A 138,663-nucleotide genomic window follows, 5' to 3' on the forward strand; every position below is an offset into this window, starting at 1 on the left:
TCCCCGCACTCTTGACTCCAATTTCCGTGATGAGTTGCTCTCCCTGCACTTCCTGTTGGCTGATCCCTGAGTGGTCTCCTCCTGTTCATCATCCGTTTGGCAGAATGTTGTCACATAATCACATTGTCACTTCCGCTGTCCTCCACTTTTATGGCTCATTTTAGAAGAAAGTCAATCCATATTTGAGAGATTGTAAAGCTGGGCTGCACAAGTGTCTGGTGCAGTCTTTCAATATTAATGTTTTGATTGCTGAGGTTTTTTTTTTTTATTCAAAAAGAGGACATTTCAGATTGACAGTGCAGAAAACACAAACTAATTCTGATTCACTTTCTGGTTTAGGCTGAAGTGTGGCAGAAAATGTGATTGTTTGCTAAAGTTAAGGCAATTTTTAAAATTCAACACAAAGATAGCAATCTGCTCCATGGAGGACAAATGCAATCAGAACATATTTTTGCTTGAACAGATAAAATTCTTAGGACTCTGATAGCATGAAATAAAAAAAATGTTTAGAGTAACTGAAAAACATTCTGAAAGTACAATATTTTTTTTTGATTGTTTTTTTTGGGTCACCTACCACATTTTTCTCATATCAGAACGTTTTCACATGACATTGAAACTTTTTTAATCTTAATGTAAAGGTTTTTTTTGTGGAAAAATGTGACTTTATTCCCTTCATATTTCAACTAGTATCTCATATAATGATATTCTTGTAGCATAAAGATGTTACATTGCAACTTAATCATGTACTACCATTCCAAATAATTTTTGTTCAAAATTGGCAATTATGGCCCAAATTCCCCTTACGTTGAATGTTTCACTCTGATTTTTAGACCACAGCATTTCTTTCCATCAATGTGTAGGCAGTCAGAAGTTGCACGAGCACAATGGCTTTCCTCATTACCAAAGAAGACATACCACCTTCATTTTCAGCCGGGCTAAAAACAAACGCATTATTTGCATCAATGTAATACAATAGGTTCCACTCCATCTATAACAGGAAGTCTAGTCGTCTCCATTTGGGATCTCGGCCATCCGTGAACGGCCAAGCATGAACATGTATTTGGTCATGGATCACATTACAATGAAGTGACCACAAACATAATGGATCCACTTAAGAAATGACACGCTCCAATTGAACACACACACACACATACACTGTCATTGCGTGACCGCATTATCTCAAGCATTAATGCTGCCAAGTGTATTGAGAAGTGGTCCTATCGTATGTCGCTCTTATTGCCAATTATGCTACACTTTGAAATGCATTTAGAATGAGGGGCTTGGAATCCAATTGATTTGATTTGTACTTGATGTGATGTTTAACACTCGGTCTCCCAGAATTCTACAACTACTAGAATGACCATAGCAGTCATTCATTTTGGTTTTGTAAAATATTTGATTTGTATTCAAAAGATCGACAAATAATTTGCTGGATTAAGTAAAAACACATCAGGCCAACAAATGAAAACTATAATTTATTATATATTCAACTGACGTAACATAGTAACTCTTCTGCAATTACAAGTATAAAGTTGAAAACTTGAACTGCAACCATTTTCTCTGTGAAAATGACAAAGAACTAAACGCATCTCGCTTTCAATACCGATTGGTGTTATGATTAGACTTTGCCAATGAAAATTAAATAATATCCCAAAATGCTGTGATGGCTAAGAGCCAGCTCAGCAGCTTGACCTTTATAACTCTACTGTTATGATGTTATGCTGTTTTGTGTATGGCTCACAAGTCACCACAAGTAACCCGCACCTTTCAACTCCAACATCTCACTGGTGCATTTCTAAATTGAAGCATTTATGGCAGCCATGTCCAGGTACTTTGATTGAATTTTCCCTTGCCATTTAATCAAGCACATCTACTCCAACATTGGTTCAGTTGAAATATGTAACAGTCTCTGGTTTAGCCTTGCCGCCACTTCCGATGTTGGACAATGCTTGGTATGGAGACATTTTTCCTTGGCTTGCATCGATAGACAGTAAGGTTTGCACATCACCAACCAGGCTGGTTTTCTGGGCCTTTAGTGCTATAACAAGTTCAAGGGAAGGAAAGAAGTTAGCAATGGGAATATTTCTCACCTTCCTACGCCAATTTCAACACCATACACTCCCAGTCACTGTCCTGGCCTCTGTGTCTCATCGTTGCCTAGGTATGGCCCAGCCTTTAGTATGTATTCAGTTCAGTTGTATTGTTCATGATGTGACTGGAATAGTTTTGATGAGGGTTCAAAACAATGATCAATCATAAAAAATATGTTCAACATTTTTGATGTCGACTGATTCCTGTCTGATTATGATGACTATCCCCTATTTTTTATCATCAAGTGTTTCATTATTGATAGTTCAAGTAGCAGCACTAGTGTATTGTTATTATTATTATTATTATCATAAATGGAGTGTAAATGAATATATAAAATGAACAAAAATGAAAAGATATTTCTGATCCCCCCTCTCCATTTTTTTTATAAGCAAAACTCAAAGATGTACACAAAAGGTTTGTTCCTATTTACTTTTTAAAATTCGAGGAAAAAGTGTGTTATTGAACACCTTTGCCAAAATAATTCAACCATGTAATAATCCATGTGGATTATTTTCAAATGTTTCTCGGACAACATGATGGTGGCACAAGGCTGCCCACAAGAAAGGGCACTCTATTATTATTATTATTATTATTATGTGAAACCTATTGAACAAAGTCTGTTGTCTGTTGTGCAAATGCATACACTGGCATCGGGGGTTTGTGGTGAATGGTAAATGAGAATGAGGACAAAGAGGGAGGGATACTTTCATCCCCTCATTTGCACAGAGGAAGGGGAGGTCCAGCGATGGAGTGGCAGAAGAAGTGGGACAACCATCAGCCACATCTTCAATAAATTTCAGATGAGCCTAGGTTAGTCTTAAACGAGAAGTCCCTTTATAGCGAGCCAGTTCCCTCCATCTTTTCCACAGAAATTTTCCATTGAGAAGTGAGGGTTGGTTTCCAGCAAGACCACCATGGTGTGGGGCTGGGTTACGGACTTTTTCACCTACGAGACCACCAAATCTGTGGTGGTCAAGAGCTGGTCTGTGGGCATCATCAACAGAGTCGTGCAAGTCTTCATCATCGCTTACTTCATTGGGTGAGTGATTGGGGGCAGGCAATGATATTTCGTGTTTAAAAATAATATTTGCAAACTAGCATTTCTTTTTACTTGCCAACTATGACATAATTGCTTAAATTTAAAATGTTTTTAGAAACAAAGAAAAAAATGATCAGACAAGAATTGTCTCGTTACCTTGATTAAACTTTTGCCAATTAACACAACTGCTACCCTGGACCGAAAAAAAACACTTTTCACGAGCTCCTTGCTATTTCTTGAAATTGATATTGTGACGATAAGGTAAAAATCACTCTTCCTGTTCGGCTTACATTATTATTATACTACATGATTCTAAATACGTCTTTGACAGAGTAAATGTATGCAAGATTTCTTTGGCCACATTGAAAAGCACAGAAGAAAGGTCTCATTATTGTATCAATTTTTTTTTTGAATCAGTCAAAGTTTGTGACAGTTGACTATCAGTAATGTAGTTATGGTAGTGGTAGCTTTGAAACATTGATTCTAAACACTCCATGCAGCTGGGTGTTTATCCGCGAGAAAGCCTACCAGGTGTCCGACACCGGCATAGAGTCATCCGTCATGACTAAAGTGAAGGGCTTCGGCTACCATCAAAATCGCACCATGGATGTGGCCGACTACGTCTTCCCCCAACAGGTATGACGAGTTTGACTTTTTTTTGCAAAGGCAAAATGTTTGTTACCTCGTCAAGTATTCTAATTGGCGTGTGTGTGTGTGTGTGTGTGTGTGTGTGTGTGTGTGTGTGTGTGTGTGTGTGTGTGTGTGTGTGTGTGTGTGTGTGTGTGTGTGTGTGTGTGCAGGGTGCAGCTGTGTTCTGCATCATGACTAAATTTATCATCACGGAGAATCAGTTCCAAGGAAAATGTGGAGAGGTGAGGCAATAATTAGTTTTACCATTGTGGTGTTTTATATTTTGCATTCATGATACTCTTTAGAAGCCACAAATTGTGCGATGAACCCAAACAGGGAATCGAGTGTATCACGTAACACAACTTTTTTTGAATTCTGTCTATTCACGGCATTGTTCTACAGGTGATGTCTCATGAATCTGTAGTTTGTAGAAAAACACTGGTCAACAAATTTTTCTTGATGAAGTTCTAGAGTTGGTTCCAAAGCTTCTTCTCATTCAAGTTTTCATAATGTCATCATGTTTCAGAACGGGAAGAGGTACAGCTGTGACACACACGACGACTGTGAGCAGCATATTGATTCCATCCTTACAAACGGTAAAAGGACATTTCCTTTTTGTAGAAATGATGACAGCAGAACCTCCAAAGTCAAGCCCAATCGGTTCTGTGATGCCGGTTGGCTTTCAAAGTTCATTTTAAAACGAATTTCCCTTGGGAAATTAGGGACATGAAATTGTTCCAGCCTCAAATTCTTGCACAAATAAAACGCTTTTGGTTTTAAAGTTTTTTGTTGCACTTTTAAAACCACTAGCAAGATTTGAACGTAGGCTACAGTAGTCTCCCTTCACTAATCCCTCAACTTCCCCCCTCTCTGATGCGCCAGGGAAGATTACTGGTTTTTGTCTTCACAACGGTAACGAGTCCAAAGGTCAGTGTGAGGTGGAGGGATGGTGTCCCGTTGAGAACGACAGGATTCAAGTGTGAGACATATCTCTCGAATGTGCTGGAAGGTACGCTTTGCTCTCTTCTCATCCTCCTTCTGTCCTCATGCTCCTGTAGTGAAGCAATGGAGGACGTGAAACACTTCACCATCTTCATCAAGAACAGCATCCGTTTCCCTCTCTTCAACATCACCAGGTAGGTTGCGCTCCTTTGTCGTACACTTATATGACTTTTGACATCCTAACCGACTGGAGCATTTCTCCCCCAGAGGAAATTTCCCATCCAACATGACGTCTGATGATATAAAGAGGTGTAAATACAACCCCGACACCAACCCCTTCTGTCCCATCTTTGCTGTGGGCGACATTTTGAAATACACTGGACAGAATGTGACCAGCCTGGCTACACAGGTCTTCCTCAGATTCATTTATTGTTTTATTTTTCTGGGGTCAAATTAAGCGCAGTGAAAATGTGGTTTGTTGGGGTTTCAATCTGGACTCCGGCCTTCCTGCGTGGAGTTTGCATGCTCTCCCTGCGATTGCTTTCTGAAAATTACTTTCCTCCACATTTAACATTGATAACGTTTTATGCCATATTTCATGTATTAAGATGAACTTACCCGCAGTGTTTGTCTTGTGTTGTGTCTCAATTCTCTGCCTCTCATGATTTCATTAAAAGCAGCATTTATGTCCGGCCTCCTTTTCCAGGGTGGTGAAATTGGAATAAATATCGAGTGGAAGTGTAATCTCGACCTGGACATTGAATATTGCGTGCCCAAGTATTCCTTTACCCGACTGGATGCTCCTTTTGCCAAAAACGCCATCTCCCAAGGTTTCAACTTCCGGTAAATTGCTCATTGGCTCATCCCGCTCCCTTTCATTCCCTTTTCTGACAGATGTCCGCTTTCTCTTTACGTAGGTTTGCCAAATACTTTAAGACGCCCAACGGTACTGAATATCGGACATTGCACAAAGCTTTCGCCATCCGCTTTGATGTCATGGTCACCGGTAAAGTGAGTCAGTTGATCACCGTGGTTTGAAGTAGTGAAGAACTGATGTTGACAGAAGAAAATGTCCTTATTATGGTCCCCGAGATTATTTGTGTGCCCCTCAGCAGTCCTAGAAATTATAGTCACAATTGTTAAAACTTTGCAAGACTTTGATTTCCTTATTTTCTGATTTTAGGCGGGAAAGTTTGACATGATCCCAACATTAATCAACGTGGTCGCTGCCTTCACTTCCATTGGACTTGTAAGTTTCCAAATCATGCAAATGATCATGCTTTTTCTTCATTGTTGCCATTATCTTCACTTGAGTTTCTGTTTTTGGCAGGGTACGGTTCTTTGTGACCTCATCCTGCTGAACTTCCTCAAAGGAGCAAAGCAATACAAAGCCAAGAAATTTGAAGAGGTAAAAGCAAGCATGACATTGAGCTCACAATCACCTGTAATCATCTGCGTTTTGTAACTTTTGACACACCCACGTCTTTAGGTGTCAGAGGCTCAGATAGAGGCTCAGATGGAAGCGTCCCTCGCTCCGAGCCCCAGCAGCCAAATGTCCATCAAAGAAGTTATGAAACGCTCCTGCGATTCTGGAGCCCATTCTCTGGCCGCTGCTGATCAGCCCGTTTGACACAACAGAACCTTTTTGCTCTTCCCACCAATCATTAAGCCTTTTCGTGACTGTGGATCCTTTGTTCAATAAGCTTCAGGAATTGTGTAAAGACGGACTGCACTTTACGGAATATTTATGATAAGCAAATCAAGAAGTAAACACTCAAGAGCAAAGCCCGCAGGATTTTGCCCTTTTGGTTGGAACTTTGTTAGAGGCGTTTCTAGTCATGAAACTCAGAAGGGAAACATTAATAGTTAAATCTTGTTTTTAATTATTAACTCCCAAGATACATGCAGAAGAACAAACTCTTACACAACATCAAGAATCACTCAACGAGCCACCCGATTTTCTAACACACTACATGAACCAAACCACAATTGTACGACAAAACTTCAACTCACCGAACCGTTCGGATTCAGTGTTGGAAAAAATAAAGATAAGCTACAGTTATTCTAAGTTAAAAGAGAACTAAAATGAGAAAAAACATTGCAATATATTCCATGTGCCCCCACTATTTTAAGCACAATATTCTGATTGTGTTGGTGGAAGAAAACTTTCGCAGATGAATCCACCCGTTTTCATCCATCTCAGAGGGCCAACAGGCTATTTGACAATTGACCGCCCTCTGCTGTCGACTGACCTTAACGTCAGTGCCCTCCGACTTGTATTGTAAACGTCACGCAAGCAAACCCCAAAAAAACACGCAAGCCGTAGAGCACAGGTAACAAAACAAAAATTACACGCTTAGGTGGAGAACATAATTTATTGTAAATAAGTATTGCAGTAACATGAGGTGCTTTTCCAGTAGCACCTGTATAGCAGCATAAGCTATTTTTTGCCCTTTTGGTTATAAACCCAATGCTATGACAGCTGTCTCTTGTTTGCTTTGCTTAAATGAGTCATGATAAGAAACAAGGCATAAAACATACTTGCAGTAATTCCTCTCTTCCTGGCACAAAATAAATATGATGTGTCTTTGTCCTCATCTTTGTTTGGACATTGTGACAGATATACACAAGAATGAGCTCCCTCCACTTCTTTGAACTGTGTGTGTCTGTGTGTGCGTGTGTGAGCGTGGACACTTGAGGCTAGAGATTTCCAAAATGGACCATTATTAGTCGCTCTCTGGTCAATCATGGCCGGCTGAGCCCTAATGGACTAATGTGAGTTTCCCTACTTTGTTGAGTGGAAAATTGCATTATCACAAGGAATTTCTGTTTATTTGGCACATCCATAATTTCATTTCAGATGGTACGAACATGATTGTCTGTTATAAACACACGGCAAATGTTGAAATGGAGACGGGCTCCTTTCACCAAGTGGTTATTAGATCAGCTAAGATGCTCTTTATGGCACTGATTGGAATTGAGCCAAGACCGTGTCTATGAAGGGAGGCCTCTGAAGAATTGACAGCTGTTAGCCACAATGTTTGATGCACTAATCTGATCACAGCAATCAATATTAATGCATATAAAGGAAATGACACTTCCATTAAGTACGCTAACTCACTGAATGCTTTCTCATTGTCACTGAAACCCATCAGAAAAGCGTGAATACAAATGTAAAAAAAAAAATTGGTTATTTGGAGTTTAGGTTTCCTTAGCGGAGCTTGGATTGTAGCTGGTCGTAGTCCTTTAAAGGGCAAGGAACGTTGTTTTAATATGCAATGACTACTTGCTGCTCCTTGTCCGTCTGTACTTTCTTGTATCCCGCCTTTACTCATTAGCGTTGCACAACTTGCGGGCGGGTAAACTGGAGTCAAGCCTATGGCAGCTGACATTTGGGTAAGGAAAGGGGCGCACCCTGAACTGGTTGTGACGTAATCACAGGGCACACCTCTTAAAATAATGGGCTCAATCACAAGTGTCAAACAGGGCACATGATGTCACCCAGTTAAAATAATGGTTGAAATCACAGGTGTCAAACTCCAGGCCTGGGGGCCAGGACTGGCTCACAACATCCTTTTATGTGGCCTGTGAAGGTAAATCATAAGTGTATGTTTCGTTTCTAGAAAATTGAAAATTTCTAGAAAAACATCTCCTCAGTATGCTGGCCACTTCTGCTAAAATCAGCTACATCCTTACTTCAACAGATAGATAGAAGTCAGAGTACTTAAATCTTTCAATTACCAAGTAACCTAATGAGTGCATAGGTTGTGAATGGTAAGAGTGAAGACTAACCCCCCCAAAAAAGCTGTGCAAAAAATACTTTTAATAAAGAAATAAAATGACAAGAAACAATACTTTCATTATCTCTATCAGCAAATTCCTTCAACATCTTGTAACATGGGCTGCCACTCTCATAATGATGCAACACTCTCAAAGCTTATTGGAGCTTTAACTTGTCCACTATAATAACAATGACCGAAAGAAAACACTGATATCGAGCAAACAAGTTCAGGTGGGAGAACAAGTCCTTTTAGATTATAAAAGATGCTTGAGTTTTGAGATTTTGGTGAACATCCTTGTAATAAAGACAAAGCCGCATGGTTGCGGCATATAGGTCACTTAAGTTTTGAAATAAGCGCCACTTTGGTGGAGGCATCCTGAAGAACAATACCATGAAGGCAAGTCATAGTGCTTCCAGTATTATGAGGCGAATAAAATAACACAAACCAGTCACTTAACTTGATACCTGTTGTGACCCACTACAAGAAAGACACTTGAAAGACGATTAAATTATATATTGCCCGCTTTTGTGTTCCTAAATATTAGAAATGTCTCTTAGTATGTACGCAACTACAACTATTGTTCGTTCATACTGGCACTATCAATCCAAAGTGTCCATTATCTTCAGAAAGACCATGACATTGTTCGATTGTGCAAGTGTACAGAATGAAGTGGTGAGTATGTTTTATACATTGACCAATCACGACATTATGACCACTTGCACAATATAATGACATGAAACAAAGATCTGTATCAAAAATTCTGTCTTTGCAAAGCTAATTTTGATTGACTGGAATTGATCTTACTGGCTTTTCAAGCCACGATGAAAGACACAAGCCACCAGCTAGCGCCAGAGTTAACAAGCTTCAGGGATTTCCATCAAACGGGTGGCAGGCTCACTTGTGGATTTAAATAACGACAATAAAATGTTCTGTCAATTATGTCATCAAGAGAAGACGTACTTTGTTTGGGGTTGTAGGCAACTGGGCCGAGTAATAATAAGTAGGCTAACTATAGCAATAGCTCCACAGTTCAGTACTACATAGTTCTCAGTCTTTGCATGTTTTCAGCAATTATTTTCAAATATATGTACTATATTGTATTACAAAAACAATTTAGGAGTGCACTTTTAATGGTATTTAATTGAATAATGTTTATCAATGCCGGTGTAGATTGCAGTGGTGTGGAATTGCACGGCATCGTTTAGGAAGCTAGAAAGATGTAGAGATATACAAATGGATAGATGATGCAATTCTATGCCACTGCAAACAACCATAAGAAGAAACATTATTCAGCTAATACCTTTTTGTTTCTATTAAAATGTGTGTATCGTTATCTTCGTAAAGACATTTTTTTATACACACTGCATAGTATTTGATTAGATCCCGTAAATAGGCGCGTCAACGTGTAGTTTAAATAAAAGACAGGTTTCACTGCATGGCTATCTGTGTTTCTTGCCAGTGTTCCTTTTCTTCAGGGCCCGTATCCATGCAGGAAGAGCAGGTCGACGTGCCGGCTCCTCCTTCTCTTCCTCTGCTGCTACGTGCTCCTCATCCTCCACTTCTTCTGATCCCAGTTCTGTTCCGTATTCGTCCTCTGAGTCACAGATATCCACATCAAGCGGTGGAATCACCTGAACTGTCTCTGCAAAACGAACTCGCCGGTTGGGCTCCACTCGTCTCTGAACCAGAGGAAGGGGGAAAAAAAAAAGTTTTAATTCACTTATTTGTCAGTGCATTCTGTCACATATATAGCAATAAAATGAAACCAGAACCAGAATACGGCCTTCTGCTAGCACATGCAATAATCGCCTCCACACAAGCAGTATAACCAACATTTACCATGAGCTTTAATTTCTTTTAATAGTGTCACCATACATTTTGTGATGCTAATGTGGATGTGCATAGAGATTTAATAATTGATTAAATCTGAGTCGAGGGCACCGCTCCTCTGAGTTTTGTGACAAATAGTGAGATTTGGTATGGGGTACTCCTCCACCTCCGGATTCCTTACCCTTTTGCTTTCCCAGGAGGTATCTGAATTGGTGTGTCTGAGGACTCCGCGGGGCACGGGACCACAAGGAGAAAAATGGGAGGGAGGAGGAGATGCGGAAGATCTGTCCGGGCTCAAGAAGGGTGGGGTGTCATGCAGCTCTGCATCCCCCATGTCAAAGCTGTTTGGCAACTCCTCTGCAACAAAAGAAAGAATACAGTTTCCACCCATGACTTACATCCATTATATCCTGACTCCTATATATTTTTTTTTAGTTCTGACCTTCCAGTCCTTGTTGTCCCTCTCGTCTGGGGCTCGTCTCCGCTGATTGATGTTGTCGCTTCCGGTTGACTCGGTTGGTCGGCGGCGAGTCATCTAGAATGTCTGCACGCTGGAAGATAAGATGCAAAATATTATTTATTCTTACATTTGTTGGGCAATGCAGTGATTCCCAACCAATGTGCCGCGGCGTTCCGCGAGAACTTATTAGGAGTGTCCTGAGAAATGACCCAGATATGTACATGGGATTTTTCTGAAAATAATTTACTACAGAATACTTTTATGCTTATCTGTCTATCTGTGGAGTGACAGGAAGAACAATGAAATGCTGGCCCACAAGATGGTGGAGGGTACAATGTAAATAATGTGTCGCGGCTCAACAAAGCTTGGGAAACACTTTGTTGGTATATCATTCATTCTTGTTGGCCTGCACCATTAACAGTTCAGTGGTATCTAACCTCAAGAGTGGAAGTTCTTGCTTGTGGGAGTCCCTTCTGCTTCTGTTGCGTTTGAGTTTGACCTTGTTCCATTGGCTCTGATTGATCAGTTTCACTGTCCACTGTGTTCTTCTGCGTAGGTGTTTCCGGTGAATACGCTCTGACGGGAACTGGCAACTTTGTACTCCCGAAAATCTGCTGCCTGTTCAAACCTCCTGACTGGTGGCTAGCAAAAGTGGATGGATTGTTTGGATTTTGTTTAGGTGGGACATCCAGGCTGCTTAGCGTCTTCTTCGGTGTTCCCTGGTCAGTTGAGGAGACCGACAAGTCAGCATTAAGGAACTTGGCCCACTCTTGGCCCGAGACAATCTCCTCCAGCAAGCTGCCTGAGCTGAAGGCAAACTGAAAGTCGTCATTTGATCTGAAGGAAAAGAAAATCAAACTTGAAGTTGCAAAGGCGCTTTCCTCCAAATGTAAATGATAAGTGTGGTCAATCAAAGTGTTACAAAACATTGCAAAAACAACACATACCGAGCATTTTCATTTCACTCGTTTGTCAATTGATTGTTGCACAGTTACTTGAGTACGCCTGTGAATGTTGTAATTCATTCTGGCATTGAATCAATCTCAACTGGATTGTTCCCATTGTCTTAGGAGATGTTTCGCCTCTCATCTGAAAAGATCAGTTCAGCCATATATGCTACATGAGACAGCTCTAGCCTGAGTGTTGGTGTGGAAACTCAACTCGCTGTCCCCTATCGATCGATCCAATGCTTGGAGAAAGTTACTTCAGTGCACCTGCAGAGCAAGGTACTCTCTGGCGGGATGGCACATATGAAAAAGCAAAAATTCGCAAACAATGCACATTTTTATTTTTGGAATGTGGGAGGAAGTCGGAATATCCGAAGAAAGCCCATGAAAGTACGAGAAGAAATTGTGGAAGGGCCAAAACCGAGAACCTTTTAAATGTGAAGCAAACATGCTCACCACTACCTCACCGTACTGCCCACAAAGGTAATACTTTAACAATTAGCAAAATTGTTAGTGTGGTTGTTGAAGTCGAGAACTACTTTGCACCATACTTAGAGGTTTGCATATGTTAGGAAGCTATCACATACAAGTATACGCCTTAGCTTATTTTCAGAATATCAAACACTGAAAATTCATTGTAGTCCAGCGACTAATTTTTGTTCTTAAAAAAAAAAAGGATTTTACTCATTGGGAGCTTGTAAGTGACTAGAGTGTGATACACATCAAACACAAGGACAGAAGAAAATAGCCCAACAATATAATCACAGTGATAATATGAAAACATTTTACAAACATCGTACATATTTTGCTTTAGAGGTTCAGGATCCGAAAGAACTTTCAACTAGTGTTTGACAGACTGCTGGAATCAATTCAAGTAGAGTACTGCAGATTAATTACCTGACAAATGCATCAATCGCGTCATCCTCCGATGACGCAGTGGGGTTTTCACCGCTTCCTGCCGATGGGGGATTCCATTCTGTGTCTTGATTTAATGTGCTGATAAGATGGCTTTGTGTTGAACTCTGGGGATCATAAAGAGCATTTTAGTCTCGTGAGTGGAAATGAATCAACTATCTATAACTCACCGTGCTCGTCCCATCCTCCTCGGACTCCTCTTTCCCTTTTTTGCCAGGCCTGTCCAGCCATCTCTCCTTGAGTTTCCGAGTCCATCTCCTTGCTTTGTTTTCTGATGAGCGTTGGTTCCTCTTGGTCATGCTGCTACCTTTATTAGGAATCATTTGCATGTCTTTCCATTTCGACAAATCTCCAAATCCTCCATTTTCAGCATGAAATGGTTTATTCCCTTCATTGTCCGCAGTAGAATCAGTGCTTCCCCATGACCAGTCATGGACATTGTGTTGAAATCCACGGTCTGGCTTGTTATTTCCAAATATGTTGTCCTGTTGCCCCCCAGTATCCGTTCTTTCTGAGGAAGGAAGAGTTTTTGCCGACAAGTGTTGTCCTGTTGGCGAATTGGAGATCTGAGACAACGTGACGTTCTTCGACACCTTATCGACACCCGTGTGGCTCTTGTCTCTTTGGGGTGGGAAGAGAAAGTGACCTCTGTATTGTTCAAAGCTGTCAAGTCTCTCTTTAGCTTTGGGGCTAAGAGTACTTTCCACAGAAGATACCTCAAAACCTTTTTCAGGATCACCAAACACGAAGCCATTTGTAAGGGCATCACTTTGTTTCTTGTGGTTTTGGATCGATCCCACTCCATCTGTCCCCCATGTGGGGGCAGGGGTGAGCAGTTCACTCGGATGGTCTTGTGCATGCCTTTCTCTTCCAGGCTGGAGTTTCAGTCTCTCCAACATGGATTGCAGTAACCCCTGACTGTTTGGTGGATTGCTCAACTGAGACATCTAATTAAAAAATTGTAAGACATTAAGTCCTAAAGCGTTCATAGAGGACATGAAACAAAACACACCCATACACAGTTCATTCAGAAAAGTGGTTGAAAACAGAGTAAATATTGTTTAAAAAAATCTCTGAATGGTTGTTATCCATTTTGGACTTATTACAGTCGGTTTCCATGATTTCTTTACCTTGTTTTCACCACATGTTAAGACTTCTTCAGCGAGCATAATAAATCCACCGTTCCACAAGTGAGAGCTTCTTATCGTACTCCATCTCAACCTGTGCATATTTTTTGCCCCTGATTCTTAGCCATTTTTCCCGATATAGCAGCTGAGTCAAGCTCTGGTGTCCCAAGATTTGTCCCGTTTCTCTTTCTGCACAGGGTCCAAGTGGCTCCTCTCCACCCAAGCAGTCACACGCACCCAGTGATGGGAGGAGAGGCAGTACGTTCCTGGTGCTTGGTGGAACGCTAAAGCTGACTAACAAGAAAGACCAGTGAGGTGAGATAATTGGCTCTTGACAACAACCCTCATGCCCTCTCACTTTAGTTTCTTTGTAGTTTTATCCATGGTTTCAGTTGTGTGCTGGAGAGAGCATCTCGAGAGCACCTGATACCTATTTGCCATGGGTGTTTTATATATTAATAGTAATAATAAAATGTCACACAGTGGTGTGTGCTGCTTTGAGGAACAAAAAATATAAATAGCCTCTTGATGGAGTTGATTATTAGGATTGAGCCGGCCTCTATCGGCTATTTCTTCATAGTGAACCTTACTGAATGATTGACTTTAAAATTACATTAGGTTTGCCATTCATAACAGAAAAAAAGAAGTTTGCACAAAACATCTTGAAAATATTATCATTATTTAAAATTGTTAATACAGTTATGTTATGCCTTGTTTCAATTTTGTAGAAGTAAACCAGATTTTTGTTTGTTTTTGAGGGGAGGTTTCACATAGGTTTTTAGTATGATACACAAGTATATGTGGCTAGTAATCAAACTAGAAAATGGCAAATGATGTTAACTGAATATTATCCAATGTTTAGTTGGCAAAAAAAAATCCAAAATAGTTTGTTCAAATTGATAGATGGCCATTTATTTCATGAGGTTTAATGCGCATGCGTATAGTAAAAACACGCCCCTATTTGATAGTCTGTTATCCCGATTGGCCCACAGGGCGGAAGTGATTTATGGCGGCGTAAACAACAGATGCACAGTGTGATTGTTCCAGTCCGGTCATTGCTAGATTAACAAAACTAAGTATCTCCCAAAACATACAATGGCTACGGCATACGGAATACATTCTCCAGCTGCGCAAAACTCTGCTGTTCCTCCTAAGTAGGGAGCTTGCTCGTTTAGTTGCAAGTAAAAGGACTGTTCTTATAGAAATGGACTGCGTTGTGACGAGTGGAAACGTGAAAGGTAGGTTACTGCCCCCCCCCCCCCCCCCATTCATTTCATGCTTTGCTGTTATTATTTTTTGCAAGCTCTAAGTACATTCTCTGTGCTTATATACGGTCCAGTATTAGCCAAAGCCATCCACTCCTTATCCAGAATTGGAGACGAGCTCTACATCGAACCTCAGAAAGATAATGGGGTAAATTTCGCCAAACGTCCCGCAGCGAGACACTTTGTATCTATTATGAGTGCTGCTGTTCTGAATGTATGCTGTTTTCTTTCTCTTACTGTTCTAGCTCGCTCTGCGGTCTGTGAACTCTTCTCGGTCAGCTTATGGTAGCTTCCTGTTTTCGCCTCTCTTCTTCAGCAGGTGCAGACCATGGGTAGACTGTGTGCGTGTGTCCATAGGTGGGTTGTTTTGACACCAAGTGTCCCTCTCCTTCTGTTTTTGTGCAGGTACATTGTCCCCAATGGCCATGCCTTCCGCTGCAGGATTTTAATAAAGGTGTGTTAGGAAATGAAAGTTCCATGATAATGTTGCAGTCCATAGTTCTGTATGTCCTTTTGTGCATCTGTTGTGTTGGTGTGCGCCCACGTGTGTCTCTGTGTGTTTGTCATATGCAAATATCCAGAGCGTGCAGGCAGTATTCCGATCGATGGCATCTCTGGAAAAAACAGTGGAAAAGTGTCACATCCATCTGGATGAGCAAAAGGATCGCCTCATCTTTACACTGCATTGCAAATACGGTGTGGTCACGTCACCTCCTCCTCCCCCGTCGGCTGACATGAGTGAAACAATTCATTTCATCATTTCACTCTGAGATTTCAGTCTCCATTCATTTGCATACCATCACTGTTTTGCTATCGGCAGGTCTCTTGAAGACTTACAACCTGTCTTTCCAGGACAGTGAGCGCTTACAAGCAATATTTGATAAGGACAGCTGCAGAAATGTACTTCGAGCCATTCCAAGGTTTGTTGTTTCATACCGAGGCACCGATACCACTTTTCATACTGAAAATACTTATTTTACGTTTGAGTACTGACTGATACCAGTTACCAATACTCGATAATAGAGATGAATCTATTAATCAACAGCTAATGGATTATTGAATGAATTGATTCTTATTTTTGATCATTGTGAACAAACTGCAATTGCCACATAAACATTTGAAAGCAAGAGAGAGACTACAAAATGAAATTCATCAAGTGTTGCCTTGTCTTTCTGAGGTTGCTTCTGGACACAGTTGCACATTTCTCACCATCTCTGGAAGAAGTGACTCTTTCTGTCAGCGATGAGCGAATGTGGCTCAGAAATCATGTGGATGAGGAATTAGGTGATTCCTGGGTGTTGTTTTCGTACGTTTTATTGATTGTCACTATTGTTGTTCAAGTGAAGCTCTACTCCCAAAAAATGATGTCAACATGGATTAATCTGTTTTCGCTTTCATTTTGCGAGTTTTTTTCTCTCTCTCTCAGAACAGTCCAAGGCCATGCTGACCGAACTGTGTCTGGCCTCCGACGAGTTTGAACATTTTGCTGCGCAAGCTCACATCAGCATAACCTTCTGCCTCAAGGAACTACGGGTGAGAGGAGAACTCAAGAGAGTTTTGTCTCATTTGGAGAAAATAGGAGTGCAGCGTTAATTGACGTCATCTCTCTGGCAGGGTTTGCTATTTTTTGCTGAGAATACAGGTTTCCCTATTTCTATGTACTTCGATGAGCCGGGCAGGTATGCATGCGTGCATGTTCACTCAAGAAGCGATGTTAACTGAATGGACATCACTGTCGTTTATTGATATGCGTCTGTGTCTTTGTGTGCGTATGTTTCAGCCCTCTTGTGCTCTCGGTATCAGATAACGTCCTGGAAGGAAACTTTGTGCTGGCCACGCTTTCAGAAAATACCAGAAACGAAACAAAAAGGTAACAAACAGCAACCATACATATGTTGGAAATGTTATGAAAGTATTGAGTTATGCAAGTAAAGTAAAAATGGTCACGTTAGGAAAGTAGTACTCAACATGATACATACATAGGCTTTCAAAAGCTGCAAATGACGACCTTATGTCTGTCTGAATGATTTCCGCATTATACCGCACACTCGTGGACTCACCTTGTCATGAATTTAAAAAAATACTTTTTCAGGTAATTTTTTATTTTTGGGAACCAACCCTCGTTATTCCCGGAAAACGTTTATGGGTGTATATTTTCTTTCTTTTTTTTTTTTTTTTTTTTTCATTCCGGGCCCAGTTCCCTATCCTCCGTGAATAGTGGAAGCTCACTGTGGTGATTTTTGGAAGATTATCTCCATTACCAAAGTTAAAAAATTCCTAACTTCTTCATTCTCATCCTCTTTCCTCCAGTGTGCCTCCTCCAGACGACTGCATGAACGACGACATGGACTCCTATCTCATCGCCATGGATACCAGTATGGCGGCAGGTCCATCCACAGCGGATTCCACAAGTTCAAAGCGGCAGATGGGAGCTCATCACAGGACAGAGCTGCACAGTGAACAAGAGGAGGAAGAGGAAACAGCGGAAATATATGGGCCACCAAATAAGAAGGTTCGTTTCTCCACTCTCCATATAAACACGTACAATGGGTCCCTCGTAATATTTGTCATTTGGAAATACCTTTAATCAATTCCCGACTCCCCTCCAAAAAAACAAGTTGTGTTTTTTTAAGTTAGAAAAATAACATTATAATGTTTTACTTTATCAAATCATATAATATTGAAATAATTGTATGCTTCCATCTTGTTTGTGTGCCTTGGCCACTGGGGTCACCGCCTGAGATAGATTTTAACATGTAGCTTTTGCTGCTCAACTTTTTCACAATGCAATATTTTTTATCGAATCACCCGATTGAGATTACGAAGAACATTTTTATGTATAGACAAGTCTTGCAAAATTCCCTTGAACAGCCTCTTTTTTTAAGAGTTGTTCACGATATCCCAAGGCACCACTTTAGTTAGAATATAACATTGAGTAGAAGAATAAAAGGCTATTAAAAAAAAAAATCTCTTTTCCTGTTGTGTACTGTCACAGTTCTGTTCCTTGTTGTTTGGATCGGTGCTTCCGCTGTCGTCTCAGATGAGCACTCAGCGACTGAGCAATCAGGAAGTGCTCGCCAGTGACAGTGAGGACGACACGCAACTAGACTGACTGTGGGTTGAAAAAAATTCTGTGTTCATTTTCTATTTCTTAAGTGATAGCCTGAGATAACGTTGTGGAGAGCACCTGCCCGTGTGAAATATAAACTTATTTTTTTATTGTTATGATTATAGGGTTACATTGTGAACTTGCAATCATGTTGAGAATAGACATGACGAACTTTGAGTTTCTTTTGAAAAGATGAAAATATTTTCCTCAAAATAAACCAAACAAAAGAAAGAAAACCGGATTCCGTTCATTTACAGTAGCTAAGCATTTGAACTCTTTAACCCAATTTGAACAAGAAGCAGAGGATATATTAAAAGTACGCTTCAGCATAAGAAAGGGAACATTTCATTGTCTCCCTTTGCACCTGAAAACCTTTTCCTCTCGTTTGTGGTTTTCTCCTCTCTCTTTGCTTTGCTTTCTTTACCTCTTTCTCTTTGTTTTTCCTCAACTTTTCATCCTTTTTGTCCTTTTGTGCTTGCTCACGCTGCCACCACCTCCTCCTCTCCCTGGAGTTCACTTGCTCCTCCTCATCCTCCTCCTCAAGCAGTATTCCCATCCCATCACTAAAATCCTGGATCAAGATGGTGGGGACCTGGATTTTAGCTGGGCCCTCCTCTGCGTACTTTTTGGGCTGCCTACGGAAAAGACTGAAATGTTTAGCCGGCTCAGGAGGTTTGCTCTCATGAGCACTGTGGTCCGGAGGTTTGGCATTTACGCTTTGAGCGGGGTCAGTGAAGAGATCTTCTGAAAGGTGTCGCGTTAGCTTTGAGCCGCAGGACTTACAGATGCAAATGTCACCAGAAAAGTGGGGTGCCCCCCCGTTCACAGGGGCTTGTTTCAGGCAAGGAATTATTTCCTTATGTGATTCTTTTGCTTCGTTTGTGTTGTTGCTTTCTGTCTGACAACAAGGAGAACATGCTTCACTTGTTCTTTCTATCTGATGGATGCATTGAAGCGAGGTCGTACAGGTCGTATTTGTGGAGCAAAACTTGGCTGGATTTTCAACGTCATCTAATTGCTGCTGCGTGTTTGCGTGTTTCCCGACCTCATCTTTTTGGGTTTGTGCCAGGACGTCAGTTTGTCTCTCTGTCTGCACTTTCTGGTTGATTTCTGTTAACGATTCAATCCTACGGTGGTTTTCTTTCCGTGACAAGCTCCTTTCAGTCACCATGACAACATGCCTGTTGTCCTGATCCAATTCTGGACATGTTTGGAGCTCAGACGTTGCTATTTCATCAACTGTGTTTGTCTTAGCAACATTGTTCATGCCTGACTCTGATTTTTGGGCATTCATGTTTAAAGTTACCTCCGCTCTAGGTTTTGTCGCAATCTGATTTCTTACCTCATCTATACAGTCTCCGTGCACGTTTATGTGGTCTTTCTTTGGGTCCTTGCAAGAGGTGTGTTCAACAGGCAAAGGACTTTTTTGTCCATTCGTACATTGGGCCATTTCTTTCATCGCACTTGCCACCTTCTTCTTTTCATCGGAGTTTTCTCTTTGTTTTGTTTGATGCTCTAATCCCATCTCCATTTTCCAATCATTTGCTCCCATTGAGTGATACCTCGAAACTCCTCCCCCGACCCTCTGTACTCTGACGTTCCCCCCGCTGCTCCACTTCTTGTGAAGAAGCGAAGGGGACAGCGACAAGTGGGAGGCCGAGCGGGCAAGAGGAACAGAGAGGTTTCCCGTCTCTCTTGCTTTCCTGTCCAGCTCCGCCTGGTTCAGTTGAGCCCTCTCCCACACCATACGATATCCATGGCAGCGACCTCGAGGGTCAAAGGTCGACGAGGGTCTGTCTTTTTTCCACTTTGCCAGCTCCTTCTCTGTGTGTTTCTCCAAATCACTGGAGGAAAGTGGCACGGCACACACCTGCAATATGAACATATTTGTATCTGATTTGTAAAAGTACAAATATTTATGATGATGGATAACTGTGTTTCTGTGTGTTTAAACCTATATACTCTACTGTTCAAAGGTATGGGGTCATCCAGACAATTTAGTGTTTTCCATGAAAACTAACATGATTACACAAGTTTTTTTTATTTTTTTCCAATCATTCATTAGCCTTCTAACACAATTAGCAAACACAATGGACCATTACAACACTGGAGGGATGGTTGCTGGAAATGGGCACTTATAAATAAGGACATTTCTATGACCCCAAACGGTAATGTATACATAGTATGTAAGATGAAAATAGTTGTGCTCACATTGCCCGTTTGCAGGAAATGCAGTCACTAGTTACATTGTTTAAAAGTAGTCACTAAAGCGCTCCTAAAGTTAACTTGGTAACATTGACTGCACTTTTGTAAACTAATTTCTCTGTTTGTAGCTATGTTGTTAGTGTGAGACATGCAGGTAAACCAGGAATTATGGAAAGTGCTACAATTTTTTACTAACTTAATCGACCAGTCATTATTTTATTCATGAATTTAGGGTGTCCCTTGGAGAACATCACAAAAACTGAAAGGGAAATGTCCCAGTATATATGCCTAAATGTCCTGTCAATGTCTCATGCTGGACCTTGGCCTTACCTCTGCTATGAATGCGTCGTCCTCTTTTTGGAGCTCACACCTGACGTCCCTCAGCCTCTGCAGAGTCTCCATCTGGTCCTGGCACTGCTTTCTCTGTTTGGCTTGTCCCAGCACGCGACGTACCAGCACTACCGCCACCTGCAGCAGCACTCTCACCCCTGGCAGCACAGAATGGGTATGACGGGATACACACACACCGAAAATCATCTCAAGTGCCTTATTTTACAACCAAATTCTGGTATTACGTGTTTATTTCACAATTTATGAAAGCAAAAACAGTGGTGCTTTGGCACCATCTTGTGGCATCCTGGTGCCATGGAACTGAAGTGAATTGAGGAGCTTTTTGTAATATTTTGTCATGGGCTTATGGCAATTATACGCAATTATAAACCTATTTAAGGGGTTCACTTGATTAAAAACTGGTCCAGAGAACCCTGTTACTTTTATTTATAAGTCAATTGTCCATATGTCCTTTAAAGCATCATTCCTCCGATATTGTTAAGCAGAACTGCGCATTAACCTCTCAGGTCTTTCGGAATTGCGGAATTATTGGATCTCGTGAAATTTTGCAGTTCAATTTTGAGGCACAGCACTTTTTTCATTGTTTTGTCAGTGTGAGACAGGAATTTACCATTGCAGAAAAACAGGTCCCACACTCGGAGGAGAGCGTTGAAGGGTAGATGACGTGTGAACAAACACATCAACCAATCTGTGGCAAACATGAGGGGCTCCACTTCGTGGCGCCGCAGATGTTTGTATGCCGATGGACACGTCTTTTTCAAAACCCAGGTCAGCACGGTTGCGTCGAACAAGACTCCCTCCTGCACCACACGTGAAGTTCATATTTATGTCATTGGGTCACTACAGGTTGAGAAACAGGGCATACTCACTAATAGAGGACTGTAGTACCCAGGTAGGTAGTGCTCACTAATCTGGACCAGACACCAAAAGGCCTCCTGCCAAGAGTAGCTTTCATAAGATGACATCAAAACCGCATTTGACATTTTACTATAATGTGCTAATTCGACAATTATAATTGCAACTACCTCTGCAGGCATGTTCATCAGGAGAACAGCGGCCACTGGCCCTTGTGCTTGGCAGTAACCTTCCCCTGGTTGGTACTGAGTATATGCTTTTAACACCTGGAACAAACCTTGCTGCCTAAATAAATGCACATGAAACACCATTACAATTTGATTAAGTTGCCTTTGACGGCCTTCGTGCATTAATGTCTTTTCTGTATAGAAATGTTCCGTACCCATGTCCATCCTTGGTGCTGAACATCTCATGGAAAGGAAACTGTCGGTCTAGATCCTTGTTGATTATGTCCACCCATTTCTGCAAAGCCACTTGTGAGTCCAGAGACTGACACAGGAAAAAAAAAAGCCAAAGTAAATAAACGGGTAAATAGCGTGATCAACGAAAAGATAAATCAGTGAGAGATATGAATTGAATTTAAACTCGTAGATTGGCTTTTTAAATCTAATACATCATCATTTTGAGGATTCACAATGAAAATCGCCCTTTGCTGAATCCATCTTGAAATTTTAGTTGTATGTTTAACTGATACGGTCATGTTTTTTGTTTTTTTTTATACCTGGAAAAGTTGTTTGTTTTGGTTCATCCTATTGGTGGCGCCGCACAGCAAAGGCCAACACTTTGCTCGAAGAGAAGTTGGTATGCCTTTTTGACACTGCGCTTTGATCTGTGGAAAGGTCACATGTCTTTCTAGCAGCATGACAGCCGTTCATCTTAATTTGGAGCATTGAATCACATCACACACCATGTTAGTCTTCTTCAACAAGATGCTCTGCCATTGGTCTATGATGTTGATCCACTTGGCTTCCCTCTGCCTGACTAATTGAGGATGTGGACCCACAATCCTGATGACAAACAAGCAAATGACATTTCACTTCCCTCTGAAACATCATGAAATGCCATCATGTTCATCACCTAAACATATAATCACAAAATAGGTAAAGAAAATCTGAGCCAAGGCACGCAAGAAAGAAAAACAGATATTTGTCATCAGGTAGAAGAGCATTGAACTGACTCCCACTATACGTCAGTGGGATAGATAGATGAAAAAAGGTGAAACATTTAAATGAATAAATAACTTCCTGGCCAGTTGCTCTCAAACATGTTCCAATGTGCCAAGACATACTGCTCACAGCATCAAACTAAACACTATTGTACACAATGTAGGTAATTCAACAGTTGTGCAGTGTTGCTGCTTGCAGGACTTGATTTCAGTGCTGAGGCCTCCAGAAATAGGACAGGAAACAGGAAAACCACACGGCGGCAGTGCGATGGCTCCATGGTTACAGGTTAGGGTGTTGTCAGTCAAGGACTCCGAGTATGAAAACAAATAACTGCGTTCAATTTCAGTTGTACGTCAGCTTGGGGGACTTTTAATTTGGATACTTCCATGAAATGCATATTTATTGTTAAATGCTTGTGCTAGTTATGTGCCCCAAAAAACAAGAGGGGGGGAAAATACACTTTGCTGATAATCATGTTTTTACTCAAGAGCACAACGTGAATTTCAAAGTCCATAGAATGAGTCTATGGCATGGACCATGCAAGGATGTGCAACTGGTGACCACGCTGAATGGCACCTTGATTAAAAAAAAAAGTTATTATAAACATGTTTAACAAATTATTAACATGTTTATCATCCTGTTTAAACGGAAAATGCATATTGGAGGTTTATCAACGTTTTTTTGTAGATTATTTTGCAAACTAACACTCATGGTCACGTTTACTGGCAGTGTACCACTTATTCAACGAGTTTGGGGGTTTAATGACATGTCCAGTAATATATTTTTTCCCCACTGCAATTAGAATAGCCGTGAATTACATTCTGACGTGGGCCCTATCTCCCACGACTAGCGGCTTTCCACGATATAGTTTGAAGTAGAAATATCCAACACTAGATTGTAGACAGCTTGATTGTACTTGCACAGGTCTTGTACCAGAATGTGAGTAGGCCTCACCATAATATTACAGTTTTTACTGAGTTGTTGACCTAACTATGACGGTTTTGGTATTTTGGTGGAAGCCAGGGTAGCTGAAGAGAAGCCACCCAAACACATGGAGAACATCCGCTTGAGATTTGAACCCCAAACCGCAGAACTGTGAGGGAGATGATGTGCTAACGACTAGATTGCATGCCTTTGATGTCATTGTTTGAAAACAAAAAAATCACAACTAACGATTCATCAATATCTGCTCAATGAACAGTCAATCAGAAGTGAGGCTACCAACAATCACGAAGGAGGAACTGCTTACCTGGTTTCAGATCCATCCAACACTATGAAGCCAAAGCGGTCTGTCTGAAGTTTAGGACTGAGCTCTGACCCCGCATCAGATCCAGAACTTTCCTCATCACTGGACATATTTAGACCTCCACCACTCGATGTCCTCATCATTTCATTGGAAGACGAGATGAGAGATGATAAAACTTATTTCAAGCTTTGAAAAATACATTTAAAAAAAAAAAAGATTCAACCTTAAGCATGTAGTCTTAGATCACGTCCCACCTTGTAACTAAACAACATACATAAGAGTTGTTCAACATACATATAAAAGGAATTAATTACCTTCTGGCATGTCCGCCCTGCTTCATCACTGAACTGAAGATGAGTGAGATTCTGTGGCGGTGGAAAATGAACAACTTCCTCTTGTCTCTGCTGCCATCTCCCACTGTTACTAACGCTTGCCTCAAATCTACTTCTCTGTAACTAAACTACGTGGGTTTCTATGGAAAATAAACTTGTCTGAGGCATTTTTTTTTTTTTTTGCTGGAAGATAACACATTCATCATGACATCAGTGTGAGTAACAATGCACCACCCCACCCAACCACCCACACTTTATAAAAAGATTTTTTTTGCATACATTTTCCAACATTTTACATAATCCAACTTTGGAAAAGACCAAAATTCCTTGCAAAATGATGATTTATTTACAAATGGATTTTTATTGCAAGTCCTAGATGAAACACAAATAACCGAGGGCCATGAACGCATTCTTGCATTCACTGCGCATGACAGTTAGCGGCGTTTTCCGGTCGGCGATCGACAGACAGCAGAGGTAAGACTCTTCAAAGGTCATCGTTAACAACATATGACATAGCGCTTGTTCATCCAGACGTCAACATAATCAACTCAACACTGACTGATGGCCAGCCACCCTTTTGAGTTACAAGAACAAATAGGGAGGTCCAGTTCTCTGAGCGTGTCCTCTATTATGCTAAATTAGCTTAACCTGTGAAATTACACATCGACGAATACTTCTAATGCTATTTAATGTCCAAACTGAAGCCGTGCCACTAAATCAGGATCATATTTATGGAACCGTTATGTTCTTGTATTCTACGAAGTTGAGGTCAGTGTGCGGACGATTAGCTAACTTGCAAGTGTGTTCATATGTAATGTAACCAATGCGACATTTTGCAACATACCTCGATGCCCTATTGTGGTAAAAACATCTACTCAGTCCGCTCAATTATTAAGTGCGTTGATGTACGGGTACGTATTTAACGTCAACAGTTACTACTCCACTGTCGTAGCTAAAGCTCTTGTAATAACACGCGAACGCTCCTCACACGTTTTGTGTCTTATTATTCCTATGTCCCTTGAATGTGGCACAATTCTAGCGTAGAATCGGGGGGTTTGCCTACAGGTGGCGCTGCTACAACAAGTTCTGTCAGAAATATTCCAGGATTGACGTCACAAATGTATTGCAAATCCAAACGACAGGTTTTCCCCAGTGAACTAACTAATGCCCCTGGAGTCTTTCTACTGTCCAATCTACACTGTTGCTTTCATGCACACCTTAAAGAGTTCCCCGGGGGATCTTCTGCAGCGCTGTTGTCATGGCTATCTCAATGTCAACCATATTTTCAAAACTAGTCCCCCTCGATGACTTTTTTGCCCTTTTTAAAGATGGGGAGGTTAGGATTAAGGATTCAAATCTGTGTTTGGAAGCACTACCTATCCACTACATTGTGGCTTATATATTGAGTTGACCACATTCTCTTTATAATGTCCTTAACTCAATGCATCTTAAGGAATAGTGGATGGCAATGGTAATGAAAAAATAAATTTATCCTATGATGTATTGTGCAAATACAGCTAAAAGATTTTCTCTTCATGTTGATCTGGTAAATTATAATTGTAACACAGAAATGACATCATTAACGTTGTGCCAGAGTAGTGCTAAAAATGTCTTTTTTAAATGACAAATGAGTGAACTTTACAGTCCACTGTATAAAAATCCTAATATAATGACTAGGGAGTGAGTGAATGATTCCAAACGTTGCTTATGTTTTATTTAAAACCGCCTTTCAGATGTCTGCCTCACTGGGTCAGCGCCTTCTCTACTGCTACTCCAAGACAGGTACTGCCTATTCAAAATATATAAAAAAACAAACAAACAAGGACTTAAATCATGAATTTAACTCTAAAAAAAAAACGTGTATGTTTGCAGGCTCGTTTGGGTGCACGAGTGTATGTCGCTTCAGCGTTGGTGTGCAACGTAGTGGCTTCAGTGAGTCCTTCAATCAACTGATTCATATATTGCATCTGCATTCAATACATGCCTTTAAATGTCTCCCTCCAACTACAGAGTATGTAAATGCTGTGGAGCCGCAGACAGACCTCAAGTCCATCACTGACCGCGCTGCAACGACTCTCCTATGGACCGAACTCTTCAGAGGTCTTGTGCTAGTGTGATTGCCCCCCCCCCGATCAAATGAATGAACGAATGATGGGAAAAATGACGCTTCACATTTGCTTCATGAACAAGGTGTTGTATTTTTTGAGTCCTTAAATGGCACCGTTGGTGTTCTTTCAGCTTTATGTTGAACGCAGAGGGTCATCTCTAAATACAACTCGTTCAGAAAGGAACTTTGAAACTTCATTTTCCCATCACTAGAAGATAAATTGCATGAAACCTAGGTGATGGACACAAAATATTGGATACTTGTAAGACACCTCAAAAATAGGAAATAGGTCAATGGGTATTTTACGAGGACTGTAAAATACAGTTAAAGAAGCCTTTGTATTTTCACTTGTAGAAGAAACACTCCATCACCAAGTCAAATCTGGCGCATGTAGTGGACACATTGCTAAATAGAAGTATTATCAAACATTTGTGTATGTGCCGCTTCTCAAAACTATTTAGCTAATTCTAGTCTTTGCTAACACTGACGTTTTGCTCAGCCGCTTTGATATGATAACATGCAGTATGACTATGGCTTGCTTTTACCTACCTAACTTGTAAATCCTATTCAAAGAAACCATGTGGGGCTATTGTGTGAAATAACCCCATTGTTATGTCACGATCCGCCAAAAGTTAAAATATTTACCTGATTGTTTAATTTCACATGATGGTTGCACTCCAGAGATGCAAATGTATACAAGTAATTAAAAAGTAAGGTAATTTGGCTTGGCGACAGCGTTTCTTATTCATTTCCAAATCTCTCTCTACTCTTGATGGTAAAATACACTGACTTGTACATTGTTGGACACCCTTCCTTCCCTCAGGATTGGGTATGACCATGAGTTACCTCTTCCGTGAACCGGCAACCATCAACTATCCCTTTGAGAAGGGTCCCCTCTCACCTCGCTTTCGTGGAGAGCACGCCCTCCGTCGCTACCCCAGTGGGGAGGAGCGCTGCATTGCTTGCAAGCTCTGCGAGGCCATCTGCCCCGCTCAGGTGAACACCAGCATACCATTTTGAGTCTCTTTCATCAGTGATTGATTTATGGTTTCTTCTCAAACAAGGCCATCACCATTGAGGCTGAGACTCGAGCTGACGGCAGCAGGAGGACCACGCGCTACGACATTGATATGACCAAGTGTATCTACTGTGGCTTCTGCCAGGAAGCCTGCCCTGTGGATGCCATTGTTGAGGTGGGAGCGTTAGGGCTTTTTTGGAAATAGGATGAGGTACACTTGCACAATCTGGCTAGCTTTAATTAGAAAGTCGAGTCTAAAATGTAGAAACAGATGCTCAGTTTTGGTAGACGGTGTTGCATTAAAGAAAGATTAAGACTCATACTCGTGTAGTAAAATGTATTTATTGCATAATGCAATGATTACATACATTTTACTATATGAGTTTGAGTGAAACGCACTGGAGCAACAAGTGAGCAATATCAGTGTGCTATTTTTTAATTCCTCAAATTCAGAGGTGGCAAGCAATTTAAAAATTGTGGCGGTTCTGTTCTTCCTCCAGGGTCCGAACTTTGAGTTTTCAACTGAAACCCATGAGGAGCTGCTGTACAACAAGGAGAAGCTTCTTAACAATGGAGACAAATGGGAGGCTGAGATTGCAGCCAACATCCAAGCAGACTACCTCTACAGATAGACTGCTCGGGAGAGCTGCCAGGCCAAACTGTCCATATGTGTCCACCTTGAAAACATCATTTACCCTCCAGTGCATCAGAGATTGATCCATCATAATTTTTTCTCACAAACAAGGACTTAAGTCTCGCTATAGACGGTAGTGTCTCCACACGCTTCCAGCCACATAGATAAATAAATTATTGTATTTGTTTTACAGTCAGAACTTTGAGGCAGCGTTCTGTTTGTATTTTTCTTGATGCAAATAAAATCTTGAAATAAAGTCGTTTTTCCAAAATTTCACTACAGTATTTCTTTTTCTATTTTGTTATTAGTGCTTGACTGTAGTCTGAAAAAAAGATGCAAGTGCACATTAATAGGGTCTCTGAAGAAACCAGGACTGCTGCTGCCTTTTTTTTCTCTGCAAACATCAAAGATCTTGCTGCTGCAAATTTGTGAATGCTGGAGAGTTGACACAAATTACTATACAAATATTTCAAAGATATGTTTCCTCCTTTCACGTTTCATGACTTCTACAAACAATTCCAACTTCAAAATGTATTATAATTTTTTTTATTTTATTCCGGATATCTATCTTCTTATTCCCAAAATACTGGGATCTTAACTCTGGCTAAGGAGATTTCTGACAAAGCTTTGGCACCACCAATCCTGGTATAACGCCATCCCTGCACATTCTACATATCAAGAAATGAGATAAATCTAAAATCCAGCATTTTATTTCAGCGCTTTGACGGCTCTTCGGAAATATACCCCCCCCAAATAAATATGAATATAAATAAAAAATAAAAAAATATGCGTATGCTTTGGAATAAGCTGAAGGGTCCCACAAACGTTTCCCCGTTTTCCTCCTCAATCATTACAACAGATACAATCACACGTCACATGAAACGACGTATTCTCAATTGTGAAGTCATAGACGAGGGTAATAAAAACAGGGTGACGTCACAACAACTATGGTTGCTGCCTTCGCAGGGCGATTTTGCCGCTGTGTTGGTCACGTGATAAGGGCGGAAACTGACTCATAGACCACGCCGAATCTCCCGCCGCACGCAGCCATTTACTCTTTCCTTGCTTCGGAACACCACTGGTAAGTCTGCGTTCTCATTCCCTCGTGGGCCTCTTCACGTTCAAAATTTTAACTATAATCCATGAATATATATTAACACATCGTTAAGTATAAATATGTGCGTTTAAGGTCTGTGGGCTTGTCTCGCGGCCTTCAGTGTCGGTAATGGAAATTTTTTAGCTGGCCGTTTGTGTAACTGGTAGCCGGGTTAGCATGTTAGCATGGCGTAAAGAAAGAATGGCGCCCATCCTGCGTGCTAACTGGCTAGCAAAAGCCTTTTGCTTATTTAATGCTGGCTTGTTCGCTTCGACTTCTTGAGTATATCAAAAATATCCACACTAGGATTTAGTCATCTTCACTAGGTTTCAGGGTGTGAGCTGTTTGTCGTTTAAGATCTGCTACGGCCTGAGACGCGTTAGTTTCCTCCACTTGGATTGTTAAGCAAAAGTGCCCTTTGCGCATTTGAATGGTTCACAGTAAAACTACGTGCGTGTTAATCTACAAGCCTTTCGGTTGTGTTTATTTTCCCCAACATGTTATCGTAGTGTAACATCTCATTTGACTTAAGTACGTATGTTGCACGTTGAGCTCGGCTACCACGGAACATACTAGAACTGGGAGCTGTGTCGTGAACATGCAGCGTTAAAAAAAACTAGCTACTTTTTTTTTTTTTTTTTTAAACATGTTTCATTTTAGTTTAGTTTTTTTTGTAAAGTCGTATTTGGCTCAAGTCCATTGTTGGCGCAACACCGCTCTTCCTTAGTGATACAGCATGAAGCTGAGGATGACGTACACATACGTGCTAGTTTGTAATCCCGCCTTGTGTCTCTAGTTTTCGCAGACATGTCCCTCGATGATAGTGCAGCGGCTACTTTTAAGGTAAGTGAAATGGATGGATGGATTTCTGCAGTATTGCAAAACATTTTTGGAGCGTGTATGAGATTTAAATCCACTTCTAACTAACTGCTTTTATCTCTTTGATAGCTTGTGCTGGTGGGTGATGGAGGCACCGGTAAAACAACTTTTGTGAAGAGACATCTTACAGGAGAGTTTGAAAAGAAATATGTTGGTGAGTGCTATTGCGGGGGAAAAAAAACATTGACTGTATTAAGGGGGTATAGTCTGTGTAAATCTGTGTATCATTCGTTCTTTTCAGTTCAGCAATGTTAATAAGAGTGACTTTGTATTTAATTCATCAACAACAAATTATTTAACCGGATTTAGGTGACCATCACACTCGACTAAGACGGATAGAATACAGTTCCTCATATCATTACACCATACTTGGAAAAAAAATACAAATATTGGTGGCGTTAAAATGATCCCCCCCCTGAAGTAACTAATTCCCAAGATAGCACAGTCTCCAAATCATGACAGGAAACAGGAAAAACAATGCAGTCACAATCAACAAACTTTTCTTTCTTATTTACTTTTTTTTTTTTTTTTTTTAAGTGGCTGTAGATGGCAGAGGTTTGAAGTCTCCTATCACCACTGGTACAGAGATGCTTGAAGTCACTCGTGTTTGCCACAAGCTAAGTTTGAAAGTAAACAAGCAGCATTTATTACTAACATAAACACTGCCTCTTCATGAAGCAAGTAACATGCTGCAGTACACAGAATATTTATTACAAATAATTGATCTGTGCCAGTGGTGTAGGGTGACTGACAATTAAATGCTCTGCCACTAGATGGCAGGAACCACATAAATAGCCCATGTACAAACTTTCTAATTTAGGTTTGGTGGTGTGCCTTGCCTCAATAAAAATGCTCTAAAATGGACCATCATTGTCTGTCTCATAATGCGCGTGCAGGATCGTGGTCTAAACTGATTGTGTCGGCAAACAAGCCAACGTACCTTTACCCCAATGCTCATTACAGAACCTCACCAAGTTGAATATTAAAATCAAACTCAGTCCTGTGGCCTGCTTTGAATAATAAACTGCCATCTTCAAAACACTTCAAATTTACCCATTTAAAATGCAATCAACCAAGCCCTCAACTTCCACTTACCCTAAAACTTGCTGATCATCATGACGTATTTACTGTTCTCTTGTTTGCGCAGCTACTCTGGGAGTGGAGGTGCACCCACTGACTTTTCACACAAATAGAGGCGCCATCAGGTTTAATGTGTGGGACACAGCTGGGCAGGAGAAGTTTGGAGGCCTGAGAGATGGCTACTATATTCAAGGTGACTGTCGTTCTCCATGTGGCATTAAAATGAATCACAGATTTTTTTTCAAGCAAACAAACTGTTCTCTCACAGCCCAGTGTGCCATCATCATGTTTGATGTCACTTCACGAGTCACCTACAAGAATGTGCCCAACTGGCATCGTGATTTGGTGCGCGTGTGTGAAAACATTCCCATTGTGCTCTGCGGTAACAAGGTCGACATCAAAGACAGGAAAGTCAAAGCCAAAAGTATCGTCTTTCACCGCAAGAAGAACCTGCAGGTAATGCTCTCAAACAAAGTTTTAGCATATGTAAATCACATCAATCCTGAATGTGACACTTTGACTGCCGTCTTTGCAGTACTACGACATTTCTGCCAAGAGTAACTATAATTTTGAGAAGCCTTTCCTGTGGCTGGCAAAGAAATTAGCCGGGGATCCCAACATGGAGTTTGTAGAAATGCCCGCTCTCGCTCCCCCTGAAGTTGCAATGGACCCAGCCATGGCTGCCAAGTATGAGGAGGAGCTTCAAGTGAGTTGAATGCGGATAGATGATTTCTACTTTAATCCTCAGAAAGTTTTAGCTTCATCTAATTGTTGTTTTTTGTCCAGGTTGCCTCACAAACGGCACTCCCAGAGGAAGACGATGACCTCTAACATGTTCCGCTGTCTCTCTTCTCCCTCCCTCCCCTCTGTGGGTCAACTTGTTGGAAATCTGCCCCCATAACTGTTAAAACCCTCTGATGTTTTCCCTCCTCTTTTGGGGGGTGTTTGTTTCCTGTTTTATTTTGTTTTAAAACTCAGTTTTGGAAAGATCTGGTGGTAAAAGGGTCATTGTTTCATTGTATAGACACCCTCCTTAGTGTAATTAGCATGACATGCTTCTCTTTGTTGAGCACCATCCATTACACTTAGTCAGCTTGCAATGCTGTTGAACGGTGTGTTGGAAGCACTAAGGGAGGAAAGTTTGAATAAAGATGTTCTCAAGACATGTTGAGATATATTTTTATTATTATTATTGTGGGGCCATTATAGGCACCATAGAACGTGGCTAGGCAACTCTAGTCCCTGAGGGCTGGTGTTCTGCGTGTTTTCCATTGTTTCCCTGTTGCAACACTACTGATTCAAATGGTCAGATAAAAGGTCTGAAGAAGCTGGTGACAATCCTGATTATTTGAATCCCGTGTGTTGCAACAAAGTGACAGAAAACATGCAGGACACTGGCCTTTGAGGAAGTCGTTGCCTTCCCATTTGCTGTTTTGAAGAAGCCCGTGATTGTCACAGTTTTATATTTGAATACACATTATGGTAAATAAAGACAGAAGACCGAACGTGCGGAGGTTCCTCCTTGTTAACGTCAGCCTGGCTCACAAACGTTGTCCAGCCTATTTGCCCCCTTTGTCTACAATGGGGGGGGGAAAAATCACTACAATGAAATTTTCATTCGTCAGACCACCAGGGGTCAGTCATACTTAATCTAGCTGTTTGCACAGTATTTCTTGTTTCTCTTACGTAACAATCTTGTGCTTAGTGTGACACCAATATACCCGCAACACTGATCTGGATTTAGGAATGCAGTTTGCATGTCCACGCAAAGTATATTGGGCTGTGGTACTTATTTTCCATCACGCATCATCTGGATATATCTCTTACCGTATGATGCAATTGTAACCATTGGAAGCCAGTTCTGATCATCAAATATTTCTTAATTCTCTGTATACCCAATGATGAAAAAATACGTAATCTATCGTGTTTTATAAAATAGTGCAAGGGGTGTCTGGAGCACATCAACTCGTCCCACAACACCTGAATGCACCGGCAGCGCAGGTGGCTGTGGGCGTGGCTTCATCCTTGTGCTCGGGTATTTGTGTGCGCATGCCCGGGTCTGAAAAGTGCGTTTTAGAATGATTACCGGCGGAGGCAAGCGGAGAGACAGATTATACGGCTCCACACAACTGTTGTTTTAATCCCCTGAGCGAAGAGATTTAGACAGGAGAAAACACTGGCTTCGAACCCAGCAGCCATATTGTATAGGAAAACGAAGAGAGGATTCTCAGGAAGAAAAAAAAAAAAAAGTACTCTGCTCCAACAACCCTGACAAGACTTTTGAGGAGTTTACATTTCGCCTTCAAGGCCACTGGCGGTGGGTTTCATGTCGGACAGCTAGCTTAGTCAGCTGTCTGAGTAGAAGAGAAACCAAGGCGAGCTTTCTCAAACTATTTGGGCACAATTACTTGCTTTCGAGGCGTTTATTGAACACGCTGAAATATGAAGGACCGATTGGAACAACTGAGAGCGGTGAGTCCGGCGATTGCAACATTTCTTTCTCTACGCTGTCCTTTATTACTAACCTACTCATAAACCTTTGATTAGTGTTATCATAAATGGGTGTTTTAAATTTAGAAAAAAATGTTTTAACATTCTCATCTTGAAAGTAACGGCTTGAAAGGAGAAGCGTCATGTGTGAAGCACAGTGGAGGACTAGTTGGCTTGTCATTCATTTGTATGATACGTCATCTATATAGTATATTCCTTAATCATCTTCCGTGTTCGTATCTGATTACATCATGTCATTAGTGAGTAATCAAATTAAATATACGTAAAATGCTGTGTGTATAAGGCCTCACAGTTAATGCTTTGACAGCCATTTGGAAAATAGGTCACTTTTGTCCTGATGTACTTCTTCCCGGTGAATTTCAAGTCAGGAAAAAGAGACTTCTATCAGTGTTACAGCACCTGCCAGGAGAGAATATGGCTAATGGTTACAGTGTCTTTTTTTTTTTTTTAGCATTGACATCAATGGAAATACTAGTGACAAAATCAGATAATGAAATAACATAAGGGGTGAGGCCAAGTGTTATTGTATCATGTACCAATTCGGGATGTGTTACCATAGCTACAGCCAAGTCCTGGCCAAATATTTGTTGTGTTTGAAGTTATTCAACTGTGGTATCACCCCAGGCTTCTGTGTCTCCCACAGCTGGTCTGTTTTTCAAGGAAATGAAGAACAAATAGCAGCTGAAACAAGCGGAGAAGTTCATAGAGTTGACCTTATTGGAGCACAAATAGCTATTTTAATTCCTCTATCTCTTTTTTTCCCCATCTTCTGAAGTCAACTCGTGGTTCTATTACCTATCCAATGTTCCTGCAATGTCCCTTATCTTAATATGTTTACTTTCTGACTGTATATCACTCAAGAGATCTGCTTTCTGAGGTCACTTGACATTTACCTGTTTTGAACTTCCTTCTTTTTCTACTTGTCCATAACTTGGCATTAAAGCAGTTTTGTTGTCAAAGCTATATATGGAACAATGACAGACTACGCCTTTGCATTTGTTCATAAAGTTAATACAAGACGTGACTTAAATTGCCTGTACAGTTAATAAAAGTAACTATTGAACGGAGTTGACAAACTGTTTGACCCAACACTTTTGTAGCTTCAGAAATGTAGACACTTTAAATCTTAGCATATTTCTTTGCAACATTTACACCTACCAAGCTGTGATACGTTTGCTTCTGTCACAGTGCCATTGTGTGTTTTGTGCGTTGTTGCCCCTTGTGTGTGCCGTGACCTCCTGTGACTCTTGAGCTCTTCATGATTTATGGAGACATAGTCCAACAGTTTCACACTTTTAACAAGTTTTGGGCAAGATAAAGAAATGGACCGGATTGTAATAGAAGTGTGTGCTCATATCGGTCGTCGGTGATCGGCATCACCTCAGCTATGGCCTTAATAAAGACAAGCAGAGTAGAAAAAGAAGGAATTATGGAATGCACTGATGGGTGGAGTTTTTTATTCAATTTTTATTGAGTCAATTCTAAATTGAGTCCTATCTACCACTGACTTGTCTCTTGCTGTGTTTCCTGACTTGATTTTGCTGAGTGAATGGTAATGGAAGGAAGTGAGCGCTTGCTCTTATGAAGCTCGTTCAAGCCAAAGAATGCTCTCCTCGTATTCTGGCTTGACTCGCTGAAGCATCAGGAAAAGAAAAACTTGTCACCATGTCTTAATGTGTCCACCGCCGCCACACCGGGGGCCAAAGTCGAATCCAAATTTAGAATTGGTTTTGAATCTGAAAGGTGTAAAACTGTAAACAACTGATGACAAAGGGCTTCATTTTACAAAGCCATTATTTAATAAAAATAAGTCTCAAATACTCCCCCCTCCCCCCATAAAAACCAACTACTTTGATAAATAGTTGTTTTCACACAAGAATAATCAAGGCATGACAGAAACTGCATTAAATATTCCATTTGAAGTCTCCCTCCAATCTTTTTGCATCATCAGTGTGATTCCAGGTGAACGATTCATGAATTTAATTGATGTGATATAGTAAAGCATAATCTACTCAGCAACGTCAGCATCTCTAATATACATGCATACCTGTACATAATTTAGCTTCTTGCCCGTGTGAGTCTTCAGCACTTGGATTGAAACCCATCCCTGCCACTTTCACTATGCAGAGAGCTGTTTGTGCAAATGGCTGCGCCATCTGTGTTTACTGACCTTGTGACTTTTTTTAAGCGTGCAAAATGTTTGGTTTGATCAGGATGGGACTGGTGCGTATCTGCTGCTAATGAGGAGGCAACTCCTTCCAAATTGTCTGGGCCAATATTTGTCATTCTGCCCATTATCAGCATTAGCCTTTTTTTATTAAGCCAATGGACAACGAGTCATCAGTTCAAAACTGGGTCAGATATGAATAGTTTCTCCTATAGCTATTGTAATTTCTTTTCAGATGTACTTACATTAAGCATAAGTAATGTTGCCTCTTAATTTTCACGTTGACATTTAGATACTTTCACTTCACTTTCAGTTAACTTTATAAGAAATCCTGCACTTAGTTTTTTTAAACTTTAAGCAAGGTTGAGTAAAAAAATAACATTTAAATTATATTTACTTCAGGGAGCTTTTTATTTGATGAAAATAATATGACAATGTTGTTTACTTTTGAGTGGTGTAGTCTTGCATCAACTTTGACAACCTGAAATGTTATTTGGAGCGGCGTCCTTATCACTGTCAGATGTTTTCCTGACACATACAGACTTCCTTATCATTGTAAGACATTTTTCCAACCTTCCAAAAAACCCCAACCACATTTTTTTGTGTGTCTGCCTGTAGCTCTTTAAGGTAAAGTAATATTTGTTAATATGGGAAAAAATAAATTTCTGTAAGGCTCTGTCATTTATATTATTGCACTGTATTTTAAAACAGCTGTTTTGGTTTCTCATGCATCACACGCTCCCCAGTAGGAAATTTCTTTTCCAACTTCCTATTTTCTAAACTATTTTCCCAGCCTTTCTGTGTACACTGAATTTGTTTGCAGCTACTTTGGCCTCAAGTTAGTTTGTTCAGCAGGATGTCTCTAAGAGCGCTGGGTGTTTGACTTAGGTGGCTGGATTGTTATCTGCTAAAGGAAAGGTGACTGACTGTGACTGCTTTGAGACTTTTACAAAGAAAACAAGAACACTCCCACGTGCAATTCTGAAAATGCATGAGAAAATGTACACACATAAAAACAAATCAAATGGGTTTCTTCTGTATAATTCCGTTTTTAATCACTCGTATACAAATAATTTGTACGTGACTGATAAATGTCACATACTGTATTTTATGGCAACAAGGGGAAGAGAGTGTCAGGCATGAGGTATTGGATGGGCGCCAAGTCATGTGTTCATTACACCACATGGTTTGGTGATAAAGTCCGACACCCACAAATAAAATTACAACAAATGTTTTTATCGCCTCGATTAGAAAAACATGGAAAGGGAGCTGATTTAATTTGATGGAACAACTGCATAAAATGTCCTAAAATGCTGACACTTGCTCTGCTTTTTCCAATTCAGACATGCAATCAAGATGACGATGAAGTGGAGATTGCAATGGACAATGCGGCCTTTATGGATGACTTCTTCTCCCAGGTGTGTTTTTGACAATTCGAATTTGACTGCAAATTAGCGCATACAGCTAACTTGCTTTGTATGTTTCAGATTGAGGACATCAGGAACAGCATCGACAAAATTGACGAGAATGTGGCTGAGGTCAAAAAGCTGTTCTCTGTCATTCTGTCCGCTCCAACATCAGATCAAAGTAAGACATCTCTAAGACATCTTAGTTCAACAATCAATTACAAAGGAGTTTATTCCTCTTTATGAAGTCTAAATCTCTTTTCATACAGCTTTTGTATCAGATTTTATTAGATGGTGCAGGTATACATTTGTTTATTCAATATTAGCAGAATAAAAGTAGGTTGTATTAAAAACCCGTTTGTTTTAAATATAAAAACATTTTTACTTAAGTAGATGCTTATTTGGGACAAACGTGTTTTTCTTTCAGAAACACAGGATGACTTGGAGGCCATCACCAACGACATCAAGAAAATGGCAAACAACGCTAGAAACAAACTCAAAAGTGAGCCTAAACCCTTCAATACACTCGCGCGCACACACATTCATATGACTGAGTTTGTGACTTAGTTCATAGGTGTCAAACTCAAGGCCCGGGGCCAGATACGGCCCGCCACATCATTTTATGTGGCCCGCGAAAACAAATTGTGCATCGACTTCATGTGTCAATACTAATTAGCATTCATTTTTAAAAAATGTTTTATTGCTCTCTGATTTTAAAGCTAATTATTCAACAGTTTGTTGTGTAGCCTATACTGTTTCCGATAAACTATGACTATGATTTTTTTCAAAAGTCAAAGTCTGCTTTATTGTCAATTTCTTCACATGCGGCCCGTGACAAAAAATAATTTGACACCCCTGCCTTACATCCTTCTAACTGCATTCACTTTTAATTGATGCCATCTTTTGACGCTAAACTTGAACTTAAAAAAATATGCGACTAGAATATGAATTTCTCTGCAGCCATCGAGAGGAATCTGGAGTCAGAAGAACAGGAGAGGGTGTCAGCAGACGTGCGGATACGTAAATCACAGGTCAGAATCGTCATTTGTTAGATCTTGGATTATCCAATAGCTTTTTTCCTCACATTCATTTTCTGTTATTCTTTTCCAGCATGCAGTGTTGTCTAGGAAGTTTGTGGAAGTCATGACTAAGTATAATGAAGCTCAGGTGGACTTCAGGGAGAGGAGTAAAGGACGTATTCAGAGACAGTTGGAGATCAGTGAGTGACGGCGGTCTATAAAGAGTCCGGGCAAAAGTGGGACTGTCATATGATTTTCATTTGGTGTTTTGACTAGCCGGGAAGGCGACAACGGATGAAGAACTCGAGGAGATGTTGGAGAGCGGCAATGCTGCGGTGTTTACTGCAGGGGTGAGTGTGATGCTGTTATGTTGCACTTTGCCTTACTCGTTAAATCCTCAATCCCAGCTCTAGGTGTCTCAATAAAATACAAAACAACTGGTTAATGTTTTGCGTTAGATTCGGTCCAGTGAGCTCAACAGTCATTTCCCATTGTTGAACCGTGAATCAAACCGTAAAAAAAAGCTTTAGAATGACAGTGCTGAGCATTGTTGCTAATAAATGCTCAACGTTGCCCCTGGCCTTATGCAAGTATTGATCTCAATATGGGTAGAAAACATAATATGCTTCAAATGTTTGCACTGACTGCAGATTGTTGACTCTGGGATTTCCAAACAAGCTTTGAGCGAGATAGAAGCCCGCCACAAAGACATAGTCCGTCTGGAAAGTAGCATCAAGGAGCTGCACGACATGTTTGTAGACATCGCCATGCTGGTGGAGAGCCAGGTATGCCCATCCACCTGTCCATCATGTCTCCCTTTCATAAAAAAATTCTGTCACCTTCATTCTTCGAGTACTTGACATTTTGCATTCCTTGACTTCTTTCCATCTAATTTGTGTGCATCCTGACTGCATTTCTGCTCTTGGTGTGCTGCCTGCTAGTGTTGATCATTGACTGTCTGTCTTCCCTCTGTCTTTTCCAGCCCATGAAATTTTCACTTTTCCGGTTACCGTCTTATGCCACCTCCATCTCATCACTCATCAATTATGGGTCAACACAAAAGCATTTTATGACTCAAAGCATCAGACTAACTCTCATCATTATTTGAAGCCATGTTTCATATCTATATCTATCTATCTATATATATATAAATTACACAAATGGTATAATTGCGTATATTTCCTTGCATCATGCTTTCTGAGGGGAAGTCTCTATTGAGGTAAGAGGCAAGAGGTATATGTTTCTAGTCGCACTGTTGCTTTACAAACTATTTTATTTCTCTCTTACGTTAACATGGGTGCATGTGAACTTAATCGTTAAAAACACAAACAAGTACTATAATATTTTTCCTTGCCTTCCAAGGGGTTAAGATCAGGGGATGTCGAAAGTAATTGTCAACCGTGGCCATGTGAAGAAGCCCTTTGAGACGGTGTTGTGATTAAAGAAATCTGACTTAACTTTTAATGGATATTTGTTTATTTAATCCCTCAAGAGATATGTGACTCAATTTGAAGTTTTTTTTTTTTTTCTCCGACCATACATTTGAAATATTAATTTATTTGTTTGTTTTGTTTTGAACATCATCTAAGTAAACCTACTTGTATTTTTTTCAGGGTGACATAGTAGACAACATAGAGCAGAATGTTTCCAAGTCAGTGGACCACATCATGGTTGCTAAAGAGCAGACCAAAAAGGCTCTAAGGTACCAGAGTAAAGCACGCAAGGTAATGTTTTCCAGCCAACTGATAATCAGTTTGCCCTTCTGCTTTTTGTTTTTCCTCATTTCTCTGACTGCTTGCTTTTTGTGGCCCATACACATACACACAGGCCAAGGCACTCATCGTGGTTGCAATCCATTCATCTCAACATGCCCCCTGTTACGTTGTGTGTTAATTATGCATGAATTAATCCATAATTGCTCTGGGCACCACAAAAGGGGGGGATGATTGACAGGATTGAGAGCAACATGGACCAATCGGTGGGCTTTGTGGAGCGAGCAGTTGCGGACACTAAGAAAGCTGCAAAGTTTCAGCAAGAGGCCCGACGCGTGAGTTACCACCGTGAAAATCAGTGGTTCCGTTTCTCAAAAGCATGGAAATCAAATTTTTTTTTTTTGTCCAACTGTGACACCCGAACGTTTTCTGTAGTCGAGCGATAATGATGATAAAATGAAAGTGACCACGTGGTACAATAAGGCTTGAGTAGCCAATGCGGTCAAGCATTTAGGAAAGTATTCAGAACACAGAAAATGGATGGATGGATGAATACTGTGATGATAAAACATTCACCTCGGTGCATCCCAGTGAGATCGGATGCAAGAGCTATATCCAAAGATGCTGCCTTAACAATGATTATAATGTTAGATTTTAATTGATTCTGTCAGAGACGCATTCATTTTTTGTTGCAGTGTGTAACTCCATTACAAGCTGTTTCCAATACTTTTAACTATAGTTGTGATGGGCGAAAATAGTAGTGGTCACGATAATCGAAACAAAAAGATTGCCGCATGTCCAGCATCACATTGCACTTTTACAATTTACTAGTAACAATCAAAGTTTATTTGCATTTTTTTGCCCCTCGTGGTAATGGATCATTAATTAGATGAATTGCTTTGTAGTATAAACTAAATGCAGTCATGACTGCTATTCGCGAGGGATAGAGAACTGGCTGGTCCGGTAATAGTGAAGATATGCATAAAATTCATGACCATTGAAATTCACAAGGGGAATTGTACTAAACAAATAACCCACACCAAATTCCCCCATCATGATAAACGGTCAGATTGCATATGCTAATCCGCGAGCGCCGAACTGCGAGTACACGTCAGTCCATTTTATATCCGTTCATAAGTGTCCCCCTACAAAAACATCCAGTCAGTACAAGAAAAGTGCAAACAAGATAAATTTCTGTAAAGCATGCTTTTGGGAAATTGGTACCCAACCCCGGAGCCTCAGTGTAATCCTCTCTTCCTTTGTGATCCCCCCCCCCAACCACAGCAAAACTAAACCACACTTTTCAACGACGCATACATACACAAACACACAAACATACTTTTTTCTATACTTTTGGTTCTTTCGCTCTTTGTTTGTTTGGTTCTTTCGCTCTTTGTTTGTCAGCTTGTGTGTTTCATTTGAACAATCAAGGTAAGGCGGCATTGGTGAGAAAATGAGTTTATTGCTTCAATGAAAATTGAAGCAATTCATTTGAATGGTGACTTGGATGACTAGTGAAATGTATTTGATGTCTCTAACAAGCTCTGATGGGTCTGTGTAGTTCTGGAAGAAAGCAGAGTGACAAACTCTGTTAATCTTATGGAACTGATCCGCTTCCTTCTGTTGACTCTATTTCATAAGCAGACCAATTATTGTTGATGCTTTGCATTTGTGTCTAATCATTAATGCTGTATTTCTTCCAATTACAAAAAATATATATATATATTTGGAAAAGTTTTCATTCAACATGCGTCGTAGGTAAATTAAATACGTGTGGGAGAAAAACTGGTGAATAAAATCAAAATGTAGTGCAACAGTAAAAGTACTTTTCTCTTTGAAAATGAGTTGCTCTTTTCTGTTCTGTTTAGTAATATCAGATATTTATCGACGACTGAATTCGAACTTCCCAGTAGTCTCTCCAAAATAGTCACATACGTATTTGTTTACTTGTTCGACTGGGCAACACACCCATCGACTCTTAGGGATACACACATTGGACAGTGACAGCAAAATAAGTCGTGCTGGCTGACACTGGATGGTCGAAAGTTCTCTTGAAGGGTCCCGTCTTTACTTCCCAACAGAGATCGGTGTACATAGTGCTGATTGTTCTGGTCTTGCTGGCCGTGGTAGCTCTCATAATTGGATTGTCAGTGGGCCTGACGCGCAGCTGACAAGATCTTTGAGTAAGACGATTGCTAAAGGTGAGTAATTCGGGAACAAATAACCTCTCACAAAGGGTGGAGGCCGTCTTGAAAAGGGTTTGCATGAGTTTGTTCTCCTGCTAAGGCTTTGTGTGTAAGGGGACTTAAAGTTTGCGTTCGTTCGTGCGAGCGGGCGGGTGTTTTCTCTCACTCGGTTGGAGCAAACAAAAAGCGGTGCTCGTGGCGACTGTCTTTCTTTCCCCTCCCATGCAAGTGGAGACTTTGACCCCATGCTAATTCTCGTCCTCCCTTTTTGTAGAAGATGATCATTATCGGTGTCATCTGTGCGGTGCTCCTTGTCATCCTCCTCGCCATCATCCTCTCACAGACTCTATAGCGAGGATCTCGATCACCATGATCATCTTCACTCCATCCATCACCCACGTTCAAACCAAAGAAAAGACTTTTCTAGCGCTCATGTACTTCGCATTCCTTATCTGGGCGAACATCTGGAGGGACGGCCTGTCGTAATTCTTTCAAGCCAAAGACACTTTGTTCTGCTAGACACAAGACTGAACCTGATGTTATGCAAAGCACCGCAATGCAGCTCCACTCCAGTCTTTTTTTTTTTTTATTTCATCGTTCAAGTCGTGCCATTATGCCCAACAGGTTAAGGACCTGACCCTCCGCTCGAAGCACATCATTTCTAATGAGCCTTTGATACATTTCATAATGAACGGGGAATTGTCAGGTTCATGGGCGTTTTGGCACTTTCACGTTGTTACTATAATTGAGCTTGGTTGTAAATATTACATTATTATGCATTGTCAAGTTAACGCTGTTTGTTGTCAACCTCGAGTCTTGAACATGTTTGACTGAAAAGTGCACATGTGAAGTCATGGCTCTTCTTTGCAGGTGATGAGCAAAGCATTCCATAAAACAACATTTTTAATGAACGATTTTAATGCAGAGGGCTGGGGGAAAAAAAAGGCCTCAGGTAGTACCACAAGTAACAATGGTACCCAAACTGTTTAATTTTATACTTGTTGATGGATATGTTGCTAATAAAGTTGCACCGACACAAAGGGCATCATTCAAAGCTGGTGGCTTCTTTTACCAACATGCTTTTTAAAATTTCAAATTAGTGACAGAAAACCCAAATTGTTCCTTCCATCATACTTACTCCAAAAGTCACTATATTGTTTTCAGAAATAGTTCAAATTTTGCACATCCCATACGCAACAGTGACAATACACTTGAATGAAATAACGTTCATCTTAAATGTCATTGAGAGCATTTGATGTCAGATTGCAACAATTTTTTCCCTATTTGCAAAAAATAATCCAATTCATTTCAAGAGCTCTTATTTCTGAGTCTCGCAGATATAATTTCTTTCTTCTTTATGTTCAGTGACTGCAATTCATGAGTTGCACGGTGTGTGCAAGAGCCACTGCCATTGGAAAACACGTATATTTCCATGTGGACTGCAACCTGTTGCCTTTTTGTTTGTTTGTTTGTTTGTTTGTTTGTTGTTTGTTTGAAGCCACCCAGCTGTAACAAGGGAACAAAAGTATTTAATTGTATGCTGTTTTTAAGTTCACAAGTCAATTATTTCAATGCAAATTAAAGATGTTGTCTGTTTGTGTGGTTGAGTTGGTGTTTCCTTGTAATTCCTTGCTTACTAAATACAGTTTGAAACGCTATGGAAATGTCAACAAAGGTAAGTTCTTGTTTCCACATTGTGATAATTGAGTTTTTTCTATGCACACACATGCACCACACACTTCTTTCCCTTGGTTTTTCCCCCCTCATCCCTACTTTATGTGCCCCATGCATTTTAAGTTCACAACGTTTGAATAATTATTTCATGTTCCATGTCTACAGAAAAAGATGATGATAACATTGTGCTGTGCCATCATTGGAATCGTGGTGTTCTCCTATCTCTACAGCTTCTTCTCATAAAAGGTATCATTCATCAACATTCATGATTTAAGAAACATCGTCTGATTATGCAACGTCTTTTGCCTTGTGTGATGTTTGCTTCAAAGAGGATTTCATCAGGTAAAAATTGAATCGAGTGACTATGTTATGTATTCTTCCGTACTTCCCTCTGAATATATTGTTTGGTTTTTAATTGTTTTATTGATGTATGAATCTATGTTTTTGCCAGAATGTTTTTTGACACATTGCACCACACCACTTTCTGGTGGCAATCTAAAAAAAACTGTTGAGCATTTCAAAATTGTGTTGAAGTTTATTTAACTCGTCCCTTTGTGGGGTTTAAAAGGCAGATTACAAGCGTGCAAGTGACTACTCAGGTAGAAGTATTTTAAGATTTGTTTGTCATGATTTGTGTGTGAATATGTTGTGCGTGCATGTGGGCTCTCAAAATGCGTTATTATTTTTTTTGTCTTGACTTGTCACTCCCTGGCTGCCTGTCAACCCAGAAAAGCCTGTTACGTAATAAACGATAGTTGTCCGTTGTACCAGCTCGTGTACGTGTCGTTTCTTCGGCGGATTTTTTAAAAATAATATATCACAATAATTTTGAAAGGTTATTCTCTTGGTTTTCCTGTCCCTAATCGATATGGTGCTGCATCACTGCAAGTATTACATAAATACTTCCTTGTCTTTATCAATGTTCCAACATGCGACAACATCGCCCGGCTGTCAGTATAAAGGGGCGGGGTTTAGTGAATGGTGCGCTTGATTTGAGCCAACATTGACCCATTTAAAGCGGGGTGCTATTCCTCTGCGGCCACGTCGTGGATGTTTGTTTTATTGTTTTGTTTCCTTGATTGGCCTTCATGACTGAAACCATACAAATTTATAGTGACATAATTTTAGGCATTCAAAATATCCCCTGTAATGGAATATGATTATATTATTCTCAAGTGAGGGCAACACATTAGTTATGTCTGCCTCACAATGCAGAGGTTGTAGGTTTGATTCCAGCTCCAACTTTCTTGTGAGGAGTTTGCATGTTCTCCCCGTGCCTGCGTGGTTCCTCCCACGTTCCAAAGACGTGCATACTCCAAATTGATTTTTTTTTTCATGGAAATCTACCTGGCTGCCGACCAGTTCAAAGTGTACCCATTGTTGTTGTTGTTATTATAATTATTATTATCTTTAATTAATTTTTATATGATAACCTACCTGGCTGGCCAGTTCAGATTGTACTCCAAGTCCGAAGTCAGCTGGGACAGGATCCAGTATTCCCGCGACCCTTGTGAGGATGGGCAGTTCAGATAAAGGATGGATGCATATTATTATTATTTTATATGAAAAGCTACTGTGATTGAGGAAAAAAAGAGGCTGATTTGGAATCAGCGCAAAAAAAAAATCTACATTACTCTGGTGAAATTTACTTGCTTTTGATTTAATAAAAATATATGTACGTAGTAAAAATTATTGACCCCGCGCTACTGAACGGCGCAAACCAATGTACAAATCAAACACGCTTGCATGTTAACGTATTCTAATCTTGGTTAAATAGCACAGGCGATGTCCAATGAGAGGGCTTCTATGCAAATATATGGAAACACTGTGGTAAGTAGGGGGTGTGGTAAATCTATTGGTTTTTTTTTCCGTGCTAGGTTCGTGCGTATGTGTGTTGTTTGACCAGCTGAAAATGGCGGCTCGTAGCGTCGAATCCGTCTAACTTTATGGCATATTAATAAACACAACAATACACCAGTGTTACAGCCTCGTAACATGTGGACAAACTTATTGGAGAAGCTTTTCTCGCTCATCTTGTGAAGCGTCACCCCGGCTGCTGCGATTAAACAGTGTTTCAACGTAGAGGTAAAACGCTTGGAACGCTCACAACTGCTGATGCTAACGTCGGCTAGGTAGCTTGCGATCACTTTCAAAGACAGAAGTAGCTCCGTGTAATTACCACCACTTAAACACTGGAATATCGCTCTTTAAATACCTAACTTAAGTCGACACTCGTCTACATTAATGGACGCGATTTATTTTTGAATCATTGTTTTAGACGAGATGCTCGCCCTAGCTTCCTGCCTTAAACAACAGGGCTGGCTAATGTTAGCTTCGATGTGTAGCTAGCTTCCCCACCGAGAAGAACCCAAGTGTCAAAACAGCGCTAAAACATTGCAGAACACGGGATTTGTAGTTAATTTTTTTTTTTTGCTTTTACGCTTCTCATGAGACTTTTCCTGTCGTTTAGAGATAATGGAGGATACTCATACACGATACAGCAAACGCTTGGTAAGTAAAGTGCGTCTTCCTGACTCTTGTCTTGTGTCGCCAAAAGCAGCTGATTTCAATTCGTGAGGCTTATTAACAAGTTTAGGATTGCGTTTAAAATTGGATGAATAAAATTTGGTTTGTGTGTTGGGCCACATGACACTGCGGCGGTGGTCTGTTGTTGTTTGGCTTGGCGTGGTGGGTCGTAAAACTGGAGCAATGAACGTGTCCAAACGACTCTAGGTTCAAGAGAGGGTCAAGTTCATTGTCTTGACTTGACTGTGTTGCTGTGATCTGCTTCACACCTTGGACTATCAAATTATTTTCTGATTCAAGAATCGTGACTTGTATTGGTGTAGATTGTCATTTGGGAGATTTTAAATCCCAAGCATCTACATCAGCGTCATTGATATCGCTTTTCACTATTAACACTTTATTTCCAACATGTTTTTTTAACGTGTCGGAGTGTAACTTGATCAAATATAGCAAACGTTGAAATAATGTACCAATTAAACATGTACCATTTTATAAGCTATAGCACACTTTTATTTGTGTACAGCTTCGAAACCCACAATTTGATTTAATAGCATTACAGTTGACTTACATAAAGAACGGAGTGGGGGTGGGGATATCTGATAGCGTTTTTTTTTTTTTTTTTTTTTTTTTGGGAGCCTGATCCATCTGTCTAGCCAAACAGTGTTACATGTGGAGAATAGCAAGGAGGGGGGCATTTGAGGAGGGGCAATGTGTGGAAGATTAACCCCTTCTCTATTGTCGTTCTGTATTGTTTGGGACCCTCATGAACTAGAATGGTGTTCCAATGCAAATTTATCCTTCTGTTTCTGGCAACGTCCCAAAAAGTCATTGTTTTATACTTTTCTCTCTGTCCAAATAGCAACACCAGTTCTGGTGGACTTATGCTTCATGGGGAAATAGGTTTAAGGCTGCCAACTTGTGTGCCATAATAGGTTTAAGGCTGCCAACTTGTATGCCAATCTTTGTCCTAACAACAAAGTATTTTCGTAGTGTCAATATTAAGGCTAAACAAGCAATAATACATGCAGGAATTCTGCTATCACTAATTTGGCCTTTTTCATGAGTGTGAGTTTTCATTTCTTTTATCAAAATGAGTTTTTGTGTGTTCTTAGCTTTGTTTCTTGGGGTAGAAAACACCACGTTTGAATTTTTGTTTTCTAGCATTTTTTTCTGAGAATTGATTGGTACAAGGTTGATAAAAGATCGTTCTATGCATTGTGTAATTAAAAACTACATGCAAAATATATAATTATTTAAAAATGGCATAACTAGGCTCTACATGATCAGAATTTTGGAGCTGATCTGCGAGTTTAGATATAAATGTATCATCAATCTGATTGGAATATGGACCACTCTGTCCAATCTAGTTAGAATTTATTTACTGTCAATTCCCTGCCATCCGCCCACCAATGCCCCAAATTAACGTTAAGGTCCATATTGAAATGTAGGAGGGGAAAAAACAATTAAACCCTAAAAATTCCCCAAAACACTGCTAAACATTCAATACACCAAAAATAGCAGGGAAATCCTGACATCCCCCTCCCAAAGGGGGAGGAAAATGGGAAAAACAAAACCACCGTATGTAATGAGAAAGCTCCAATGATTAACCATGGCAGTGTAAAACTTGCCTGGATTGAACAAGATTGTTTGCTGTAATGTCTTATTTTGAGGATGATCCATCGATTGGCAAATTGACATCACAGGCGATCACCAAATTTGGAACAACTGCAAAATGTTTGCCGATCAGATCTACCTAAAATGGAGTTTGAATTTACAAATAGAAGACGAACAATCAATTGATCAAATACAAGAACTACCTAAATACTCGACAGACTTTGAAAGCTTATGTATTAAATTAATAAAGATGAACCCCAAAACATATTTGCTCTAACCATAGTTTGTTTTTTAAATGTAACATGTAATTTCTGTCAGTTATTATTATTATTATTATTTTTTTTTTAACGCTCTAGTTTTTTATTTATTTTATTGACCAACCAAAAATGGTGACTTAGTGCATTAAGTACCTTTTATGGCATAATAATAAACACAACAATACATCACAGTCTTGGTCTTGTAACATGGGGACAAACTAATCAAGGAGCTTCCCATGTTAACTTGCAAAGTTAAAGCTGCTCAATTATGGGTGAAAATCATAATTCCAATTATTTTGTCCAATATTGATCATTTGCACAATTATGTTTTTGAAATTGGAAAAGCATTTATTGAACATGTGTGCGTGTGTTTTATGCGATTTAGATGCTAAGCCATAACTTTTTTTGTCACCAGCGTACTGGTACACGGCGGCGGTACCAGGATGACGGAATCTCTGACGATGAAATCGAAGGGAGACGCATGTTCGACCTGGATGAAAAATTGCAGTGCAGCAGGTTTGGCTCTGAATTGGTCAAACATATGGAAGGGAAAGGTGAGCTCACAATGTTTACATCTTTCGATAAATTTGAGTCAAAGATTATTTGCATTAAAACGTTTAGCAGGTAAAGTGCCATTATTGTATCCAATTATTATGATTTTCATGCCAAACTGGGATGTTGTTTGCTTATATTGTTCTACAGATTTCACGTTTGAATACATCCAACGAGAAGGTTTGAGGGATCCCATCATCTTTGAGAAAGATGAAGGCCTTGGAATACAGTTAGTTTCCTCATTACGTCACATTTTAGCAAATGTTAATCATTTCCATGTGGATTAAAAACTGCTTCATTTACGCTTGCAGAATGCCAGACTCTGATTTTAGCGTGAGTGATGTGAAGGTGTTTGTCGGTAAGCATTTTCCGTCACAAAATATTTTCCGCTGAATATAGAGTTCAAAATATACAATGCACCCAATCTGACTTGTCTTTGTACTAAACTGAAGTCGCGTTTATTTTATCACAGGCAGTCGGCGCATCGTTGACGTGATGGATGTGAACACCCAGAAGGGAATCGAGATGTCAATGGCACAGTGGCGGCGCTACTACGAGACGCCGCCATCTGAAAGAGAGAAACTTTACAATGTTATCAGCTTGGAGTTTAGCCACACCAGATTGGAGAATCTGGTCCAAAGACCGGCTTCAGTAAGAAGACACCAGCTTTTCTGCCACATGGTTTTAAAAGTGCATACAATGTTTCATACTAATGCTTGGTTGTTTCAGGTGGACCTGATTGACTGGGTGGATAACATGTGGCCTCGCCATCTCAAGGAGAGACAGAGGGACTCTACCAACGCCATCATTGACATGCACTATCCCAAAGTACAGAAGTAAGTTGATCCAAGACACCAGAACAAAACACACAGTAGCTTTGATTTAGTCTTACAATATTAGCAAAGTTCGCACCCTGTTTATTTTTATTTTATTCATATTCTTTTTTTAACATGCACTTTTATCCCTTTCTTGTTTGTCATAGGTACTGTCTAATGAGTGTGCAGGGCTGCTTCACAGATTTCCATATCGATTTTGGCGGCACTTCAGTCTGGTATCACATACTCCGAGGAGGAAAGGTTAGTGCCTACAGCTGAAACAGTTAATCAAATACCTCTATCACAAACAAAATCTCTGCCTCAAAGCTTCGCATGGATCATTTTTCCACAATGTGCCCACTGCAGCGACACATCCACAACACAAGGCTAATTTAAAACAGCCTGATTAGAACGTCTTGAAATATTCTCCCAAGGATTGAAAAATAGCTGCTGTTGCTAATGTTCTTTCAATTGCTACATTGAATAAACTGTAACAAAAGAAAGAAACACATTCATACACAAGATGCTGTGGCCACAACTGACGCGCAGGCACTCAACGTGCTACCCTGAGCTAATAGCCGCCACCTGCACAATTTTGCAGACATGCGTGTCACTCACTAGGTGAATGGATTTAAATTCACAGATAATACACTGAAGATGGTGACCCTAGGTGAATGAAAAGAGTGCCTACATCTTGTGCACATTTGCCTTGATAATAATTAATATGCAAAATTATTTTTGGGATTTATCGGTGGGATAAATGGTATAATTGTCGATTTGAAAAATATTTGATATCCCTTCCCAATTAGTACATGTCTTTTTGCCATGCCAAGACGGTGCTTTACACTGGACCTGTGTCTCCTGCAGGTGTTCTGGTTGATTCCACCCAGCCCCCAGAATCTGGAGATGTATGAGAACTGGGTTTTGTCAGGAAAGCAGGGAGATATCTTCTTGGGAGACAAGTGTCACGACTGCCAGAGGATAGAGCTCAAGCAGGGCAACACCTTCATGATTCCCTCAGGTCTGTCACCAATAAATACACTGACTCTGTATTGCAGTGTAAAAATGCTAATCACTGTCATTGCAGGGTGGATCCATGCTGTGTACACACCTGAGGACACCCTGGTGTTTGGGGGCAATTTCCTTCACAGCTTCAATATTCCCATGCAGCTCAACATCTACAGCATTGAAGATCGTACTCGGGTGAGCAACGTGATCTGTACCTCTTAGGCCATCACTCTTTTGGTATCAGTGCAGGTCTATTTTTTTAAATCCCGGTTGGACTTTCCACTTGTCAGAAGATAGATACTTTTCTTAATTCATTTGGTTTGTTCCTATTAGGTCCCAGCCAAGTTTCGCTATCCATTTTACTACGAGATGTGCTGGTATGTCCTGGAGAGGTACCTCTACTGCCTGACAAACATTTCCCACCTCACCCCCGAGTTCCAAAAATACTCGCTCGGCATAGGTTAGGACTCCTAACAGAAACATTTAACCTTGCTGCTCTGCAATCATCTCAATTTGTTGCTTAAAGGCAGAACTGTCTCTTTACAGGCCTGACGCGAGCAGACCTTGGGATCCATAACAACACAGGTAACGCTGAGTCCAATGGCATTGACGGTGATGTCGAGATAAAGTTGAAGGAATCCGAAGACGAAGAAGTCCTAACGGAAGAAAACAATCCAGTCATCAGACCCCGGCATATTTTGACACCCTTTGAGCTTGAGGGGCTGTGGAACCTTGTGGGGAAGCTGGAGGAATTGCCTGCGAGCAAAAAGTGTGTCCCTTCTGGAATTGGGAATCCTGAAGCATTATTAGAAGACATGAGGGTTGGTATCCAGCTAAGGTCCTTGATGACGATAATACACAACCAGAGGAGATTTATTGTTTGTCCCCTCTTGTTCATGTGTAGGCTGTTCTAAAAGAGCATGCTATGGATATCCCCAAGCTGTCCTACACTGGAGAACCCATTGTCAAGTGGCCCAAAAGAGTGAGTAGAATGTATTGATTACTAAGTTATACAAAATAGTCTCAATACCATCCAGGCAATATGATGCACAAGCAACTTAAATGCAATCATGTGCCATTGCGATGTTTAACACATTTTTTTTTAACCAATTTTAATTACTAAGTTCTTTGGCTTTCTTTTATATAGCCATCATGGTACCAACCCCCAGAACCTCCACCAGCGCCGCTTTACCGGTCCCGCTTGGCTCCTCCGCTCCACAAATCTTTGGGCCACAAACGATCGCGCATTTCTGCTCTGAGGCGCCGGCGAGTGCGGTGCAAGACTTGCGCCGGGTGCAGTAGGAAAGAGTGTGGTGACTGCCAGTTCTGTCTTGACATGAGGAAGTTTGGCGGGCCTGGCAGAATGAAGAAGGGCTGCGTCATGAGACAGTGTCTCATGGTAAATTTCTCTATGAGGGGCCTGGGATTTTTTTCTGTTGACATAAAAATACAATTTTAATTTGTTGTTGTCTGGGGTCAAAATGTGGCCGTGCTTAAACCAAACATTTCTTGTCTCTCTAGCCTGCTTTGCCAAATACAGCCAGATGCGCAATTTGTGAAGCAGGGGAAGCAGAGGAATCTCACCCAAGCACTCACACGCTCATGGAGTGCTCTGTTTGTTCACGGATCACCCATCGGCGTTGCATGAAGGTGAGATTGTTTAAAAAGAAAAAAAGAAGTGAATCACACAGAAATTGTTGTGTTTTTTTTGGGCTGCTTACATCTCTCAATGTCTTTATTTTGATAGGATCCTGGTGAGGGTAAAATTAATACAGATTTGCCAAGCCTTTGGGAATGTCCTCGGTGTTATAACAGCAAAGGCTCCGAGTCGGATGTATGTACTCGTATTATTTTTCTAACCAATAACCCACAACATTTTCTTTACAATGATACGATGTTTTTTTTCTTGAACTAGCAGTCTTCCAGTGAGGGGGAAAGTGAAGAATCAGAGAGTTCAACGTCCTTGCCTCCATCAAAACTTGCCTACCGGGAAGGTATTGGCGTACGGGGCCGACGGGGCAGAGCCACACCACGACCCACTGCTCGGCCCACAGCCCCGCCACCCTCTCAGAAATTGCTACTGCAGCATCGACGGAGCCGTAAAAGAGCAAGTCTACTGGAGCTGCGACTCAAGAAAAGGGTAAGCAATCGTTATAGCGTAAAAATTGCTGCATTTCAATTTGATGATTGTGCCATGTAATGTGAGAGTAATGCTGTCTTTTTTTTTTTTTTTTTTTTTTCAAATTGCAGATAAAACTAGAGCGCAGCAAAATTCTTGCAGTAAGTTGAACACATACTTCTGCAAGAAATGTTTTTGTAAAGCCATGATGTGTGTTGAAAAAGTATTCCCTCTCATTTGTAGCAAAAACAAGTAATGGAGCGTGCCAGGTTACAGTCGCGCCTGCGCTCTCCAGCAAATGCACTATCTCAGGGAAGAGGTCGGAGCACCCCCTACCCTCACGGAAGCTCTTCCAGAGTGACTGGGTCCCTCCAGCTCCAGTCTATTCCCAGTCTGGCCATTGAACCCAAGGTAGAGTCTTGCAGAGGGCGGGGGAGAGGGGTGAGGCTGCGTGGAGGAGGAGCAGGAAGAGGAATGACAGGCAGTAGGTACCATCAGGGGCTGGAAGTGGAGAGCGAAGACAGTAGTAGCAGCAGCAGCACTAACAGCAGCAGCTCTGACGATGACGAAGAAGGGGAGCGAGTGCAAAATGGCAAGCAAGCAGGCAATAAAGAGAACCAGCCACTGTCAAGTTCAGGAGGACAAGCAGCCAAAGATCGAGAAGAGGAAGAGCGGCGAGACACCAACCAAAATGGTGGCGAGGAGGATGGCGATGAGATGGAGCAGGGGGCCAATGGCTCGTTTATTAAAGTGACACTCCAAAGGCCAACCAATGACAAGCAGGAACCTTCAGCAATTGTTCCCAAACTAGAGGCAATCACACCTCAATTTGCCCCTGCGGCAAAACACAACCCCAACAAAACCCTCATCAGGCCACCTATCAGAAACCCGAATAAACATTCCAGCAGTCAGGTGCCAGCAATCAATCGCGGCGGCGGCCACGCACGTACATCCCACCAAACAGAGGGACACGAAATCGCCAAACGAAAAAAGCAGAGCAGTGCGGCGAAGCTGAGCAACGGTGCCTCCTCCTCTTGCTCCTCTGACCTTCTGCACCAGCGCATCCCTTTGTCTGCCTTGCAAGATGGAGGTAGTGAAGCTGACAGGGCAGGTGGTGGGAGTAGGCCAGACTGCGAGAGGGAAGTCTGGGTGTCTGTCTTCCGCTACTTAAGTCGAGCAGATCTTTGTGTGTGTATGGCGGTCTGCAAGAACTGGTACAAATGGTAAGTGTTTGACATCTTATTTGACTTCTGCCCGTTGCTAATCTAAGTCCTACTCCATTATGTTGGCTCATGTGCAGGTGCCTTGACAAGCGACTTTGGGCGCAGATTGACCTGAGCATCAAACGCACCATCACACCTCAAGCCCTGACGGGAATCATAAAGAGACAGCCTGCTTCACTCGATCTTTCCTGGACGAACATCTCCAAAAAACAACTCGGTTGGCTCATTGGCCGCCTTCCAGGTGATCTCTTTGATATAATCCATTGAACAGTTAGAAGCTCATGTAGCAACGTGGCATTCAGCAATCTGACTGTCAGACAGCAGCAAAAAAAAAAATGGAAGCAATCAGTGTCATCAGTACGTTAATATCTACTTCTGACCTCTCTGATACTAAAATCAATCCGAATGACTGTTTAATGTCTAATGATCATCTACATGTGTTCTTATTACATTATAAAGGAAAATTAAATAAGCAGTGTTGTTTTTCAGGTCTGAAGGATCTGATGTTGGCAGGTTGTTCCTGGACGTCCATTTCAGCACTCTGTTCCTCTGCTTGTCCTCTCCTCCGCACTCTGGACGTGCGGTATGCAGATGGGGTTAAAGATGCTCAGATCAGAGACTTGGTCACTCCCCCAGGTGTTTTATTTTTGTCTTTAATACAATAGTATCCTGACCTTTGAGTAGACCAAATTATTAAGATTTTTTTAATGCGTTGACTGTTCTGAGAGTAAAAAAAAAAAAAAAGGATTTAGAACAACTTTCAGACATGCTGCTGAGTAATGTGAAAAGAAAAAGGAAAGCAACAGTCGCCACTACACTCAGCCATTTATTGAGCGGGATAGGAGTCAAATACCCAACTAAAAAAAGGAGATCACTTGCAAGGAGCATGCTGATGATTCTAACACTGGGGATAGAGTCACGGCAACTGTGAGCGCTCACAAGGGCTTGTCCCCAAAAGACAAATGAGTACTATGTCATAGTGATGTTTGCATATTCATATTTTCTAATTCTCTTCCTTGACTAAAAATGCAATAGAAAATGAGCCTCTATAAGTGACATTCTATTTGCAAGACGTTTTGTGATTATGAAGCATTCCAACCAGTGAATTTTACTTTCTGGTGATGTTCTATCTAGGTTGTGACAACCGCAGTCAGTTGAGGACCATGCAGTGTTTGCGACTTTCCGGCTTGGACATTAGTGACTCTACCCTGCGCCTGGTGATCCGCCACATGCCCCACTTGACCAAACTGGACCTTTCTCACTGCAACAACCTCACAGATCACTCCATCAACCTGCTGACGGCGGTGGGTTCGTCCACCCGGAACACACTAACAGAGCTCAACTTGGGAGGTAAGAGACGGACGGATGTTTTAGAATGCACAACACCGATACATGGTCTCATTCCCCCCAGTTGTAAATGTGACTTGCGCATCTGTTTGCGTTTCAGGAAGCAGTAAACTCACCGATACGTGTTTGACGTATCTCCGCCGCCTGTCTTGCATATCGCTACTGGACTTGCGAGGCTGTAAAGGTGTCTCCCGCAAAGCGTGCGAGTCCTTTATCTCAGAGCTCTCAGTCAATACGCTCTACTGCCTGTCCGATGAAAAACTGATCCAAAGGATATCCTAAAGCTCGGTTTTAAGCGTCGCAGCAGAGCGAGGACATTGAAGTACACGTGTACCACGGCAATGCAGGAGTGACCTCACTTCCTCCCTCTTCTGCTGTTGAGGAAAAGGACAATGTACCTAAAGAGACTCAGGAGTCCTTATTTTTGTTTTTGTCTTACCGTTTGAGCGGCGGGGAGAAAATAGGTCATTATTAGCTGTTTTAGACTCCATATCCCCTTTTCCATTTCAACTCCTTTTGGTCGGGTCTGTCACTTTTTGCTTCATGCACAGCAACTGTCGCTTGATATTCGTTTAAACGAAAGCCAAACTCTGAAATCGAATCTCTAAGTTGTAAATTTGTTGACTTGGCGAGTATGCATGAACATGAGAATTCTGAGTCTGATCAATACGGCAACTAGAACCTACCCCATGAGCGGTCAGGGGGCAGTTTCCAAAAAACAAGCCAAGGAGCAGGTGTCACATCAGTGGTGGATTTTGGACCACCATTAGACATCAGGTGCTATTATTTCCAAACACTTTGTTTTTTGTACAGAGATTGTTTAGAGAAATGTAGGTATGTATACCCTTTCTCCCCACTTATGATATATTTTTCTGGGATGAAATTTTTTTCACAGAATATCAAGACACAGTTCATTGTAGAAATGTATAACTTGTTTATTTGAGGGAGGGCGGCATAAATGGGGATAGGATTGTCTGTTTTGTTGCACCCAACAAGTAACTTTAACCTAATACAAACTCTTGGCAGAGACTGCTTTTGTAGCCTCATGTCTGCAAATGAATATATATATCTATCTATACTTTTGTGTACATTTTTTCCCCTCTATTAGGTGTTCAAAACTGGGATCCTTGTAGCATTATAATTATTTTCAGATTTTTATTACTTCGTTTATGTATTTTTCAAGAAAAATAAAAACAATGATTCTCAGTGAGTACTGAATTCTCTCCCCCCCCCCACATGTAATATGTGAAAATGACAAAATTATTGTTGGTCACTGTTTCCCAACCAGGGGAATATCGAAACATTTAATTTATTTACAAGATCAATAACCTGTGGCACAGCTGCAACAAAACCACAACAGCTCAACCAGTCAGCTCAAGTGACTCTTAAGTCTCAAATGACTGATGAAAATAAAGCTGCTATTGTAGATCTGAATATTATTCTTAAGTGTTTGGTTCATGACATTTAGGCTTCAAAATTCTTTTTAAATGGGACTTCGTCAAAAAAAAAAACTCCAGTTTTATGGACAACTAAGGAGAGCTCTTCTTTGATTCAATTGTTTTGTTTCATTTGTTGAGAGAGAGGGAGAGTGAATGTCCAAGAATGAAATGTTAAAATTATGGAGGAAAAGAAATATTGAAGTAGTGTTACATTCTGGTTTTGTAGAATCAAAAAGGTTGGGAACCACAGTTGAAGATAACGGAGTGACCGGCAGCCTGTCAGCTGATGGGCGGCTCCACCCTCCTCAACCAGGAAGAGCCGCGACCGCCTCTACGGATAAATAAACTAGCATCAGGCGTCCTGTTTTGTTGAAGAACAAAAAAATCTCATCACGCACATTCCGCAGACTTGACAAGTGATCCGCTTGGATTTCAATTAGACAAGTGCTGAGCGCCATCAGCGGCTGTCACCGACACCGGAGGAGTTGTAGATGTCCAACTCGAAGAAAGGCCGAATATTTCAACAAAGTACTGCGAATACATCAAGAGATGTGGGTGGCAAGCTTTTACGTCGACCGGATTCCACTCACTTAAGGGAAGATAACGAACGCGCATGGATGTAAGGTGCCTTAAGTGCTTTTCCCTTCATGATGGAAAGGTGGAGCAAGAAACAGTTATGCTGAGCGTCAGTTATCCACGTTAGCCTAGCTCACTAGCCTTAGTTCCTCACCGTTACATCCAATTAGTGGGCTGAGTTGACAACTCAGCCCACTAATTAAAAAAAAAAAGACACGACAGTTTCGTTGACTTCCTCGCGACATATTTGATTTGCGGCAGGTTTAACCAGTGAAGCTTCTTCCCCCCCCCGCCCCTTTTGTCGTTGGGTTATGTACTGTATTTTGCTGCTGCTTTGCTAGAGCTAGCCTGTTAACTAACCAACTAGCTAGCCCCCAGAAGTCGTTAAGTCCCATCGCAAGTTTTTTCCCCCCCATTGTTAATTGGACGATCAATCGAGGGACAAAGATGGCTCAAGAAGAGTTTCCATTGCATTTCCTGGTGTGGAACAATCAATATCAGGAGCTCGACCAGGCGATGCAAAAGGCAGAGGTAGGTTTTGTTTGGCATCTTTTTCCTCATCCGTGTCGCACTGCATTGCGTTGAAGCTGCTTGTTGCGTGCGTATGTAGCAGGACTTGGAACGAGTAGATCCGAGGGGGCGCACCCCACTGGAGCTCGCTGTGTCCCTGGGCCACTTAGAGTCCACCCGAGTGCTGCTCAGATACACAGCAGATCCGACACACTGCAACGCACAAGGCTGGACAAGTGGGTGCTCTGTTGTGGCTGCCCGTTTGCTTCTCGAAAGCTGGCGGGGTTCAACAAAGCATCACAGATGACAAGTCGTGTGTTTGGGTTTCAGTTTTGCAGGAAGCAGTGAGCACTGGAGATCCTGAGCTGGTTCAACTGGTGCTTCAATACAGAGACTTCAAACGGGCGACTGAGCGGCTGGCCGGAATTCCGGAGCTTCTGAGTAAACTTAGAAAGGTAACAGAAAAAAAAAAAGTTGAAAGAGAACCAATAAATGCTTCATCTCATCATCTCACGATTGATTCAAGCATGATGCCTGAACATTAAGTTGCATTTAACTTGTATATCGACTTTTAAGTGAGATTTTTTGTATGTCTTGAAATTTTTTGCAGTGGCTCAATAAAATTTGGTCAACACAAAGTCTTTCTGTTTTTGTCTTTATCTGTTGCAGGCGCGTGACTTCTATGTGGAGATGAAATGGGAGTTTACCAGTTGGGGTGACTGTTTTTATTCATTATTCTTTTCACTACTAAGGCTGGCCTTCACTATTTGTGGAATCTTAAAGTTTGAGCATAATAAGCATTTGATTCAGTTGGATTGTTTCCTCTAAGGAAATAATGGAGATAGAAAGAATAAATTCCAGGGGCATCGTTTATATCACACTTCCTGTCTTTATTCAAATATAACTTCTACCAATTCTCCCCCTCAGTGCCTTTAGTGTCCAAGGTCTGCCCCAGTGACGTGTATCGGGTGTGGAAGAGTGGCTCGTGTCTCCGCGTAGACACAACCCTCCTGGGTTTTGAACACATGACTTGGCTGAAAGGACGACGGAGCTACATTTTTAAGGGTGGAGGTTTGTATGGAAAAGTTTGACCGCGACCAAAATCTCGTCTGACCTTTGTGCTTCACTGCCATCCGTCCTCTTCTGTAGACAATGGGGCGGTAGTCATGGAGGTGGACCATGAGAAGCAGGTGGTGTACACGGAGCCGCTCGTCTTGTCTCCACGCGATGCGCCGTCCCTGCTGGCCGCCATGCAGCCATCGCAAGAGAACACTGCGCAGAGACTCACCTCGCCCATCGTCTCCACGCACCTTAACACGCGCAACATTGCCTTTGAGCGGTAAGGTGCATGTTCTGTCCAAAATAAAACCCTACCCCAAGTCAAATCGTAGTCGATAATATTGTCTGACCAAAATAAAAGGATTTTTGATCTTCTATTAGATCTTCTAGCACATCTAACAATGCGTTATGCACATTACCAATAGGTTCTGCAGCATAGATAGCATAACTCGAATTGTTTTTAACCCGAGGCATACATAAAATGGAAAAGTTGTGACCCACGTGCGTTTTCTTTTTAGGAACAAGTCTGGCATATGGGGCTGGCGTTCTGAGAAGAGTGAAATGGTCAGTGGATATGAAGCCAAGGTGAGAGTTCATGATTTGATTGAGAACTCAGAGCAGTATTTTTTTTTTTTGTAATCCGTATACTGTAATTTATTTTTGGAAATACGACCTAATGAACCCATTTTGTGTTGTTTGTGTTCAACTGTATCCAATCAATATACTGTATTAGGTTGGACTCTCTGGTGTACTTAAGATATTATTTTTATTCAGAAATAACACATGGTGATGGTACTCAGGTTTACAGTGCAACCAATGTGGAGCTGGTAACTCGGTCAAGAACAGAGCATTTATCAGACCAGGATAAATCCCGGAGCAAAGGTGAGGTCATAGAGCAATTTCATGACAGACCAAAAGTACAATCTCCATCCACAGAACCTTCAAATGTAACACACATTATATGCCCCCTTTGACTTTATGCAATATGTTTTTTGTTTTTTTTAATATGTCCCTCTCATTCAGGCTCCAAAACTCCTCTGCAGTCCTTCCTGGGAATAGCTGAACAGCACACAGCTCACAATGGGGTAAGCACCACTGAATCAAATGGTCCCACCTACACTCCATGCCGCCTCTTTGACGAGAATAACATTTTATTAGTCCCTGAGAGGGAATGAAGAAACTTTTTTTTCCCTTCGCTCTCTCTATTATATATAATTTTACCTTGTGATCCAATACATTTGATTTTGCACGCCGACAACGTAGCACCTTTCTGTGAGGAGACAGTGCTTGTCTGTCGAATCAGTTCACATATCAGCGTCTGTCTCTCTTGTTCATGTAGAGTAATGTGTCCCAGTGCGCCAGTCCACATAATCCCACAGCCATCACGGCTGAAGAATACTTCAATCCAGAGTTCAACCTCAATGGCCGGGACATTGGACGTCCCATCGAGCTCACCAGCAAAGTGCAGAGGTACTGACTGAGCCATTAGATAAGAGCAAGCATGATAGACTTCAACGTTTGTTCTGCCTTGGTTGTCTCCAGGTTCAAGGCAAATCTGTGGTTGAGTGAGACCCACCCGCTGTCGTTGGCCGAACAGGTGACGCCCATCATTGACCTCATGGCCATCTCCAACGCTCACTTTGCTATACTGCGTGACTTCATCACCTTACGCTTGCCTCCAGGTTTTCCAGTCAAAATAGGTGAGAGCCAAGTCACATTTTCGGGCTGCTCATCATTTAGCTCATTTGCTTTTCTGATTGAATTGCCTCTGCTCTTCAGAGATTCCGCTGTTTCACGTGCTGAATGCCAGAGTGACCTTCAGTAACTTGTGCGGCTGTGACGAACCCGTGAGCTCAGTGACGGTTCACCAACCGGAGAGCTCAGAAGAAGCAGGTAACTAAACTATGAATTCACACAATTTTCAGCTGCGTAACTCAGACACACAAGCCTGGAGCCTATCCGAGCAGTCATCAGGCAGTAGGCGGGGGACACCCTGAACCGGTTGCCAGCCAATCGCAGGGCACTCACACCTATGGGCAGTTTGGAGTGTTCAATCGGCCTACCAAGCATGATTTTGGGGCGTTGGAGGAAACCGGAGTTTCTGGGGAAAATCCACGCAGGCACGGGGAGAACATTCAAACTCTGCACAGGGAGGGCCGGAGGTGGAATCGAACCCGCACGCTCTGAACTGTGAGGCGGACGTGCTAACCAGTTGCTTCACTGCCCCGTCGTCTTAAACCCATCGAAACATATTTGAATTTCAAATGTCTCCTGTGGCTGAAAAGCTAAGCGTTGAATCTCTTTCACTGCAATGCAGGACACCTTCTTAAATATCTGCACTGTCTCCTTTTCCTACCACTCGTTTCCATCCATCTTTGCAAAATTACATTTAAAATATATTTAGCAAGTTATTAGCAATGATAGTCACATGTATCTCTAATTTGTCGGTCCTCACAGGGCAGTCGGCCGCTCCCTTCCACTGCGAGGTGGACCCCTCGGTGTTTGAGCCCCCAGCAGACTACACGACCCTCGGACCAGGGCGCAGCGAGCCAATGAGAGACGAGGATGACAACCTGCTGCAATTTGCCATCCAGCAGAGCCTTTTGGACGCTGGCACAGAGAGCGACCAGGTTAGAACACAACCTCAATCACTCGCCTCTTTCCTGTCCTATCACGTAAACGAAGAAAAAAAACGAAAAAATAAAACTGTTGTTTTGGTTTTCTGTATGTTTTACATGGAAAATATGGCAAAAAGTGTGACTTTTGGTGTAGTCTGGAATGCATTTTACATCAATTCCTATGGGAAACGTTGCTTCTACTTACAAACCCAATCGCAGAATCAATTAAGTTTGTAGGTAGAGGTACTAATATAGCATGATATGATTTATTTTTTAATTTTTTCAGGTAACCATCTGGGAGGCTCTGACCAACAGTCGTCCAGGACCTCAGTCGCCCCTTTACGAGGAAGATACTCAGCTGGAGAGGTGAGCTGACATTTTGTCAGGCTATCCAAGGTGGAAGTCCATCCTTCAAAATCATGATTTGGTAGAAGAAAGACTCTCACGTGTAATTAAGTAAGATAATTAGGCATCTGTGAATAGAAGTCTGTGATTAGCGCTTCCTTTCAACCCACTCGGGGAGCAGCGACTACTCCCAGTCATCCTCTACTGAGGCCCAGCAGTGATACCTTTCTGTCTTTCCTTCCTATTCCTATGTTTTTGGACAGGGCCATTCAAGAGTCTTTGTCCATCTCGTTGGTTAGCAGAGAAGGGGTAGATGATGCCGAGGACCCCAGCCAGCCTCCAACAGACTCCCCATTGAACCCCGCCCCCAATTACCCTCTGTCTTACAATACAGCCACCGAGCCGCCGTTATCGGGACATTTTGGTGGAGCGAGCAGCTTCGATGAGCAGTTGCGCATTGCCATGGAGCTGTCATGCCGTGAGCAAGAGGAGATAGACAGGTGAGGGTCTTTCTTTATCAGCTTTTAGATAGAGACATCAATACATTGCTAAAACAAAGTTATGTGGTATTTTTAACTACAAAACACGTAATTATCTTTTTGTATAAACTTCAGTCGCCACACAATGTCATATCTTGATAAAACTGAAGTTTTATATCCCAAAAAAATCATTGTATGCTGGGGTGTAGATCTTGCTTGAGGGACTAAGATGTCCATTCTCTGCAGTTCGAAAAACCTTTATTATTTTCGCTATTTGAAGCAGGGTTCTGTTCCTGTCCCTCTCAAGCAACTGGGATTGACTCTAATCTAAATCTAGAATTGTGATCAACACCTTAACCTGCCCCCCATGTGGATGTCTTGATTTGTTCTCATTTCACAGGAAGCGTAAAGAGGAAGAAGAAGAGCTCGAGAGGATCCTGCAACTATCACTCACCGAAAAGTAGTGTGACTCTAATGCAGAGGCAGGTCTTCATTGGGGGACGCAAACTCCTAATTTATTCTGGTTTTATTTTTAAACCCAGAGATAGTAAGTTATTACAGATGTATTATTTATTCCTTTACCTGATGACTATCCCTAAAAAGTGTGAACAAGAGTGAGTGACACAAAGGGCCCTGTTTTCGTTCCGGGCGCAAGTCTCGTGCAGAGCGCAGTCTTAACTGCACATGGGTGAAGTTTTCTTTCTTTTGGTATTTCGCTAGACCTTGCGCTGGTAGAATTTGGTGTACCGAGGGCCTTTTGTGCCTTTGTGTGCTGTTGTGGGACGGAAGTAGACTTTTCCCTGCAAATCCCGCCATGTCCCTCTATTGCATCAAAATTAGCACGGTCGAAGCGCAAATCCGAGTCTGCCGTCCGTGCCTGACATTGCAGTAACGAGTAGACCTGCTTTTTTAGGCTGGAATTTAAATTGAATTTATCTCTGCCTTTTTTTTTTTTTTTTTACCAAATTAGAAGACGCGCGAGTGGCTGAGGCAGAAACGCCAAGAGAGGCATAGCGCCTCTACCAAATTCACAAATACGCCCAACTAAACCATTACCCTTGAACAAAAATGAAGATGCATCTACTTTTTAAGCTAAGCGCAGACTACTTTCTGTCACCAAATTTGCAGGGGAGTCGGCGGAGAAGCTGCTTTATGCGCCGTCACACCTAGATGAGCGCAGGACTGCCCCTAATACGCTAGACAAGACTTGCACTGGCATGAAAATGAAGTTACACCCATTTTTACACTGAGCGCATTTAGCAAAATAGGGTCCACAATGTGCAAACTAATAGTCTGACTGACAACAATGTCAGAGGAAAAGAAAGGGAGTTTTTTTTTAAATTATAATTCTATATTTTGCTGAGTCTTGCTGTCAATAAAGAACGATGAATGGTCTTAATTCTTTAAAACTACGGTATAATGATCCATGGTACTGATGAAGAAAACCATCATAAAACTGCATATACAAAGAGAAACTTTGAAACATTTGTTGACTTCCTCATGTTTATGTGGGAAAAAATGAAATAATAAAAAAAATGATCATCTTGGGAATGGTTTATTTACTCATTTGCACATAGGAATCTGTCACCATTACTAATATGTATTCTGACCAAGCGCAAATACACAAACTGTAGGCTGCCAAATGTTAGTTAGCCTGTGTCATCTTGATAAAGTGTCATAGTGTACAAAACTCCTTTTATTAACATGGCAGTGAATGATTGTATTTATAATCTCATAAACCTACAAAACAATAGCTGTGGTAAGAAAGAGAGATTTCCTTCAGTAGTCCTTAAACAATGCAACATATTCTTAAGAAAAGAATACAATCACAAAAACTGAAACAATATCCTAAATATCACAAACGGATATACTTTGCATGATACATGGCAAGTGAGTGCCAGTGAGGGTATACTTGGTCTTCGTGGAGTTCTGCCTCAATCGTACAACTTGTCGCACTTCATTCAGCTGAACTATTTGAAAGCAATGCAAACTTTCAGTTCATTTGAACACAACACATTTTGTCACGTTTTAGTTGCACCTTTATTCAACTTGTGCTCATTTAGGACCACATATTCCCCTTCCCCAGGCTTTGTCTGTGTTGAGGGAGTGACGCACTCGGGATGTGTTACCGCTGTAAGTAAGTGAAAATTAAGTGACCTCTCACGCATTACTAAAATTCTGCAGAATTCTTATTTTTGCATGCTCTCACATAGGCACCACTGAAATACTTTTTTTGCTCCTGTTTTTGTTTATTGTTCACATTCACTAGTAATAGACATTTTTCTCTTGTATGTAATTTGTGCGCTCATAATCCCTAATCCCGTGCAGTACTCACCGATGCGAGTTTCATAGATGCCCCCCAGTGTGTAAGGATGAAGCCTGTATTCTGTCTTCTCTAGAAAATATTCCAATACCTCCTCCAGGGAGGAGACTGTCACCTGAAGGGAAACCAACTGCGTGAGGCACATCAAAAATCTCATTGACATCAATGTCAGAATATAGCAACATTCTTGTCATCCGGTTATTGTGAGGGAAGTTTACAGTGGTAAAGATTTGTATGGCATTCTCAGAGCTGTTTCTGATATTTTGATGACCTTTTCTATGAAGGGGAAAAAATATTACACACTGCTTTTGTTGGTTGCTCTGTAGTCACAAAAATTCATATTTGAATTTGATTATCTCTGTGTCAAGGTATAATTGATCAGAAATCTTGGATGTAAGTCTCTGTTTGTGCGAGTGTACCTAATAAAGTGCTTGATGAGTTTTCATATTTGCTCAACTCACTCAAGCTGTGATTGCATTTATAAGTATAATGCTATGAGAGCTGGAAAAACATACTGCTGTTTCTAATTGGATGATAAATCCCGACTTGGTGTAGATCAGCCTATAGTTCTTCATGACGGGCCCCCTAAAAAAAAAAAGTTATCATGACTGCAATGCATATTCAAAATTGTTCACTAAAAAGATGAGAAACTAAACTTCAGAACAATACTAGCATTTTTATATACGGTACTTATATATGTTTATATTTATTGTCCCTTACAAATATAGTGCCTCAAATACTTTGATAAAACATTTCCTCTGTCTCACGCTACATTAGAATACACTTGCCAATTTCGGATATCGTCTCAGACAATAAAGTAATTATTAATAATATTCAGTGAAGTACTTGGCTGTGACATGTCTGAGGGTGAGGGCATAGTTGTTGGCCATGGCGGATGGGCGAAGGATGATGTCTCCAAATTCCGGGTTTTGCCTCAACATATTCTCAGCTTCCTGTCGGGTTACATTGAAGAAACACCTGAAAGAATCGGAGAATAGATTTAATGGCTGGATAAAAAAATAAAAACAATAGAAAGAAACAAATCATAGTCACGGTAACATCTCTGGACTGATGTAGTCACGCGTGTCCTTTTGTGGGGACACGGATGCGGAGGCTCCAAGAAGGTGAGCAGGTCGAGGAGGAAGCGGGGGTTTCTCCAGTTGGGAAATTCTTATCTTCTCCCGAGCCAGAGCATCTTCAAGCAGCAACCTTTGGCCGGGCATGAGTTGCAGCTGGCTGGGAATCTCTTTCTACAGAGTAACATAGAATTACATCTAACTGGATATATGGACGGACAGACAGATGGACCAACGTTTAGTCACTCTACAATGCTACCGACTAAGCCACAGCCACCCAGTAGGACCAACATGTTGTATTTGTGATACCAGCAAAACCAGTGGGTCATCAACGATCACCAGCTCCCATCAACATGCTGAGTTGCTGACCCAGCTGAGTGGATGAGGCTTGGTTCCTAAAGCGGGTTGGTTTATCAGTGAATGAAGGTTTAAGCTGTTCTAATCTTGGCTGTGATGTTTTGCTTTTGCTGTTGGTCTTGTTGAAAAACAAATGCAATGAAACCATGCTGGTCTGTGCTGTTTTTTCTTTTTCTTTTTATATATCAGGGAAAGAAAGTCCATCCCTCAAAGCAAGTTTGTGTTTCAATGAGTTAGTTAATTGTTGACCTGATGTAAGAATCCTTCCTGGTTGGGTTTGTCCCTTGCATGCCGACCCTGAATATGTCAATAAAAAAGAACTCCAAAATTCCCACCGTGTATTTCTTTGTTTCTTTCTCTCTTTTTTTTCTGTCTTTTTATCGTTTTATGGACGTATGTCCATCTGTCCATCCACACTACGTAGGTAATGTATCCTACCTAAGTGCCCATGATGTGAAATTATGAACAGTGGTTTGATTACGTATTGTCAATTAATAATATACAATACAGCAATTTGTTTCTCTAGTGTTTTTTTAAAATGCCCAATTATTTTCATAAATTGTGTATGGATTGCTGAGTTATTCAAATGCTTACTTGTTATTAGAGTGTGTGTGTGTTTTAACTCACTTTGACCATCGTCATGATATAAGCCCGCCACTCTTCTCCTGTGTCAGGGTTGTCCATCTGCACCCCCCCCCCCCCCCCCCCCCAAAAAAAAGACCATCACTCCGATCAAATAAATTGTAATTATTGCATTACGGCCTGGATTTTGGACTGGATACCAATACCTTCAAGTGGACCTCCTCTGTATGCATCATGATGATGAAGATGGTGGGTATCTTCCTCTGATATGGGGATGCTAACTGCATGGACCTCAGCTGCAGCAGATTCAGCTTCTCTGTATACTGACAGACGTAATGTTAATTGACTGGCATTATGTCTAATTATATAGAATTAGACATAATGCCAGTCAATTATTGGATTATGACTGGGAATCTTCTACATATTGCCAAATCACTAGAGTCTCATTTTTATATACAATGGATTGTGTAGTTATGAACATAGCGTTGAAAAACTACTGGAGGGCACAGTTAATTATGTCACTGCTGTCGCACAAATACAATGTACCAGTTATATGTCAGCGGGTGACTCTTCTCTAACAAGTATTGACTAAATAATACATTATAATACTATTATGCCGTTTTTACATGTGTGTATTTTACAGAATGACGACAACCAAATCACTTTGTGACAGCTACAGATTGCCACATAATTTTACGTGGCCCAGTAAAGCAAAAAAATAGGTGTCTACTTAATATTTATGAATAACAGGATTTGTTCCTTTCATTGGACCCAAAATCTGCACCATTTTTTCCCTAATCGGTTTTAAAAGGAATTTGTTTTCACCAATTCTCACAGCTCCTAAAAAAAAAAAAAGATTTATTTGCCACTACAATTCATTTGAAATTTTTACAGCTATGATACAAATAAAGCAAATGCAAGAGGTGGCCTCACTGTATCCTGCTTATCGTCTTTGTACAGAAACAAGGTGTCTCCACGCAGCTCTGCAAAGTACTTCTTGAAATCCTGAAGACGATAGATGACATTAGTATGGCTGAGCTTCACGCTACATTCCTATTCCCAAAATCAGATCTCATCATTTGCCCTCACCGTCTCGTAGGAGTGTTTCTTGAACAGGTGCCCTGTGTAGTAGAGAGGCAGAGCTGTGATGTGGGCCCTCCGCTTGTGGACCTCTCTGGTGGGCACAGACATGATCTCGAGCCTTACGGGTTCTCGAATCTTCCACAATCCTTATTTCATCCAAGTTGGCCTAACTGGAGTTTAAAAACTCTTTAGAGCATCCGCATAGCTTTCGTCTCTGTGTTTACCTTGTGCTGCTCCTGATAACAATGATGGACTCAAGCTTCGTCACTCTCCTTTTGGCTCAGTTATCGTGGGGTCATGCGAGCGAGAATGAGGAAGCACTGTGGTGATTTATCAATGAGGAAGTAGTCATTCGTCAATACAGTTTAACACCCCCAATATACTGTCAAAACTCTTACCACGTACGCAACTATCAGATTCCATGCAAAGTCTTCAAATATAAGGCGGGTTAACTATTGAACTAGTGTTTGTTTTTCAGGGCAGATATGTACCTGTGAGATTTCACACCCAGACTTACAAATGAATGGATATTAAAATCCAATCCAGTATCAACTGCATTTTAAATCATTGGTATAAATGGGCATACTCACCTAACACAGCCAATTGACTAAGGCCCCATAATTTTCATGGGCTCCCAAACATATCATGAAATTGATAAATGTTATATTCTCTTGAATTTGAAGCAATTATTTTTGTTTTAGCCTCATAAAACACATCATAATTGTTAATCCAATATAATTGTTGTGGCTGCTCCTCTTTTCTCATGCTCTGGGGGTTTCCATGTTCTTACTGCTCATGTGCAGACTTGAATCAGAAAAAAGCAAACATGTTGGCGCAACTGTGAGGAAAATGAAGTGGAGTGGTGATGAGGAAAAGCCAAGATGAAAATGAGCGTTATTATTATTATTTTTTAATCAAAACCTCCAACCTTTTTCACAGCAACACTAAATACTATGTTTAACAACAACTCCAATTTGTATATCTACAATTATGAGTAAGGTCACCAACATTATAGGCCTTTGCAGTCGGCTAATATTTTGGTTGTCTTATTGTATCAATATATTTTGCAGATGTCTTTGTTACATTGACATATTACATTGTTATTTAAATGTGATACCAGTGAAGTATACGTGTTTTTTTTTGGGGGGGGGGGGGGGGGGGGAATCCTAATAAAAAAAAGGCTGTCACTGGAATCGTCAGTAGTCTATGGGAATGGGGTTTGGGTGCCACACTATTTTATTTTTATTTTTCATGCTCGAAATGGCAACACAAAACCCATCGCGTTTTACTAGTACAGTTACTACCGTAGTATTTCTGGTTTGAAGCTGCTGAATTATTAATGAGCTGGGCAAGTGCCTGCAAGGGGGCCAGGCATTAGTAATCGAAACTGCAAACAAGGTTATATTTGAATTCAACCATTGTACCACTTTGTCGCATTAATTGTATTTCCGTACACATTTTAATAAACTTACTTTCATTTGCAGTTGATTAATCTCAAAACGAGACAACTATATGTTATATATTGTTTCAGGGATCGATTGAGAGTAACTGAGCATAGTATAAAACTCCCATTGATTGATCTCCACTACACTCCCTGCTGACCGGAGAAAACATTTGATAGCGAACCTAAGAAGGGGAATTAATTAACGCGTAAAAAACGTTCATATTTCCCCATTTCGGTGCTTTTGGACGAACGCGGTCTGAAGAAGTCCACCCAGAAGCACCGTTTGACGGCCTTACGTCGACATAATACGGCGTTTTGTGTCCACTTAACGTCGCCACGGTTGGACTTGTTTTCCCTATCGCAGCCCGCTTCCTGTTAGCTTGTGCTAGCTTAGGGGGAACCGACATTATGCTAATGAACGTGCCAGTATAGTTTGCCATCGCAAAGGGGTGGAACTGCACCGCGATCGGGTAGGTTTCTCGGATCGTCTAATTCAAAACCTAAAAGTTAATGTGACAATAGTGTGACAGTTCGCTCTCGTTGGTTCTAATGTTTGTTGCTAACCCCCATATAGCTTAGCCATGTTGATTCAGTGAGGGCTTTAACTCGTCCTGTAAAGATCACTGATCTATGTACCAGAAATCCAGTTTATATCGGACACGAGTCAGTTGGCAACAAACCAAATGAGTTGACCTTGTGTGTAATTTTTTAGTAGTCACAGTCGGCATCCGTGCTAATCTTTTGGGACAACAAAAAAAAAGACAATAGAAAGTGTATTTTTGTTTGGTCCATTTTGTGTTTGTATTTATTAGTTTTGAATGTTGACGTGCAAGATTTCCGGTTAGAAATCCCCATTCAACTGCATTAAGTAGCACTTTCGGATTAAGAACATCTTCCGATCTAACTAGCTTTCGAGAAAGACTGCGAAGCTGTCTGACGAGGGAGGTTCCATTCCTCTTTAGAGTCTCTCGCCTACTTTTCAACCACCACCACCACCACCGTCGCCGCCCTCCTCGTCCGCTCCAGCCAACCATGGACCCCCCGCGGACACGCTCACGGTCTCGGTCTGGCTTCTATCATTTTGCCGTGAGCAACCCCGCTGGGGGTAACGGCGGCGGTAACGCGCTCGGTAACGGGAGCATGATGAGCGCCGGAGGAGGGGGAGGAGGAATGAGCTTCCCGCAGCAGAGCAACGCCGGTTGGGCACCGCATCACGGCGGCCGCAGCGGCTATCCGGAGAACCACCATCACCAGCAGCAACAGCAGCAGCAGCCGGGCACTTACCTGCCCGCAGGGGCGCAACGTCACGGAGCTCACCGGCACCCTGGAAACGGTAAGTGGCGTAGGCCTGTTTGAAACACCATTACATTCGTCTTTGATCGGGGTGAGGACGGCGATTACCAAGCATCCATCCTCTGGGCTTCATCGAGGAGCTGTGGTTCGAACAAAAACCCTTTGTGTTATAATGGACATTTGTCCACTGTTTGCACTAACCTCAACAGCTCAGTGAGATCCAGTGCGGTGGTTCTATATTACAACCTATGCTCTTACAACAATAATATTGCTTGTTTTGATTGGATGAGGTATTTATTTGACCTGTTTCTTCATTATGTCAGCACTAATTTGCATGTTGTAGGATTGCACCACATCTAACATGAGACATTTGCTCCCCTCAACTGATTAGTCAAACATTTTGTGCAAGTCTCAATAGTGCTATAAGAATTTTAATCTATCCCAATTTGAAAAAATAGAACATTTCTCACTGACAATGTCAATAAAAAAAAAAACATCTTGCAAATAACCATGATGTTCTTCCTCTTGTATTCAAAATTTGAGCTATTTAGTATGGAGGGAGTGAGCTCAACTATATAAAAACCTGCAGTTGGAAATAAGCAAACCTTGAAGCTGTTTACTGTCCAAATAGAGTTCCTCGATGTTTATTTAAAATCACGTAGCTTTGCCATAAAGAGAATTACATGTGTATTTTCAAAGAAGTATATAACTTTGCTATAAAGGTAGCTTGCTTAATGCCAACACCTAAACGAAAACACCATAGACGGGCTAATCAATAGCGTCGTGTCACAGTGATATAACCCTTTAAGCCAGTGTTTCTCAAGTTTTATTGAGCCAGGGCACACATTTCAAAATTATTGCGCCCAACTTTGCAAAACCTTTCACAAAAAGTGGATATACAGGTTAATTATGCATCATCAGTCACCTAGTCAGTGGAAGAGCATTTCTTTGCTTTTCCTGTTACTATACATGGCTGGCATTGATAAATTAACAAATAGCCATGTACTACTAAAGAGTGACTGGCTCCAAGTGTGGCAGTATGTCTGTCAAGGGCTCTTGCCCATAAGCAAAGTAAAGTCAATTGCAGGTAAAAAATAAAATTTGCCCAAACGGTTTCATTCTTCTTATCATATTTAACTATAGACTTTGTCTTTAGAAATAACAATTTATGAAGTGCTAATGAATAAAATACCTAAAAAAACAACAACCCAAAAACATGACAATTCTTTAGGGGTAGGAGGGTTGGGCTGGAAATATAATTTGAGGTGTGTTTTGATTTATGAAGTGGGTCACAAATGACTTGTTCCTGTGTTTCTCATGTATGTGGCCAGTGAGTGTATCTGTGTAAAAACGAGTGCTAAACTGTGACCTTTATGGTGCATGTAGTCTTTAGCCTGACAACTATCTACAAACCTCAATTGTTTTCCTGCCGCATTAGGCATGAACATAATTTTGCAAAAATTAACATGAAGTCTAAGCGATTGTAATGTCTTCATAGAGTATTTACAGTTTTCTTTTTTAGTCAGAGAATGGTTTGCTCTTTCGCTGCTGTAGAACCAACACTGATTTTTTTTCTTTTACGAATGAAAGATTAATTTTAGATTTACGTGACATCAGATTGAAAGTGATCCAAAATCATCAATCAAGAATTGATGTTGTGTGTGAGCGGTTCATCCATAATAATCTGTAGGTCCCTTGAATTCATTAACACAATGCCATCCGAAAACTAACCACCCCCATTAAACTGTTTTGTGGCAGCTACACTGATCCAAACAAAACCATCCTCATGCTCCCCCTCAGCGTGGAATCTTAGATGGTGAGCCAATGTTCCACAGTCAGAGGCGTGACATGTCACAAAATAGTGTTGGCGTGCGCCATTCCCACTGTCCCTATTACAGATTTGCTGCTGCAGGCTTCACAGAGTCCTGTTTTGTCTGCTTGTTTGCATTTCACTAACATGCATTGCAAAACAATGTTTAAGAAGCAACCGTTGTCAGTTAAGACTTCAAATTAGGACCGCTTTGTTGTCTCATTGCAGCTCGAAACCGGTAAAAAATATACTGATACTGGCTACGGCAATCAAACAAAGGGCCCTTTGGTCATGGATGACTTTTTTTTTAACGCTTATCCACTGCAGACATGCCTTATGAATATTACTGTGTTTTCGCCAATTATTAAGTCGCAAAATGTTGTTAAATCTACAGAGTTCCTGCAAGCATCTGTTATCAGTCTTAATCTGTCTAGGTTGTCGTTAACAATCTCGTAAATCTGTACATTCAATTTATACATCGCCATACCGCTTTGCCAAACACAACACAGCAGTACTTTCAGCAGAAGGTCTATACTGTGCACTAGTTTAAGGAAAGATTTAGTAATAAAATAATACAATTGGAATAAATTGTGTTCTGCGTCAACAGCACCATTATTCTAAGGAAATAAGCTTGTTTTCTCTCCAAGGCTTTAAAGATCTAGTTCTGCCCAAAATGACCCAGCTAGGTCTAGACGTCGATGGAGAAAGCTCTGACGACGGCATGTTGCCTCCAGTGTCAGCAGCTCGGTCAGCCGTCTTTGCATCTGTTCTTCAGAGTCGCTAGCGGGGTGTCTTTGAGCCATCACTATCGCAGACATCACATGGCCCCAGAGTGGCTCTGCAAAGGACAACAAAGAGGTTGGGTGTGCTTTCAGATCTGTTGTTTCTGAGGGAGACATGGAATGGAGAGGAAGGGGAGATTTCTCTCCTCCCCCCCTCCCCTTTTGGTGATGAAATATTTTTTTTCAGCCCTGCTTAAGCCAAAGTCTTGTCGTCTGAAGGACGTCTTTTCATGCTGCATAAAAATGTGTGTATGTGCTGCTTCCAGATTGCACATGTGCCCTCTCAGATAAGCGGCTAGCTATATATTGTTTTTGTTCACAACATATTTATCACATTTCTTTGCTGTTTGTTGGTTATTTAGCCCAACCCAAGAGGTTTCTTTGCAGCAAGTTTAGTTCACAGGATTTGGCAAAATTTGGACTTGATTGTAATGGGATTGTTTTGAACAGCAAAATCATGCTTTTGAACTCTCAAACAACAACAAAAACACATTTATCAAAAACAAATATATTCAAGTCCTGCTGAAAACAGGAATGGACAAAGTGGAAAATATGCTTGCCTATGTGGTCAGTTTGGGAATTACAACGAACCAATCGTTGATGGAGGAGCAGAGTAGTGTTGTGGCTACAATGGCACTTCGCCAGCATTTGCTGCACTACAGGTTTGTCCAGTGGATTCACAGTTACTTTATAAAGTTCGATCTTTTTAGAACACTTACATTGAGTTTTTGCACTTGTGTGGCAGGCCGGCTCTAGAGCTCTCCTTTCCCACCGCCAAACGTGTGGTTCTCCTTATAGACGTGCCCAAAATAAATCAAGCAAACTGCTGAACCTACGACCTATGGGCTCGTCGGGATAATTTGTCAGTGAATAATTCATGAATCTTAATTGCACGATTCATTCAGGAGGCCAGCTATCCATGAACTTTCTTTTTGTCATTTGGTGTCCATCCAAATTAGTTCTCTTTGTACTTCCCTGCAGCATTCATATTCAAAGATATATTTCAAACTTTTTTTTTGTAGAATTACCTCCATCTATAAAGTAAACCAGAGCTGTTTCAGAGTGGGTTAAGAGTTAGCGTCGCTTTGTTGTGCATTGGTTTGACAATTAATAAAGATAACAACCATAGCAGCATGTCGCTATCCAAAGATTGGGAGAGAAGCGCCATACAGCGGCAGATGTTTTTGGTACTACATCAGAGGCAATGAAAGATCCAGAGTAGCTTTTTCCACAGAGAGCTTCCTCGGCTTTGTTTCAAGCCACTATTGAAAAAGCCCGTCAGACCAAAGAAGCACAACACTGATTGATTTACGCCGATGCCTGACGCCCGTTTATATGTGGGGTAACAGACCGATCACTGTTTCATATCCTTTGTGATCCTGCACAGGAAAATGAGATTGAGGCGGCTAGTTTGTCGTGCTGGTTCAACAAACGTCTTGTGATGATGTTTTTCTCAGCATCAGCTTATCTGATTATGTTGCCCCATTCTTTGCTTCTCTTTTGCCTGCAGGAGGAGTGCTACACTTTCATCCAGATAATGTGTTCAATGAGGATCGAGACAAAGTAAGCCACAACATATGATTTTTTTTTTAACAAATTGTTTTTCATTTTGATTTAATAATTTTGGCATTTTCCTGGATAACCACTACACCTTTTTGGTCCGCTGTTTCCAGATGGAAGATAGCCCTAGCCCAAAAAGACAGCGTCTTTCTCAGCAGTCCATTTTAGATCTGAGCTCCGCCCCTTCCTCTACCCCTTCCTCTCCCATTCGTCCCTGGGAGCTCACCCCCAGTCGCAGGCCGCATGCCCACTATGCACCAGAGAGATGTCACACACCTGTCCGCAATCGAAGAAGGTAAGTGTTCGCTCACACGCTGGCATTTTATGTTTTTAATTTATGTCATAGAGGAAACCAAGCAATAATGAATTGTAATGTCTGACTGCAAAGAACTTCTCACCATGTGCCGTTGACCAACCCATTGAGTATGCCTTTGAGGCACCATGGTGCATCCAATAGGCACAATAGTAGCCAAACAATTTCAGAACGGCAATGACACGAGTTTGCTCTGGTGCAGCTTTCGATTCAAAAATACAATCAAAGTTTGCACATCCTATATTAAAGAATCAATACACTAGTAAAATCAACATCTATTGGTTGATTTTAGTGCATAATGTTTATTAAAGGCAACAAAGAAGCTTATCCCACAAACTCTTCTTTCTTCTCAGCCCGCCAATGCGACGCCCTCGTGGCCGCAGAGACCGCCTGACACGTCATCACCACACACACAATCACCACCACCATTACAACAACAACAGCCATCACCACCCCAACAATCACCCTCACCACCACCATCACCACTTGCACTCCCACCACGGGCTGTCCTCCAACCACCAAGACGAGAACTACCGTCACTCAGCCCCCCCTCAGGGCTATCTGCCCTATGGCCAGCAGCCCCATAGAGGGTCCGGCATGGAAGAGCGCCAAGTTTACCACCCCCCAAACCCCTCCCCGAGACCCCTTCATCCGTCCTCAAACCTGTCTCCTCGACTGCTGCACCCTGCGGCACACCCACAGCACCCACACCCATCGCAGCAACAGAGTAGTGGGGTGTTGGACCTTCAGGAACAGGTGAGTCTAAATGACTGCTTTAATGGCTGTCAGACTGAACAATGGTTGCAATCCTTTACCTCCATCTTCAGGGTTCAGCTCCGGTAACATATCCCGTGTCCCCCCCGGGGCCTCCGCCTGGTCTACCGCCTCGTTCAGCCCCGCAGCAAATCCCAGCTTGCTCGGTCGTCTTCAGTGGACAGCACTATCCCGTCTGCAGTGTCGCTCCTCCTGTGAGTTTTTCTATATTGCAGCCACAGAACCTACGCTTTCACAGTACAGTCTACATGTAGGCCTTTGCTTGGCTAGTTTTACCAACATACTGCCATTTATATTCTGATATCTCAATTCTTGTTAGGTTCTGCAGACTTGCTCTGTGCAGCACCTACCCATGCCCTACCCGTTCCCTTCCCTGCTATCCGGTGACCAAGCCTTTCTCCTCCCCCCACCTCCTCACCTCCCTCATCCTCCCACACACCTTTCCCACCATCCACCTCACCTGCCGCAGCCTGGACAGTTTGGACCCTACACGACACAGCAGGCCCGTTCAGTAAGTAGGAAAGAACAGTTTGGAGCTATAAAAGTTCGATAATCTCTCCATGTTTGACCTTTTCAACCCATGAAGAAACTCAGGAAGAAAAGTTGGTTAGCATTTCAATTTTTTTGTGCTTATATGTGCCTGTGTGATGGAACTCATGAGAACATTCTGGTGGCAGTTTGTGACATTGCTTTTTTTTTTTTTTACTTAAACCACATGCATTTGAAATACAACTTAGAAGATAGCATTTTGAAGAGAATATGTCGGATTTCACATACTCCAATCTTCTTTGGTCCCAATGATGATAGCCTCCGTACCAGTAAAGGAAAATAACACGAGCAAGCCTCATCAGTCTCAGCTTGTATGTGATAATGAGCCATACAGTGTGTCAGTGCTGTAATATTAACACTTTTTTTTTTTTTTTTTTTTTTTTTTTTTTTTTACCCCATTTACCTCCTCTAGCCTTTACAGAGGATAGAAAATGACGTGGAGCTGTTGGGAGAGCATCTGTCTTTGGGTGCAGGACTTCACTACCCTCCTGCCACCCACCCAGCCCTCACCCCACACTCCACACAGCTCCATTTCCTCTCCCATGAGCCCATGCCTCAGGAGTTTTTTGGAGTGGTGAGTCCTAAGATCAGTTCAAGTTTGCTGCTGAATGGTGGAACAACATTAAGCCGACGGGCATATGCCAATTGTCTCCCAGTCCTACCCAAACTTAATCCCCCGTCGCCTCGCGGGCCGAAGGTACCGCTCGCAACAGCCGCTGCCGCCTTCGCCTTATCACCCCAGCCTCCTGCCTTACTTCCTGTGAGTTGATCTTCTTTTTCAATTAAAAGAACAGCTTCCCTTCCTGAGAAAGCGCACACACATTTTTATTGTGTTGTGAGGGCCATTTTAAAAATGATGATAATAAATGTAGTGAACAGTTCAAAATGTTCTCTCTGTAGATCAATGCTGCCTGTCCAGCCAACTGGCCCTGCAATCAGTCTTGAGTTGGATGTGGATGATGGAGAAGTGGAAAATTATGAGGTTTGTCGATAAGGCAGTTTGAAAAAAAACAACAAAACAAAACAAAGAAAAACTTTGTATTGAACCCCGAAGACTAATTTTCTGTTGCAGGCCCTCCTCAATCTTGCTGAGCGTCTTGGAGAGGCCAAACTCAGAGGACTTACCAAGGGAGACATTGAGCAGCTTCCTTCCTATCGCTTCAACCCAAATAACCATCAATCTGAACAAACACTGTAAATGCAGCCGCCAATGCATCACACCTCTTTAATAAATCATTAAATGTAACTATGATCATCAAGTTATATGATCATCACAAAAATACTTTGTTCTATGGTTTGGGAGCGTTGATTTAAAGCATTTCCATAGATATACTCCTTTAGGAGCTCTTTCAAGCTCAATTTTAGCACACCAAATTTGTTGTTCTTTTGTTGTCATCACACAGGTGTGTGGTGTGTATGAGTGATTTTGAGTCCCGCCAACTGCTTCGAGTTCTGCCCTGCAGCCACGAATTCCACGGCAAGTGTGTCGATAAATGGCTGAGGGTAAGTTTCTTTTCTGGACAACTGACACACAAGAAAAGGGAATGAAACGTCAAAATATTCAAGCGAGTCATGTATTTTCATCGAAGCAAAGTCCGCTAAAAGAAACAAAACTCCATGGACTACGTGAAGGGAAGGGAATTGGCATAGATGTTCCGGTATTTATCAATTTTTCCAACATCTGATACTTTGGCACAAGGAGCAGCGATATATACAAACAGAGCCTACAACAATACTCTCAAGCATATATTTTCTGTGGGAATAACTATAACCACTGGAGATCAATTTGCAGTCCTTTAGTAATTTTGAATATGGTGAACTAAACAGGTCATCTCGTTCCATAGGCCAACCGGACGTGTCCCATTTGCAGGGCTGACGCCTCCGAGGTTCAGAGAGATTCTGAGTGATCACATGATGCGCTACAATACAAATGAGACATTTTCAGCACTGCCTGCTCTGCCTCTTCCACATCTGTTACATACATGTACATGATTGTATATGCACAGACAGACACAATTTCCTTTCATTATTTCTATTTAAGTTGTGTGTGTGTGCCCAATGTTTGTTCTTCTTTCTTTTTGAACGGCACAACCTTCCTACTTAATTACTCTGTGCTGATGTGTGCACCATAAGAGTCCACGCGTGTATTATGGTCGACTTTCTTATGCAAGCCTCTAAAAGAGGATTGTGTGTGAGATTTTTGTGGACATTTGAGCATGAACGTGCCGGTGTGCATGTGTGCCGAATGTATGCGTCAGAGAAAAGACATGACGACTTCTCATGAGTGACTGCTAATATTCCGTTTGTATGTTCCTGCACTGTGGGTCTTTACGTATAATATAACAATGTGTATTAAGAAATTCCTTTTTATTTTAGTTTGACTTCAAGGGTCCACGGTGCCACTATTTAATCATTGTGGTTTTTTTTTGATGGTCCTCATGAATTAGTGGTTATATTGACCATAATGAGTGACTGTCCTGCCTGGCATTTTACCTCATTCCTGTCTCCACTTATTACAAGAGCTTCACAGCACTAAAAGTAAGCACATATTATGCATTTTTTCCCCCTTTTTTTCTTTGTTTGAATGTTTGTGACTTTGCAGTGGCACATGTTATATAGATATATCTCACTATATAAATATGTATACTGTATAAATGTATGAATATCTGTATACCAAATAAAAGGCTTGATAAGAAGTTTTTAAACTTGGCCTTTGTTTTGGTTTGGTAATCACTTTCTGTTTTATTTAGGACAGTTCAGGATCAGACCTTTTGTATGAAGGTAATCTAGGGCCCGAGGCTGCCGTTGTCCCCCGTTTCCCAAATTTCTGACACTGACAATTTACTTACTTGAGCAATCTTACTTTTTCCATCCTGTGTCCATTCAATTAAATTTAATTTTATATTTGTTTTCTTCTTTGGCGCCCTTCCCAAAGAAAGGTGATAAGTTTATATCTTAGTGGTGCGCTCCCGTGAAGCTGCCACAAGATGGTGTTGATGTTTTTCTGTACGACCATCAGACCAGATCTGCCGCATTTCGAGCGTTCTTATTTATATATATATATATATATATATATATATATATATATATATATATATGTGTATATATATATATATATGTATGTGTGTATATATATATGTATGTGTGTATATATATATATGTGTATGTGTGTATATATATATGTATGTGTGTATATATATATGTATGTGTGTATATATGTATATGTATGTATATATGTGTATGTGTATGTATATACACATATATGTATATGTATGTATATATATGTGTATGTATATACACATATATGTATGTATATACACATATGTGTGTCAAAGTCTGCTTTATTGTCAATTTCTTGTGTGTGTATATGTATGTGTGTGTATGTGTATATATGTATATGCATACATACATACATACTTACATATATATGTATATACCTATAATTACAGGACATCAACCCTACTGCACAGTAAGTTCCTGTGTGTGTTATGTACAAGTCCGTATCCAGCTATTTGGCTGGCAGCGCTCACCCTGTACTTATGTATTGAGTTGACACAACACGGAACACGTGCAGCATCTTGCACAATTCAGTGGTGCAGAAGAGGCCTATATTAATATGGATCCTGCAGGTCAAAGAGAAAACTTAACTTATATTTCTCTTCAAGGGTAACTGTCCAAATCCCAATGCGCCAACAAAAGAGCTATGATTCACGCAAACATGGAACCTTGAGGGCTTCACATCACAGGACTGGTTTATAATGTAGTGGTTTATAGAGCAGGCTAATATGGAACATTTGAAAGCTTTAACAGTAATATGCATTCTGGGAAATGAATTTTCCAACCTCAGATCAGAGTAAGAGTACACGATGTCACTTTACAGTGGTGACACTCATGTCGCTGAGAATGACGAAACATATATTTATTAAATTATTCAAATGTATTAATCTATATTTATTTAAACCAGAGGTGGAAGCAGAGGCGACTCTTCACATTGGGTGGCTCCAAATTCCCAGCCTAATCCTATTTTAAAACCCTAATTTGAAATCCTAACACTATTTTAAAACCCTAATTTCAAATCCTAACACTAGTTTAAAACACTACTTTGAAACTTTACTTTATTTGAAAACCCCAATTTAAAACCCTAACTCCTACTTTGAAATCTTAGCCTTAGTTCAACATGCTTTTAAAGAGCCAGCTTTAACAGAAGACTATGACATTCACAATGAATTTCTGTTTCTGTCCTAACCTGGCAAGATCCAGATTGATATGTGAATCACTTGCCAGAGATCTTCACTGCATATATTTGTTTTTGTGAACACGCAAATTCTGTGAGAATTCAGCTTACAGGCAGGGTTACTTTGGTTCGGCACACTTTACAGAAACATACAAGGCTGTGTGGCGTGTGTGTGAGAGAGAGACTGTTGTCCCAAGGTGACAGGCTACATGGAATCTCCATTGTGCTCTTATGTATATATAACAACAAAGCTCAAGCTTCAGGGTCACGCTTTAGGGTCACGCTTTAGGGTCACGCTCACACATGCAAGCACTGTCTTCCTTTCTTCCATCACTAAGAAAACACCTGCACTCAGCAGTGTGAGGGTTGAATGTGAACGCATTAGTTGTTCTTCAAATGAAACCTGTGTATGTGTGTGGGAGAGAGTGAGAGAGAGAGAGAGAGAGAGAGAGAGAAAGAGAGAGAGAGCGAAAACACATTTGAAGGGGATTTCCCTTGTCACTGCTGTCATAATCCATCACTACCATGGCGTCATACACCGACTGGGAGGACCCAAATACATGATTGAAACAAACAGACAGACAGACTGGCAGGCGGACAGACAGTAATGAGCTATGGAGTAGGATGGGATAGGAGGCCCTCAGTGGAAGAGGTAACGTCAGGTGAGGACTTTATTCCAAAGAGGAGAAGGCGATCTTGGTGACGGAGTGCAGCAAGCTTGTTTCTGAAATGCACACTGTGTGACATACAATCCTAAGGATACTGGGACATGCATGATGTGGACAACACAAGCCTCCAGTTTTCTCCATAGTCTGCTACATCCATTCACACTCCAGGGAGCTAACAGGGAAAAAGGGCTTTTGGAGTTATAGTATTCAACGCACCGTTTCCCCATGAACTCACAGTATAATCTAAATTAATTTTGATGCATGGAAATGTATTTTTGATACTGATTTAAATGCCTTTACTTTTTTTCTAGCATAGATTTTAAGTTAAGTTTGACCTTTAACACTTTGCACATTACATCTTTTACCCTACGTTGTAATTCATTGCTAAAATGGTTCAGAAAATAATTCAACATGTTGCTGAGCCTAACTTTTAGGCTTTGTCCATAAAATCTACTAAATATATGACCATATTCCTCATCATATTATTGTTGTTACTCGCATTACAATCATCATTATTATTATTATTATGAAAACCTGATGTGCTAGATAAAAAAAGCGGGGAGATTTTGGGTCAGCACGAAATTCCTCTAGAAACGTTTACGTGATAATAAAACAGTAAACATTTGTTGTGCACAGTAAATGGAAGATTAATCTAAAATCAATGTTTTGAGAAAAGGGAAAATATTTTTCATATTATTCCATTACAATTCAATTATATTACAATACTTTATTTATAAAGCACTTTCGGAATAGCTTTTGTCATTGTTATGAAAAGAAATCCCACAATGTTTCTCCAGCACAATTCAAGCAAGCTATGTATCATCATGTCAACAGCCATTGCTGTCAAAAATATTTTTTGGGGTCATATTTGTTAAACCTGTCAACATGACCTTAGAATTTAAAAAGGTTCTCACTCCCAAACCAACCTTTTTTTGATAGACTGTTAAAACGGGTGTCTACCTGTCAACGTTTGTGTGGCGCCATCCTCAGTTTAAACAATGAACTGCATGTGAATTTGGCTTTGGGGTTTGAGGAAGCCTTTTCACCACAGTACACAGCGGTTGTGACATGGGAACACGATTTATGGTGCAAATGTCAAATTTCCTCCCCCCTACACGTGTTTGCTTTCCAAGCCTGTCAGATTACTGCTGGTTTTGGATTAGGTTTGAACTGTTCTGTGTGCTTTTCTCCCTGAAGTGAAGATTATCTGAGAAGCTTTATGTGGCGGAGGGCTGCCATGGAAGACAGTGGCATCCTGTGACGCCTTCACCAAAAAAAACTTGTGTGTACTTTTTATTTGTTACAATCATGTTGATGTTTTTTTGTTTTTTTTTTAGTTATGCAGATTTCTCCATTGGAACATCATTTTACAAAATAGGCCATGGCCATAGGAGTGGAATGAATGGATACAAAGGTCACTCATAGTGCAAATAAAAATGAAAGAAAACATGAGGAGTACGTCTATGGAGTATGCAAAACGAGGGAAGAAAATATGCAATTATTGCCACATCATTCCGATTCTGTCCACTGCATCAGAGCAATGACTTATCTTGACAGGCTACCAGTCTTACAGTCATTCCAAGAGACGCATGTCTGCATTGGTGGGCAGAGTAGTATTTTTTTTCCCTCTTTTCTGGCTGACTGTACAGCTGGAAGCAGCATGGATGTGGAGTCCTTGCCCCTACATACATAAATATAATAATAACGTGATGATTGTCGGACAGGTTTAATGTAAACCAACAACTGCAGTTTGTCATGAGCCGTCTGTTGACGAGTAACCTGACATTCAGAGTGTGTACTTTTGACAACTCTGATTTTTATGTCGCTTTTGTATTTGTCCTCCTTAGGTTGAAAGTGGAACAAATGATGTGGCCAATAAGTGTAGTCAGAAAAGTCTACCATCAATATTGCTATAAAAAGAAATCACATATGAAATGAAACATTACATGAGAATAGAATTAGGCCTAAAGTGGCCCAAATTAAAACAGTTTAGGTTGGAAACAAGACCATGTAAGCCAATTACCTAGTTATCACAAACATTACCAGTATAACTGCTACGCCTTTTTGTGTTGTGTCTGCCGTGCAGCCATTTAGACTTAACAATGTGAGTCCAATTACATTTGGCCTCCTCTTACTTGCTTTTAGGCTGCATAGATAAATGAGATAGGTGGGGGATGGCAGGCAAGTGTCTGGAATGGAACATGACAGTAGATCCTTAGTAGATGCTTATAACAGAGTTCATTTTGTATTGTGTGCATGAATGTGTCAGCCATGAAATCACTTGGCTGCGTGCTGATGATGTGAAGTTGAGTTCAAATGAGACGTCACGATGTTAAATATGACTGCACACGTCAAAAAACAAATGGATGACTCAATGGGGCAGTTTGCTGTGCAAACAAACAATTAACACATACTTACAGCCAAAATCTGACTTTAACGCTAAGAGATATTCATTTAACAATATCTTTATTATTGTAAGTGTACTGCTGATTTTAACTTTGACTTATGAGCAAAAATGAAAGATATGATTTCACAATAGGCAGAGCATAGAGAATTATTTAAAAAGCTACAGTTACTACAGTCTCTTGCACCCCCCCATCTTAAAAAAAATTGCGAGCATCAGCTGACCCCAGATATATATTTTTTTACTTTTCTTCTGGGTCTACACTTTGAGAAATGCGCATTCATATTTGTGTACATAGAGTCCAGACATCCGCCCTCTACACCACAGGGTCCTTTCAATGGAGGCTAAGACATGTGTAGAGAGAGGACGCCTTGAGCCTTTCCACTCATGCAGAGATTCTCACACCCCTCCAAAATGAGCGATCAGACCTCTGACCCACCAGCTGCGACTGCATCATCATGTGCAATAAAAAGTGATGGCCGTCATGCCTCACACTTTTCTTCCTCTTCGCATGTATTAGCGACTTGTGTTGTGCCAATATACATAAACAGGATTATTTACGATTAGGCCAAACGATGTCCCCCTCCACTACCAGCGACTCTGCATTAAGGATGGAGTGATGAGCTGTAGTTAGCTTGTTACCTACACATATGAACTGGTAAAAAATGATGTGGTGGAGAACGTGCGACTTGTCCTGACCATCCAACTACGCGACTACTAAATATAGTGAGGGAGCAGTGACTCATGCTGGACGCCGCATTGAATCACTTGGACAATCTTTTGGCTGCACCCCCCCCCCCCCCCCCAAAAAAAAATCTGGAAAGCAGAAATGATGAATAACAGATTATTGCTATACTATACTTCCACAAGTTTTTGCACATTTTTGGCAATGATCAGCAAATAGAATATATTATTATAATAATATATTTCGAAAAATAAATCTCTGAAATCACCTTACAGTCTTCAACAGTGGTTTCAAGGTCTTTATTTATTTGTTTTTACCACCCTTTCTGTCTTATCAATGGCTAATGTTTCTTAATTTTTGACCAATTCTGATCTTCACAATCACTTATATTTCGACCTTTTTCACCCTTTTGACTATACCTCTAAATATAAATCTAAATATTTTCTGCAGAGGTAAAGCTTCTCTTTTAGGAGGTGCCAAAGTCCACTCTCAGTCCAAGTGATTATTATAGTTTGGTAAGTGACTTCTGCAGATTTCATCTCATTTCTTATGAGCACATGCTTGTTATGATATGAAGTGGCCATCGTGTCTGACCTCATTGGCATGGGGAGGCTCTATTATCACGTGTTTCTGTTTCCGAGCCATGTGAGACCTATAAGGAATTGTACCTGACTTGATGGCAGTCTTCTTGACACCAACCTTCTCACTGCTGATAAGGCCCATAAAATGTCCATTTTTTTTAAAATATTTATTTAACTTGGTCAGAAACACAAACAAATACAAATTAGTTTAAGGTCCAGAGCTCTATTAAAAAACATTTGATTAACTTAATGAATCATTCCCATGATTCTTCTTTTCACTAGACAAGTTGGTTTTTAAATGCTCACCTCGATGAGAATATCAAATATCTAATCTATTTTATATCTTCTCACAGATCTGTCCATTTTGACCGAGTTGGCATGCAAGCGGAGCCCCGGCATCGGAGCTCCCTGGGCAGGTTGCAGAGCCATGTGAACACCGGGAAGTCTGAATCTTTTATCGGAGATCTCGCAGATTGCACGATTGTGACACTGCCGTTTGCTCCTGCATGGCCGCACATTACTCCACTCATCTACCCGCTTGCAACGACCAAGAGGACGTAAAACAAGGAGGAAACGGTCCTTTTTCTAGCCGGGCGCCGCTGCGCACGATCGGTGCGCTCCTGCAATCTGACTGCACCCAGGCAAGTGTCAGTAGAGCTCTCCATGCCTCCGAGCCTCAGATAGACACTTTCCCTCATCCGGATCCAACGCACCGACGGCTTTTCTAATCCATTATTGTTACATTCCAAGTCTACAGTGGAAGAGGAGCACAAAAAGAGCATCATCTGCAAGTTTACGCGCGTTTTCGCAGCCTCTGGACGATGGCGGTGCTGGCCAAAGCTGCCCTGCTTCTCCTGGTTGTCACCGTGTCAAAAAGTGAGTAGTTTAATCCTACTTTTTCAAATTCCTTCCAAATCGGGAACGAGGGGCTTGTACTTTGAGGTGTCAATCAAAGAGGATCAAACATGTTTTGGCTGTTCCTGAGCCAAATTGTCACATGCGCAGTGCCGCGTTGACTCTTTCGGGGAAGCTTAATCTTCTTGATCTCTAATAGATATATAGTATTCTTGAAATAACGAAGCAACTAATGTCAAGGGTTGCGTATCTCAATTCCTAAAGTGCTACTTTCTACAAGAGGAATTTTGTTGGCCACTACATTAGGTACACGTGAGCAATCGTGAGCAAAAGTACAATAAAGCAAATACATTTATAATGCATCAGAATACCAGAATAAAACATGTAAAATAAAAAAATCAAATACAAATAAAGTGTTGGATCAAAAGACATGGACTGGAAATTTAGAAAATTATCTAGGGAGAAATTTTGACACAACCCTTGTATTTGATCTCATTATGGCGGATACATTTCACAGTTTGACAAAGAGGTTTAATGGATTGTATATATATATATGTATATATATAAAAATTCATATAAATCTCCAAGTTAAGTGCATGGAGGCCCTCACTCTGTGTGGCCCCTCGGTGATACCACATGTGTGGATGGGCAGAACTATGTTGGTTTCATCTCAGTGTTGTTCTCGGGCCAACAGCTGTTGCTTGGCATGTTACAAATGAGCTCTTTGGCAAGAGCTGACAAAGATGATTCACTATGTTGGCACCTATTTGTATGTTGTTGCTTTCAGAGTACCACATCTCCTCTTGCTGATGCACGCTAAGTGTTGAAAAGTTGAGGCAGGGATAAGCAGGAGAAGGCTGCAAATCTCAAACGTTTGGGGTCCAGGGTCCAATTAAATACAGTTATACGCTTAAATACCAAAGAAATAAAATAATTCCCAACGTTGAGAAAAAAAACGTTAGAACAAGATCATATGTTTTAGCTTTGTTGAAAAGTTATCAGGATAGAGAAGTGACCTATAACCTGCCCAGTTTTGTTTGAATCTTTTTGAGAGGATAAATAAAAATAAACAACTTAAGCACAATTTCCCCTGTGTCTGTTATGGTTCAATAAAAACAAATTTGAACTTTTCAGCCATACTTCTAAAAGGTACCAGAGAGTGCTTATGCCAAATGTGTACATGCCAAACGAGGAAAATACCACCATACCATATGAGAAGCAAGATGGTGGCTGCATCATGCAATTGGAGTGTTATACTTGCTGGAGGGAATACTGAAGAGTTCCAAATCCCAGTCAGTCAAGGCAAAAAAGTCAGGAAAAGCAAACTAGAATATTTAAATTCATTTGGGGTTAATCAGAGGCGCTTGAAGTGTTGGTAGCTTTAGTTGCTCCCATTTTTGAATGTGCTTAAGGTTTATTTTGAACACAACATCTCAGTTAAAAGAAGATGTACATAATTGTTCAACAATATTATTTAAGTTGTTTTTAATTCCCCTCTTAAAAATATTTGTCCCTTTATTTGAGTTTGTAGGTTATGGATCACTTCAAAAAGTGTGAAAAAAGTTTTTGAAATTTTGAAGAGATTATAAAACCTGGCATATACCCGGCATATACAATAAGCGGTTGGGGTGAAAACTAGCACCTTCAAATCCAAGACTATGATCCTCAGTCGGACAAGGGTGGAATGCCCTCTCCGGGTCAGGGATGAGATCAGGCCCCAAGTGGACGACTTCAAGTATCTTGGGGTCTTGTTCACAAGTGAAGGGAGGACGGAGAGGGAGATCCACAGGCGGATCGGTGCAGCATCTGCAGTAATGAGGACTTTCTTTCCATCTGTCATGGGGAAGAAGGAGCTGAGCTGGAAGGCAAAGTTCTTGATTCAGTGGTTGAGCTACGTTTAGTCACGAGTAATAAGAAATATTAAAAGTAAGATTTTTAATCTAAAACTTACATGAATGGTTAGGGTTAGGGTTAGGGTTAGCTGCATGTCTGATATTTGTAACAACCCAATCCAAGTCAAAATATCTGCAAGATAGTTATTTTCAGTATGAGCAATATCATAAAGATAAAATGAAGACACCCCTTAAAGTACCTTTTTATTTTTTTTCCTGTAACCATGACACGTTTTTTTTCTTCTTCGTAATGACGTGACCTATAACCAAAGGAAAATGAAACTCATGTTAGGGAGGGATATAAAAAATTCAGAATAGAAATCTCTCAACCAAAGAGGGGCGGATCTCAACATTTCGGCCTCAGATAGGCCACCTCCGATGGCCACCTACTGAATATTTAACATCACTACACCACTATACCTTGAAAGTAACCCTATAGGAAGCAAAATGTGGAACGGCATCACCCTCTTTGTCATTTTTAAAACCTGATCAACTATAGCACAAATTTGCTGCGCATGTCTTGGTGAAGAATCTTTGATTGTGTTGCCGTTGTAGCACATGTGAGATGATGGCATTCTTATTTTTAGAGGAAATAAATTATTGAGGATTGGAGAGTGCAGCAAGGCAGACACTAGTGAGTGTGTGTGTGTGTGTGTATCTCTCTGCATACATGTGTGTTGAGACCTGCTGGGATTCTCCCCAAAATTTCCCCGACCCTGTGCATGTCCCAATCACTCGTTGTGGCTTTCTTCTGACAGCTTAATACATCTTGACAAGGATTTCAAACAAAGCTGTTTCAATGGTGCTACATACCATCTGTGGTCAGAGTAAAGCATTTGTTGCTTTGAATGGCAAACAATTGCTGTTTCTCGAAGGCAGCAAATATTGCATTCACCTCAGAGTTTGTCAGGGTTCTTTCAAGGTTGCAAATATAAAACACCCACTAACAGTTATGGTACATTTTCAAGTAAGCTTTTCTCTCAAGGCGAAAATCGTGCATCTAGTATGTCGGCCAATACAGAAGCCAGATCAGATTTTCTGTCCGAGATTTACTAACATAAAATTACAAAAAATGTAACTAACATGGCAAAAGATGAAAAGTAATGATCTAAAGAATGTAGTCTGCACATTCTTCTATACCGAGAAGGCAGATCATCTTCTTCAGTAGCTGTATCAGAATCATCTTTATTGGCTCTGTCAAAACACTCGAGTAATTTTTGCGCAACATTTGGAGTCAAGTCTAGTACTTTCACACACACAAAAAAAACACTGAAACAATATATACGTACATTTAAGACACAGTGACTGTCTTTACTTTTGTACATTTTTATATAAGAAATAAAAAATGAGAAGTGGAGTGACAGAACTATAATTACTGTAAGAATGGTACAGTAGAACAGACATTTCAAACATGTCACTATGAAATGAGATGTCAACTATTTAAGAAGCTCAATAGCCAGTCTTGGAATGTCTGATGTTCTGGTATGCATTGTTCAAACGTGCCTCCGAGAGGGAGGAGCTGGAAAAGAGGGTCTTCTAAGTGGAATTAAGTCCATGAGACTTCTGCCATCCTGGGGACCAGATTTACTGACCCTAATCCTTGTTGGAGATTTTAAACGTCATGCACTTGTCCTCCTCACTCAGATATCTGTTAGAGTGTAATGTGGAATGATATGTCTACAATGTAGCTCAGCTTTCTGGCAGAGCACCTCTTCTTTGCAGTTTGCAGGCGTCACAAATGTGACAGCCTTCAGTGTGGCCGCAAATACAAAACCTTGTGATTCTGTCATCCAAAGCTGCCAACTCACACACTTTGAGAAGTCAGGAGATGTGTATCTTGCTGATGTCAGATCACAAGTGTTTGCTCAACTGGTTCAGGCTAAATGCTTAACCACGCACATATTCCTCTGCTGATATTTGGCCTGGATGACGTTGACAGGGAATCCGGCCATACAACTGTCAAACTTGGGTTTGCTGCCCTGTCAAACGCGACAACTCCAAGATACCCCAGGCCGGTGGGAAAGCAAACCAGTGAAATCAAATGTGCAATGTGTTTTTCCTCTTGACAAATGGCAGCTCTCATTCAACCACATTATGTTTCAGATTTTTTTACCACAGATATGACAAATTGCACAGTAACTCTGATGCCATTAAAATAACAGCAGCTTACACTCAGACAAAGCCATGAGAGTCCCTGATTGGCTAGGCAAACTATTGTCGAATTAGATCATTGAACGGAAATATTTGCAAAATGATGCTTTAAAATTGCATGAAACTTTGACTTTGTTGCAGGGGTTCAGTTCAAAAGTTCACTGACCGTGTGAATGTGAGCACCAACGGTTGTCTGTCTGTATTATGCAGTGATTTACAGGCGACCATTCGAGGGTGTAGTCTGTCTTTGGCCCCAAAGTCAGCTGTGATAGGCTTCAACTCACTCTCTCACATCACTGAACAGGAAGGATGGTTTCTTCTGTGCTCCCTCTACAGTAATGACGCGGAAACTACTTATAAGACACTGACACTGACAGACTTCATTTTATGCATGGTCATTGGGACTTGTCTGATTCATCTGTAGTCAGACAAAACACGTTAAATTAAATACAGTGAGCTTATAAATATGAAATGAACCATATCCGAACGGCTTTCTAAACTACTTAGACGTTTGCATGTTAACAGAGCGCGACAGGCACATCTACAATTCAAAAGTGCAAAAAGCCATTTGGATCAACAGCAGAGTGTCATCCTTGAGTTGACTTACATTTGTCGTGAATACTTGCTTTTTGAATCAAATTTGTTGCTGATTATTGTTGTGACAGTGTGGTTGAGCTGCACTGCTTCTGGGTTAGGGTGTTTTACACTCACCTTCACATCTTATGGGCAATGGAGTTTGTGTTTTTGGGAATGTCGGCAAAGACGGGGTGCTTGGACAAAAGCTACGCAAGCACGGAGAGAACATAAAACATCCTCACAGGAAGGTGTGAGATGAAATTCAAACTCAGAATCTCTCAAGTGTGAGGCAGATAACCACCGTTTCTAATGACTCATTTTATTTGGAATAATAATTACAATATTAATACTAAATCAGATTTATATACCGCTTTTCTGGACACCCAAAGATGTTTTACAGTGGATACATTATTCATACACATTACTTACTATGGTAGCCACAGCTTCCCTGGCTGCCAGTGTGCGCCTTGGGGCCCCTCTGACCACCACAAACCATTGGCACCCAGCCATACACCAGTGTGAATGGCACTGGAGGTTCGGTGTATTAAGTGACATAACGGCACACATGAACCAGACAGAGCGGGATTCGAACCGTCAACCCTCCGGGTACTGAACGACCCACTCTTCCGCCTAAGCCACGGCTGTGTGGGATTACATTGTATTCATTTTATTTGGAATAGAAATACAAGATGTTAGAGGCAGCTAAGGTTATCAGTATTCATATTTTTACATTTGAAATTGAAAGCATAGCCAGTAATTCTTGCTACAACTTAAGAAAGATCAGCAAGTTATATTAGGCAACATATTTTTATTGTTCTAGGCAAATGCGTTTGTCCCTTTTGGCTGTAAAAACAACCATTGACCTCTTCCCTCATCTACATTTATTTTGCGCTGTTTTGCCCCCGCAGTTTCTACTGCCCTGTCAAGCAAACATGATTCATGAATAGCAAACCAGGCTGTCACAAAGGCCCTAATAACATAAAATAACACAAGAAAAATAGACTGAAATCGTATGAAGTCATCAAATGTTTTGACATTTGTAGTATTTTTAACAGTTGTCAGCTATACACAATTGAAAACATAAATAAGAATCATTGTTAAATGAATATCTTTGTCAAAGTCAATCAAAAAGTCAATTAATTTTGAGAAGGCGGACATTTTTTTGCAGCAATAATATATTAAATCCCATTAGATTGTCTACATGTAGCCATTGCATACTTGCAAATCAGAATTGACGTGATAAATCAGGTTTGTTCGGACCTCCTCGGTGGAGTCTCTATCGAGCCCCTGAGACCGACTCACCGAACCCCTAGGGTTCGATCGAACCCAGGTTAAGAACCACTGCTCTACATATACATACGGAAAGGAAAGGGGCTCAGAAGTTTGTAATGCACAAAACTCTGGCAGCGTGTTTGAAACAAGCAACTGTCACGGAAGCTCTGTGACCCAGTCAGACTGTGTTCTGTGTTGATTACATGGATGAAAACAGCCCGGCGGTGACTGTATCCGCTTGTGTGCGCTTGTGTGTGCTTGTGTGTGTTTGTGCGTGTGTGTTAAATCTAGATCTTTCTCGTTCGAGCTGCACATTACGAGCGCTGCTGATCACCATATTGTATGTATAATAAACAAACATAGATATGATATATCTATAGACAATCTTTGATTTTTTAAAAGGTACAGTGTGTAGTCAGTATGGATGCAAAAATATATCTGTTTAAGATCCCCCCCCCCCCCTCACACGCACACAATTATTTCATTAGCCATTCAATCGAGCAGCATGCTATTTTGCTCGAGCACCGAATTGGTGAGACCTTGCAGCACGACATTTAAACATCGCTTCACCAATTGTTGCCATGGGCGTGTGTAAGTGTTAGCACGTTTCTTGTTGTGTGATCCTTTCAATCTACACTGATAAATTTAAATAGGTCAACAAATACCAGGAAGAATACTTTGAATATCAAGTATACTTTTGAGTTGTGTCTTTTAATCATGGTCAAGAATCTCTTGAAATTGGTTTCATTTTGGATCTGAACATTGTGAGAAGACTCAGTAGGATCAGAATGTCCTGCTAGCATCATCAGAATCATATAGAGGCTAAGAATATGACGCCGGGGAAAAACATTTCAAGGGTGGCACAAAAAATAGTAATTTGTGACAAAAAAAAACTATTTATAGCCACAAATTTTTGTCAAAATAGGTATAATGTGCGCATGAAATAATAATTTGTAACCACAAAATACTAATATGTGTCCATAAATTGAATATTATTTGCACATAATACGAATTTGTTTCCACTTGGTGCAACATGCGCACAAAATAATAAAGTACTAATTTGTCCATGCAATAAGTTTAATATGCATACAAAAAGACTAACTTATGGCCACAAAATACAAATTTGTGTACCCGAAGGAGGTCCAATGTGAGAAAGACATGTTAGTTTTTGGCCACAAACTATTTGTGTCCGTGGCTCAGTATCAGACAGTTGGATCAGCGATAGGATGCACTTTTCCCATCAGAGGTAGTCAATTTAATTTGAGGAATTCTGAAGAAATTGGCATCACAGGTTATTGACAAGAACAGGATGAGAGGAAAAGACACCTTTCGAGCATTGGGTATTACAGATTCTTGGGAAAAATACACCACATTTGCTTTCAAAGACATCCGAGTTGTTAAACCCTCAAATTAGTATTGTGTGTACATTGTATCATTGTGTAGCCACATTCAAATGTTTTTCCCACAATGTCATGTGTGGGACATCCTAGATGGATTTTCACCTTCCCAACAACTGTTTGTGTCTGTGCTATTTTGACCTGTTTTTGTTTCAGCCAAATAATGTCATGCGTAACACCTCAGATGTGACATATCGCATTCCTATCAGAGGGGAGCACAGACATCTACCTGTGCGTGGCGGCAGGATCAAACCGCATGTGTTTACATGTGGCCCCGGGTAACTAGTCAGCATAGCTAATCACTTCAGACACACACATTATGCAACGCCAGGCCCCCTCGACGACCCACGTTAGCCTGATATGAATGCATCGTCCCGATAAGCACTCAGCTGAGATGATGAAATTAGGGAAGTCAAAATCAGAGAAGTGGAATGTTTATTTAGAGGCAGCTGCACTCTGTGGTTTGACATTTTTGGCATGGCGTCCAATAGAATAGGATTGCGTAACAGCCGGAGGATATTTTGGCTTTATGGAATATAATTAGTTAGGATGCTTGAGCATGCTTTTCCAAGAATTTAGTTGGATTTTCTTCTAAGTATAAAAAGACATAATCACTGATATTACCTTTGCAGATAATGTAGGTAAGTAACACTTTTAAAAATAGTTAATTGATATTATAAAACCAGAATGTTTCTAACTTGAGTGTTAGGCATAATGCATTGAGTCACATCACATCTGCGACTCACATATTGCTACCAGCAGTCATCGGGCAGTAGGCGGGGGACACCCTGAACTGGTTCTTGGCCAATCGCAGGGCACACAGACAAACAACTATTTGCACATGCACTCACATCTCATTCCGGGGTTGCTCCATTCAGAGTGAAGGTGTGTAAGGGACACACTTTAGTTGATGGGAGGATCTGCACAGCCCAAAATAGTGCGCAGCTCCGCACGCATTTGGATATTTATTTCATTTGGCACATCGGGAGATTCTCCTATGTGAGGAGTGTTTATTATTATGAGAGCATTGGGCTTTACAATGTATATGTATTGTCTGCTGAGGTAGAAAAAAAATATGCTAATCGAAATAAGGATGTTTGGATGCAGACATATTTAGTGTGTCGGTGCTATCAGATCACATTATCTTGTCTGAATAAAACCATTGAGCCACATTACAGCATTGCTCTCCTCAATTGTTTTGAACCATTTCAACCATGTTGTCACACTCTGGATAAGTGGTGTGCAACACAAAACTAGCACATCGAGACATTTATTGTGTCATTCCATTCTTTGTAAGCGTAGCGTATAGTATGTTTATTCATGGCTTTTTAGGTTTGTGACAGATGTTTTACATCCCGCCCGAGCAGCAATTTGTTGTTGCAAACAGTTACATTTTTGCAATGAACACAAATAATATACAGTAAACAAACGTAGTGATTTCCTAGTTATTCCAAGTCATCCCTTTTAGGAACTAGAGCTCTTGTATTGGAATCACACGCGATATGTTTTCGATGGTGACGCTAGCCGTCAGTATGAATCCAACTGCCTGTGAACGTACAGTATGTTGGATGTAAAGCAGTCCTAAATAACCTAGATTTGTGTGTATACGTGTGTGTGTGTGTTTGAAGTCGCCTTGTGTGCAGAGGTGGAGGAACGTCTTGTGGGTCACCTGTTGTCGGCAGACCGCTACAACAAACTGATCAGACCAGCTGTCAACAACAGCCAGCAAGTCACCATTTACATCCAAGTGTCTCTTGCCCAGCTCATCAATGTGGTGAGGAAGATCAGATGTGCCAGTCCTATATGTAATAATCATGATGATGATGATGATGATGATGACAATGATGTGTGTTTCAGAATGAGAGAGAACAGATCATGACCACCAATTGTTGGCTAACCCAGGTTTGTCTTGTCTTGGTCTCTTTCATTTCTTCCCACAAAAAAATATAAATGATCCAGTAGTAAAATTAACACAGCAATACACATTTTATTGCCACATAGTTTATGGTTTTTGTGGAGATGTTTGTTTTCTCAGTGTTTTTTTTTTAACCCCCCCCCCCCCCCCCCCAAACAATCATCAGGTGTGGAACGACTACAGATTAATGTGGGACCCTGATGAGTACGATGGCATCAAGAAAATCCGCCTCCCGACACAACACATTTGGCTGCCAGACATCGTCCTCTACAACAAGTAGGGTTACGACAAACACTTTGAGACTTATCAATGTGCTGCTATGTGTGCAAAAGATTGGCTACTTGACCTCAAAGTGTTATTATTATGCTGCATTGTAATGACTGATTATGAAGTTGATGAGAATACCAAAACCACGTTCTACTGACATTGACTCAATACTGTGTATGAGGACTGGGAAGCTGATGCAATGAGTAGCAAAGAGCAGGACAGGGTGAGTGAGTGAAAGGCAGTTGTACCAATATGCGGTGGGAGGGGCTCTGCAGTGCCTAACACCCTGTAAAGAATCGGATCACAAATGAGAGGACCCCCGGGGAGACAACATAAACATCAATCAAGGGCTGTGTAAAGCAATTAGGGTGACCCCACACCAAGCGACGAAATCCAATTGCCGTGTCTAGGTGGACAAACTTGTGAATCAACACCGCCACACATTAGTATCAGTGATGCCATAAAACCATACCATGATGCTTACTGGATATGTTGATAAAATGATGATAAATCAATCAACTGTAAATATGAGATGGGTGTAAGTTATCTGGTTGTGTGCGTGGATGTGTAAATATGAGATGGGTGGAGGTTATCTGGTTGTGTGGATGGATATGCCTCGTGTGTTGTGGTCAGCAGTGGTGCACCACTGTCTATACTCTCCTGGTAGCCATGAAATTTTCATGTAGACAGATTGCTGGTCAACGTTAAGACTGCACAACAGGCAAAATTGGTCCAAATGATAGAAGATGATGGGGCTAGAGGTCGCAGAATGAAGAAGAAGGTCCTCGTTTTCAGTGCTCTCCATGGCCGAACCGCCCTTGACTTCTACCAATAGGAACTGAATGTGACACTGGATTTCTGACCTACTTCATAATTGATGGTCTATGTATGTATAATGCAATGCCTGTAGCTTTGGTAAGAAGATCAATTCGAAAGGAACTTCTCAGCGCATTAGAGGCAGGTGTAAGGGGGAGATTGTTGAAATGCTGCTGATAGAGAATTTTTCCCCTAAGAATGATAACAATATTTTGAAACGCTGACCTTGGACCCGTTTTAAAAGGAGCCATTTAGCAAGTGTCTAATATTCACGAAAACAGTCATGGAAACTGTTAGGCGAAAATCCAAATGTTTGGTGGTGTGACGAGGCGAGAGATTATTGTATACTGGGTGTGGTGGTTAGAACCAAATACAAGAGTGTAGAATTAAGTCCTCAATTTAAACATTTCTAGCGATACCCACTCTAATTTTGCAGTCCAAAGTACTGGAGGTCCAAAAGGGACCATAAGCTACTTTTGATGTTTTTTGCTTTATGACTTCTGTTTAGCTCTCAGAGTCAAAAGAGCACCATGTTGTGTGTGTGTGCGTGTGTGTGTGTGTGTGTGTGTATGTGTGTGTGTGTTTGTGTGTGTAAGGCTAACATAAAGCACCACTAGGTCAGCAAGATAGGAAGGCGCTGAGCTGTGAAGTATTTTATGAGTGATTAATCAAACCTTAAAATCAGATCTCAGGTGCACCGCTAGTCAATGCAAGTTGATCACCTTCCAACCCTCATACATTGTAGAACAAGACCTTCACTAGTTTCAGTCAAGACACTATCAAAAATAATGCAGGAGGTGATGTCATAAGGATTCAGGCTGGATTGTAGGGACGTTGTTTGTGTTCTTCCTCTTAATGTTTCCCTGTCCGTTCCTCAGTGCTGACGGTACCTACGAAGTCTCCTTCTACTCCAACGCGGTGGTCTCCAACAACGGTGAGGTGGCTTGGCTCCCTCCCGCCATCTACAAGTCGGCCTGCAAGATTGAGGTCCGCGACTTTCCGTTCGACCAGCAGAACTGCACCCTCAAGTTTCGCTCATGGACGTACGACCACACTGAGATCGACCTCATCCTCCTGAGTGACTTTGCCAGCCGTGACGATTTTAAACCCAGCGGCGAATGGGATATTGTGTCGTTGCCGGGACGCAAGAATGAAGACCCCGATGACGTCAGGTACCTGGACATCACTTATGACTTCATCATTAAGAGAAAACCTCTCTTCTACACCATCAACCTGATCATCCCTTGTATCCTGATCACATCTTTGGCCATCCTGGTCTTCTACCTGCCATCAGACTGTGGTGAGAAGATGACGCTGTGCATCTCAGTGCTCCTGGCCCTCACTGTGTTTTTACTCCTTATCTCAAAGATTGTGCCACCCACATCTTTAGCGGTGCCTCTGATCGGGAAGTACCTGATGTTTACCATGGTGCTGGTCACCTTTTCCATTGTCACCAGTGTTTGCGTGCTCAACGTGCACCATCGCTCCCCTAGTACGCATACCATGCCTCCTTGGGTCAAACGGGTCTTCATGTATCAACTTCCCTCCTACCTTTTTATGCGGAGACCTGGCAGATCCAACATACGCGAGAGGTTCCGGAAAAAACACCAACAGCGGTCGTACTCGGAGAAGAAAGCAGGGGCGGACGCGGGGACAGGTTCTCTGGGACTGGCCGACTGCTCGTCATCCTTCTACGTCAACGAGGAGTCGGCCAAGCGATACGGCTGGACGTTCAGCGACTTTGCCGACAACACAGAATTCAGGAAGAGGACGACACTGAAAAGCAGCATCGATGTGGAGGATGCCGTGGATGGTGTGCGCTACATTGCGGACAAAATGAAGAGTGAGGATGATGATGAAGGGGTAGGTTTTTGGAGGAATGCCTCAATGTATGTGTGATATGCACATAATTCTTGATCAAATCCCTTCTTTTTGTCCACTTTTATAATATGTGTGCAGAATACATGCCGCTACACTAAATGCAATGACAAATCCCTTTCTTTCTGATAAAGCAGCATGTTCTGGTTAAGTTCCACTACAATTTGTCAGAAGTAATACAACATCTCACCACTGCACATGCTGTTATATAAAGCAAGGAACTTTTGATGAGGACTAGTGAGACTAATCGGTAAATGAGACGGACAGATGGGAGGTACAATAGAAAATAGATGGATGGATTTGGAGGCATACTAACAGCGTCAAAGTTTACCTAATGGTATCCTATTAATTTGTTGGGCCCTATTTTGGTAGGTGGTGCCTATGCGCTCAGTGTAAAAACTAGCCTTACATTTTAGAGCCGACTCTACCATGTTTTCGGCTGTCTTGCGCATCCAGGCTTTCTGGCGCATGGAGTTGCCTCAACTGTCACGTCTCGTCCCCAGCCGTTCCACTATGTGTCGGTTGTCTTGGTTTCTGTCTGTGTGCTCGCCCCTCCCCTCCTGTGTGCCCATGATTGGTTTGATTGTTCTCACCTGCCTCTTGTTACCTGTCGTGTATATAAGTCCTGTCTGCCCTGCACTCCCCGTAGGTCATTGTTGTTTTGTTGTTGTGTTGTCTTCATGTACTTTTGGTTTCTGTCTTCTTGAAGTACGTTTTGGTTAGTCAGTCATGTTATTGTTTTGTCATGTCAGTTTGTAGAGTCTGGATTTTCAGTTTTGCCAATAAACCCTGGTCCAAGCTGCACTTGGTTGCCCTGCTCCATTCCAACCGTGACATCACCTCGGACTCATCCAACAGTTGCGTCAATGATATATTTTTCTAACACTCACTTCTGTCTTCTTACAGATCATTGAGGATTGGAAGTATGTTGCGATGGTGATCGACCGACTTTTCCTTTGGATCTTTGTGTGTGTATGTGTGGTAGGAACCGTGGGCCTCTTCATGCAGCCTCTTTTCCAAAGTTACAACACACCTATTATTGAAGACATGGACCAGAACTGAGCAATGACATCCAAACTCTGGGAAACAAAACTAACAAAAAGAAACAAAAACAACAAGCTTAATTCCTACTACACCTCTCTTCAAAGCACCAGATCAATCCTTTTCATCATCTGATGTTCTGATACCACCCCTCTTCCTCGAGCACCTGTTCTGCTTCTGAACTCACTCCCTAGTCTTTTTGACTTGTGCTTGTCCTGCCATCTTCTGATCAAGCAGGAGAACTGAGATTCATGTAGTTTTGAAGAAGAAATTGCTGCTTTTGTTGCTTTCCTTTGTTTGAGCAAGGTCACTTATCGTGAATCTCCCTGACGGGTTATATGTTAACAATGTTGGGTCCATTTGATTTTCCTTGCTTAACCCATTGATTCTCATGATAATTTAAATTGACACTCTTTGTCCTTGTTCACCCTAATGTTGTTTGATCACATTTAGGTCAGGTTCTTGAGCATTAAACCTATTCAAGCTTCTGTTAAGGGACCTAGCTTTATGCAGTGGGATGGTCATGTTGAAACTTAAAAGGAGCTTCCCTAAACTCAGTCTGGAATAGCCTGTTAAGATTAAAAATTCAAGCTAAAGGGGGATTCAAAGGAGAAAACGTGTCCAAAGTCTATAGTCCAAATACTATTATATTGTATTGTAAAATTTCTTGGTGTGTCCCAAGATGTTAGCAATGATTATAACTCTGCCAATCCATTAGTGGAGATGAATACAAATTATGGCAAGGGTTCAATTATGTCTTGATGATCTATACAAATCAAGAGTTGTTTTAAATGGTGTTCACAATGTTCTTCACTTGCAAAAAAAAAAGAAAATGTTGCTCCTAAAGATCCGTTTCAAGCACGGCACCAGTAAGATCAATTATGAGAAAAAGCAGACAAGATATTCCAGCACTAATTAAAGTTAAATCATAGGTGCACCACAAGTTTTGCTTCAACCTGTGCACTGGATATCACCTTGTATACCCAGTTAGCATGTTATTGACTATTACTGTGAATCGGATCAAACCTAACTAAAAGTGGCTCAAGGCTCTTGTTCAGCTTTGACTCTTTTGTAAATTATTTTCTACTGCATGAAAAAAACCCTAGTTTCCTTTCCCAAGAGCCCAAAGACAAAAAACAATGACATTTAAAACACACCCATCGTGCCAATAAGGGAACTATCAATGAGCCTCACAGAAGAAGATCACCTCCATGCGATCTTTGCCAGTAGCACACATGCCGTAATATTACAGAGTCGCACAAACATTGAACGAGCAATTTGTTTCACTCTCAGATACACACATGCTAGTTTATGGACCCAGACTGGTGCACATCCAGCTGAGGGACTGCTTGCAAAACTGATGACCCTAAACTTCTTGTTTTTTCTTCGAAATGATACGAAAAAAAATGTTTTTGTTTTTTTATGACTATCACCAAGAAAATTACAGCAATAACATTCTATACTGACAGAAACAAAGAAGCCAAACAGCTTTGGATCTCCACTTTACTTTTCCTGTATAGAATTCATGTCTGTTCTCTGAGATGCATTCAATTTATTTCTATAAAGAAGTAAGTTACTGTCATTACATCTGTCGCTGAGGCTGATATGAGTAAAAAAACAAACATGCGCTGCATATTGTGCTGGTTTAATTTGAAATTGTTTTACCTGTCTTGTGGATGGATGTAAGGAAACATGAGATGATGTCAGTAACTAGATCAATAAAGGAGAGTGGAAGCAACTCGCTGATGTGATGAAACATTAATTGTTCATTTGCTTCTGCATGACTTGACTCAGCAATATAAAAAGAGGCATCACACCATTTAACTCCGCTAATGGCTTATTGTAGTTGCACAAAGGTTTCTTGTCCACTGATGGCAATTCTCTATCAATCTTCATTAAACTGCCTTGTACTTTTATCTGCTAGCCATCCATTCATTTTTATATACTACATGTTTTTATTAGGGTCACAGATGAACTGGAGCCCATTTCAGCTGACTTTGGGAAAGATCATAGCCAGCCAATCGCAATATTATCAGGTATCTCAGAATTAATTTGGTTGATTTTGAATTGCTTCTGACACAAGAGACAGGTCCGATGTACCAAAAGAATATTGTCTGGTATATTATGGAAAAAAAAACTTGAAAGACGTTGAAAGAGTGATAACATTAATTCTCCACATAGTAGCTCCAGTTGGTTAAAAATGCTACAGTTGGCTTTTTATCTGGAACATGAAGGCGATGAGGAAGAACATACAGCCTTGGAACAGCAATGTCAAGTCAATTTTGTTTGAAGAGTGCAAAACTATTGGAACAGACATTATTAAATTCACTTCAAGTGAATAATATTCAATATTTGATGGCATAATCCTTTCTTACAATAACTGCATTAAGCTTGCAGCCCATCAACTTGATCAGACTGTCACATGTTTTATTTGAAATTCATTTCCAAGCCTTTACTACAGCCTCTTTGAGTTTGTGTTTGTTTCTGGGGGGTTCTACCTTCAGTCTCCTCTTCGGGAGGTGAACTGCATGCTCTTGGGTGAAAGTCCAATTCGACATTCCATTTTTACCCTGATGAAGTCCTTTGCTGTGTTGGCATTGTGTTTGGGTCATTGTTCTATCATAATAATAATAAACATTTTATTTATAAGGTGCCTTTCAGGATACTCAAGGTCACCGCGCATAGGCATAAAAACAATTCAAGAAAGGACACAGTTTAAAAAAGCCAAGAGCGCTTGCAGCAGAGCATCAAGTGCAGTAGGTGGTCAACTTGGGTATGCCTGTCTAAATAAATGGGTTTTGAGGTGGGATTGAAATGAGATGATTGAGTCAGTGTTGCTGATGTGAGGTTCTGTGGCAAGATGAAGCTTTTCCCGATTAGTTTGGATATATTTTTCTTTAAATTCGCAGATAAAATTGTTTTGTAGACTTCAGAATTCATTCTGCTGCTGCCATCATGAGTTACATCATCAGTAAAGACCTGCTCTAGTAGCAGCCATGCAAACCCAAACCAAGAGATTACCTCTACCATACTTCACAGATGACCTTGTGTGTTTTGCATCATAAGCAGAACTTTTCATTCTCCATAATTTGGCCTTTCTATCACTTTGCTAGAGATTAATCTTGATCTCATCAGTCTCATCTCTGTAGTTCATTGCAAAATCCAATCTGGCCTTCTGATTCTTTATGGGAATGAGTGATTTGCATTTTGTAGTATGGCCCATGTATTTCTTCTCTTGAACACGTCTTTGAACAGCGGATTGTTATACTTTCGCCTCTGCGCTGTGGATGATGGCAGAGATGTCACTGACTCTTGTCTTTGGGTGTTCTTCACAGATCACAAAACTTATGCTGCCTTACTTCTCTGAGCTGTTCCATCCCTACTCGTCTGCCCAGTGCCTCAGATCAACGGTTGTTTTGTGAATTGAACAGTTTTGTTCAGTGGTAAATTCTCATAACATGCGGACATTTTACAACCTCTTTCAGTATTTGCATCATGTGCTCCTTTGACAATTTTGTAACAGTAGGCTGCATAATTTCATTTTCTGTTAACTTAAGTCAGTGCAATGCTGACAACACACGTGCACCCAATTATAAGTGTAAAATCTTGTGTTCTTTCGCTCTTTTTATCAGATAGAAAATGATTTCTAAAACTGTGACGGCATGCCTAAAATGCGGCCTGAAGGCATCATACAAATCTGGGTATTTGTTGGCGTCACGCCACCACTGATCACGTCACGTTTACACAATTCCTTGTGCTGAAGCTAATCCGTGTCAGTGATGGCCCCACAAGAGCAGTAATGTGAAGGCACACACACAAATATACATACAAATGTGTGGCAAACAGCGACATAATCCCACAAATGTTGTGACAGCCGTGGAACTGGAGTCAAATTCAGCAATTATAGCGCAAAGTTGTACTTGCACATTTCTCGGTGCATGACTCATAAATAAGACTCTTGACGTTTGCATGCATTTTCATTAAAGCAGCTTCTGAATGAAGATTGGGAGTGACAATTGCCTCATGGTGTTCAAAATATATTTTGTTGAGCATGTGTATCAATGAGGAATTTTTGACTTTTCCTTTACTGTATGTCAAGAGCTATATTGTAAGCACACTTGGGGGTCTTTGATGTGAATTAGTATCATACACACTCTAAACCTTGTAAAACAAATAATGATAATAATAAAATGACAGAAAAGGTTACACTGGTTTAGTTCTGGTTGAGAAAGGGAGAGATATTGAAGCCTAGTCATAAATATGGATGCCTGGACTCCTTGCAGTCAACATTAAGGACCTCTTCATGTCTTGAAAAATCAATAAGTACTTATCCTCTGTGCAGGCTGCAATGCTTACAGTACATGTACTGTATGTGTATGCATCCTATACAATTTGTCAACTCATCTCATCTCTCATCTTAGGACCCCACTCAGCAAATACACACATACGTTCACGTGTGCATTTCCCGAGCCTGTGATGCTGTCTGGTGAATGTCAGCAGTTAAATATAAATATGCAAACGGGGATAAACATGCGTACATATATTCATGCATGCGTATATTCTGCCACTGTGATGCAGCCTGGCGAGTGTCTGCAGTTTGATGTGTTTCTGGTAGTCCACCGATGCCGTCCATCTTGCCCATCATCTTCCACAGAACCGTTATGATTTATCCCTGCCATTGTGGCACTCTGGTCGATATTCATGCGCTACGTAACTGCATTAGCGAATGTGTGGCTGGCACGCAATTACGTCAGGGCCTCATCCACACTGCAGGCCTGGCTGTTGAATCCACATGGCAGACAAAGGTGGTGGGGTTCGAAAATGGCCTCAGAGGTAACTCCATAACGTATCTGATGAATTTTCCGTCAAGTTGTTTTCCCTCGGGGGCTTAAGTTCTCAATGCTGCTTGCTAGTGGTTGTTGGAGTCAATGCAGCTTTCTCTTGTCGGACAAAACCAAAAAGCAGAGGTGGCCAAATTATCACTCTGTGCTTAATTGGTGCAAGTAGTACAAATACAGATGTGCTGATTATCAAAAGTATCTGCCCATCTGCCTGTCTGTCTACTCACTCCAGTATAGTATTTGCATTTACAGTATGTAAAGACTTGATACGTGTTTCTATATAGAGCTAATGTTGCAATTTGTATATTTGTTAAAATGACAAATTTGGCAGTTTAATGTCGTATTTGTTATACAGTAAGTGTTGGTCTCTGAATTGCACTGAATATAAGCAATATGGATCTTTATTTTATGAATCTTTATTTTTTATAGAGTGAAATGAGTGTCATTGAAAAGTGTCAAATTCTGACATGTCGTCACAAGAGAAATATGACTAAAGATGTCCTACTGAAAGCCTGTGGGAGCAAACATGACTTAATTAGGAGCCGAGCCATTCAAGCAGGAATAAGTATCCACCACTAGTGGCTGCAGGAGGCCACCAAATGGCTGCACAGACAGCAGTTAGTCAGCACTGGATAGATGGAATAAATGAGGCAGTGGTGTTACTGAACCCTGGGATGTGATGGGAAAAGGAAGCAGCAAGGAGAGGGAAAGAAAGAGGGGTTCCCTGGAGGCTGGATGAGGTCGAGGGTCACAGGGTGACTGACAGGACAAGACAAGAAAGAAAATGCTGAGGCTTTTTAAAAAAATGTTGTGCAGAAAAGGACAATGCCTGTACAGAAAAGAAGAATGTTGGCTGTACAGGCGGTTGACACCTTCAACATCTGCAATGTGATGCTGCGGATGTTTTATCAATCTGAGTACCCTCTTCTTTGCAGCTGGGGGGGCAGCAACAAGAAGAGGGATGCCTCCCGCTAGACAAACTGGTGAGGAAGGCGGGGTCTGTTGTGGGCACAGAGCTGTCTGATCTGACGTCTGTGGTAGAGCAGCGGGTGTTGGCCAGGCCGCTGTCCATCAAGGACAACCCCGTCCACCCACTGTAGAGAGGAGTAGCTTCAGTGACAGGCTGTTGTCACCGTCTTGCTGCATGGAAAGGCTGACGGGATCATTTCTCCCCTATGCCGTGAGACTTTTTTACTCGACACGGGGGCAGGGGTATGTTCATGGACATGATCTTGGGTGTAATTATGTTTGACATGTTTAACATGATTAATGCTTATTGTTTTTTTATTTATTCATTTATTTATTCACACACACACACACACACACGCACACACGTGCACACACACACAAACACACATGTTTTTTAAATGACACATTCATAAAAATCTACTAAGTCAAGTGCCTCACACGGAATGAAAGAGGCATACATGTTCCAATTTATCGACTCAGCTCTTGATGAGAATACTGTAGTAAATGTTTTATTATGTATTGTAAAACTTAAAACAATAAATGGGAATAACAAGAAACAAGATGGCTGTGCTGTGCCTTTGAGGCGTGGCCTAGTAAACTGAATCCAGCACTCGTTGACCATTCACCACATAGTCAGTTCAGTGAAAGGTCTGCTGCATGCTCCCTGTGAATGTTTGCATTTGTCCATGAACTAAGTAGACGTGCTGAAAGTACAACTTCAGTTCACTCTACATAACACACATACATCACTCAAGCTTGCCAAGCAAAAAAAAAGAAAAAGAAAAAAAGACCAAGTTTGTAACTGGAAAAACACATTAACTGGGGCACTCCCAATATTAACTACACCACCTAGAGCAGTGGTTCTTAACCTGGGTTCGATCGAAGCTAAAGGGTTTGGTGAGTCAATCTCAGGGGTTTGGCAGAGCCTCCACTGCGAAGGTCCGAACACACTTGATTTATTGTGTAAATTCGTGACAATGCATATCTGGACTGGTCTCGCAAAGGCAACAGCAGAAGTCACACAGATTTGCAGGTATGTATTTTGTTCATGTTTGTTTTGTTTTGTTCATACATTGTGTTGGTTATGTTCTTTGAACAAGGTGATGTTCATGCATGGCTCATTTTGTGCACCAGTCATAAACATTGATGTCTTGAATTTGAAGTTTCACTAAAGAGGGGTTCGATGAATGCGCATATGAAACTGGCGGGGTTCAGTACTTTAAATAAGGTTAAGAACCACTGACCTAGTGTGTATAACATGATTCCAAAAAACAGGTAATATTCATACAAGTACATCAACAAAAATAATAGTGGAGTCCTGGGGAGGGTCAGCATGAATGAGAAAATTAAAAATATAATTGTAGGCACAGTGAGTGTCATGTTAAAGCAAATGGATGAGGACATACTCCTATCTGACTCTACAGTGATATAACCACTTGCCCTTTCTGCTGCCTCCATTGGGGCCTCAAGGTCTTTCTGCTTCCTCTGAGATGTTCCATTATTTGCGTGTTGCTCTTTATCACTCCTGTCTTGTGTTGATCACTCAATGACAAAGACAAGGACCAAAAACACAGACTATTTTCGGCATTGTTGAGGCTTTTCTCCTTTCAGCTCCTCACATTTGAAGATCAGGATGTGTTAACATGTGCAGCAGCTTACTTTCATACCCCACTTATATCAGACTCAGCATTATTGGCTAGTCATTGATTGTTACTCTCATACTAACTGCGGAGGGGGTTGTAAAAGTGTGGGCAGAGGGGGATGATCAAAATTGACAATATTTCTTTGGACGTGCAAAATTGTCCACGTTCAACAGCATGAAAAGAGTGGAGTCAGTGGCATTTGGGGATTTTTCATCGTCGTCCATTTTTATTTTGCTTGGACTTTTTTTTTTTAAATTCAGTTAGTTTTCACAATTTTTAGAGCAAATTTACGTTTATGTTATTTATGTTTTTTAAATAATGCTTTATTTTAGTTTAGTGTTTTTTTTTTAGTTTTAGTATTCGGTTTTATTTTACTTAATATTTGGAGCATTTGTCAAATGCAAGATAAAAAAAATAAATGGTCACTAAGTAGCCTACTGTGCATAAAAGTAATATAAACTATAATTCTAAAACAACAGCAATACTGAAATAAAAATTAACCCTGAAAATTCCTGTATATTAACCAACAAACCAAAATTTTGTTTTTGTTTTTCAATGCAAGATGACAGAAAAGATTTTAAAAACCTCTTTTTATTTTATAAAATGTATTTATTTTCTAAGAAAACGTTTAACTATGTTGTTACTTTTGTAAATCTATAATACCCTGACCTCGTTCTCTGATTGGTCAATCCTGGATGGTTGAGCTCTGATTTGATCATAACACTGACAAGATTTGCTTATTTAAAAGTGCCATTGACACAAGTATCAGGCTGTGTGACTCATTTGTTTTTACTGGTGTCCTGTCCAGAATCTCTGAAGTGATTTTCTTTAATGACTGTTTCCCATAAATGGTGTCGCACTTCTCTCAGTTCAACTGAATTTTAATCATTTACACCGGAATCCTGTAGTCTTATAGGATTTTTTAAAAACAATATCCAAAAAGGTACACTTATGGATTTAGACAGTTACAGTATAAACAGCAAAATATTACCAACAGCAATAGAAAAAAACAGCACTATAATAACGACTTGAATAGTCTAAGTGAGCTGAAATGAAACATTGCTAATGACAACTATTGTTACTGAGGATTTTTTTTAAGAATAATAAACAATGAGGGTATAACAACCTTTGCCCAGGTTATGAATACACACCATGATATGTGACACAGAGTTGTCAATATTGTCAAAGAAAATAAAAATACCAAATAAAATCCTATGAAGGTAAATTCAGTACAATTAACAAAAACAACAAAAAAATAACAGTCATTATCATCATCTTCATCTTCACCACCATCATCATCATCATCATCATCATTTATCTGCCTAATCCCAACCGGCCTTTATCTGCATCATTATATTCTTCTAAAGTGATTTTTGACTTAATGGTTGGTATTGTCAGGCATAAAATGTTTTCCATCCCATCACATTTGAAGTCAGCGTGGATTAAATGACAGCTTTACACTGAGGATAACGTGTAAAATGCCTTAAAAGGCTCGACTGTTTGCGCCCAATAGCACGAGATGACATCCACTGCTTTTACCCTCTTTTGGTTCAACCGGGGTGCCTCTAACTGTAATCAGCGCATCCTCCAATCCCCGGATCCCAGACAACAACCTTGACTGGCTTTGCCTTTCCTACGACAAAACTAATTGAGCTTAAAATTGAGGAGCAGTTCCACTGCACGTCAGATTCTTGTCTGCTGACCTTCTAGCTGCAAACGTGTGAGGCTCCTTCCTGCTGCCACATAGCTGCAGCGGAGTAGCAGCTTACATTGCATTAGAACCACTGATTCAGTTGTCATATGGGACTACTGTGATGCTTACATTTGTATGACATGATAGAGCAGGAAAAGCTGTGTCAAACTTAATAGAAGTGCACTTTGTGTGTATATTCTTATATTGTTAGTGAATACAACATGTGGGATTTCACCTCAGGGTTACCCAGAGTAGACCATACTAACTGCCAGTGAATGTTATGAAAAATAAATCCTTGTCACTTGCTGTTTTGTCTTCCAGTCTCCTGTTCAAGCATGGCGGGGTTGTCACATATTTTCACGCATGTACTGCATTCATTTAACAGTATGTTTGATATTGTGCATGCTGAGTAGTTTTGCAAAATATCTGATACAGTATAATGCAGGGCAACTTTAAAAGGTTAAAATGACAACCTTGTTGTTAACAAACCCATTCTGATATAATTTGCTCAGCATGGATTTGGGACTCAGCTTTCGGCGACAAATGTTATCGTTCATTTTCCAGGAGGAGTCCAATGCTCATTCCACTATCAATAAAAACTGTGATTTATTTTATGATTTTTTTCTTAACTGTGCGAGTCTTTGCTGCAGCTCTATAATGCAGGTGAACTAATGAACACAAAATCACCGTACAGTACAGCCACACATTGCCGCACATGGAATGTATTACATGGAACCGCTATTCATTATGTCCATAGTCAGCCTATAATATTTTTATTCATACATTGTGAGCATAAAATATACAATTCTAGATTCTGCTCAATATATGTTTGTGTAAAAAGAGGCGACTTTCTAAGCAATGTCCGTGTCAGCCATTAACAAAGCAACTAAGTACTTCTTCAGGAAGGAAACACAATCATTTAGCCATGCATTCATTGCATGCCTGCATAGTGCCCCTATGCAATTATAGCTTCCCATTATTTGATTGGGATGGACAGTGCAGCCCACACCGCTCTACTATTACAGATCTGCTAATGCTTTAAGCTACCCAAGCATTGCTGTTTGCATAAAATCAATTAAGTGGCTAAATGGGTCATTTCCAATTTAGCTGTTGGTGTGTGCAGGTCAGAGCACTCTCTCTAATAGTTCAGTTCCAGAAAGTATAGCTTTGTGTTTGAGAGAAATACTAACAAAGGTTATGCACAAGAAAACGAGAAAGTTATAATGGTATAATAATTTTCGTACTCATAGACCTCAACCATTTGACACGAAGGCCTACATTTAAAACCTGAATTTGATTACTTCTCATATCACAATGTAATAACAATAATAATAATAATAACAATAATGATAATAATAATAATAATAATAATAATAATCATCATCATCATCATCATCATCATAATCATCATCATAATCATAATAATAAACAGCTATTGTTATTACTCCAAGTAATAATTACTACTACTCATCATCATCATCATCATCATCATCACTTTTACTACTACTACTACTACTACTACTACTACTACTACTACTACTACTACTACTACTACTACTAATTATTATTATTATTAGCATTTTATAAGCATTTTTCTCTCCTCTGGTTGGTCAGTAATCCAACTTTGACTCACAAAACATATGCACACATTTTAAATTTAATAATCATCAGTATCTCTGGCAACTAGGATGTATTTTATTAAACTTTTGAAATGTTTTTGTCATGGTCACATTATCCTCACAAGTAATACAATTCAGGGCATGAGTTGGAGCTTGAATAAGAATGCTCATTTTTTAACAAACAAAAATGACCCCTTTATAGCATGTAAAACTCCATTCATTTTCAAAACGACTTCTTCTGTTCAGGGTCATGGGGTGCACGTTGGATGTAAGGCAGAATACATACTGACCTTTTCACCATCTGGTTGCAAGGCAGATATAGATACAAACAACCGACTGGTTGTCACACCCACATACGCACCTACACCATCAGCCACTTCAGGTAAAACTAAAGAGTCTTAAAAATTGATGAATGAAAAATAATTAAGATGGTTTCGCTTCAGTCCTGTAGATGGTGGTGATTCACTTTGCAAATTGCTTGCAAACCATCAACCAAAACAATGAGAAAAAGCACAACATGACCTGAAACAGTCCCGAAATGTCCCCAAGAACACTTTAATTGAAATCTGTCACTAAAGTGTGAACTATGGGTTCCTTATCTTTCTCGACCTCTCACAAAGTTTGATGGAAATCGAGTGCATACTATAGTTTTTCGCGCACGCAAACGCAATCATTCCAGCAGACAAAAAGAAAAAAAAAACCCAACCAACAGACGGACACCATCCAAACTGCGTAATGCCTTGAGCATTTTCACAAACCCGTGGGCGTCCTCGGGCGTTACTTGGATACCATGGTTGCAAACTTATCACCTCTGAGTCACGATTGGTGTGAGAGAGAGAGAAAGACCCAAGGAGGGAGAGAGTGAGGGTGAAGGGGAGGCGCCGAAGTTGTCCGGTGAAGCGCACCGCTTGTCCAAACCTCTGCTTCGCAGCGCGTAAAAGAAAAATGCTTATTTAATTCATCTGAAGCGTGACTAACTGAAGCAGGTCACTGACAGGACGTCTCGTCTAATTGCCATTACGTTTTTATTTTAAATCTCGGAAAAACATCCCAGATTGCCCGATGCATCCATGACTCTTCCCGGGAAAACAAGCGTCGTTCTCCTGCTGGTCCTCCTTACGGCGCAAGGTAAGCGCACTGAATAGCACTGCACTTACAAAAGCTAAAACAAACCCAGGAAGTCGCAATTTACACGCGCGACACTACTTCATCTGTAAACAATCGTGGATGGAATCGGTTTTAGTTGAGTTGATAAAAGCGCGTCAGTGTGCACGAGTCCAAATACGCATGTTTCTGGAATCGAGATTAAGATGTAGTGGTGTTGGGAAAAGGATGCTACTCATAATTACGGAGATGAGGAAAGACCTTTTAGCACTTGAGGATAAATATATTTTTTAAAACCTTTTTATAATGTGTTATCAGTGTGGTGAGAGCTGGCTGCAAAAGGTTTGAGAAACACCTCACTGTGATGCAGTGCAATTGTAATCAGGGTTACAAAATCCAGGAGAGTTCCAAGTAGGAAACTTTCCACGGGAATTAGCAATCAATTATGGGAGTAAACCAGTAATGCACAACATTGAAAATACTGCTGTTGCTATAGTATATACGGTACTGACAAAAACAGCCAAATTTCACACAAGTATGGTCAAATATATTGATTTGTGATTGCCCTAATTTATAAGTTTAAAGTTTTGAACCGTCGCTTTTTTTGCTACTACGCAATGCATGAGTGAAGTGAAAAAATGGAGTAACTGAGGTACTGTAATGCCCTCGCATGTGGGCAAGGAGAGCACTTCATTTTGCATGGTTTTCTGCTACACAACAAAACGTTAATATTTATGCTTTTATAATGGTACCTTTCCATTTAGTTATGCTCAATATTTAGTCGGTAACCATTTAAATTCACTTTTTTTTTCAATTTGGAAATTTTACAAAATGAAAAAATCTTAAATCCCCAAAGAAATTTACTGGAAAGTTGTCAGAAATGTTCTACCTTGTTACGATCCAGTGTGCACTGGAAACCACAACACTCAGTGTATTTCCTATCTCTCTGGCTGTTTGTTGTACAGGGTTTGTGTGTGCTCTCTATCCCTAATGTTGTGGCCAGTGAAAAAATATGGATACATAATCATAGCCATATGTCAACCCTTGGAGCTAACGCAGTTAATACAAACACGGTTGATGTAGATGCCTTCTGCAGGGTTGTGGGTCTCTTGCAAACACACAGGCCAGAGGTCATTTTTGGACACAGCCTTCAACCTGAAAGCATTGTTGTGTCACTTGACAGCATTTATTGCATTAAACTGGGTTCTTATGTTTTATTTTAGATGCTGGTGTTTAATGGCTAATTCTCAAAAAGCGTGGTGAGATTTGCTTTGTATTGCTCAAGTATGTTCATAGTTTTCACTTACTAACCAGAATGCATGCATCATGTTAAAGAAAAGCGAAATGTAACATCATATAAGATGGCTGCATCACAATCCATCTTAGCACTCTCCAAATACCCTGCAACTATGTGAGCAGCGTCAATGATGACAGACAAATAAAAATTGGAATGTTCAGACAGTGCTGCAACAAAATTAGGGTCTCCAACCGCCTGGCAGCGGCCCAGTACTGGGATGAGTATTTCTCTCTCTCTCTCTCTCTCTCTCTCTCTCTCTCTCTCTCTCTCTCTCTCTCTCTCTCTCTCTCTCTCTCTCTCTCTCTCTCTCTCTCTCTCTCTCTCTCTCTCTTTCTCTCTCTCTCTCTCTCTCTCTCTGCTACTGCGACTCAGGCCATCTTACATTTGTTTTCTTTATACTCCTTTCATCATGTTTCATTTGCTATCTTGGCGAATCATTTTGAACAGTACGCGCAGGAGAATATTTTTTTTTCAAAACAAATATTTTTATGTCGTATGGGAGATAAGAATATATTTAGATTTATTACAGTCATATCATTAATAAAATGACGTGTGCTTTATTTTGTGTGGGTTTAAAACACCCACTTGAATGGTCCAGCACCTAATGATTTCTATTATTTGTGGTTCCACCAGTTTTCAGTGTGTTTTTAAATGTAAATAGCTACTGGTAGTTTTATCATGGGGTCCTTAAGTGGCTCTCCAGAGGGCCATTTCAGCATTTCAGCAGTGTTATTTGAATTCCTGGAATTTATTTCACAGTATAAAGTGAAGCTAATTTTTCAGGAGATGGTCTTCTCTAGTGAATAGGAAGCCCAGAGCATAATGAGCATCTTTCCAGATGAGATATAATATTATCCTTAAATTGAAATAATAATAATCTTGGTATTTGGACTGCTTCAACAACACCTTTTCAGCCTGTCACTCAAACTCTGCAGTGTGTGACACAGCTACCGCATGTGTTAGGAATCGGTGCTCATGCTAAATACCTCTGCGTTTAAACGTTGCTCCCAAAAGATCCAAAGTCTTTCCCAAGAGAAAAGTGCAGCGCAGGGATAAGAAGTGCTTTGATTCTTGAAAAAGTTTTGTTCTGTTCAAATATTTTTAAACTTTTCACTTTCAAAGCCCTAAGTGCAGAAATAAATATGCCCCATCCCCCAGAAGCAGTGCTGAGTGCTTCACATTGTCACAGCGTAGTCATTGTGTGCACACCGTTGAGTCACACACAGCCTTTAACTTGACGCATGGACATGGATCGACTTCTCTCTTAGCTCTGCTTCATCCAGATAGCTTTGACACAACCGGCTAACCAAAATTGGAAAAATGTCAGGAAACTGGACAATGAGTACTTGCAATAGACACAGTTAGTTGGTTGTTTGGGTTTAAACCTGAATAAAACAACAACACAAAAAAACCAACGGGAGTCTTCCTTCTCCTTCTTTGCTCAATCCTTTGAGGGGTTGGATCGTTCTGAACTGGACTGTGTGTACAGATCACAGCCTGAAAACACCCATGCAGGAACTCGCAATGGGGGGTCTGAATTGTGTGCTGCAGAGGATATTGTCTCCTGGCATCCATGATCGGCTAATATGTCAACACAAGAGATGAAGCGCTGAAGCTGCAGTCAGTCGCATCAAGCTATTTCCGAAGAATAATCTGACTCTAGTGACTTGCAGGTGTACGGCATACAAAGAGCTAATATGACGCCCTTATGACATTCAAAAAAAGAGTCAGCCTGTGGATGGGTTGTGGTGCACATCAGCAAATTTTGAAGATGAGACAGTGTCTTAAGGTTTGGGATTTAGTGATTGAAATCAGCTGAATTGCATAATATGTTTTAGCGGCCCAAGGCAGTTTGCCTGATGCAGCAGCTTAGAGGGATGTCCAGCCAAGATGGCATGAAACAGATCTGTGGTAGGTTATGGGCCTGACCCTTTATCTCTATTTACCTTGGATATAAAAAAAGATATGTTCAGCTGACTATTAATATTCAATAAAAAATAACACAACAGAAAGATGTGATTACCTTTTTTTCATTTGGAAAAAAAAAAGGAGAAAATTAGTCACACTGTCCTCGGCAAAATTAGATAGCACACGGCAAACAAAGGACTGACAATATTAAAGTCGGTGCATTTCATCTTTACAGATGCTTCGTCTGCTGTGGAGCCAGTTTGTGTTGTGAAATAACTAAGAATCCAAAATGAGCAATTGGGTACACATAAATTGCTGAATAACACGTAAAGTCAGCGCTACATAATTGATAAATAGGTCAACTAATCCAATAGATCCCAAGCCCATAGTAATTGCATCTCTCTATGGCACATGCTGTTATCCTATGCCTTCATTAGAATTAAAAGGTGTGTTTCTGAGGTTTGGCACTTATCTTTATATGTTTACGATGCACCCTGCAATTAACAATGTTGTGGAAAACAGGTTCAAAAGTCCCTGTTAGCTAGAAAATCAATTTTCTTATATTTCAATTATTAAAGTTCACAAACCTACAGCCATCTCTACACATTCATTGATTAAAACACAACAGTTTGCCATGATTTCACATAAGTTTTAAAATTTGAACAAAGAGGGGGGTTGCCCAACATTTAAGAGGAGGTCATTCCAGAGGGAAGGACCGGAAACAGAAAAGAGGCCATTGGATGAAGCACTGCGTTATGTACCCTAAATATAAAATCACTTTTGCTTTCTCCCTTTGAGTAACTTTGTTGACACAAAGCCAGTATTGCTTGGATGTGCTTGCAAAGGGATGTCCTCTTGAATCACAGCGTCTCCAAGTGTGTTTGCTCTTGCGGCAGACTTAAATGCTCTTGTGAGTTTGATGCTAGTAAGCATCTCTCTGGTTTCCCTCCCAGATGTAATAAAGTTGCATAGAAGTCGAACAGGCATTCAGTGAGAATGCGTGTGGTTGCCCGTCGCCTAAGGCCCATGCGGGGGCAGCAGGATCTGCTTAGCCCGATTGCCGTATCGTTATTGCCACTGAGACCCCACATTCCCTTCCCCACCCACTCCCATACGCACATTCAGAATTACAACAGGAGGCCTAAGCAGAAGCCTCACCCTACCACCTATGAATTGAGTTAAATACATTATACTTCACACAACGAGCACACACAAACGCACGCCCGGCTGCCCGGCCGCCCGCCTGCACGGACGCCCGCATGCACGCACACACACACACACACACACACACACACACACACACACACACACACACACACACACACACACACACACACACACACACACACACACACACACACACACACACACACACACAGCCAGGGGTGCGTTTGAGACCTGTGGAAAGTCAGAAGTAAACAACTTGGAACCTATAAGGTGAGATTTCAAAGCTTCCCTGTAAAATGTAACCATTCCAAGAAGCATGGTTGACTCAGGTATAACGTCAAAGCTGCTTTTTTTGTGAAGTGGCAATCTCATAGTAACCTTTATGATAATCTAGCAGTCTCTGCCTTTGTTTTTCTTGATTCATTATATTTTTATCAAAGACATATGTAATGCAATCGGCCCAGCTCCAAATAGGCAAAGTCTGGACTTATTGACACCCTCCTCCACAAAAATTTGTACAGACACTGGTCAACAATTTTTTACAGATTTTTAAATCACTTTTTATGTCAGAATGAAACTCATTAAGTCACTTCACCATTGTTCCTTGCCACCAATATGCCAAAAGACGGCGATAACTACTTACTTACTATATGTCCAAAGCAAACGCATCACCTCGGTTCATCATATAGTTCGTTGGCTCCAAGATGCCACAAGTTAGCAGCAAAGCACTACATTTGTCTAAATGAAGATCCTCAATTAATTTCAACATAGTTCCTTGGCACTGAGATGTTCCAACATGAAGGCAAATCAATACTTTAGACTTAGTACAAGAGCAAATATAAGTTTCTTTCAACTTCTACTGCACCGTTCCTTGTCTTAGGTATTTTTCTCCTCTTTTCTGAAATGAAGGATTGAACAACATTCGATTGATTTTATTTTCTATTTTGTAGTCTACATCTGCTCAAGTGATTACATTTAGCAGCCACTTATAGTGTCAGGTCACGCCCATGTGAACACTGATGATTTGCTAATGTTGTGTGTAATCGCCTCCTCTGTTTTGGCCACACTGCAGAGACGAGAAGACATTAGCAGTGCTTACTACATCAGCTGCAGCTGCAAGTGCAACACATTCTCGTCCCAAGACAGCAGATAATTTGATTCTCATACCGTGATCGCTGATGCGAGATAACGTACCAATTGTTGTTTTGATTCCATTGTTTGTCGTAACTAGCACAATAATACAAAAAGTGCTTAACTGGTGAGGTCTTGCCACACACTGTGATTGAAGGGGACATATTATTGAAAATTGACTTGTAACTGGTTAGCACATTTGCATCACAGCTCTAAGGGTTGGAGGGGGGGGGGAGATCCAAGCTTTTCCTTGCTAAATCGGCATATCCTACTTGTGTGGATGTTCTCTAAGTACTTACTCCCACATGCCAAAAACATGTTCTTCAGGTTCACTGAATAATACAAGGTCTCAACCCATTAAATTCTTCCGTGTGGGATTTTTATAACTATAGATGACCAATTACAAAATGATAGCCTGCTCTGCTGTGTCTCGTGCAAATGCAAAAGGGCCAAAAGGTCACAATAAAATGATGATTGCTAATTACTGATGTCTGCAAAAGCTGCATCCATTTTCCAGACGAAAATGTTCATAATTGTTTGTTTCTAAAGGCAAGGGTATTAATCATGCAAGTTTGATGACCTTGGATGTTTTGACCCTCATATTTGATGTGTTTCTGTACTGATCCAACCGTCTCCATCTCCCTCCCCAACTCTACTTGCCTCATATTATACCTGGAACGCTTCTTAGCTCTCCCTCTGCTCAGCTCATTCAACAGATCATTCACTTTGTGTTCACTGCAGATGAAACAAACAAAAAAATGTACATAAAAATGGACATAATGAGTTTTTTTGTGCCATGTATTGGTTTCTTAACTGATATGACCTTACTAATTGTATAACTTCACATTACTTAGGTGCCATGTTGATTACAAAATATAAAGTCTTACTCAATGTCCAGCTCTGGTCGTCGATGGCTGCTTGTTTCAGATGTTTTTCTCCTCTAACATAATCAATTCAAATGACCAGCTCTGAAGAAACCCGATAACGAGATGATTATTTGAATTAGGTATGTTGAAGGAGAGAAACATCTAAAATATGCCATACAGCTCACCTCAAGGACTGCGTCTGGTCATGGATGGATGGATGGATGGATGGATGGATGGATGGATGGATGGATGGATGGATGGATGGATGGATGGATGGATGGATGGATGGATGGATGGATGGATGGATGGATGGATGTTTTTCTGCCAATTACTGTATTATCTGGTTCAGACTTGACAGAGACAAACAAAGAAAGATACATTTCTTTCCTAGTCCCAAACATTTTTTGGCTTGGAGACATGTCATTGCATGATAAATTAACATTTGCAGTGAATCAGACATCGACTGCCACATCCTCAGAGATTAAAGCGTGCCATCAAGAGGCCACTGGATTTCATGCATCACTGAAACAAAAATATCACATGCTGTTTGAGGCAAAGGTGAGAGAATGTGTGTTTCACAAAAAAAAAACTTTAGATATATATAATGCACACACGGGAACACATAGGAGCCCCCATGCAAAGACCATGTGTTGAAATGAGTGACTTGAAGCTCTTTGACTTTATTTTTGTTGTCTAACATCACCAGCAGGACATCAAAAAGCCTCAAAAGCTATTCATTGTTCACACATGCACACACGCACGCACGCACGCACGCACGCACGCACGCACCACACACACACACACACACACACACACACACACACACACACACACACACACACACACACACACACACACACACACACACACACACACACACCTCAAGGACTGCGTCTGGTCATGGATGGACACACGGATGGACACACACACACCGTCAACCATGTATTATTGGAGGGTAATTAGTTTCTTCAGAGTGTCCAGCACTCATTTCCATCCTCATCCTGTTAAGCACATGCCTGATCAAAGAACCTCCCATAGGCTTTGGCTCTTTGTGTTCCTGGAGCCATGAGATATGGAGTCACACTGGCTAATTCTCAATCATTGTGGTTATTTGAGGCCGAACACATGTGACTGCTCAACTCGTTTTCATTCGTCCAAGAACAAAGACTGTCACATTTTCGTCACGTCATCCCATTTTGATGACCAAAATTGTTCAGTCTAAGCTTGAGCAATATGAGCAGGTTTCTCAAGGGGATGAGAAGAAACCGTACAAATTTAACAGCTCTCATCCACATATACATTTTCTATAGCACAAATTAGGAATGAGTCGGAGCCTATCTGGACTATATTGACTTTGAGCGAGTTAGGCAGGAGACTCGTTGCTAGCCAGTCAAAGAAGACGTATAGACTAACAACCGTTCACTTGCACACAGATGGGCAATTTTAGAGGGATGGAGAAAAAAAAACTATCAAGTGATTTGAACCACAGAAATTCCCTCTTGCAGATGACCTTCCACTGATCGTTCCTGCCCATGTGTGGATGCCAACCCCTGCAACTCTGTGCTGCTGCTCAGCGGGCGTATTTTATAGTATAATAAGGACGATAATCACAATGCGTTTATTGAATTGATTTTTATAATGATTCAGAGGGTTCGATGGATGCTTTTGACATATTTATGAATGAAATACGATGACATCCACCAGTCTGCCTACACCTTGATCGAACTCATCGAAATCACATTAGACCACCTGTGCCACTGCTTACGCCTGCTTTGAGCTGGTGTTAGGGCTCGTGTACTGTCAGTTACCAAACTGTCAGGTGCTACCGGAGCAGGTAAATAAAACACCCTCGCTCTGTCCAGCCTGTCGCAATGTGGTCTGCCAATTTCCCAAACACACTAAATGAGGGTTTGCAATGGCACAACATTCAATATACGTCAGTTTTTAGACCAAGTGGGAATCACAGGGAATTACAGTATTTTCATCATATAAGCCCCCCCCCCCTTAAATCCTCTTCTAGGTTGTTTAAAATGTTCTTGATCTTATCTGGAGCTCAGTCACAGTGAATCACATTGAGCTGTTATGAAATCTTCATAAAACATCTAAAGTCATGAATGTTTTACCACCAACTGTGTTGCTGTCACATGTGCCTTTGTGAATGCACTCTTGGCTTTGCACAAAGCAAACCTTTCCTTCTAAAAGCCTATGCCGCTGTGTTCTTTGATGTAATATTTGGACACCCACTTAACAGAGGCCAAGGTTATAATTAACTTCTTTTACATTGTTTTATCACTACTCATATACTTTGTGGCAGCGGGAGTAATGAGAATTAAAGTTCCAGCATAAAAAAAAATACATAGCTCAACTTATTTTTCAACAGTGAACACAAGGTCCAATTAATTGACTGATGATAATTGCTCTGCTTTGCCCACACCCAATTAGAGGCTTAGGCAAGGTTGTGGGTGCACCAAATGCTTAAAAGCAGGTACCAGGCATTGAGATTGCACGTCTCAGGAGGGTGACTGTTTCATTACTCCGGAAGCCTCAGCTCGCCTGTGCAGTGACCCCAGGAAACTTTTGCAAAGACATTTTACTATGTGCCAATTCAGAACTAGAAAAAATAATCTCCCATATCTTTTGGGTCAAATCAAATGTTAATTAATAACACACCATAAAAAAATAGCGACACCTATTAAGTAAAACAATGGAAAAATGTTCCTCATCCTGGTCTTTTGTGTTATTAACTTTGGGGTTAGGGTTGGGTGGGAAGTCAAAACAATCATGATAGATTCTGGTGTGTAAAGTCTGCCTATGTGTGGCAAAGTGCTTATTGCCTCACCTGATGCCTTTTTTCTTAAAACTTCTGGTTTTAGTGATCAGCAAACACAGTAGAGTAGAACCTCGGATCGCAATGCTAATTTTTTCAAGAAGGAGCCTTGACAAGCAAAATCGTTGAGTTAAAACAGTAAATTTAAGATCTACATACCTTGACATTGATGAGGCAGTCCGTGTCAGTGTTTTCCTTTCTTTGTTTTGTCCACTGGGACTTGGCTGGTAACCCCTTAGCAACACTAGCAGTTTTTGTTTATTCCTCAAAAATGAACTTATGGTCAATCTCTTTTGCACTTCGAATTCCAATGACAAGTCCATGCCACAGACGCCTCTTTCATACTTGTCTATGATTGCCTATATCAGCTCTATTGTTGTTCTCGTCACTTTCCTGTTCTGCTTTTCTCCTGCGTCTTTCTCGGAACCCATTTTTTTCTCTCGTACAGTATTGCCTTACAGTGGTCTACAACCCGCCAAACAACAGCGCCAGCCAACGCCGAGTAATGGCAAGTCGAACAAAATCTAATTTGTTTACAATAGCTGCGTGAGTCGGGTCGGTTTCCGAAACTTTGTTTGAGAACAGGAACAAAGATTTCCTGAGATTTGCACGTGAAAGCTAAATACGTTGAGTTTTGCGGTGGTTGACTTTCAGGGTTCCACTGTATTTGGGATGGAAAAGACAGAAACGGGCACTTGACAAAACAAGCCTCCTCAATTCAATTGTTGTGGGATTGTGCAATCAGAGGAGAGGTGAGGTTGCTTGCTGCCACATTTCACGTCTCACATATATGCTGTGCGCATTTCAACAGTACATTCAATTAAATCTAGCAATTTCAAACTCATGGACATCATTCGAATATAAAAGAAAATCAATACAAAGTGCAGACTAGAAAACCAAAATTGAAATACATAATTTCATTTATCATTGCGTTCTTTTTTTTCTAATTAGGTATGATGCAGGTAAGGCTTTGTCTCCCCTCCCTCCTCTGATCACATGTCCCTGGTGAAGGACGTTTACCACCTCCCTATACACCCCTACAAGGCTGTGACATTCTTGTACAATATTGAATCGAAATACTTGTTTTCTCAGCTTCCCCTCTGTCTTACACCTTTATTTTTCGTGCTGCTCTCCAGATTGACGTGTCAGTAAGGTAACCTTTCAAATAAGTCACCTCCGTTATTTCCCTGGACAGGTCAGAAGAGTGGAGAAACACAAGCCAAGAGCCAGATGCGCACACAACAATGCGGCCTTTAATGTAGGATGTCTACATTCTGTCATCACGTGTAATCCCCAGGACAATAAAGGTACACAACTTCCTTATGACTTTCAGAGTTTAAAGTCATAAAGAAGTTGTCTAAAGTTTAGACAGTGCAGGCCTCAGTAGACTCATCTTTATGTGCATGTGCTTTTTTATTAATAGCTATTTATAGCATTGTTGGTTAACAGCGAATATCCATAAGGGAGACCTCACATAGTGGTTTTGAAGCCCTGTATAAAAATATCCTTTGAAAGCAGCATGTTTTATTTATTCTTCGGTGAATAGCAATGTAGCTTTTTGCGTGTACATGGGAGTTGGGCTCCAGTTGTCCTATAAGTGAAGCACATTGACCTCCATATATCTCGTGGTTAGTGCAGAAAAGGAAGTACAGGTTGATTGTGGGGATGGCGTTGAATTGTGTGTGCATCATTTCTCAGCTTAAAAGCCTTGGCGGAAGCATCGACCTTGAAGTAACGTACACTCGATAATTTTTTATTTGCCTACCGTATGTTTGCGTAGTTTGTAACGTCATTTTCTGTTGCGGCACAACTGTGTCCCATTGCACAATGCAAGGTCAGGCAAAGCGTGCTTAGTTGAGTTTGGTGCGGAAGAAATGATTGCAATGCTGACCTCATTAATCTTCCATATTCTCCATCATGAATCATGTTGGAGTTAATATGGATGCATATGGATGCTGATAACTGCAATTTTGATGACTCATGTTTGGATAAATGTGGAGGCTTCAGAGCTTTGTTAGGACTCTGGCGCATAGTGCTGGTGGTGTGAGTGTTCACTGTCCCAAGCGAGGCAATATTTTCTGCTCGGACAGGCGTGAGCGGCTCTGTATGCAATCCCATGCAGAAGTGTTACTCCTGGCACTTTTCCACAATGTGACCTTCAGTTCAACCTGACAATGGTCGAGTCTGTATTTGACTAAAAAGTCCAACAGTTGTTTTGTCTATGCTTCTTGTTCTTAAAACTTACCCACAAATTACATTTGACAGTTTCTTATGGCATGAAGTCATGAAGATTCTGCAGGGGTTAGCTTCAAGGGTATTTGCAATCCCCCATTGCCAAGATAGCTTTCGACACTGTAGTCCTTTTCCATCAACTCTTGCAAATTTGGATGTCAGACCAGTAATTTAATGTGTGCATGCACACAAACAGACTCACATGTGATTTCCATCATCATCTGCTCAGCACTCTTTCCAAAGGTGAAGTAAATTTACAGAGACAGACTGTCACGCTTATTGGAAAACAATGTGATTGTATTTAATGAATGTTCATCATACTACATCCTGTATTCCCATTTTACCAAAGCTGTTTGTCTATGAATTTCTTCCATCAGGCTGTTTTGCGTCCAAAGCAGAGGACCGTTTATTTCGGAGGTTATTCCGAAGGTACAACCAGTTCATCCGCCCAGTGGAGAATGTGTCTGATCCGGTCACTGTGGAGTTCGAGGTGTCCATGTCTCAACTGGTCAAAGTGGTAAATTAACCTTAAAAATTATTCTCAGAATAAAAAGCAAAAATATGTTTTATTGAGGCTATAACCTTAAAAAATATTCTCAGAATAAAAAGCAAAAGTATGTTTTATTGAGGCTATGCAACAAATGTGTTCTTGGCAGGATGAGGTGAATCAAATAATGGAAACAAACCTGTGGCTCAGACATGTAAGTTGCGTTCACCCCTAATGTTTTTCCCAATTGTTGAACTTATGTGACAAAGAATTTCTCTGGTTTATTGTTATGTTTTCCACTGCCTAGGTTTGGAATGACTACAAACTAAGATGGGCACCGGTTGAGTATGATGGAATTGAGTTCATCCGTGTTCCATCCAATAAGATATGGAGGCCTGACATTGTTTTATACAACAAGTAAGACCGATGGAACACTCTTTCAATGTTTTGATTATCTTTTGTCATGCCTACTTATTACCCTACTTACCTGAAGGGAGAACAAATTGACGACAGAATGTTCATTGCATTTATTTATGTACATTGTTGATTTATCCACGAATGGGAATGGCATCACTCTGAAATTTTTTTAAAGGCTTACTTATAGTTGAATGATATCTTAATTTAGGCTGCAAAATGAGACACTGGATCTGTGTATTTCATTTTCCATTTTTAGACACAGAACAGATTACATCACACGATACCCTTAGTTATTGCTGTTTGTTCTGTCTGCTGATGTGGATTACTTTACCAAAGCACTTTGATGAACACATGGCCCCGTTTTCGTATTTAGCTCACCGTGTGCTGACCTTTTCGGTCGAATGTTGTGAAGACCTTTACGTGAAATAACATTTGAGTTTCTTGGGCATGCTCTTTTGTAGTGCTGTGGGAGACTTTCTGGTGGAGGATAAAACCAAGGCTCTGTTGAAGTTTGATGGCACCATTACTTGGGTTCCTCCGGCTATTTTTAAATCCTCTTGCCCCATGGACATCACCTACTTCCCGTTTGACTACCAGAACTGCTCCATGAAATTTGGCTCATGGACGTATGACAAGGCCAAGATTGACTTAGTGCTTATTGGCTCAAAGGTACGAAGATCCCAAAATGGCATTATTTCAAATTGGTCATTTTGCGTAACGTTCTATGCACTGCAAGACAAACTCATGACTTGTTCAAATTTGTAATGACTTAGGTAAACCTCAAAGACTTCTGGGAAAGCGGAGAATGGGAGATCATTGACGCACCTGGCTATAAACACGACATCAAGTATAACTGCTGTGAGGAGATCTACCCAGACATCACCTACTCCTTCTACATCCGCCGCCTGCCACTCTTTTACACCATCAACCTTATCATCCCCTGCCTTCTCATCTCGTTTCTCACCGTGCTGGTCTTCTACCTCCCATCCGACTGCGGCGAGAAGGTCACCCTGTGCATTTCTGTCCTGCTCTCTCTCACCGTGTTCCTGCTGGTCATTACGGAGACCATCCCCTCCACATCACTCGTCATCCCTCTGATCGGCGAATACCTCCTCTTCACCATGATTTTTGTTACGCTCAGCATCGTGATCACCGTGTTTGTGCTGAACGTTCACTACCGCACTCCCATGACTCACACAATGCCCGAGTGGGTAAGGTCAGTGTTCCTCGGGGTGCTGCCGAGGGTCATGCTGATGAGGCGACCAATTGACCAAGGCGGCTCATCTACTGCCAGCATCACAGCGGGGACGGGCGGAGGAGGGAGCGGCGGAGGGAACAAAAAGAGAAAGAACAGCGTCGGAAGCGGATCAGGAAGTGTGAGCATTGGGGGCATCACAGGGGGCATGGCGTGCCCACCGCTGGATGGTGCAGCAGGTGGAGGAGGGGCCTCCTCAGTGGGCGGTTCCATGAACTGTATCGAGTATGGTGAGATGAACCGCGACAATAAGCGGGATATGAATAGAAGATGCCCGTACAGAGGCAAGGAGGTTCCGACACCTGTCCCTCCTCCCAAGGTGGCCCCCTCATCTCAGGGCCCTCAGACCCAAAGACCCCCAGAGTCGGAGCTGCCCAAACTGCCAAGGGCCTTGAACTCCCCCTCTCAAGTGAATGCTGTTGTGGCATTCTCTGTCATTTCGCCTGAGGTCAAGCAGGCCATTGAGAGCGTGAAGTACATCGCCGAGAACATGAGGATTCGCAACAAAGCCAAAGAGGTATGATCAAATGCAGTGCTCAATCTGTGTGTTATTTATTCTTGCAGTTTTAAAATTGGCAATCAAATCATGAAATTGTGAGTCCTGATTTTATTTGGATCATTGAGGACGTTAAATCGCGATTGACAAGTGAGGCATTTTTTAAGATCAGTGATCAGACAGAAAATTTTGGTGTTGCACCCCTAGTCCATTCCATTGCATGAGACCTTGTCTGTATTTCATACATACAACATAAGAAACCCAGAAAGAGACATACTGAATCAAACCCCCAGTGATTCAGCACTTGAAATATTCCTTCTAAGTCAAAGAACAAAATTGGATGTGTGTGTCTATACTGTGACTGTTAGCATGGGGCTATAAAAGGAGAATAAAGCTTCTTGTTGGAAGGGCTTTGCCCCTATCTCATCCTCACACTCTGGATGGGCCTGATATGTTTGTTGTGCCATCTTTTCTTTGTAACGTTGCAATCTGGCTGTGTAGAATAGCCACGCAGGCTCCTCTCTGGGCACAACAATAGCATTATGGCCACAGCAGCCTTGATCCGATTGTACACACCTGAATGATCAAAGAGTATACCAGGAGCAGGAGTAGACCAGAAGCACACACACGTACGCACGCACACACACATGGACACACACATGGACACACACACGGACACACACACACACACACACACACACACACACACACACACACACACACACACACACACACACACACACACACACACACAACACAACACAACACACACACACATAGACAAGCTTGGACATCTTAGCAATATACAGCTTGAGTGCTAAATCAAACTGTACGCTTACATGTGCAGCCACCTCAATAGCTTGACCTCTATTTTGTCCACATGTGTTGTCCCAGTTTCATAGGAGGGAAAAAAGTATATCTACCTCTGCTATTATAGATGGTGCAAGGCAAATTGTTATAGCACTGTGGTAGAGGTGGAAATAATGCCTGACATGGTCAAACTATTGCCATCAAAAGAATTTGATGTGTTAGGTGACATTTCAACATTCTTTACTGTCATGAAGAAGTTGACCTTTTTAAAATAAAAAATCCAAATACTCGAAGGAGAGCCACATTTGGTTCGAATTATTCTGTTCCAGTGTATAAAATGTTCATGTTATACATCTTTTTGTCATGGTGTTAGTATCTTGTAAGTGTCTTTGTTTGATTGACTAGGTGTTCCAAGTCAGTGACGTGCTTCCAATCTCACCATTGATCAGACAATCAGTTTCCAGTTAACTTACTGCTGCATAGACCGGGGGAAAATGAACAGACAGAAAGTGTTTTAACTGCTAGAAAAATGAGTAAATATCATGTGAGGCCTACTTTAAAGTTCCATAAGATGGTGGATGTCTCAAATCAACATTACTCGGTAGCTTTTTCACAGGATTGAGCCACTCTATTTGTGAAATCATCTCCTACAACTTTCTTCAAAATGCAGTTGGAGTGCAGTGGATACACAGAATATAGAGGAAGGGTCTTATTGTTACTCAGCACAAGAAGATATTTAGGAGACATTCCTACAATCTTCAGACTCATTAATATTTATTATATTTCTGGCAGTTAAGTGCCAGAGATTTTCTATCCAATCATTTTGGTGCAGTTGTGAATGGAGCATGATGATGACCGGAAATTAATTTGTCAATCACTGGTCACGGATCTGGTGTAAGTGGTATCAGAATCCTTCCTAGTGAGATCTGAGCCAGACTAGTAATATACAATGTCCCCTTATTCACAGGGATGGGATGAGCACTGAGAGTCATTCACACCTGCTCCAAAAAGTTCATAGTTACCTGCCGTTGCCGCAAAGCTCTTTTTTCTATTAGACAAGGCTATGGCCAGACAATATGAAACTTCCTCACCACACTTCCCATATGACAAGTTGCCACAGGACTGCACCAAAGTAGTACATTTGTATTAGATATGGCTTGGGCCTCAGCACATAGTGAATAAGTCTGTCAAACAGGTGAATGCTGAAGCGTAAATATGCAGGGATAATTTTAATCGGGTATATTATTATCATATATAATTGATTTGATTGATTTAATATGATTTATATTGTATGCAACATAATAAGCTGCATCTTCTGTCTCTGTCTTCACTAGGTGGAAGACGATTGGAAGTACGTTGCCATGGTCATTGACAGGATCTTCCTGTGGGTATTTGTGACGGTGTGTGTTCTGGGAACACTGGGGCTCTTCCTCCAGCCGCTCATCAGCTTTTTTAAATGAAAGTCACTCGCTGGTCACCACTGTGGGAAAAATCTTTCCTCCAGGTCTTTCAAGTCACACGTTGGACTGTCGTCTTTCCCTTCTCTTCTTCCTCCCCGGCAATCGTCAGTCATCACCTTTCGCCATCAACTGCACATCCCTACTCTTGACCTACCCCGAATTCCTCAATCACCCTGTGCCTCACCCCACTGATGTGCACGCAAGCCATCTTGTGTACTACCTTATAAGTGTTAGTGAAAAAACAACATCTGTTCTCCTGCTCTACTATTTTGTCCTTAAATGCCACTACTGCCACCTTGTATCCTCTTTTTCCATTTACTTTATTTCAAAATGTTCTCTCAGCTATGATGAGACAGTAGTGTTTAATCATTGTGGTCATAATTGCTGTGTAGCATTTGGCCGCCAATATGACATTTCCATCTTAAAAGCTGTTATTCATCGAGTCCAGATCTTCAAGACCTTTTAAGATATTTAATCTCATCTACCGTGATGCTTTGACATTCAACTTCAATTAATCCGTGATTATACTCATATGTCATAACATTCATTTTGCAAATCATCTTTGACCATTGAAATGAATGGGAATGCCATGAATCAGCCTCTCCTCGAAAAAAACTCAACAGTAATATTTGTCATGTGTTTTTTATGATATTTAAGATGGCCACTGCGAAAACCCCCACCTTGATCAAACACAGTTCGATTTAGGTGTACACATGTATAAGGTCAAAATGTTTTTTTCCCCCCAAAACAGTGCACACCACATAAAACTTGAGTAAAGCACACATTTAGCTCAGAGCACCAGAACAGAAGACAGAGTGATGTCCTATTTATAAAGTTAGTAATATAGAGAGACAATCTACTTTTCAGTAATTGACAGCATGATCATTCATATTTCGCTACTGTACTTCTTTCTGACAACTGGATCACGTGAAACACCGCCTGTTGTTTCTTTCTTTTTCAAAATGTATTCTTGTAGAAATGTTTCTCAGATACAGGTGAGAAATGCATGGACTGAACAGAAGACATAGAAATGATTTTATAATTGTTTGCCTCTTTGTCACAATGAGTAGAAATATTCCCAGAGAGACATTTACTACAGACTATACAGTTTGTGTAAAGAAACAATGGAAATTAAACCTGGTGGTAATTTTCTGTCAGTTTTTTGGAGCTCTGTGTATGAAGAGATGAAAGAAGGGAGTAAAAGAAAATACACTGTAATATCAGGAAACTCTCCTTGCAAACACTTTATCAACCCCACTTAGTTTTTCAAGCATCACATAGCATAAACTAGGGGAACTAAGTAACGAGACAAAATTATACTAAGCTGCACTCAAGTGAAAGCGTATGGAATCGGTCTTGCTTCGCTGCTAAGTCAGTGTTAAGACTGTTTTATATTTAATTTATTAGACTTTTTGATTATTCACAGTCTTTTCCACATTTAAATTTTGCATGAATATAATACCCAAGTAGTAGAACTTACGTAGCCTGAATTAAGTATGACTGTTGCTTATTGAAAAATTCTAATCATGAATTTCTTTAACAAATTCTTAAGTTTTATGTGATGTATTTACTGTAAAACAAGTGAAAAAGTTGCTTATTGAAAATTCAAATCATGAATTTGTTTAACAAATTCCTAATATTTTTATGTGATGTATTTACTCTGTGTTTCACATAAAGTTGGGCCACTCTTATTCTTTGTGAGTCCACGCTTGCATTTGCGAAATCTTTGCCAATACATAATAATTTTATATGCATCTTAATCACACCATTGTGGATTTAAGCACATTTAACACCATGGAGTAATATGTGACAACAATGATGTGTCAATGATACATGTTGGCACCAAATTGGATGAAGATTTCTGTCACCAGTTTGGGTAAGGTTCTTTAGGTTTATTTTCTACCTAAGAATTCAAACCCAATTGCTGTACCTATTTACTGTACTTGCTATTCATAGCTGTCGCTATAAATTTTGCATAATGATGTTGCGTCACTTATGTAGTTTGCCCACTTCAGAAAAGTTGATGTGTTTTTAGAGAAGTGAACTTCTGTTCTCTCCATGGCAAAAGTACAGCACAGCACATTCTGTTTTCTTTTCCTTCTTTCCCTCCATCTATCAGCGGTCACAGCTCAGCCTGAATGTGCCTGTCAGCACTGACAAGCACACACATGGAAGGTTCTTGGTGGTCACAAATTTCCCCTCGTCTGATCCCAGCCTGGTTTCAAATGGGCCCAGCCGGTGGCTCTCAGCAACTCGACCAGTCACACTTAATCCCCCCTTGCGTGCGGCATGTTTCTCTATGTGTGTGCACCCAGAACGAGGTGGGGGAAGACTGCACGACACCTGCAAAGTGACAAATGGAAAGTGTGAGCTTCCCCGTATGTTTGTGTGGATGTGAGGCAGAACCTGGATGCTCGGGGATTACTTGTAGAGAAAGGACAGAGTCAAGTTAAAAATATAGAGATGAAGCACTATCACATCAGTCTTAGTCTGGCTCATAGAGGAGATGGCCGCATCAGTATCAGCTGCCAATATTGGGACATTGTGTTTGCTTCTGAGATGCCCTTCAGAAACATGGGGAGTTAGATAGGAACTCATAGATGACAGCCTTCTGATATAGTGAGACAATCATAATTTGGATCAGCACCATAGGGTAAGCTTTCATGTGTTTTTGTCAGTTTTTTTTTTTTTTAACAAAATAATCAGTAAAATATTTCTTGATCCACACTTGTCATATTCATACCAAAATGCCTCATGGCTCCTGCACTCTGCCACAAAAAAAGCTTTTGCATAATCCTGCAAATAAACAACCTTTAAAAAACACCTAACCTAAAATCGTAAACATGACAGAGCGACTGAACATTCTAAGCACCTGAACAAATCCGCAATGCTTTTTCACCTTCCCTGTATGATGTGAAGGACACAGACAAACTGCAGGTTGGAGAAGGCGGCCTTCTACAAGCTGCTCCACCGCATTAATCGGAATTTGTAAGTGTGAAATTGCGATATTTTCAAAGCTTGGGAAACTGGACTTCTTGTGCTTGGTGGCGGTTGCAGCAAAGCTGAGCCCAGCAAAGCTCTGGGTGCTAAATTGAGGGATAATACATTATTAAGCCAGCCGTATGGATGAATATTTTACATGGTTCTTCTATGCGGACACGTAGTGAGGCTCAGAAATAGTGGCTAACCACAATGTTTTAAATCCAATTTTTGGGGGAATATGAAATTGTGTGTGTTATCTTATTTTAATTGAAGATATGTTATATGCCAAAAGACTGGCTCTCTCCGGGGGAAAAGTTGCGCAAAGGTGAGGGCACAGCAAGGGGACATCAGCTGTGGACTAGAGCATGCAGGGAAGATTGTGTGGCGCTGTCGGGTAGGACAGCGGCAGACGATGCCGAATTAGGGTCTCTTGTGCCGCTGTGAGCAGAACCGTACGTGCCAGAGGCCGCTCGACCGTGGATAAGTCGAGGAGACTCTTCTCTAAATAATTCATTCGGGGGGGGGTGGGCTTCTGAATACGCACACACACACACAAGTGCAGAGATACCGGATGCATATTTATAGACGGATACAGGAACATTGTCGAAGAAATTAAAAGTATTTTGGTTTAACAACATAAAATGCTTCTGGCGCTTTCTTGGGTTTCAGACTAAAAGGTCAGGCACAATTCAGATTATGATCTTTACAAATGGAGCGAGTCATCTGCGTGGCTGTTTTGTTTTATTAGTAGGACATTATATTGCTTCAAGTAATAATAGTGTGTTACCCAAATTAAATCTTTTCATGCAGGTCACACTAATATCAGATAGTTGCTGTTCAGCTCCGAAAGATGTGATGATGATAATGATTCATATTTTGTAGTTCAACCAAATACAAACTTCCATCCCCTGATACCTGTAACAGCTAAATTCTAAGCACATAGTAATTTCAAAACTTATTTTCACCATTAATTTAACCTAAAAGCTGTAGAACTCAAATGATTATTTTTTTGGGGGGAGAAGTGAAGTAAAGTTAATTTGCTTTCTCACAGAAGCCTTAAAGTATTGTGCAAGCATTAGCTCTTATTTGAAACTGTTTATGATTCCTTTCACCTTGACGAAGGGCCCAGTTCCAGCTGAGGAAGAACACCCAATGACCATGATGCTGCCCCCACCGTGCTTCACTTTTGGTGTGAGGCTCTTTTGGTGATGAGGAGTGTTGTTATTCCGCCAAACATACCTTCTAGAATGACAGCCCCATGCAATTTCAACCTTGGTTTCATTGGCCCATGACAAAAGCTCCCAAAAATGCATGTGGGCAAATGTGTCCAATGGCAAATCCCGCACTGCCAGGCTCAGAGCAGTTGAGCCAGCCATATTGCATGCTTGTGTGAGAAATTGATCCTCTAAGGCTGGAAGCTTTGTGAGAAACCTTTACTGTTAACAGTTATATGGGCCCTTGACTTAAATAACAAAGGAATCATCAAGTTAGCTCAAAACATGGACAAGACACGGGTCATGCAGAAATAAACAGCGTCTTGAGTGCAAATTGTAGAAACAAGACGGCAGATGTAGCTAGTGTCATTCTCCTCAGTTTCATAGGTTGGGCTCCATTCAATATTACCTTGGTAACTTGGAAGAAATTTACACATTTTTGCTTACTAAAAAATGTTTGTGCAATATAGTGGTCCACCTATTCATCAATATTTAATACAAATTGATGAAAACAAATATTGAATATATGACTATATTAAATATCATATAACATATCATTATTGTTATTCGACATGCAGATGCACTTGGACCTGTGAAATCATTAGTACTTGGTCTCCTCATCTCCCAATAATCTCTGAACCTTACTTCTTGAGATGGTTTTGTGGGAGATGATGCCTGATTTCATGGAAGGAGCCATCTTGGTAATGAGACTTTCATGAATGGATGTAGCTGTAGGTTGAATAGATCAAAATTCCTGTTCTTTTGGCAGAACAGTTTTTGTAATTAAGCAATACATTCTTAATTTTATTACTTTTTGTGTGATTGGTCACGGGTTCATGGTGTAACTTACCATTTTACCAAAACCAGATGGGATAATATCCAGCTCCCCACAACCCTAAATAGGATACGCGATATAGTAGCCAAAAGGATTGATCATTTTATATAATTAGAGACACTTTAATACAGCATCCACTGAGTGCTTGTTTTAGTGGCTTCCTTTTATATTGTGCTGATTGGCTTTTTTTTTAAAGCATCAATACATTTAAGCTTCTTTCAGTGCATGATGAATAATGAATGTTGAAAGGTGCATTATAGTCTGCCTACCCTAACCCTGCAGTACATTATGACCGTTAAAAGCTGAAGACAACGAAATATTGTCAGTCAAAAGTCGAGGTCCTCTTGATGCTGTCACTGCAGCTCGAAGCGCACGTGATGTGTTGCATATGTGACGTGACAGAAGGCGCCTCATTATCTGTCGCTCTTGTCCAGAGGCGCAGGGCGGTTGGTTATACAACATCTCTTTGACTCTAAATGGGAAAGAGAGACACATTTCACTGTCAAGTTGCACTGAGACACACTACCCACACTCACACACATCCCAGCGTGCCCTGTAGTGTTGACTCCACTGTAAATGACATCACGTATGTTTGATACAATGGCAACATCAAACACACAGGTCAGTATGTGTACGTGTTCATGTATAAACTATCCATATACCGTATTGGCCCGAATATAAGATGACCCTGATTATAAGACGACCCCCTCTTTTTCAAGACTCGAGTTTGAACAAAAACTTTTGAACGCCAAATTTAATTTTTATACAGAAATTAATTACAGTACATTTGAAACAAATGATTATAACAATATATTCAAGAGAAAAATCATGTTATTTATATATATATATATATATATATATATATATATATATATATATATATATATATATATATATATATATATATATATATATATATATATATAGAGAGAGAGAGAGAGAGAGAGAGAGAGAGAGAGAGAGAGAGAGAGAGAGAGAGAGAGAGAGAGAGAGAGAGAGAGAGAGAGAGAGTCTTCGTTGCCTTTTTTGTAGAACTGTTCTAAGTGTATCTTTTTCTGAAATGAGTTGATTTGAATTCAGCGCTCGTACCTCAAACTTTTGCCTCGTAAATCAATGTCATGATTTGCTTCAACAACGACTTTGTATCTAAAAACAAATCGAGTCATGCCACTTGTATCTCTCAAGGCAGTACTTATTGCAATTCTTGGCCCCTGCTTCTTGGCCCTGCACTTTTATGAACCTCGTTACCTATACTACACGCACGCAACCACATACCGTCAACAGACATTCATGCATGATGCACGAGTACAGATGAGACACAGGAAGCACAGTTGAGTCACATCTGATGACAACATGTTTGATGTGCCAGAGTTCATTCTGCCACCTGACTTGCAGCATGCACACATGCGCACACATATACACGCACTCATAATCCATGCACACACTAACAAACACATTTTGAAAACACTTTGCAAACGTCTTTTTTTGCATCCAACCTGAATTATTCATAATAGTTTAATACATAAAAACAAAATTGAATTGATATATAAGGTTCACTAGTATTGCACATTGATGCATTTGATTGTCTTTCAATTTAGTAATTGTGAGAAAAGCGGATTCATTTAATGATTTCAGTGATACATTCTTCACTCAGCGCTTGACAATAGTCAAGGTGCCACTCATTTAAATGAAAGCTTTAAAGTTTATCATCTCATCATCTAAAGTGCTGGTGGCAGCCTCTGTCGACTAACAGATGAGCGTGTATGGGACCAGTGACTTTATACTTACACTTGTGTTCTTGGGCTGCTTTTATCACCAGTTATTTAAGGCTTACAATAACAAACAGATTATAACAGAACCCACAGGCGCAGGCGAGACACAGCTGCTTCCTCTGCTTTAGCAAATATTTTTGCACCCAGCCAAATTATGCACAATGAATTTATGCAACAACAGAGGACACAATTATCCAGTCCACAGCAAAACACACATAAAGTAGTTCCTTTTGGTATCTGGGGTCTCTCGTGCATGTAACAAAATCCACCGCAGTACAATCACACATGCTTCTCCAAACCCAGCTGTCCTGAGTCGTCATGGAAGGAACCGGCAGGTTTCCAGCCCACAAGAAATTTTGTTTCCAAATGATTAGAGGGGAGGCGGACGGGACGATCTGGGAGGCAGCAGCTGCTCGTCCCCCTGGCTCCAAGTGGAGCAGAAAATCAGGATAATTTCATTGTGATAACCAGCCTCCCGTCTCTGTAGCCCACGATGAGAACAGAAGGAGGAGATGAAGACGCAAAATAGCAAACATGCGCTTTGTGCTTGATGCGTTGTACTTTGTATGTTGTGTACCAAAATAGTTTGGGTCATTTCACCTGCAGGGGTTGCAGATTTGTATCTTTTTATCGTATCTGATGCTGCTTTGTGATATAATTGAACAAAACAGCCAGCCGTTTGTCTTTTCAAAAACAATCGTGGCTTTTGAACTTTTAAAAACACTCGAAGGTTAAAGGGATGTTTCGTAGGAAAGAAAGATGCACTTTTTTCTTTAAATAAATGATTTGATTTTTTAGCAAAAACTATAAAAGTATACGTTTCTTTTGTCCTGAACTCTTCTACTCATTTGCTCCTGTGTTTGTTCGGCCCATCAAATGGAAATGACATTGTTGTTCTGAATGAAAAGAACATTTTATTTTGACTACTACAGTATAATTGCATGTGACCTGTCTCACCTTAATAAATATATTTTGACTGATTGAAAAAGGTTAATGTGGCCCTTTGAGATTACCTAGTATTTGAGTCCCAATGATCTACTGTCTATATGAGTGTGACCCAAGCACAGCAAGCAAAACTAGTCCGAAACAACACTTGGTTTTGAAATAATCTTATTCTTCTTAAGCTTTGTTTGTGACTCTTGCAGTAGTCTCTTATCTTTTACAGCCCCCATTGAGTCTGAACAGGATAAGCAACATAGAAAATGAAAATGTGTTATACGTAATTCACTGAGCCAACGTCTGAACCATCGACTGTTTATTTAACACTTCAGCTTGACGTTTTCACACTCTTCCTACAAGATTCTCAGCACATGCAACACTATCAAAAGTGATATCATCTAGGAGAACCCATGGCCATCAGTCACAAGTTACATGGGTGTCTTTGTAACAAAAATGCATAAAATTAGCGGATAGTGTAATTTCTGGACAATTACTGTCTTGTGATATAAACCATGTTGGATTATGAAGGCATCATAAATTGTTTGAAAATAAGCCAATCTCTCATTTTTCTCATCAGCCCTTTCTAATGGGCAGTTTTATATAGTAAAGCTGTCATTTGGAGCTAGTGAACATTTGGCTGCACAGTGCACATAGGTACTTGTTCTGGTGATGTTCCCATGATTATTTTCACACTTCAATGGAACACCCACACCTATCCTGTGAAAGGAACTAATTGAATGACTCCAACACATATATGTTCGCCCCCCCTATGTAATGCATTTCAAATCTCTAGGTAGCTGCATTCTCACTTCGCCACCTAGGAATATCAGTATTATGCGTTATGCATGTTCAATGGATGCTCTTTGACAACATGCTTGAATCTTTTTCCTATTTTATTGCCCTCCAGTGGATGTACATGGAAGTCCGTCCCAAAACGAAGCATCAGTCACTAGTAATTTCAGGAGCGTTGGTGTTTCCCCTCGTCTTTTACATAAGGTGTTACACTATATCTCAATCATTTAAAAAGTTAGGATATCAAATTTAAAACCGAAAGCTTTTGCACTTGAGCGAGATTCCGTTTTATATCCTAAAATCCTAAATGTAAGTACAGCAAAACTATTTGGACACGCTCTAAAAATAGATGACTGATTAAATAATAATAAATGTTAATACGTGAACTATTACATGTTGTATTCCTGTTAGTTGTGAAAATAATCGATAAAAATGCTCCACGTTTTTTTTCCTCGTGACTCCACCCCTCGTCCTCTTCCTCCATCCCACCTCCTTCTTCACCCTTTGACGCTCCATCCCTGATTCTGCGCGTGCACGCCGTATCGCTGCTTGCATGCCCCTCGTCTTGATGGAAGCCTCGGCGTGTCCCTGGACCGTCAGACCTTAGCAAAAAAAAAAAAAAAAAGAATCTGCAGAAGCGCACCGGACATGATGAAGTTGGTGGTCCTCTTTGTCCTCTCGGCTGCATCTTGCCCGCTCGCCTTCGCCACCATCAGTGGTAAGAATGAACTGATGCGTATGCACGCATGTATGCAAAGTCGTTTGAGCATTTTTTCGTGGATTCGATATCCAGCACATTAAATGCTGGTTCGGTACGCTCTTTGTCTTACCAGTAAGACAATTCAACGCAATATAACAATTAGGCTGAGCGCACTAGTAGAACGAACGTGTCTTACTCATTACGTGTTTTTTTTTTTAAATGTATTTATTATACCACTGGTGCTTTCCATCATTATGACATTTCTGCACAAATGTCAAGTTTGGCATCGCAAATGTTACTAGTCACGCAAAACTACACAAACTGACGTGCACACTACGTACTAGAGTTGGGTGCAGATGTGTGCACATCCGGCATCATGTGCTTTACTAGTAGTATAGTACTTCAAATGAAGTGCCAGACCTTAACTAGTATAATGTCACAGTGTACATTACTTTTACTTATATTGTTATTTGCTGTTTCACGCCAAAGAAAAATACACTCTTGCTTTGCCCCACACATGGTGTCATCTTGGTGTTGAAGTGAGTTGAGGTATTTGTTTTTGTTTGCAACTATCTGCAAATATAAACCTTTTTCATGGTGCCTCAATTACTTGCATATTATGCAAGCAAATTCAGTTATTTGTTATATTTGTTATAACAATTATTATGACTTGTCAGTATCAGCAAATACGAACCTTTTTTGTGGTGCCTCAATTACTTTCATATTATGCAAGCAATTTCAGTTATTTGCCATATTTGTTACAACAATTATTATGACTTGTCACTAGAACATGATAAATTTCATTTCTGCAAAAACAACAACTTTGGCCCCAAATTGTACTTCTAATTTGATATGCAAGAAATTGCAGACTACTCACTGTCACTATTCCACCCACTCTTGAACATGTTAACAACTTAGATCTACAATAGATATTTTTCCGCATACATTTGAAAGATTTCACATCATGTACAGTTTGTATGTTCAATAAACCAATAAACAAAGCTAATCACAATTGCTCCTAATTAGTCAGTAGGGATGAGGCAAGACACAAATCCCACGAGACGAAAAGTCTCACGAGATCGAGTCCACAAAACCGAAACTAGATTTTTGCAAAATTTCAAATATAACACTACTACTACTACTACTACTACTACTACTACTACTACTACTACTAATAATAATAATAATAATAATAAAACCTAATATAAAAGTGGTTGGAATGATATATTGCACCTTTTGTAAAAATACTGAATATATATATATATATATATAATATATTATGATATACTTCTATTATCATAGAAGAGACAACTAAAGTAAATCACTGACATGCAATTAAGACACCAGCAATAAATTGCACCGTATCAAATTGCTGCATGTGACCTTCAGGCATTTATATTTGCAGTGTGAACATAGACTAAATATATATATATATATATATATATATATATATATATATATATATATATATATATATATATATATATATATATATATATATATATATATATATATATATATATATATATATATATATATATATTTATTTTTTTGCAGTGTAAAAAGTGAAGTGAAGCAAAGAGAAGTCAGCAAAGTGAAGTGTTTGCTGTGTTCCAAAATTTGCACACTGCCCACCCAAAGATAGGTGGGCAAGTGTGTAAGGGCAAGTGTGTAACAAGTGCACTGCCTCATATATATATATATATATATATATATATATATATATATATATATATATATATATATATATATATATATATATATATATATATATATATATATATATGAGGCAGTGCACTTTGATACACTGCAAAATACAACCACAATAATATACATATTTGTTAGTAAATAAATACTTAAAGTGTCAGTAAGTATATGTATACTTTATGTTCATTTGATTTTGTTAGATTGTGCATGTGTACCTAATAAACTGGATTGTTTTTCAGGGTAATTTCAGATCTAATTACTGATGAGGTATCCTTTGAATACATTTTCAAAGTTAAAGTAAATTTTGAGCTGTAGGACTTGGTAAAAAACATCATCAGAGAGGTGAGACAAAAAGAGGCAAATGATACATTTCTGCTTGTTTGAATGACTGTACCATATTGTTTTTATGTACTACATTACAGTGGTGACAGCTCAACTTGTAAACAACAGAATTATATCTTTGAATTCTGAAAGGAACAACATACAGCCTCAAATGCAGTACCTGACTTAGGGTTGTTGATGTTATGTTTGACTCTCACTGTCTTCTTTTCATTCGAGCATCAAATGAGTTTGTATCCTTGGCGGAGATGGAGGACGCCCTGCTGAAGAATCTCTTCCAAGGTTACCAGCGCTGGGTGAGGCCCATTCAACACG

At 40.7% G+C, this 138,663-nt stretch overlaps 14 protein-coding genes across 25 annotated transcripts in view; 11 read left to right on the forward strand and 3 right to left on the reverse strand.

The window, feature by feature from the left end:
* The first annotated feature begins 3,005 nt into the window (after positions 1–3,005).
* Positions 3,006–7,273, forward strand: p2rx3a (purinergic receptor P2X, ligand-gated ion channel, 3a). Its single transcript, XM_085906004.1, has 12 exons — positions 3,006–3,130; positions 3,631–3,766; positions 3,931–4,002; positions 4,287–4,356; positions 4,643–4,739; positions 4,819–4,896; positions 4,970–5,111; positions 5,409–5,545; positions 5,620–5,713; positions 5,886–5,951; positions 6,033–6,110; positions 6,192–7,273. The coding sequence occupies exons 1-12, from the start codon at positions 3,006–3,008 to the stop codon at positions 6,330–6,332; spliced, it is 1,236 nt and encodes a 411-aa protein (XP_085762130.1). The 3' UTR covers positions 6,333–7,273.
* A 1,235-nt stretch (positions 7,274–8,508) lies between these two features.
* On the reverse strand, positions 8,509–13,988 carry LOC147061046 (uncharacterized). The gene is made up of 7 exons (XM_085906003.1): positions 13,767–13,988; positions 12,807–13,583; positions 12,619–12,743; positions 11,212–11,611; positions 10,757–10,865; positions 10,496–10,671; positions 8,509–10,163 (listed from the first exon to the last, which is right to left on the reverse strand). Exons 1-7 carry the CDS (start codon positions 13,863–13,865, stop codon positions 9,924–9,926), a joined length of 1,926 nt encoding a protein of 641 aa, XP_085762129.1. The 5' UTR covers positions 13,866–13,988; the 3' UTR covers positions 8,509–9,923.
* Positions 13,989–14,766: 778 nt separating this feature from the next.
* Positions 14,767–18,379, forward strand: rad9a (RAD9 checkpoint clamp component A). Its single transcript, XM_085904905.1, has 12 exons — positions 14,767–15,001; positions 15,103–15,176; positions 15,274–15,347; positions 15,434–15,482; positions 15,610–15,724; positions 15,849–15,948; positions 16,206–16,312; positions 16,455–16,561; positions 16,643–16,707; positions 16,809–16,898; positions 17,339–17,540; positions 18,024–18,379. The coding sequence occupies exons 1-12, from the start codon at positions 14,968–14,970 to the stop codon at positions 18,138–18,140; spliced, it is 1,134 nt and encodes a 377-aa protein (XP_085761031.1). The 5' UTR covers positions 14,767–14,967; the 3' UTR covers positions 18,141–18,379.
* On the reverse strand, positions 16,785–25,280 carry tbc1d10c (TBC1 domain family, member 10C). Of its 2 annotated transcripts, XM_085904902.1 has the most exons (11): positions 25,137–25,280; positions 24,275–24,475; positions 23,964–24,095; positions 22,456–22,555; positions 22,270–22,377; positions 21,931–22,037; positions 21,719–21,833; positions 21,563–21,628; positions 21,304–21,493; positions 20,673–20,830; positions 16,785–20,007 (listed from the first exon to the last, which is right to left on the reverse strand). In XM_085904902.1, exons 2-11 carry the CDS (start codon positions 24,298–24,300, stop codon positions 18,448–18,450), a joined length of 2,562 nt encoding a protein of 853 aa, XP_085761028.1. In that variant the 5' UTR covers positions 24,301–24,475; positions 25,137–25,280; the 3' UTR covers positions 16,785–18,447. The 2 variants fall into 2 exon arrangements, with proteins under 2 accessions (XP_085761028.1, XP_085761030.1); XM_085904904.1 differs by having other exon boundaries at positions 23,964–24,146; positions 24,275–25,280.
* ndufs8b (NADH:ubiquinone oxidoreductase core subunit S8b) lies at positions 24,678–28,327 on the forward strand. Of its 2 annotated transcripts, none has more exons than XM_085904906.1 (7): positions 24,678–24,766; positions 26,026–26,074; positions 26,165–26,224; positions 26,303–26,392; positions 27,223–27,395; positions 27,464–27,592; positions 27,918–28,327. In XM_085904906.1, the coding sequence occupies exons 2-7, from the start codon at positions 26,026–26,028 to the stop codon at positions 28,047–28,049; spliced, it is 633 nt and encodes a 210-aa protein (XP_085761032.1). In that variant the 5' UTR covers positions 24,678–24,766; the 3' UTR covers positions 28,050–28,327. The 2 variants fall into 2 exon arrangements, with proteins under 2 accessions (XP_085761032.1, XP_085761033.1); XM_085904907.1 differs by lacking the exon at positions 24,678–24,766 and adding an exon at positions 24,783–25,060.
* Positions 28,328–29,011: 684 nt separating this feature from the next.
* ran (RAN, member RAS oncogene family) lies at positions 29,012–32,269 on the forward strand. Its single transcript, XM_085905937.1, has 7 exons — positions 29,012–29,132; positions 29,944–29,990; positions 30,096–30,180; positions 31,174–31,299; positions 31,375–31,562; positions 31,642–31,812; positions 31,893–32,269. The coding sequence occupies exons 2-7, from the start codon at positions 29,955–29,957 to the stop codon at positions 31,935–31,937; spliced, it is 651 nt and encodes a 216-aa protein (XP_085762063.1). The 5' UTR covers positions 29,012–29,132; positions 29,944–29,954; the 3' UTR covers positions 31,938–32,269.
* Positions 32,270–33,150: 881 nt separating this feature from the next.
* stx3b (syntaxin 3b) lies at positions 33,151–44,515 on the forward strand. Of its 4 annotated transcripts, XM_085905394.1 has the most exons (12): positions 33,152–33,578; positions 37,128–37,202; positions 37,272–37,371; positions 37,618–37,692; positions 38,151–38,221; positions 38,301–38,409; positions 38,486–38,559; positions 38,860–38,994; positions 39,823–39,933; positions 40,146–40,256; positions 42,003–42,122; positions 42,382–44,515. In XM_085905394.1, exons 1-11 carry the CDS (start codon positions 33,549–33,551, stop codon positions 42,090–42,092), a joined length of 981 nt encoding a protein of 326 aa, XP_085761520.1. In that variant the 5' UTR covers positions 33,152–33,548; the 3' UTR covers positions 42,093–42,122; positions 42,382–44,515. The 4 variants fall into 4 exon arrangements, with proteins under 4 accessions (XP_085761521.1, XP_085761520.1, XP_085761519.1 ...); XM_085905392.1 differs by lacking the exon at positions 40,146–40,256 and having other exon boundaries at positions 33,154–33,578; positions 42,382–44,512; XM_085905395.1 differs by lacking the exons at positions 39,823–39,933; positions 42,003–42,122 and having other exon boundaries at positions 33,151–33,578; positions 43,947–44,511.
* Positions 44,516–45,636: 1,121 nt separating this feature from the next.
* Positions 45,637–56,448, forward strand: kdm2ab (lysine (K)-specific demethylase 2Ab). Of its 2 annotated transcripts, none has more exons than XM_085937204.1 (23): positions 45,637–45,866; positions 46,252–46,292; positions 48,594–48,732; positions 48,881–48,959; positions 49,042–49,088; positions 49,203–49,381; positions 49,460–49,566; positions 49,713–49,806; positions 50,413–50,566; positions 50,633–50,748; positions 50,887–51,013; positions 51,100–51,374; positions 51,458–51,535; positions 51,701–51,952; positions 52,075–52,203; positions 52,301–52,387; positions 52,469–52,693; positions 52,804–52,833; positions 52,916–53,895; positions 53,973–54,136; positions 54,385–54,531; positions 55,030–55,245; positions 55,343–56,448. In XM_085937204.1, exons 2-23 carry the CDS (start codon positions 46,257–46,259, stop codon positions 55,522–55,524), a joined length of 3,843 nt encoding a protein of 1,280 aa, XP_085793330.1. In that variant the 5' UTR covers positions 45,637–45,866; positions 46,252–46,256; the 3' UTR covers positions 55,525–56,448. The 2 variants fall into 2 exon arrangements, with proteins under 2 accessions (XP_085793330.1, XP_085793339.1); XM_085937213.1 differs by having other exon boundaries at positions 52,472–52,693.
* Positions 56,449–56,947: 499 nt separating this feature from the next.
* ankrd13d (ankyrin repeat domain 13 family, member D) lies at positions 56,948–63,833 on the forward strand. Of its 3 annotated transcripts, XM_085937245.1 has the most exons (17): positions 56,948–57,788; positions 57,868–58,003; positions 58,098–58,222; positions 58,437–58,482; positions 58,695–58,838; positions 58,917–59,106; positions 59,345–59,411; positions 59,627–59,708; positions 59,850–59,911; positions 60,166–60,296; positions 60,369–60,526; positions 60,606–60,719; positions 61,284–61,456; positions 61,731–61,810; positions 62,053–62,098; positions 62,184–62,289; positions 62,669–63,833. In XM_085937245.1, exons 1-16 carry the CDS (start codon positions 57,705–57,707, stop codon positions 62,283–62,285), a joined length of 1,740 nt encoding a protein of 579 aa, XP_085793371.1. In that variant the 5' UTR covers positions 56,948–57,704; the 3' UTR covers positions 62,286–62,289; positions 62,669–63,833. The 3 variants fall into 3 exon arrangements, with proteins under 3 accessions (XP_085793371.1, XP_085793362.1, XP_085793353.1); XM_085937236.1 differs by having other exon boundaries at positions 57,871–58,003; positions 62,053–62,289; XM_085937227.1 differs by having other exon boundaries at positions 56,951–57,788; positions 62,053–62,289.
* LOC147061054 (signal-transducing adaptor protein 1-like) lies at positions 63,818–67,919 on the reverse strand. Of its 2 annotated transcripts, none has more exons than XM_085937266.1 (10): positions 67,696–67,919; positions 67,540–67,611; positions 66,813–66,929; positions 66,652–66,708; positions 65,651–65,841; positions 65,438–65,569; positions 65,107–65,176; positions 64,604–64,706; positions 64,307–64,399; positions 63,818–64,238 (listed from the first exon to the last, which is right to left on the reverse strand). In XM_085937266.1, exons 1-10 carry the CDS (start codon positions 67,795–67,797, stop codon positions 64,117–64,119), a joined length of 1,059 nt encoding a protein of 352 aa, XP_085793392.1. In that variant the 5' UTR covers positions 67,798–67,919; the 3' UTR covers positions 63,818–64,116. The 2 variants fall into 2 exon arrangements, with proteins under 2 accessions (XP_085793392.1, XP_085793384.1); XM_085937258.1 differs by having other exon boundaries at positions 65,645–65,841.
* Positions 67,920–69,272: 1,353 nt separating this feature from the next.
* On the forward strand, positions 69,273–78,919 carry LOC147061055 (E3 ubiquitin-protein ligase RNF38-like). 2 transcript variants are annotated; one of them, XM_085905578.1, is made up of 13 exons: positions 69,273–69,603; positions 70,042–70,466; positions 74,529–74,581; positions 74,692–74,873; positions 75,245–75,647; positions 75,719–75,859; positions 75,985–76,176; positions 76,627–76,788; positions 76,871–76,974; positions 77,115–77,196; positions 77,287–77,408; positions 77,618–77,717; positions 78,059–78,919. In XM_085905578.1, the coding sequence occupies exons 2-13, from the start codon at positions 70,166–70,168 to the stop codon at positions 78,119–78,121; spliced, it is 1,905 nt and encodes a 634-aa protein (XP_085761704.1). In that variant the 5' UTR covers positions 69,273–69,603; positions 70,042–70,165; the 3' UTR covers positions 78,122–78,919. The 2 variants fall into 2 exon arrangements, with proteins under 2 accessions (XP_085761704.1, XP_085761705.1); XM_085905579.1 differs by having other exon boundaries at positions 70,096–70,466.
* Positions 78,920–85,607: 6,688 nt separating this feature from the next.
* Positions 85,608–100,444, forward strand: LOC147061056 (neuronal acetylcholine receptor subunit beta-2-like). Its single transcript, XM_085936766.1, has 6 exons — positions 85,608–85,662; positions 94,558–94,703; positions 94,787–94,831; positions 95,011–95,120; positions 96,806–97,790; positions 98,712–100,444. Exons 1-6 carry the CDS (start codon positions 85,608–85,610, stop codon positions 98,865–98,867), a joined length of 1,497 nt encoding a protein of 498 aa, XP_085792892.1. The 3' UTR covers positions 98,868–100,444.
* A 10,069-nt stretch (positions 100,445–110,513) lies between these two features.
* On the forward strand, positions 110,514–128,225 carry LOC147061057 (neuronal acetylcholine receptor subunit alpha-3-like). 2 transcript variants are annotated; one of them, XM_085905476.1, is made up of 7 exons: positions 110,514–110,739; positions 122,521–122,660; positions 122,800–122,844; positions 122,938–123,047; positions 123,509–123,716; positions 123,821–124,819; positions 126,943–128,225. In XM_085905476.1, the coding sequence occupies exons 1-7, from the start codon at positions 110,682–110,684 to the stop codon at positions 127,066–127,068; spliced, it is 1,686 nt and encodes a 561-aa protein (XP_085761602.1). In that variant the 5' UTR covers positions 110,514–110,681; the 3' UTR covers positions 127,069–128,225. The 2 variants fall into 2 exon arrangements, with proteins under 2 accessions (XP_085761602.1, XP_085761601.1); XM_085905475.1 differs by lacking the exon at positions 110,514–110,739 and adding an exon at positions 122,259–122,386.
* Positions 128,226–136,203: 7,978 nt separating this feature from the next.
* Positions 136,204–138,663, forward strand: part of LOC147061058 (neuronal acetylcholine receptor subunit non-alpha-2-like) — a 7,041-nt gene continuing 4,581 nt past the window's right edge. The window contains exons 1-2 of the mRNA XM_085902954.1: positions 136,204–136,320; positions 138,568–138,663. The exon at positions 138,568–138,663 is cut by the window's right edge and continues 56 nt beyond it. Coding sequence (XP_085759080.1) covers positions 136,251–136,320; positions 138,568–138,663 — 166 coding nt within the window. The 5' untranslated portion in view covers positions 136,204–136,250. The remainder of the gene's footprint in view (positions 136,321–138,567) is intronic.

Source organism: Syngnathus leptorhynchus, chromosome 2 (genome assembly GCF_054491065.1).
Source record: "Syngnathus leptorhynchus isolate UIUO chromosome 2, UIUO_Slep, whole genome shotgun sequence".
NCBI classification, from domain to species: Eukaryota; Metazoa; Chordata; class Actinopteri; order Syngnathiformes; family Syngnathidae; genus Syngnathus; species Syngnathus leptorhynchus.

Bases quoted from the DNA above. Each gene is read 5' to 3' on its own strand.
- LOC147061057 (XM_085905475.1), top strand. From the start codon at position 122,326: ATGCACACAAACAGACTCACATGTGATTTCCATCATCATCTGCTCAGC. The intron at 122,661-122,799 runs GTAAATTAACCT...TGTTCTTGGCAG, and splicing joins TGTCTCAACTGGTCAAAGTG to GATGAGGTGAATCAAATAAT. The intron at 124,820-126,942 runs GTATGATCAAAT...TGTCTTCACTAG, and splicing joins TTCGCAACAAAGCCAAAGAG to GTGGAAGACGATTGGAAGTA.
- rad9a (XM_085904905.1), top strand. From the start codon at position 14,968: ATGGACTGCGTTGTGACGAGTGGAAACGTGAAAG. The intron at 15,002-15,102 runs GTAGGTTACTGC...TATACGGTCCAG, and splicing joins GACGAGTGGAAACGTGAAAG to TATTAGCCAAAGCCATCCAC. The intron at 15,483-15,609 runs GTGTGTTAGGAA...GCAAATATCCAG, and splicing joins GCTGCAGGATTTTAATAAAG to AGCGTGCAGGCAGTATTCCG.
- LOC147061056 (XM_085936766.1), top strand. From the start codon at position 85,608: ATGGCGGTGCTGGCCAAAGCTGCCCTGCTTCTCCTGGTTGTCACCGTG. The intron at 94,832-95,010 runs GTTTGTCTTGTC...AACAATCATCAG, and splicing joins CCAATTGTTGGCTAACCCAG to GTGTGGAACGACTACAGATT. The intron at 95,121-96,805 runs GTAGGGTTACGA...TCCGTTCCTCAG, and splicing joins GACATCGTCCTCTACAACAA to TGCTGACGGTACCTACGAAG.
- kdm2ab (XM_085937204.1), top strand. From the start codon at position 46,257: ATGGAGGATACTCATACACGATACAGCAAACGCTTG. The intron at 49,089-49,202 runs GTAAGCATTTTC...ATTTTATCACAG, and splicing joins TGATGTGAAGGTGTTTGTCG to GCAGTCGGCGCATCGTTGAC. The intron at 50,567-50,632 runs GTCTGTCACCAA...CTGTCATTGCAG, and splicing joins CACCTTCATGATTCCCTCAG to GGTGGATCCATGCTGTGTAC.
- p2rx3a (XM_085906004.1), top strand. From the start codon at position 3,006: ATGGTGTGGGGCTGGGTTACGGACTTTTTCACCTACGAGACCACCAAA. The intron at 3,767-3,930 runs GTATGACGAGTT...GTGTGTGTGCAG, and splicing joins ACTACGTCTTCCCCCAACAG to GGTGCAGCTGTGTTCTGCAT. The intron at 5,112-5,408 runs GTCTTCCTCAGA...CTCCTTTTCCAG, and splicing joins TGACCAGCCTGGCTACACAG to GGTGGTGAAATTGGAATAAA.
- tbc1d10c (XM_085904902.1), bottom strand. From the start codon at position 24,300: ATGAAGCAGGGCGGACATGCCAGAAG. The intron at 22,038-22,269 runs GTATAAAAAAAA...TTCCTGTGTCAG, and splicing joins AAAACAAACAACTTTTCCAG to TCTCTGGACTCACAAGTGGC. The intron at 21,629-21,718 runs GTAGTTGCAATT...TACTCTTGGCAG, and splicing joins TGATGAACATGCCTGCAGAG to GAGGCCTTTTGGTGTCTGGT.
- stx3b (XM_085905394.1), top strand. From the start codon at position 33,549: ATGAAGGACCGATTGGAACAACTGAGAGCG. The intron at 37,693-38,150 runs GTGAGCCTAAAC...ATTTCTCTGCAG, and splicing joins CGCTAGAAACAAACTCAAAA to CCATCGAGAGGAATCTGGAG. The intron at 38,995-39,822 runs GTATGCCCATCC...TATTTTTTTCAG, and splicing joins CCATGCTGGTGGAGAGCCAG to GGTGACATAGTAGACAACAT.
- ankrd13d (XM_085937227.1), top strand. From the start codon at position 57,705: ATGGCTCAAGAAGAGTTTCCATTGCATTTCCTGGTGTGGAACAATCAA. The intron at 58,223-58,436 runs GTAACAGAAAAA...TATCTGTTGCAG, and splicing joins TTCTGAGTAAACTTAGAAAG to GCGCGTGACTTCTATGTGGA. The intron at 59,709-59,849 runs GTGAGGTCATAG...CCTCTCATTCAG, and splicing joins GGATAAATCCCGGAGCAAAG to GCTCCAAAACTCCTCTGCAG.
- LOC147061055 (XM_085905578.1), top strand. From the start codon at position 70,166: ATGGACCCCCCGCGGACACGCTCACGGTCTCGGTCTGGCTTCTATCAT. The intron at 76,177-76,626 runs GTAAGTAGGAAA...TACCTCCTCTAG, and splicing joins CGACACAGCAGGCCCGTTCA to CCTTTACAGAGGATAGAAAA. The intron at 76,789-76,870 runs GTGAGTCCTAAG...ATTGTCTCCCAG, and splicing joins CTCAGGAGTTTTTTGGAGTG to TCCTACCCAAACTTAATCCC.
- ran (XM_085905937.1), top strand. From the start codon at position 29,955: ATGTCCCTCGATGATAGTGCAGCGGCTACTTTTAAG. The intron at 30,181-31,173 runs GTGAGTGCTATT...TTGTTTGCGCAG, and splicing joins GTTTGAAAAGAAATATGTTG to CTACTCTGGGAGTGGAGGTG. The intron at 31,563-31,641 runs GTAATGCTCTCA...CCGTCTTTGCAG, and splicing joins ACCGCAAGAAGAACCTGCAG to TACTACGACATTTCTGCCAA.
- LOC147061046 (XM_085906003.1), bottom strand. From the start codon at position 13,865: ATGCACAGGTTGAGATGGAGTACGATAAGAAGCTCTCACTTGTGGAAC. The intron at 10,866-11,211 runs GTTAGATACCAC...CTTATCTTCCAG, and splicing joins CAAGAACTTCCACTCTTGAG to CGTGCAGACATTCTAGATGA. The intron at 10,672-10,756 runs GTCAGAACTAAA...CTTTTGTTGCAG, and splicing joins GGGACAACAAGGACTGGAAG to AGGAGTTGCCAAACAGCTTT.
- ndufs8b (XM_085904906.1), top strand. From the start codon at position 26,026: ATGTCTGCCTCACTGGGTCAGCGCCTTCTCTACTGCTACTCCAAGACA. The intron at 26,225-26,302 runs GTGAGTCCTTCA...CTCCAACTACAG, and splicing joins TGTGCAACGTAGTGGCTTCA to AGTATGTAAATGCTGTGGAG. The intron at 26,393-27,222 runs GTCTTGTGCTAG...TCCTTCCCTCAG, and splicing joins ATGGACCGAACTCTTCAGAG to GATTGGGTATGACCATGAGT.
- LOC147061054 (XM_085937258.1), bottom strand. From the start codon at position 67,797: ATGTCTGTGCCCACCAGAGAGGTCCACAAGCGGAGGGCCCACATCACA. The intron at 66,930-67,539 runs GTGAGGCCACCT...TACGTCTGTCAG, and splicing joins AAGACGATAAGCAGGATACA to TATACAGAGAAGCTGAATCT. The intron at 65,842-66,651 runs GTGAGTTAAAAC...GTTACTCTGTAG, and splicing joins ATATCATGACGATGGTCAAA to AAAGAGATTCCCAGCCAGCT.